This window comes from Aethalodelphis obliquidens, unplaced genomic scaffold (assembly GCF_003676395.1).
Source record: "Aethalodelphis obliquidens isolate GAN/ISIS:26980383/991018 unplaced genomic scaffold, ASM367639v1 scaffold112, whole genome shotgun sequence".
Lineage (NCBI taxonomy): Eukaryota > Metazoa > Chordata > Mammalia > Artiodactyla > Delphinidae > Aethalodelphis > Aethalodelphis obliquidens.
The window spans coordinates 2536446-2679050 of NW_020838056.1; the positions used below are offsets into that span (position 1 = coordinate 2536446).

General features: G+C 50.7%; 1 protein-coding gene and 1 long non-coding RNA gene across 8 annotated transcripts; one reads left to right on the forward strand and one right to left on the reverse strand.

Moving 5' to 3' along the window:
• The first annotated feature begins 25849 nt into the window (after positions 1 to 25849).
• Positions 25850 to 112092, forward strand: SCN5A (sodium voltage-gated channel alpha subunit 5). 7 transcript variants are annotated; one of them, XM_027097147.1, is made up of 27 exons: positions 25850 to 26134; positions 28659 to 28777; positions 35828 to 35917; positions 37255 to 37383; positions 44383 to 44474; positions 47756 to 47986; positions 49372 to 49435; positions 50749 to 50890; positions 51393 to 51590; positions 52628 to 52807; positions 53437 to 53808; positions 58865 to 58997; positions 59937 to 60172; positions 69266 to 69439; positions 70725 to 71081; positions 75515 to 75955; positions 77422 to 77583; positions 80250 to 80370; positions 81284 to 81438; positions 96154 to 96327; positions 100089 to 100211; positions 102050 to 102331; positions 104461 to 104514; positions 105104 to 105241; positions 105909 to 106013; positions 107204 to 107474; positions 110525 to 112092. In XM_027097147.1, the coding sequence occupies exons 1-27, from the start codon at positions 25862 to 25864 to the stop codon at positions 111763 to 111765; spliced, it is 6057 nt and encodes a 2018-aa protein (XP_026952948.1). In that variant the 5' UTR covers positions 25850 to 25861; the 3' UTR covers positions 111766 to 112092. The 7 variants fall into 7 exon arrangements, with proteins under 7 accessions (XP_026952948.1, XP_026952942.1, XP_026952946.1 ...); XM_027097141.1 differs by lacking the exon at positions 44383 to 44474 and adding an exon at positions 44157 to 44248 and having other exon boundaries at positions 25862 to 26134; XM_027097145.1 differs by lacking the exon at positions 44383 to 44474 and adding an exon at positions 44157 to 44248 and having other exon boundaries at positions 25862 to 26134; positions 77425 to 77583; positions 107204 to 107378.
• A 6832-nt stretch (positions 112093 to 118924) lies between these two features.
• Positions 118925 to 134235, reverse strand: LOC113615082 (uncharacterized). Its single transcript, XR_003430902.1, has 3 exons — positions 134169 to 134235; positions 119880 to 120245; positions 118925 to 119477 (listed from the first exon to the last, which is right to left on the reverse strand). It is a non-coding gene; the product is annotated as an uncharacterized LOC113615082 (long non-coding RNA).
• Positions 134236 to 142605: the final 8370 nt, after the last annotated feature.

Below are 142605 nucleotides of genomic sequence, written 5' to 3' on the forward strand. Positions count from 1 at the left end.
AAACTCTAGAAAGATGCAAACTAATCTGTCATGGCAGAAAGCAGCAGATCAGTGGTCGCCTGTGACAGGGGGGTGGGTGTAGGAAAGGACAAGAAGGAAGGATTGAGAAGGGGCACAAAGACATTTTTGAAGGTAATGGATATATTCACTATGTTGATTGTGGTAATATTTTCATGGATGTATCCATATGTCAAAACTTATCAAATTTTACACTTTAAATTTTACTCGATATAAATTATATCTTATTATTTTTTATATATCTTATTTTAAAAAACAGAACTCATCACGAGCTGTGATCCAAGGATCAGTGTTTTGGTTGTCTACTGATATGTAACAACCTACTCCAAAACTTATGGGCTTAAAACAATTACCATCTAGTTTGCTCTTAAGTATGTGTATCAGGAATCTGGGCAGGGCTCAGCTGAGTGGTTCTTTTGTTCCATGAGCCATTGGTGGGGTGATTCACTCTGCTACATTCAGCTGGTGGTTGGGGTGAACTGGAAAATGCAAGAAGCCTTTACTCACATGTTGGCATCTTAGTGCTCCTTTTCATGGACTATTTCTCACCACTTGGCAACCTTGGACTTCCTCATCGCATGATGGTCAGACTTTGTACGTGGTGTTTGGCTTCCAAGAGAGTGCTCCAAAAAATGAAGGGAGAAGCTGCAGACCTCTTAAGGTGAAACCTCAGAAGTTACACAGCATCACTTTTGCTACATTCTATAGGTTAAAGCAAGTCACAGGACAACCCATACTGTGGAGGAAGTAACGCATACTCAATCTCATGATGGGATTTCACAAAGAATTTACAGCCATTTTAATCCACCATAGGCGGGAGCCACTGCAATGGCTGCAGATTGCCTCTTTATATCCATAAATATAGTCCCAGGTTCACTGGGATGCTGATCTAGAAAAGCCCAACATCTCCCTGACCATGCTTGCCAGTAGTTACATCCAAAGCACTAGGAAGGTGGTTTCTGTTATCCAAATGTCATGCCAGCATATCTAACTGGTGGAACCTAAATTCAAATTCAGAACCCTATCTACAAAGGAGCCTGAGAAATCTAGTCACCAACCTTCTGGCTTGGGTACAGAAAGGCACACTAGAAGATATTAAGTGGCAGCTGAGTGCCTGACCCACTGTGTCCATCACAGCAGGGACTGAATGGAGTCAGAAGCATCAACAGCTCTATTTTGCTCCTTGGTGTGGTCCAACAGGTATGGACCATGCATGTGAGCTAGAGGTGGATGGAGGTGTTGCCCACTCCCAGAGGCCTGGATACAACCCTAGGAGAAGGCATTCCTATTGGATATTTGTTTGCCTGGGAGAGGCATCCCAGCTGGGGCCCTAGAGTTATAGATAAAGGACTTACAGCTGAGGTCTGGACTCTGGAGATGGTGAGAGCTACTCAGTAGGGACTTCTGAAAGAACAAAAGGCATGCCAGTGGTCTCACTGTCCCCTGTGAAGGTCCTGAGGCCTGGGTATTGGCCCAGGCTGAAGCCAAGCTCCCTGGAAAGTGCAGCTGATCTGGTCCCCAACACTCCTTTCCAGTATGGGAGCCTCAGGGCTCCTGTTCTCTTCACCTCTCAGAAATTATAAGGCTGCCTGAGTCCGGAGCAGCTCCACTCTCCCACGGCGCACGCTCAAGATACCAGGGCCCCGGACTCACCCCCAGGGACCCCAGCAACAGCCACTGCCACTTCCAGGTCCAAGGCAGGTCTCTCCTTGTCCCGGGCCCGTCTCCTAGGGTGAAACAGTGAGGGGCTGGCGCAGTTGATGTCCCCGCCCCGGCGGCCCGGACGCTCAGAGCCGAGCCGTGAGAGTGGGAGGCAGCTCTTTTGTTCTCCTGTCAGCCTTCACTTGAGAAGACTGCGCTCCAGCCCTGCCTCCTATCTCTTCAAAAGCTGATACACTCACAGACTAGAGGCAGCGTTTGTCAGCCGCTGCCAGTTCGGAGCATTTCTGGTCCAAAGCATTGGCTGCCAGTGAAAAAACCCGTTTCCCTACGAAGTTTTCCGAAGTCTCTCGTCAGGCCTGGGCCCCTCGGCTCACCCTCTTCTCTCTGGAGTGTGGAGGTGGCAGGGCTGGGGGTGGGGCTGGGGTGTCGGGTGCCCTGCCAGCTGCGGCGCCCCTGGACTTATGTCAGCGTTTGGACAGAGTCCCTCCTTGGGTACCTGTGGACCTGTGGGCTTGTGGGCTTCCATTCTTGCGGAATGTTAGGGGATTTCATAATCCCCAGGCTTTCCTCTTAGAGACGGGAAAACTGAGGCCCAGAGGAGTCTGGTCGTTGGTTTGCACAGCGCTGGGGCTTGAGTCGATGGGCGCTGCTGACCCCACATCCTCTTTCTGTATCTGTGATGATTTTATTTTTAGGAAGTTGTGGATGCCGGACAGGGGCAGGAGCTGGGGAGGCTCAGACGTTCCCTAGGTGTGGGACAGGGACTCACTGGCTGGCTCGCTCCCCTATTCTCTACCATGGCAGCACTGGGGAGGAAATGTCTGACAAAAGAGAAAAAAAAAAATCCAGTCTTTCGTTTCAAAGTCCACAACCCCTGTTTCTGGGCAACCAGAGCCTTCAGTTCAAGCTCATGTACAGAGCAGTGAGATCAAATACCTGAAGCCCAGAGACCCCGTTCCAGCTCTCTGGGGCTCAGAATAGTGGCTCTGACCATGGTCTCTTCGAGAACCACACACACCTCTTCTTTCTCTTCCACACACACACCCGCATGCTCACACATTGCTGAAGGAAGTACTACTTCTGTTCAAAAAGGTAAAGGTGCCTCCTTTTTTATTTTTAATTTTTCCATTTATATTTTAATTTACATTCAGGCAAATTCATCCTTTTTAGTGTACAGTTCTGTGAGTTTTGTCAAGTGCAGAGTCATGTAACCACCACCACGGTCACAATCCAGATCTTAAAACGTTCCCTCCCTCAGGCTGCCCCTCCAATCCCACACCTCCCTCCACCCCCAACCCCTGGCAATCACTGATCTGTTTCCTGTTCCTTTAATTTTGCCTTCTCTGGAACGTGGTATAAATGGAGTCTTCCGATACATGTAACCTCTTGAGGCTGGCTTCCTTCACCCAGCATAACACATTTGAGATTCATCCATGTTATGTGTATCAGTAAGAATGCTTTGTAAAGGTAGAAAAATAAAACTGTGGTGGTAACTCCGTGCCCAAGCACAGTGCCCCTCTGGCGGGGGTCTCCAGCTCTGAGCACGGCTCCCCAGCTCCCCTGTAACCAGCGTCATCCTCCATCAGCCTCAATTCCATTCCTGCCCTGAACTGCCGGCTCCCACAAACACACAGCCTACCCAGAACCTGGAATTCCTAGCCCTCCCATCAGCACCCATTTACTTCTGATCCTCGTTCACATGACCACATGGGGTGCTCCGGAGTCCTCATGGGGCTGCTGGGCCCTCATCCAGGAGAGAAAAACTCAAACGCTTGCAGGGCCATGCAGGTAATGTTAATAAACATAATACAGCAAGAAATGGTGGGAACCAAAGAGAACAGGACAGTGTGTGTCCTCCCTAAAGACATTTGTAACACTATAAACTGTTAGGTACACTGTAGCTGCCTCCCCAACACCCTCGCCCCTGAGAAACACATCTGGGCTGCACTCAGGTGCCCGGACTCTGGTTCACAGGCTCTGAATCTCTCACATTGAACCTCTTCCTCAAATCCACCATTGCATTGATGCAAACTATGACACAGGGCAACGGCATCACCGTTATGAAGGTGGCGGGACTCAGGGTGACCACCTGTCCTCTGTGGAATGCGATGGAACAGGACGTAGGTTGCCCTATGTGGACTTGGGATGCTTCTGTGGAATATGCTTTGCACCGGGGAAAAGGGCAGCTGAATGGAGACCCCACCCTGGCCACAGCAGTCTAGTGCTTCTTACTCCACAAAACCAAACCCAGGAAGGTTCTTCTGTGCACAGAATCAATCTTTGGCTCTTTTCTGATACCTGCCATATCGCATCCACCGAGACCAACCCACCACCCCACATATACGACACAGGGTAGGGGGATGCTGCGGCAAGCTGCCCAGAGCGCCTTTTAGGGCTGAGGTATTATTGTCCCTCCAGCTGCCAGGAGTGTGGCTGCTGACAGCTCGCAGCTGCACCCCCTTCTGAGCACTGCCCTTACCTTGTGGGAGCTGCCTCGCCGGCCCACCACCAATGATTGATTGAAGTGCAGGTAGAAAAGCTTGCTCCCTCTCCTCTGGTCTCAACTGGGGACAACTCCACGGGGGTCACCCAGCTCCAGAGCTTCCCGTGGCCTTTGGCTGAAGCCTTTGTTGCAGCTGCATTGGAGATCAATGTCTCCCTCTGCCTAACCCTGTCTCCCTCACATCCTTACAGATGTTTTCCCCGGTGCGCTCCCTAGAAACCTCCTGCACGCAAATCTCCATCTCAGAATGTTTCCAGGGAACCCAACTGAAGGCAAAGAGTGAATAGGCTTTAGTAAGTACGAATGCCGAGTTCAGCCTGTAAAATATTTATTCTGTTTCTCACATGTTATTTCATTTGATTCTCTCAATAACTCAATCAGGTGGGTATATGATTATTCCATTTTGTATATGAGTAAAGTAAGGTCTGGAAAGGTTATATGTGTAATCCAAGGTCACATGGACAATAGTAATTGATCTGATCTGAACTTCTGACCCTCCAAGCCCTGCTCTCTAGTTCACTACACTGGCCAGAGCTGATGGGTGAGGGACAGCATTTTACAAGGAGGAGATGGGCTAGGTGGAGGCAGGAGCAGGCTGCCATGTACAGTTGTGCTTCACACATTTTGGGGGCAAAATGTGCATTCCTAGGCATCAGAGGTTTATGTCTATTTTCTCTCAGCTCTCCAGCAGATGGCAGTCGACTGTCTGGAGGAAGGGGACCATTCGAAGGCCAGCATCATTTGGGCTGGTGGAGACCTGGCAGAGTAAGGGGGTGGGTGTCTGACTAGGGCAGAAGGTAGATGTAGGACACAGCAGATCCCACCTGGCAATAGTCCCTCAATAAAAGCGTTAGCCTGCCCATCATCTAGGTATAAAGGGGGCATCAGGTCACCAACCCTTTGGAAGCAAGTCATGTTCTTGCCCTTGACCGTGAGCAAAGTCTCTTCCAAGGAGAATGCTGACCACCCACAAGGGTACCATCTTATTACTACTTAAACTTATCTGGGGTAGACACTGAAATGGAGGACTTTCTTCAAAATATAGTGGATTGAAGACATCTCTTAAAATTCCACTAAAATTATAGTGAAATAATTTTAAAAGGCATAAACGCTACAAGGCAGAAAGTCCGGAAGCGGAAGTAATAGCGGATGCGACAACAACTTTTTGGAAGTTTGAATGGTAACTGACTTAGCAGAGAGGGGAAGGCTGAATTCAAAGAGCCCTCGGAGGGAGGGGTGCCAAGGAGAGCAAAGGACCCCTCCGCCTCGAAACCCTGGGACGTTTCTGGGACTCAGACACTGGGTACCTCTGGAAGTGGGGAGGGGGCTGGGACCAAAAATAAGAGAGCTGGAGAACAGTATTGAGAGCACCTGAGCTTCCAGATCCCTCCCCACCCAACACAATCTGGCTGCAAATCACAGAGAATTCAGTCTCATTCGTTTACACGAAGATTCAAAGAAAATATGAAGGTGTGGGCTCTGCGGTTCACTGTCATTGGGGCCAACAGCTGCAAATCTCCTGGCCTTACCTCCGTGGTTGTGTGATGGCTTCGTCAGCTCCAAGCACTGTGCCCTTGTTCAAGGCAGGAGGAAGGGGAAGAGGGAAGACAGCTCATTCCAGTGCTCTTGTCCTCTTTTATCAGGAGGGGGAATGCTTTCCCAGAAACCACCGTTCCCCAGCCAAGCTTTGCTTATGGCTCGAGGCCGTTGTAGAGTCACGTGGCCAGCACCGGGTACAGGGAAAATTGGACAGGCAAACACTTAGCTTGTCCAGCCTTCATAGGAGAGACAGGCAAGGAGAAATAAGATGGGAATGAATGTGGAGCGAGCAGAGCTCCCGGACAGGAGGGCTTCCAGTGGGGGAGATTGGGTGGGTGCCCACGATCAGAGGTCTTCTCTCTTGGGCTGGTCATTTTCTCAATGTGGAATTCCCCAATCCTTTGCCAGAGTTGTGGCACCTAGCAGAGGGAACCAGGGATCTCACTAGATCCCCTTAGTCTCAGGAAAGCTCCTCACTCCTGCCAGATGCCCCCTCCCAGAGCCAGAGTTAGTCGGCTGGATGGGGGACGACCAGCCTCTGTCTTAGGGCGTAGGGAGGAGGCGTCTCTGGGTCTACGGGCTTTGGTGTGAGCTTTCCACCACGCCTCCTGATTTTAGCCCCCAACTTGCACCTCCACCTTCTATGATGCCTAGTCCTGAGTGCTTATGGGTTCTGAACCCCTAATCAGCTTGCTCCTTCACCTACCCCTGCCTCAGGCATTAGCAGAGTGAAGCTAACAGAAACACAAGCCAGTTACTACTCTTCCATCTTCAATCCTACCTAGCATCCATCTCTAGGGGAATGGATAAATAAAATTCAGTGGGTGCATAACGCAGAACACTCTGCAGCTATCAGAAGCAAAGAATTAGCTGCCCACACCAAAACATGGATAGAGCTCAAAAGCAAAGTGTTGAGGGAGAAACATAAGAAAAAGGATGAAAGTTAGAACAATGCGCATTTATATAAATGGAAAGCACATACACACGAATGGCCAATAAACCGTGAAAAAGTGTTCCGTTTCATTACTCATCAGGGAAATGCCAATTAAAGCCACAATATGAAACCTCTTCACACCCACTCAAGTGGCTAAAATGAAAAAGATAAAAATACCAAGTGCTAGAGGATGCAGATGAACCAGAATTCTCTAACATTCACTGCTGATAGAGTGTATGTTGGTAGAACCACTTTGGAAAACTGTTTGGCTGTGTCTCCTAAAAGCAAGCATACTCCCTCCCATGGCCCAGCAATGCCACTCCCAGGCAGGCACCTGGCAGAAATGCACACAGACGGTCACCAAAATTCACACCCTAGAATGTTCGTAGCAGTGCTATTCATAGTAACCCCAGCTAGAACCACCAAACGCCCATCAGCCAAAGAGTGGATAAATAAAGTGTGGGATATTCACATAGTGGAATTCTATTCAATGAGAACAAACAAACTATATATACGACTACAAGCAGCAGCAGGGATGAAGCTCTCAAACCCAAAGCTAATCAAAAGAATCAGATACAAGAGTCTGTACTGTATGACGCTATTTAAATAAATATAAGAAGTGGGCAAAACTAACTTAGGGAATTCAATGTGAATATAGTAATTAACCCTGGGGACAAAGTGGTGGTAACAGGAAGAGGGCAGGAAGGGGATGTCTGGGGTGCTGGTACTGTTTAGTTTCTTGACCTGTGTGCTGGTTACAGGGATGGGTTCAACTAGCGACACCTCTCGCGCTGAGCCTTCGGGTTTGTGCACATTTCTATATGTAGGTTCAATAGAAGTGAAACATAAGAAGAAAAGCCTGGGGCTTCCCTGGTGGCGCAGTGGTTGAGAGTCCACCTGCCGATGCAGGGGATACGGGTTCGTGGCCCGGTCCGGGAGGAACCCATGTGCCGCGGAGCGGCTGGGCCCGTGAGCCGTGGCTGCTGGGCCTGCGCGTCTGGAGCCTGTGCTCCGCAACGGGAGATGCCACAGCAGTGAGAGGCCCGCGTACCGCAAAAAAATAAAAAAGAAAAGCCTGGGGCAGTAAAAACGCATAAGAAAATCCATAGACACAAACAACAATACTGCATATTTTACAAAGATGTGTACATATTTAAAGATCTAGCTATAAGAATGGGTGCCTGTGTGGGGAGAGAGAGGACAGCGAGGGAGTAGATGACAGTAGTAGCAGGGAGCAGAAATAAAAGGAAGTGATACCAGAGAGGAATCCTGTGTGGATGCACAACAGCAAAGTGCTTAACCCAACTTTGAACCTGAGCTAAGGGGAAGGGCGGAATAAAAGCAATAGGAGTTTTAAAAACCTTGGACTGTTTTCTGACTGCCGACTGCATGTTTCTTCTTTAATTAAATGGGGTCTGGTGAAGAGAAGGGAGTCTCCAAGATCTTGGCAAGCGCTCCTTGTAGGAGGTGCCCTGTCTTTGGCCCGTTGACCTCTCCTGCCCTCTGCCGCCACTCTCAGGCCACCAGATACGTTGGCTGAATCTCCAAATTAGAACCGAATCAGAGTTCTATTTCCTCCTTCTCATGAGCTTCTCTCCCCTCGCTTAAATCCGGGGTGCGTGCCTCTCCGGCGGGCAACATCCAAGTGCCCAGCACCAGGGAGGAATGTGAGAACCTCACCTCTGCTAGATGTAGATGAAGCAGTGGGTCTCTCTAAGCCCACCCCCAGCAGTCTCCGTTCTCTCTCAGTCTGCTGCCCGCTCCGCCCACCTAGGAGGGGTGGGTTCAGATGGTGCCACACTGGGCTGAAAAATTGACATTGTCTGCACTTCCCTCTCTGGCCGCTAGTGGGAGATGCTGGCCAACCTGAGGCCCACCATGGGGCTAGAAGCAGGTGGCCAGAACGTGGTTTATCTGTCCGTCGCCAGCCACCCTACCAGACCGAGGGCCAGAAAGGGTCCTGTGTCCGGATCTTTTCTGTAGACTGGCTTTCTTACTGATTCCCGCACTCTGGGCTGGCTGACCCGCCCCCTCCTGCAGGAACCGGTAGCTCCTCAGCATATACATAAGGCACCCAGTGACCCCAGGAGCCCCTCTCCCAAGTCCCAAAAGGAGGATGGCCCCCTGGTGACCTCTCCAAGATCCCAAAACTGGAGAGGAAGGTCATAGCCTTTGAACTCCCAAACACAGCACCTGGGTGCCCTCTGAGAACGATTTAGGAGCCTTGAAAGTGTGTCAGGAGAGATTAGAAGGGGAAGAAGACAAACGCTGTGTGTGTGTGTGTGTATGTGTGTTTACGTGTGTACTCCTGTGTTGACTCTGGGCAATAGCCGGTCCCTTCCAATGATGTTACTGGCCTGTGGGCAAAACCTGGTGGCCTGTTTCTTTTAAACAAGGATGTGTGTTCCTGGGTATATCTCCCTGTGGGTCAGCCTGCATGTGTGAGCGACTGTGCTTGTCAGTGTACGGGTCTCTGCATCCATGTATGAGAGACAGTCTATCTCATTGTCAGCATGTAAGTGCCTCCGTGTGTGTCAAGGTGTAGGTTTTCTGCAGCTCAACAGGGTGAAGTGAGTGCATGTGTTTCAGTGTGGGTGTGTCTGTTGGTTGTTTCTGGTCTGGGTGTTGGTTGTTTCTGGTCTGGGTGTGTGTTTCTGTCAGTGCCTATATATCAGTATAAGTGTCTACCATTGTGCAGACTTGTGTGCTCTGTGTGTGTCTCTAGTTGACTGTGGTTCTATGTGTGTGTCTCTGTGTCAGTGTGTCAGTGGATGTGTGTCTCTGAGTCATGCAGGTGTCCCTGAGTTTGTCAGAGTATGCCTGCCTCAGTGTCGGTGTGTGTCAATGATGTGTCTGCTTGTGCCCGTGTGGGAGTCTGTGTGTGTCAGTGACAGCAGGTGTCTCCGAGTGTCAGTGTATGTCTGTGTCCACAGGGGTGGGTGGCTTGGGTAAGGTTACCAAGTCAGTGAGGATGTGTGCGTGCATACTCCGCGTGTGCCGGGGTGTGTGCCTGTCCTCGTCGGCCGTAGGCGGCTAACTGTAGCGAAGCGTCGCCAGGTCGCTGTGTGTGTACCCCTGCGTGTGCCGGGTCTGCGCGCGTCTGTCCGTGTCCGCGTGGGCCGCTTTCTGTGGCGGGGCGGCCCCGGGTCAGCGCGAGGGTGTGCGCCCCAGCGGGTGCCCAGGGCTTCACCCTCAGAATGGGCGGAGCGCCACGTGCGGAGCCCCGGGCGCGTTGCTCTGGGGCGGAGCCAGCCCGGGGCCCCAAGCCCCAGGCCGAGCCCAGGCGGGGCCCGCCCCCGACCCCGCCCCCAGCACGAGCCCGCGCCGCCTGCGGAGCCCAGGCGCCCGAGTCCAGCCGCGGAGCCGGGACGACGGCGGCGGCGCCCGTGGGATGCGGGGATCGCGCCCCCGGGGCCGCTGAGCCTGCGCCCAGTGCCCTGAGCCCCGCGCCGAGCCGAGTCCGCGCCGAGCCTCAGCCGCCCATTCCGGGGCCCCGGCCGGGGGACCAGCAGGTGAGCGAGCACACACGCGCTCGGCGGCCCCGGCCCGGCCGGAACCCCCTCTGCCTGCCGCCGCCCAACTTTCCTCCCCGAGGGTTAGAGCTTCCAACCGCTGCGCGCCCCCTCCCCTGCCCCGAGTCCGCAGGCAGGCTCCCTCCCCCATCTCTGCCCCCGAGGGTGGGAAGGGGAGAAGAAAGGGCGCAGAGCAGCCTGGCTGGAGGGGATCCCCGGGAGCGGGGGGCGTCTGCTAATCGGCGCACGCCCCCTCCCCTTCCCTTTCCTTCCGGGTTTCCCAATGCGCTGTCGAGGGCCGGGGGAGGGGGAGCTGCGGCTCCGGCTTCCCGGCCGATCCTGGCGCAAGCTCGGGGAGGGTCTGGGATTGGCACCGGCTTCCGGAGGCCAGAGACCCCAAGGTCAGAACAGCGACTAGGCGCGTAGAGAGTGGGGGAACTGACCGAGAAGGGCTGGGAATGGAGGAAGGGGCTATGCCCCCCCTTTCTCTGGGCCCCGCGGAGCAGTCCGCTGGGGGTGTCCTCTCTGGGGTGAGATCTCTGCCGGTCCTGACCGGGGACAGATCTATGTGCACCCTGACGGGGGAGAGATCTATGTTGTGTGCCCTATCTCTGCGCGTTCCGACCGTAAAGAGATCTCTGTGCCCTCTTGACGCCCTAATGGGGACACATCTGGTCTCTGTGAGCCCTGAAGTGGAGAGATCTCCGTGTGCCCTCAACGGGGGAGATATCTGTGCTCTGGGATGGGGAGAGTTCTTTGCCCTCCTAGCTCTGACCCGGGAGGCCGGAGGCCAGGCCGTTTTCTACTTGTTTTTTGATCGTCTTTGTTGGTGCCCTGGAAGGAAGTAGAGGTGCCTAGCCTTGTGGGGGATGGAGGTGTGGAGAGTGCTGGTGGTGGTGGGGTGCTGGGCACAAGGCCCTGGCCTTAGGCCCGCCTTGCAAACACCTGTTGGAGGCCAGTGCACAGCCCCGAATCAGGAGGCCGTGGCCGAGGTTGTGGCAGGAGTCGATCTTCTCTCCTTAGTGCTCTGAGACCAGTGTGGGTGACGGGATCAGTTTCCTCTTGGGGTTCTGGGCTGCCATTCCATTTCCCCACCTCTCTCCTCCCATCCTGCTGAGAACGCAGGCGCCTCCACTGGGAGGCTAGACTGTCCGGTAGAGACAGGCACTCCACATGACCCCACCGTGCCTGCCACAGCACATCTGCTCTCTCCCCGATTCCCTTCAGGATCCAGAGGGGCCCTGAGTGGCAGAGGCCCAGGTCATCAGGAGGCCAGGCCCCTGCTGCTGACCTCAGCCTCTCACAGTTAGAATTGGGCAGGTGCATGTGAGTGGGTGGTAATGGAGCTGGAAGGTGGAATGAGGCTGGCACGGGCTGATAGCTCAAGCCCTGCTGCAGTCACAGGAGCGAGGGGAGGGGAAGGTCAGGGAACAGCCAGAGTGCGGAACACAGATTTTACACTAGAGTGTTCAGCCCCATGCTGAAATGAGCCTCAGCAACCCTATCATCACCACCACATCGTGCGGGGGCAGGGGGGAAACTGAGGCTGAGAGTGGGTCAAGGACTAAACCAAGGTCACCTAGAGAGTCAGTGGATTGGGGGCCCCACTCAGGGTGAAGATGCCTTGAGATCTACTTTCTGAGAGCCAAATTGACCTAGGACTGATCACAGAGAATCTGAGCAGAAAGGGATGTGGTCCTGAGGTGCCAAGAACTAGCGTTCAGCCCAGTGTGGCATGGGAAGCTGCTATGCCTTTGGGGTGCTTGGTCCCGACGCGGTGGTGATTGAAGCCCCTCTGGAAAATTTCCAGGATTGACTCGCTCAACATGAAGATGGAGTTCGGAGGAGTGGTAGGAAGTACCAGAGACAACTGGGAGTTGGGGGGAACAAGAGGCTGGTGCTCAGGGATTCCAAGGAGAAGGGAGTCCTGGGGGCAGCTTGGGACAGTGGTAAATGGCAGTCTCTGTTCTGTTCATAGGAGGCTGGTTCCTGCTGACCCTTGGGAAACTTACTGGAAAAGTGTACAACGATAGAAGTGTGTGCCCACAAACCACTCAAAAGAGGAGTGACTGCCTTTGACCAGGAGAGTCAAGGGTATCTATCTAACAAAAATAACTTTCCAGCTGGATTTTGAAGGATGAATAGGAGTTTTCTAGATAGAGAAGGTGCAGTCTAGCCATCAAGACTATCAACGTACAAAAGCACAGAGATGTGAAACAGTACAATCGTTCAGTGACCCGTTGGGTCCCGTGGTGTGAGGAAGAGAAGAGCAAAAGCTAAAGCCAAGGTCACAGTCACGGGGACCCTTGGAGCTCCTCTCAGGAATTGGGAATTTATCCTCAGTAATGGTACTAAAAATAGCTAACATTCACTGAGTGCTTTCTGCCAGCCAGGCACGGCACTAAGCACTTTATAAGACTCATCTCGCTGAATCCTTGAATCAACCCTGGAGGCAGACACCATAATAATGACCAATTTGCAGGTGGTGAAACTGAAAGCCCAGAAAGGTTAAGTAACTTGCTCACTGTCACACATCTACTAAGAAGCGGGACTTCAGTTTGAGCCCAGGTGTCAGTATATCTGCTTTGCACTGTGCTGCCTCTCCAGGGCAGACCATGGATGCCGTACAAAGTTTTTCAGTTGAAGGAGAGGGACAGGCAGGTGATCACAGGTGATACAACCTGTGATATTCCAACTTCCTTCCCTGTTAAGGGATATGGCGCTCTCCCATCCCCAACATGGTTGCTCACTAAGTGAGATTCACTGCTGCTGTATCACACGGTGGGGAGTGGGGTGGATGGGCAAGTGGAGTTTGGGTTGGCAAGGTTGATGCAGAACAGAGAAGGTGATGGATGTTTCAGGGTCCTGATCTGAACGTGTAGTGCTTCCAGGGAGATGCTGATATCTAGCAGTCAGTTGGAGGGAAGGGTCCAGGGTCCAGGAGGGAGATCTGGGCTGGAGGTAGGAACTTGGAATCATCCGCAGAGGCTGGTTGTTGGAGCCATGGCAGTGAATTAGATTTTCCAGTGAGAATGCAGACCAGTGGTTCTCAACCCTGGCGATATTAGCATCACTTGGAAAGTTTTTTTTTTTAATTAATTAATTAATTAATTAAATTTATTTATTTTTGGCTGTGCTGGGTCCTTGTTGCTGCGCGCGGGCTTTCTCTAGTTGCGGAGAGCAGGGGCCACTCTTTGTTGCGGTGCTTGGGCTTCTCATTGCGGTGGCTTGTCTTGTTGCAGAGCACAGGCTGCAGGCGCCCAGGGAAAGCTTTTTAAACAAAACCAACCTATGCCCAGACTCCACCCCCAGACATTCTAATTCATTTGACTCTGAGGTGAGGCCCAGGCATCAGTAGTCTTGAAAGCACCCAGGTGATCCTAATGTGGAGAAGAGGGTGGGAGGGAAGAGAGTTCAGTCTGGAGCCCTGAGGCACTCCAAAACTTGAGGCTGGAGAAGTCTGCAACGGAGGCTGGGAAGGAGCAGTCAGAGAGGTAGGAGGACAGCCAGCAGTGGGAGGTGTCACAGAAAGCACAGAGGGCGCGCGTCCCGGAAGTCTCCTGTCTGTGCTGGGAGAGTTAAGAAGATACGTTTTGAGAAGTTCATGGGAAGATGAAAAAGAATGCATAATTTAAAAATGAGTGTCCATTAGACCGAGCGACCGTGAGGGTGCTGGTGACCTTAACAACAGAAATTTTCCTCTTGGCACCCACAGAATGTGGTGCTGGGTAGAGATGGATTTTGATGAATGAATGAATGAATGAATGAATGAATTGGTGAGAATGGAATCCAGTTTGGAGTGGGTTGAGGAGTGAGCAGAAGGTGAGGATGTGGAGAGAGCATGTGTAGACAGCTTTTCCAAAGAGTTTGATGGTTTAAGAGCGAAGAGAGAGATAGAGGGGAGCTGGGGGGAGGGTGGGGTCGAGGGAGGGCTGTAGGAAGAGCCCGGAGTGGACACTGTAGGCGTGTGCGTCCGTGCCGTGCGTCCATGAGCGTGAGATTGTGGGGAAGATGCTTTCCTTCACAGGGAGGGCCAGAGATCTGTGAGTTGAAAGTGTGCCCGTGGGGTCTCAGTTGCTCTGGTTTGTCCAGTGGGCCGGTCAGGAAGGCCTGGGGTGAAATGACTCTTCCTATGAAGCTCTGAGAGGGTGATTTTGATGGCAGGAGCTGTGACTCCTGCTGGGGGCAGGGAGTAGGAAGGAGAGGGAGATTTGCTCTGAGGAGAGAAAAGTGTTCCAGAAAGCCAGTGTCTGAGGATAAGATGAGATCGTCTAGAGCAGGTTTCCAGGAGTAGAGGGCCTGGGCTAAAAGTCCTGTGGCTAAATCCACAAAGGAGACAGAGAAGAGAAGGTGAAGCCAGGGGCAGCCTGTGGAGAGAGGCTGGACGATGCAGGGAGGGGTCACAGGGGTGGTGAGGCTTCGAAGTGAGCCCAGGATTTGATGCCCACTGCCCTCTGCCAGCCCAGACTAACCTGCAGCAGAGGTCTGAGGCTGAGTTCAGCCTCAGGAGGTCGGAGAGAGCCTGGACAGGGCATCCAGCACCTAATCTCTGTCATGGAACATTCTAGAAGCTGTACAATTCAGATACAATAACTGCTCTCATGAAGTTTACATACTGTTGGGAAAGACAGTCTGGGTACCGTGAAACAATTAAATACAGAAGATAATTTTAGATTGTGACCGGTGCTATGAAGGAAATAAAACAGGATGATGTGATGGAGAGATGGGAGTGACGCTAGACTGGCTGGTCATGGAAGGCATCTTGAAGGAGGAGACTAAACTGAGACCTGAATAGCAAGAAAGAAGCAATCCTGAGGAGATCTGGGGCAAGAATGTCTTGTAAAGAGGGGAATGCCAGTACAAAGGCCCTGAGGCAGGGCCAAGCTCCTGAACAGGGTTGGCTGCTGTGCTGGAGCAAAGGGACTGGGGTGGAGATGGAGAGGTCCCTTGCCTCCATTCCACCTCCCCCCCCCCCCTCAGTCGTTAGCCCCTTCAGACTGCCCCTTTGCTTATGCACGGCTTACACCACTCACTTCGGGCTGCCAGCGGTTCCTGAGGGTGACACTATATTTAGACCCTTCTCTCTGTGGTCCTGGAACATCCTGTGTATTTTTAAGATGATCAATATGGGATGGGTGCTATTTATAGAGACCCCAAGTGAATTCCTGGGACCTGGAGCCCTCAGATAGTGGAGGAAATCCAGGACCGGGCTTTTCTGGGGCGGCCACTGCATCTGGCAGAGCATTGGAGACATCTGATTCACAGACTCTGAAACTCGTATCACCTCCCTTGCCAGGCCTGCTTCATCCCATCCCTGCAGAGTTACCACAGCCGTGGGCTGGGGAGCTTGGATGCCCATAGTCCACCCATCTCCAGCTCTGTTTCCTGGAGGGGTATCCAGTGTGCCCCAAGCCCAACAGAAAACTTCATTGTGATTGTTGAAACCAGAGTCTGATGGGACAGTTTGTCAATCTTTTGTTCATTCCTCACTCTGTTTACTGGCAGAAGAGGACTCTCAGAGCTTCCCAGGTTTACCCCACTGGCCAGAAAGAGGTCTGCCCAGGAGTAAATGTGAGGTTGGCATTGGAAGCTTAGCCTTCCCAGTGGGAGGTCAGTGTGGCCCAGAGCAGCCAGGGAAGGCTGCCTGGAGGAGGTGGGATTGGAGCCCAGCCATGGAAGATGCACAGCATTTGGAGAGGTGAAAGGGATCAGATCAAGTTTTCAGGCCTGTTTTCGGAAGAATGTTTATGTTCCAAGGCTGGAGTTCTTTCTCTTTCTCTCCCCTTCAGTTTTTCTTCTGATTAAATCTCCCAGGGAGACAGTGGAAAGTCACGTCCCCACAGAGGTATTAGCTGAGTTGAAAGACAAAGCTGCTCTCACGGAGTCTGTGTGGGCCCGAGAAGATGCCTCACCCCCTTGGAGATCCCGCTGTTGTCATCTGCAAGGGCTTTCACTCCCCTCCTTACAGCCCTGAGAGGCCAAGGGCTGGTACTTGTCACCCCATAGGCTCAAGGTCACACAGGCATGCAAGTGGCACTAAGCCCAGAGCCAGTGACTCCCTGCCCCACCCAGGCCTTGCCCAGGTATTCCCAGTGCTTTCTGGGAATGGATCTTGAAGAGTAGAAAGGCTCTTCGTGGCATCAGGAGGGTGGTAAACACCTTTCTGGCGGGTATTGATTCCTTGAAGGCCTGTGTGAAGGAAGGACCTGGCTCAAGAGGCAGTTCTCAGAGAGACAGCAGAGCAGGAAGGGTAATCTGGCTTGAAGTACCAACTCAGTTCTCAGGCTACCTTAGCATCCCTCCATCCAGGCTGGCCTGGGAGGTGCCCCGGGAGGATCTAAGATGAGGGGCAGGGGGAGATCAGACCATGGGAGGGACCAGCCCAGCCCAATCAATACCTCCTGCCTGGCCATCAAAGTCCCAGCCTCATCGACCTGGACCGATAGCCCGGAAGTGGTCCAAAGAGCCCCTCAGAGCCCAGGTGCCCTCCCTCTGCTGCCTGCCTCTGGGGCTTTTCCTCGGAAGAATACCAGCCCTGGGTCCATTCCCTGCTGGGCCCAGGGCCCCACCCAAGGGACGCCCTACTGGTGTGTGAGTGCAGGGAGGCTGAGCGACAGAGGCCTGCCCACCACGGCCAGACTTGAGCAGAAGACACAGGAGCTCAACCGGCCATTTGCGGCGCCGACCCTGCCACCTTGCTGGGTCACAAGCAGCACAGACTGCCAGTGAAATAAAGCGACAGCTAGTTGATAACAAAACTGGAAACGTAGGGAAAGCCCCCACTCACTTGCTGGGCCTGGGTGCTTATTAGGTGTGTAATTGCTGAGCTTCCATTTCAGGAAATGTCTGAGAGAAGGAGAGAAAAAAACTCCCTAAGGATCCCCTGGGGCCACCTGTCCCCGGAGACTGCTGCACTTCTGGTCCCTTCCAGCCCTCGAGTTTTATGATTGAATCAAGGACTTGTCCCCAGATGGTTCACTTGTCTTCCCAGTGTATTGCACAAGTAACTTAAATGGCACTCACCGACAAATAAAAAGTAAAATTCTCAAAAGCATTATGTTAAGTAAGGACAGCTGACACACAAGCGCCCATACGGTGTGATTCCATGTATAAGAAGTTCCAGAACAGGCAAAACTAATCTATGGTGATAGAAGTCAGAAAAGTTGACTGGAAAGGGACAGTGGGGAACCGTCTTAATTGGCGTAGTAGTTACACAGGCGTATACATTTATTAAAACTCATCCAGCTGTACACCTAAAATCTGCATTTTCTTGTATATGTATTATACCTCAATTTAAAAGAGCATCAAGGCACAAGGGTTGCACATTTGGCTATATGGTGTCATGACACTTCTGCCGTGTGGACTTTGTGGATTAGTGGATTGGCTTATCCCTCTGGAGGTAAATGACCCTGTAGCATAGGGCTCCTAGGTTTCTCTGGGCGCATTTCTGTCTCCTTCAGTGCATGCAGTAGGTAGCCCCAAAATGCCTAGATTGCCGTGGCGTCTGTGCAGTTCCACTGCGGAACTTTTTTTCAGCCCAGATGGAGAAAGTGAGTTGGAAGGAACTGGGCTGGAGAGAGACGGGATGCTGACTGCTGTCTCAGAGGCACCTCTGTTCCAGGAGGGTGTTTCCTGGGCCACAAGTGGACACCTTTCTGGCCCGATTGTAATGTATTGTGTGGGTGTAGCTCTACAGGGTCTGGGGCAGAAGTGCCCCAGGCTGACTGAGCCAGCTCTTCAATTCTGGGCTCTGTGGTCTCCTAATAGTAGATCATCCAGGTCTCCACCCAGGAGACCCAGGGCCCCAGCAGCTCTGACAGCTCAGAGCTGCTCAGCACATTATAGCTCCCTTAGTCATGGAGCGGTACAGGGTGTTCGGAGGAAGACTCGGGCTTGGGGGAAGTGGGTGCTGTGTGCCCGGTGGAAGGGGCCCTACATGACCTGGGGAGTTTGTGTTTCCCCTGGCCTGGCACCAAAACACCACTGAACACTCAGATGAGATAATGGGATGAACTGGCACTTCCCAGCCCCCAGGTCCCCATCCTTAAATGGGGAAGGGGGATGAAAAGGCAGGAAGGAGGCTTGGGCTGAGTTCAGGGCTCAGGTCAAAAGTGCCCCTCCCTCCATACAGCTCTTCCATCAGCTCCCAGTCCAGAAGGGGACCTGGTCTCAGGGACCCCCTTTTCATCCCTGCCTGGAGAATCACTTCAGCAGAGCAAGAGGGGGAGGTTTTACTGTCAGCTGAATTAGCCTCGGCTTCAGCCTGACTGTTGGAATAAATGAGATGCAAATGCATGTAAATGAGGGCATCCCCGGCTTCTGGGGTGGGTGTGTTCACCTCTGGGAGGGATGGGGATGATTCTGCAGGACTTCCCGAGACTGCTGGGGGCTGGGATGGCAGCTAGAGGAGGAAAGCCCCTTCACGATGCCTCGCCCCCTTCCCGAGGACTGGGGTCCAGACTGGACAGGGTTAATGCCTGTGCAGCCTCAAAGGAGAGGAGCCTGCAGGGAGCCGGTTAGCTGAGGCCCTGCCCGCACAGGGATGTGCCAGTGTGCCTTTGATCTGGAAGCAGGGACCTGAATGCACAGGCCACGGGCACCAGCTGGCACCCCCGCTGAGCCTTTGTCCAAGCGGTTACCCCGGGAGAGCCAGGACTGTGCATATAATTGCCTAGGCAGGAGGGATGGCCTGAAACACACTGTCGACTCCTCCCCTTCCCCCCACCCCCTACCATCCCAACCTGTGGGATCCCCGCCCTCCAACCCTCCTTCCACCCATCCCCACCTTCCAGCCCTCCTCCCCTCCGTTTTCTGCTCCCTCCCCTCCCCCACCCCCAGGCTAGCCTGAGGCCCAGCCCCAAAGCAGGTGGAGTTCTGTAAGGGTTTAGGGCCCCGTGGCTGGAACTCTACGACAGTGCCATCCAATAGAGATATAATTTGAGTTACAAATGCAAGTCACATATGCAATTTAAAATTTTCTACTAGCCGCATTTTAAAAAGTAAAAAGAAACAGATGAAATTAATTTTAATATGTTTTATTTCACCCAGTACATATATCCAAAATATGACCAGTTTAAATTTTAATCGGTATTTAAAAGTTAATAATGAAATAGGTGACATTCTTGATCATGCTAAGCCTTCCAAACCAGTGTGGATGTAACAACAGCACATCTGGATGGGCACTAGCCACCTGCCAGGTGCTCGCTAGCCACAGGTGCAGAGTGGCTTTCCTATGGGACTGGGCAGCTCTATCTGGTGTGGAGAGCTGGAGAGACAAGGGCAGAAACTGCCCAGGTCTCCCTGGGACCATCTGGCCACACAGGCTGCGAAGAGGGAGGGCCAGCCTCGGAGGAGGCTGATGGGCCGGCTCTTAGCTTTGGAGCGAGGATCACAGACATACTCAGCCCAGGTAGGCAGGCCACAGATAGCCCTGACCCTTCCTCCCTGCTCTCCATGTCCTCAGAGGTGGGAGGCAATGTCGTGCAGTGGTTAGGCTTAAGGCCTGGCTTCAGACAGACTGAAGCATCAGATTTCCCATGTGTACAATGGGGATAATAACGTCCCCTCTTCCTAGGATTGTTATAAGGATGGAATAAGCGCAGTCCCAGGCACATAACGAGCAAGTGATGCTGCTGGGATGACCCACCCCAGCTCATGGTTGAGGAAACTGAGGTCCAGAAAGGGGGGAGGGAGAGTGGTAAGTGTGACCTTGTCCCAAGGTCACAGTGTGGGTTAGTGGCTGGGCAGTAGGAAGGTTAATCTGACACTCATTCATTCATGCGTTCATTCCTTCATTCACCAGGCCCTTATAGGCACCTCTCTGAGGCCAGACTGTGCTTTGGGAGCTCAGGACACAACCAGAGGGAGAGGCAGATGTGGAAGCAAATTACTCTACCCTGTGATGAAGCCAGTATAGGAACGCAGTGTGCCAGGAACGCAGAGAAGGGAAGGGCCAGCCAGGCGGGGAGGACTGGTGTGGGCAGCGACAAGGTTTTTCAGAGAAGGGTCTTCTGAGCTGGATTTCTTAGGAGAAAAAAATGGCAACAATAGCCACAATGATTATAGCAAATGACACTCATTGAACACTTTCTGTGTGCTGAGCATGTGCAAGTATTAATACACTTATGCCTCAGAACAGCCCTGTGAAATAGGTACTATTATTAACCCCATTTTACCTATGGGAAAACTGAGGTAGAGAACCATCAGTTAACTTGCCCAAGAACATACAAGTGGCCAGGACCCAGGTTCACACAGGCAGTCTTGCTTCCAAGCCATAGCCCTAACCATGCCCCTATCCCGCATAGGACTAGGAAGTCTTCCAGAGATAAGAGGGGTGAGCAGACCCGGTCACAGGGCTGGGTTCTCTGGCCCAGGGCATTTCCTCATTGCCAACCTCAACAAGACCGAGTAGAAATTTCCTTAAAAGCTACCATACTCTCCTTGCTGATGACTTTTCCCCCTTTCTTGTCATCACACCTGTTGATTTGGGACCCATCACTTAGGGAAGGAAAGTATTCTAAGAAGTCATTTGTAGGGCCATGCACACAGTGGGTGCTGATTAAATGTTCACTGAGTCATCAAAATGAGTCTATGGGTTGAGGTGTTGATTAGTTTCAGCGGGTTCTCAAGGGAGAAATGAGGTGGCTCCTGATACTCCTCACACCTGTGGGGAGTGAGCCCCTGCTTCAGGGCCACCCACACCCTCTCCCTGAGCCCTCAGGACTGAGGGGCAGTGGAAGGGCACAGGTGGAACTAGTGCCCAGGGTTGTGGGTGCTCCAGCCCGAGGTCACCTGGACTGCAGGGCGGGAAGGAGGCGCCCAGAGCAGAGGAAGCCAGCAGAGATTTTCTAGGAAGCCAGGGAATCACTTCCACAGAGCTCTTTGAATAAATTTACATGGCAAAGAATATTCTTTGCCTGTTGCATTCCAGAGGCTCCGATTCCAAGGCGAGCAGAATGCCAGAAGTGACTCAGGAACTGCCTTCTGGAGCCGGGAGGGGAGTGAGCAGGAAGGGGCTGCGAGGAGGGGTTAGGCTGGAGTCTGGTCCCTCCTCACCCCAGGGACGGTCAACTGGCCTGGTTTGTCCAGGACTGAAGGGCATCTGGGACGCAGGAATTTTAGTGCTAAAACCAGGGAAGTCCTGCGCATCCCTCCTCCACCCCAGCACTGCATGGCTGCACTGCAGGCTGCCGGGCTGTCGTGTCCTGTGTCACGGCATTGTAACCACCATTGACTGAGCACCAGCTGTGTGCCCTGTGCATTCAGGAAATCGTCTTTCAGGAGGAGACAAGAAGATGAGACAGTCTGGGGCGGTCCAGTTTCTGGTGTGAACAGTCCATATTCTCCCCCCACAGCATCTCTGCCCTGATGTGAATTCCCACACCTACAGGCCAGTGACTCAGAGGAGGGGGGACCCAGCCTTGCCCTAAGATGAGGTTTCCAAGATGTTTGGGGAGACCAGACCCACGCTAACAAGTGTCAGAGAGCAGCCGAGGCCAGGAAGAGATCCAGGGCTGGATGTGGGGCTCAGCCTCCTGACCCAAAGGAGGGAGGTCAGTGTGGGTGGGCAATCAGAGAGGGCGTCCTGGAGGAGGTGGCATAGTGAGGGGAGCATGAGGTGGCTCTGCCGTTGCACAGGGCATGGACAGTGTTTGGCAATGTCTGAACTAGGGAGTGGTGGGAGCTGCACATGGTGGGTGGAGGGAAAGAGGGAGGAGGCCGGTGGCAATGGGATCAGACTGGTCCCAGCTGGGGCCAGGAGGCCCATCCCACGGCCGTGGCCTTGGGGATGGAGGCCTGCTGTTTGGTGGAGCTAGGGAATTGTGGCCAGTGTCAGAGGAAACGGTGTCAGGAGGAGCCAGTTTGAAAAGGAGGGTTCACAGTTTGCTCCCAGTGACTCTCAGGAGCCAGCAGAACTGAGGGAGAGATGCACCCAGTAACAGAAGCTGATGAACTTGAGACAAGATGGAGTAGGGGGTCCCTAGAGCTCAGGGGACACCGATAGGACAGGGGAAATTGGCCCAAGAAGAGGGATCATCTGGAAGAAGCTGTCCCAGCCTGGGGAGCAGGTGTAGGGCTGGTACAGATGGAGAAGCTGGTGAAGGTGAAGTTGGTGCAGGTGGAGAAGCTGCTACAGGTGGAGAGACTGTTGTAGGTGGAGAAGCTGGTGCAGGTGGAAAAGCTGGTACAGATGGAGATGCTGGTACAGATGGAGAGACTGTTGCTGGTGGAGAAGCTGGTGCAGGTGGAGAGGCTGTCCTGTGTGAGGGTGAGAGTCATGGGGTGCCGGCATCTAGAAGAGTCTGATCTTTGTGTGATCTTTGAATCAAATCTCGTCCAGCCTCCCCTACATGATGGAGCTGTGTGAGATAGAGGCTCCTTGCACTTCCCCAGCCAGAAGTGGGTCTTCCCTGCAAAGCTGGGGGCCTGCCCTCCCAGGCCTGAGGGGTATGGCTGGGCCTGAGCCTGGAGTGTCCTCAGGTCTACCCCGATCTCTCCTTACCCTGGCATCACCGGAAAGCTTGCAGCCAGGGCTCAGCCAGTCTCAGCCTCAACAGGGCGTGGGCCCTGAGCTGCTGAAGGAAGGGCAGGGCCAGAGCCAGGTGCAGGCAGTGGGAGAACAAGGGAGAAAACAGATCCCACCCACTCACAGTGAGCCACCTGTGGGGACCCAGAGACAGAGGACGCTCTTGGCAGGTTTACCTTGGAAACTGAAACTGCCTGGCTGCTGGGGAGCAGGGAACTTCATCTGGAATCTGGTTTCACAAACTGCCGAGTCCCAGGGGTTCTGGTGCCCTGCTGGAGGCCAGCTGGGGCAAGACCCTTCCGAGGACCCAGGGCCCTGTCATTGGGGCTTCGTTATTACTATATTAAATAATAATATCTAATAAGTGTTGTAATTTTGAAGTAGCCATGGCATTAATGCTATTTGAGATACTGCAGCCCCTGTAATGGAACAGAGGAATAGCTGCATTTCTATTGGTCACAGGTATCGCTAACACTTCCATCTTGCTGCCTGCGTTCATAATGGAAGGAAATGTTAAAGTTCAGATGGAGGTTAATGAGAACGAGATGCAGTTCCCCCCAGGCTTTTTCCCCATCACTCCAAGAGGTCTGTTAGGTTCCTCTGAGCTGCAGAGGCAAACAAAGCTAGTCTCCTGACTGTTAGCAGTCGGGAGAGTGGTTATCCAGGTGCTGACTAGAGGGGAACCCCAGTCAGAGGGACTGGAAATTATCCATTTCTTGACCTGGGCGCTAGTGACTGGGTGAGTTCAGTTTGTGGAAATTCATCCACCTGTGTGTACACTTAGGATTTGGGCACCAATCTGTATGAACAGTTGACTTCAATACAAATTTTAAAAGCACCTTTACCAGAACAGATGTATATGCAGGTGCAAGCTTGCATGCACACGCACACACACACATGCACGCACACACACCACACACACACACCACCACCACACACACACACACACGCCGCTATGTACCAGGGGCCCTAGGTCCATGGGTGTCCACGTGTCTCCAGAACGCTCGCAGGCATGTGGACACAGATGGATACAGTGAGACAGAGAACACTATTTTTAGGAAATAATTCCAAGTAAACGAGGAGACTTCCTGATTTACAGGACTAGTGATGGCTCACAGTGGAGAGGATTGCCCTGCAAGGAAGGGGCTGCTGTCATCCAGGCTGCCTTGTTTTTAATAAAAAGAATAATGGCTTTATTGTTTTTGAAAAATAATATAAGATCATCATAAATAATTCAAAACTGAAGAAAAGCACGAAGAAGAAAGTTTAAAATTACCTAAACTTCCACCAGCCGAGGAAAAAACGTCACCATTCATGTTTGGTGGCGAGTATTACGGACGCCTCTCTTTGTTCACGCAAAGATGGAGTTAGACAGGGACAGGCTTTTATTAAATAGGGATCTACTCCTTCACCTGCTGTTTTCAACAAAGATGTTCCTTTAACTTTACTGGAGTGAACCAGAAGAACAAGAGGCTGAAGGATGGGGTGGTTCTGACAGTGTCTGTCCCGGGACCTCTCTCCTCTGGCTTCCCTTCACACATTCCGTGCTGCATCTCCCGGCGGACCAGAGGCGGCCTTTTGAGACCCGGCTGTGTTGTGTTTGCTCACTGTTTACCTGTTACCTGGCCAGGTGCCTACTTCACGGTGATTGGAGCCTGGGCCCTTGGCGGGGTGTGTGCAGGGGTCGGGGTGGCAGCCACTCATTGGGGTCATTGGTGACATGTGTCCCAGGAGTCAGATCAAGGCAGAGCTTGTCTTTGACAGAAAGGGATTCTGTCTTGGCAGAGATCTCCAACAGGTGCCCGGCCCTGCCCGGGTTTGATGTGGTAATTAGTGACACGGCCTCCCCCTCCTAGTGGCAGTGGCGTCCCAGTCAGGAGCTACGCCGACCACATCCTGTTTTGGTGGGGCAGTCGGGTACACATTCTCCGGCCTCCGTGTCAGAGTCAGAGCCTGTTCACACCAGGTCCTGGATCATCTGAGGCCACCGGGGGCCACATTCTCCCTGTTTGGCGTCACATGCAGCTGCTGGCTGGACGTCCTAGCGGAAGTGCGGTCACCATGTTCTGGTTCTGCTATTACTCGAGATGGGCCCTGGTTTGTTCAGACTCAGGAGGGGAGTGAGGAGTCTGGGATGCTCCATCAGCGTTTTCCATCTCTGGAAGGATACCTCACTCTGGGGATTTCTTTGAGATCCTCTCAGGGGGCTCTGTGGCAGCTGTGTACACAGCTCTGCGGTGCCAACATCTGGATGGCAGCTGCCAGGTTGTTACCCAGCTGTTGCCAAAAACCTGCAGGACTTGCCTGGGCCTCGGTGAGCAGATCCAGATACCCCCTCAGTGGCCAGATGTTGGAACCTCCGTGCCCCAGGTGAAGTCTGGGCACCCTCCCCCACGCAGGTGCGTGGTGCTATGGGAAGACCAGACAGACTGTCCCCCACCCTCTGGTCCCACCACTCAGGCCGAGGATCTGCCTGAAAAAGAAGCCCAGGGTTGGGACGTTGGCCCAGGAGGGCTCTGATCACCCTCCTAGGGTCCCAGGGTTTCCTGTAGAAGAGACAAGCTGAGAGGAAGGGCAGCAGTGGGTATCTTCTAACGCCCTTGCCCCTCATCTACGTATTCGTCATTCATTCCATCCTTCATTTGTTCAGGACCAGCCTGGCCAGAGATCTGAAATAAAAAGGTGACAGGCCCCCTCCCTGCCCCATGGAGTGTCCCCCTCAGCCCAGGGTGTGTCGGGATCAGTTGTGAGAAGTGTCTCAGAGTGGGCTTGGTTAAGGAACCAACAGGTGTGAGTGTGCCCTTTTATATCAAGTGGGGTAGAATGAAGGGTCCCCGATGACCCAGTCACTCGTGCCTACTTGCATTCAAACGTGCTCGTTGGGATGGGAAAGGGAGGAACGACCCTCCTGCAGGTCCCCATGCATTCCCTGGAGCCTGGAGGGCTCTGGGTTTGCCCAGGCCGGCATCCGCCAAGTGTGCCTGTGGAGAGGTGGGGAGCATCTTTGCCAAGGTGCTGGTCCTTGCCTCCACCAGCCCAGCCACTCCCCCCAGGTCTGGCCACCCTGACCCCTGGCCGTGGGCACAGCATCAGCCCCATGTCTGTGTCTTTCAGCTTCCCTGCAGGTAGCGTGAGGACAGCCTGTGCCCCAGAAGCAGGATGAGAAGATGGCAGACTTCCTGTTACCTCGGGTCACCAGCAGCTTCCGCAGGTTCACCCGGGAGTCTCTGGCGGCCATTGAGAAGCGCATGGCAGAGAAGCAGGCCCGAGGTTCGGCCGCCTCGCAGGAGAGCCGAGACGGGCTGCCCGAGGAGGAGGTTCCCCAGCCCCAGCTGGACCTGCAGGCCTCCAAAAAGCTGCCGGATCTCTATGGCAACCCACCCCAAGAGCTCATTGGGGAGCCCCTGGAGGACCTGGACCCCTTCTATAGCACCCAAAAGGTGACTGCTGCCCACCCCCCACCCCCACCTCCCTGCAGCATCCCTGTCAGCACAGCAGACAGCGAGAGGGCCTCACCTGCATATGGGGGCTCTGTTTGGGGTTGGCTTCCCTGGGCCTTGGGAGAGTGAGTCATTAGTGATCTATATTCCCATCACCTTAATGTTAGAGTTCCAGAATAAAAGGCCAGAATTATGCAGCCTGAGATGGTTTGGTGCTATGAAAGAAAGAGCAGGCAGCCACACTTGAAATCTTGCCTCCCTGTGGAGTATCTACTTTGGGAATCATCTGTGGTTAGATTATTCTCACCCCTGGAGGACTCCTCCCGGTCCCGTGGTATGTGTGAATTGGAGTCGGGCCCTGAGTCCAATTTGGGCCCCAGAGCACAGCATGTGATCCCTCTCCTAACCAGAGACAGCATGTAGCCCCCATCCCCCACCCCACGGAATTTGCTAGGCACTGGCTGTGTAATGACAGCTCAGGCTGGGGGCCACGGCAGCAGCATCCTGGGCCTTGTGGGCTGGTGATGGGACCTTGATGGCCAGTGGGAAATCTGAGAGGGGTAGGGAGGGGTGGTCCTGCCATTGTCCCTCCTGAGTGTAGGGAGAGGAAGGGGCTTTTGTCCACTAGGGCAGGGTAACCCAGGCTTCCTCAGGCGTGGATTTCTGCCCAGGAGGTCAGTTCCCCCGTCTGGGTCCCCTGCCCGGCCTCACCTCTCAAGACCGTGTGCTCAGCCCTGCACCCAGCCAGACCACGGGCATGCAGGGCTCCTGCAGAGGCCTGGTACCCACCCCAGCTGCCCACACTTCGGGCCTCACTGCCGGAAGAAGGCGGGTTTGAATTTGGGGGAGGCCTTTCCCCAGAAGGCTGGGTGCCGAGGAGGATGGTTCCTACCCACGTCACTGCAGTTGGTCCAGGGCTGAGGAAGCGCTGAGGAAGTGAATGTGAGCACCTGGCGGGTATGAGTGTTGCGTGTCAGTGTCACCGGGCGTCTGAGTTGTGTGTCACTGTGCAATGAGACTGCATTCAGGAGACCAGGAGTCTGAGGGTGGGAGAGGTGCCAATTGTCTCCGTGTGTACACGCACATGTGAGTGGGTAGGTGGAAGGAAAGCCCACCCAGGCTATATGCACAGGCGGGAGAAGAGACCTTGAACCTGGTCTCGATTCCCCCCAGAGTTCGAGTGACTCAGGCTGGGTTAAGGTGGGGGCCTGGGGCCACGGTTGGGGTCAGAGTTAGACTAGACATTGGGATTAGTCAGGTTGGGTGGGCCTAGGTCCTGGTTGGTCAGAGCTGGAAGTGAGAATTAGGGTCGGGTTAAGGCCGCAGCTGGGGACGAGTCAAGGTTTGAGTGGAGCATCCAAGTGGCGATGGGGTTGAAGTTAGCTGGGACAGGAGGAGTCATGGCACGGGGACCCGGCTGAGAGTAGGCCAGGGCTGGGCTGGGCTTTGGGGAGCTGGTGGCAGTTGAGCCTGGGAGGAGTCAGGGACACTCTCCTGTCCCTGTGATCGGGGACACTTGAGTGGTGGCCCCAGGTAGGATTCTGGTCTCTAACCTCCCGTCTCCCCTTGCTGACCCCCGGTCACACTGCCTGCAGCCCCACCGGGTGATTCAGGCACCACAGCAGAACTTTCAGTCCTCATCTCTCTGGTCAGCTTTCTCCCCAGCCCCGAGTAAAAAGAACCTTATCTCAACAGCTCAGCCCTTGGAGAAGCACAGCCCCAGGCTATGCCACCTCAGCTGTGCCCGCTGAGCCAGGGCAGGGGGAATGGACTGCTGTCCTCAAGGGTGGCATCTGGCTCAAATGCCCACTCGATGTGCTCGTGGCTCAGCCTCTAGCACCCATTGTCCACTCAAATGCCCCGTTGAGCTGTGTAGATAGAATCTTCTGGAAGCACAGGGAGCGGGTTTACCCTGGGCTGTACATGATCCCCCGAGGAAGACACTAGGTTGTGTCCTCTGGGGTCAGGTGGGGCTGCCATCTGTCTGGACTCCAGGAGACACGGTCCCCGGGAAAGCTTCACTCTCCTGGGCTGGGCTCTGCATTTTCCTCATCCCTACTCTCACCCGTTAGTCCTCCCTGCTGACCCAGCTCCCTTATCAGACCCTCGCTCCTCAGTGGGCCTCATGGGGAAGCACAGAGGGGTCAGAAGGGAGAGGGGAAGGAGGGGGCATCAGCGGGGTCCTGGCCTCCGCTATGATAACAGCTCGGCTAGGATCGTGAAAGGCCTCTTCTGGCTGGGACTGTAATTTTCAAACGAAACTAAATCCACCCAACCTGACAATCCCTTAAACTTGATCTCATCCCACCCCAGCCGTGGGTGACCCAGCAAGGGTCCACTCACCTGTCAAATGTGCCGACTGCCCCTACCCACCACCTCTCCCTCAGGCCCTCTCCTCTTCCTCTCACCCTACCCTTTCTCCAGAGTTCTAGGGCTCTGAGCCAACAGCTGCCCCCCAAAAGCCTCTGTCCTCCATAAGGGCCTAAGGGCTGCCACCCGACCTAAAGCAGCTCTCCGTCCACAGACCTTCATCGTCCTGAACAAAGGCAAGACCATCTTCCGGTTCAGTGCCACCAACGCCTTGTATGTCCTCAGCCCCTTCCACCCCATCCGGAGAGCGGCCGTGAAGATCCTCGTTCATTCATATCCTTGGCAGTCCGTCCCCGCTGTGTGGGCCCCAAACAGGGCGGGAGAGGGGGGCGGGTGGTGGATGGGGCGTTTAGGGCTGAGGGTGGTGCTGATTGCCGGTCAGTCCTCAGACGAGCACACAGTTTTCACCTGGGAGCAGTTGGACATCAGTCTCTCGGACCCCACCCCGAATCTGCATCTGCATTTTAACAAGATCCCAGGGGATCGTGGACCCATGAAAGTTTGGGAGATTCGGCTCTGATCCTTCAGGAGAGAAATGTCCTAGAAGCTCAGCTACTGAGGATCCCAGAAGAAATGAGGCCGATCAGTGTCCCCTGGTTCTGGTCTTGGCTCCACATGTCCCCTCCCACTGCACCCCCGGGCCTGCACCTCCCCGCCTACCGGCTGGGACCTCAAGCAGGTCCCCGGGGCTCAGCCAAGGAGAAGACGCTTCCCAGTAAAGAGGCCTCTGGTTTATTCACATGTGGGCCTCTTCCAAGGGAGGCATCGCTTGCTTTTTGATTAGGTGTTGACAAAATGTCTGCAGTTTCCGAGTATCTCAAAGAACTCTGGTTAGCGTTAAGTTACATAAACCACAACCTAAAAAATCTTCAGGCTGCGGAGGAGAGCTCTGGGACGGCTGCAGTATGGTAAGGGACGGGTACTGGTCTTTGGGCCCTAGGAGGACCCCATTCGGGCCGTGCATGGGACAGGGAAACGGCTGTTCTCTGGACTTCAGAAAAAGGGCCCTATGCATGGAGCCTCTCGGGGCGGGGGGGCAGGTATCTGGCTGTATACATGGAGCCTCTCGGGGCGGGGGGGCAGGTATCTGGCTGTGGAGTCAGAGGCATCTGTGCTTCACTGTGAGGGCCTGGGCAGCTTTGCTTTAGCTGCAGCTGACTTGCCTGTTAATTGAATCAATGATGCTGGGCTCAGTGGTGTGATTAGCTGTTAGATTGGTGGCTTGGCCTGAGAGCTCCCCAAGGTCCCCCCTCAGTTCCTTCCTCCGGATGGACCTCTTCTGAGGCGAAGGCGAAGGTCTCACCCATTAACCTCTGGTCAGGGCAGGAGGCTTCAGGAAAACAGCTGCTCAGTGGGGGACTGAGTAACAGAGACAGATGCTGACTGCTCGGGGGACATTTCCTGTCCAGGCAGGGATGAGGGATGCTCCTTCCTGGCTCCACTGTCTGCCCACCTGTGCCCCGGTGCCGGATCCCAAACCCAGGGACCAGTCAGAGGGCCCCAGGGACCCGTTTGTTTTCTGCTTGCAGACGCTCTCCAGCCCCCTCCAACTGGCTCCTGCCTTTCTCATGGAGATGCTGAGACACATGTATGTCCAGGGACCACCCCCTGCTCCCAGCCCATGCAGGCCATGGCTGTGGCGTCAGTAGGGTGGTCTCTAGGGTGGGCAGACACTGTGGGGAGAGACTATATTCAGGGGCAGCCTACCATTCACAGCTGCATCCTACTTTATGAGGCAAGGGTGGTCCTGGATTTAATTTTGAGCCATTCTGCAACTGTTCCCAAGCTCCCTGTAGGTGCCAGGCACTTTGCCCGGCACCCTGGAGGTGTCAAGCTGAATAAGACACTGTCCTTGCCCCCTTGGGAATTTTACAGTCCCCTCAGCGTGATTAGACAACCACACGAGGAGTTGTCATTTCTGCCAGCATGTGGGCATAGCCTGGTGAGAGCAGTGCAGCGGGAGGAAAGGCCAGCCTTCTTGCTCTGAGCCTGTCTCCGGCCTCACTCCAAGGGCGTGGCGTCCCCGAAAGCATGCTCCGGCTCCCACCTGGGGCTTCTCCTCCAGGTATGTAACCAACCCAGCTCTGTTTGGTAGCCACTGCAGCCCCTAGGGATGAAGCTGCAGCCCCAGGGCTCCTGCAAAGCTGGGCCATGGGGCAGCTGAGGCCAGGGAGGCGGTAGGGGCAATGCAGTCCCCAGCCTGGCCAGAGGGTCCACCGAGCGGTGGCACTGAGGCTGTGTAGGGCTGGTTCCGCCCGGCAGGACCGGCCCTGAGGTCACTGAGGTGGACCTTGTGTCCCAGGGCAGCTGTCCCAGGGAAGTGGCTCAGCATCTGGGAGGCCCTGTGCTGGGCTCTGAGCAGCTGCCTTGATGCTCCACTCCCTGGGGATGGGAGCACACTGCTGGCCTCCAATAGCGCCCCTTAGCGGGCTTGGGGGGCACTGAGGGAGAAGAGGGGCCTGGATTGTGGGGTTTGGGAGCAGCCCCTCTGTGTCCTTGAGTCTTGCCATCAAAGTGTGGTACACCAACCAGCAGCAGCAGTATCACAAGGATCTTAAAGGAATTGCTGAAACTTGGGCCCAGAACCCGCATTTCAGGAAGGTCTCCATGATTTCTGCACACACTGCTCTAAGGCAGTCATTTCCAAATGTCAGTCTGCCAGTGGCACCTGGGAAGTTTGTTAAAAATGCAGATTCCTAGCGCCTTCCAGACCAGAATCACCAGTGTGAGGCCTAGAAATCTACAAGCTCTTCATGCATTTCCCTTTTTTTCAATCAAGATACACTTCGCATACCATAAAATGTACCATTTAAAGTGTACCATTCAGTGGACTTTAGTATATTCATGAGGTTGTGCAATCATCACCACTTTCTAATTCCAAAACATTTTTGTCACCCCCAAAAGGAACCCCATGCCCATTGGCAGTCACCATGCGTTTCTAATGCCCACAGATTTCAGGTTTTGAATTAGGAGCTTTCTCTCCATTTACACTTTTTTTTATTGTGGTAGAAAACATGTAACATAAAATTGACCATCTTAATCATTTTTAAGTGTCCAGTATAGTCATATTAACTGTAGGCACATTGTTGTGCCATAGATCTCTAGAATTTCTTCATGTTGCAAAACCGAAACTGATTGTCGGCCTACATTTCTATAGCCATTCAAACATCTCAGTCCCCAGTGTGCAAAGTTCTGTGCCAGGCCCTTTGGACAGGGCAGTAGGGGCAAAGACTAACTTACGAGGGGGCAGGAATGCAGTCCCTGCTCTCCAGAAAGAAAGCCCGCTCACTTGCGACAATCCAGGCATTCCCAGTGACATGCTGGTGATTGTGCGATACCTCAGTTCAGCTTTGCTCTGGGCTCCACGCTTGCAGCGTGTCCCTGGGAAGTTGCCTAAAAAGTAAATATGGGCATGTAGAATTTTTTTTTCTGAAGTATTTTTGTTATAATCCTGCAGAATGTGTTCCTGCCAGGATTAAATAAAAGAAACCAACAGAACGCCAAATTCCACTGCAGTCACATTCAGAGAGGCCGCACGTTCGTGGCAAGCAGCATTTTGCCTTCCTGGGTGCATAGGATCTGTTCACAAAATCCTCCCACATTCCCTTGGAAGATTCAAATGGGCAATCAAACCACATTGTGTGTGTGTGTGTGTGTGTGTGTGTGTGTGTGTGTGTGTGTGTTAATTTAATAGCACAAATATATGAAAATACCCCGACCATTAATTCCCTTCTCTTTGATGCCTTAGGATCTGAAGACAGGCAGCCCCAGTTTCAGACTTTCCCCACAACCCAGGCTGGCAGTCCTTGCTGGCATTTTAATTATGAGGCTGGGAGTGGGTGTCTGGGGACAATGACACGGCAGGATTGAAGATGTTCAGCTGAACTCAGCCCCGGAGAGCTGGCCTTTGCCTCTGCCCACACATGAAACCAGCTCAATCATCGGCCTGAAACCACCAGGCAGTGCAAACAGGTGTGCCCTGGCCAGGAGTACACTTGACTTATCTCTCTGGTATTGGCTGTGTGCGTGGCTCCATGGGGGACCTAGGGATGCTTGGGCTGAGTCACAGGGACTAAAGGCTCAGTCTAGGTAGGAAAAGATCACATACACAGGAAAGACTGAGAATAATGGAAGGGCTGTCCTCAAGGATAGGAGAGCCAGGCAGGGTTTTGAGCAGTCAGGTGGCAGAGACTAGAGTCTGTGCACCTCACCCTCCATTGCTGTGTCTGGAAAAGCCAAAATTCATTCAGGGAGCACTTGTCTTTTCCCACCGTGTGACCCAGGCCCTGGCTAGCGGGGCTCAGCAGGGCTGTCTACTCTGGTTCTTCCCTAAGTCTTGATGCTAGACCTTGATTCACCTCTGTCTGTGTCCCGCCAAGTCCTCTGGTCCAAGGCGGCCTGTCCGCACTGCTGCTGTCTGCCAAGTGACCTTTTCTCCTCTCTAATGAGAGCTATGAGTGGTGTGTGCACTGAGAGAGGGCTTGGGAGAGGCTTGGCTCCCCAGACAGGGGTCTCCCCAGTTCTGAGCCTCACCAGGACTGACGGCTGGAGGAACCCTAACCAACCTTCAGTGCCTGTCTAAATGCCTCCTCCAGGAAGCCTTCCTGCCCAGCCCAGCCAGAGGCGGGTCTGGTTTCTCATAATACCCTATCTTGGAGCAGTTCAATGGCTAAGAGGCCTCCCTATCTCCCGCACAGAGCCACGCACATGTGCTCACATGAGGTTTGTTCTTAAAAATGACAAATAATTCTGTTCCTCTTCCTGGGTGGCCGTCTGCTCACACTTTACAGAGCCCTTCACCCTGTGGTTTGTACCCACAGTCGTTTTCTGTGACTGCCGTAACAAACTACCACAAACTTCGCCACTTGAAACAACACAGACTTACCACCTTATAGTTCTGGGGGTCAGAAGCCCAAAAAAGTTCTCACTGGGCTAAAAGCAAGGTATCGGCAGGGCTGCAATCATTTCTGGTGGCTCTAGGGGAGAGTCTGTTTTCTAGGTTTTTCTGTTTTCTGGGGGCTACGGGAAATCCTCGGCTCTGGCCCCCTTCCATTTCCGAAGTCAACAGCAGCTGGTGGAGTCTTGCTCTTAGCATCATTACTTTCATATTTCAGGAATCATCTGATCCTCAGTTGGTTTAGCAATGGATCTGTGGGGATGAATAAAGTCTGGTTGAGGGGCTTGTTAACTGCCCAGTGAGGAACGCCTTGGCAGGGAGCTGGGGTGTGAGGAACGGGAATGTGTGTGCGCACATGCGCACGTGTGTAGGGGAGAAGGGCTGCTGAGTTGGGTATCTGATCCTACCCTTGAAAGCTGGAGAGGAACTAGGCCTGGCCGTGGAGACCCTCCCCCGGGCAGAGGGATGCACAGATACCAAGCTGAGGGAGGGACCTCGGTGTCTGGAGAGACACCCTCTGGCCGGGGAGGAATCAAGGTTCCCTGAGGCCCTGGCCGCTGAGCTGAGCAGCTCTGGTTTGAGTATCCAAACCCTGGGGTGTCCCAAAACCTGACCCCTCTCATCTCAGATGAGAAATTGGAGAATTCGTTATATACTGGGGGCCAGGTCTGACATGCTATTGCCTGATACCCTGGATTCCCTAGAAGGAGTGCTGGAGGTGTGGAGGGCATTCACCTAGATTCCTTGAGATATCCCACCTCTCTCTCCAGCTGGGCCACCAAAGTCAGTACCCCAGCTCAGCCCCATCTCCAGTCTGACTGCATGGGGCTCCCCATCGGGCCCGAGGCTGGGCCAAGCCATGGGAAAGGGTGGAACTGTGATGGGGAGGGAAGAGGCAGGCCCCCGGAGCTCAATTACTGCAGCTCCCGGGCTTCCGGTGGGAATCGCCTGGCTGGCAGCTGCTGCCCGCAGGGCTGAGGCCGGGACAAGGTGGTGAGCCTGGGGGCAGCTGCAGGGAAGGGAGGCCCAGTTTCCTCTCTTGGGCTGGGGAGAGGATTTGTGGGACAGCAGAGTGTCCCTGTTCTAGGCTGGGCCTCTCGGGGGTGCCCCTACCCACAAGAGGCCCAGGGTCTGGCCCTTGTTCCTCTGCAGGTCCAGTAGAGGTAAGGGAGGCCATGGCGGTCAGTCAGAGCTTTGTTCAGCCTGAAGCAGTGTCTGGGACTTGGAGCCAAAGAGTCAGGGATCATGGTGACACAGTGGTTAAGAATCCGCCTGCCAATGCAGGAGACACGGGTTTGAGCCCTGGTCTGGGAAGATCCCATATGCGGCGGAGCAGCTAAGCCCGTGTGCCACAACTACTGAGCCTGCACTCTAGAGCCCACGAGCCACAACTCCTGAGCCCATGAGCCACAACTACCGAAGCCCGTGCACCTAGAGCCTGTGCTGCACAAGAAAAGCCACCGCAATGAGAAGCCCGCGCACCGCAACGAAGAGTAGCCCCCGCTCGCTGGAAATAGAGAAAGCCCACGTGCAGCAACAAAGACCCAACACAGCCAAAAATAAATAAATATATTTAAAAAAAAAAAAAAAAAGACTCAGGGATCAGACAAGGCCTGGAGCAGTTCAGCGTGAGGCTAAGGGCCCAGAGGATGCCCGAGATGCAATCCCAGCATTTGAAGAGCTCCCCTTCTGGTGGTGACAGATGGGCACTGCCATTCAGGGAGCCAGACCTGCTAAAAGAGGGATGCCTGGTGCCATGGGGGTGCAGCAAGCAAGAAGTCAGGGCAGGTTGCTCAGAGGAGGCCCTCGTTGAAGGAGGGAAGCAGTGTACTAGGTGGAGAAGAGGCCACGAGTGAAGAGCATGTGCAAAGGAGGAAGCAGCCAGAGATGTGGTCCCCTGCCTCCCCCCAGGTCACTGTGTCCGGACAAGGCATGAACGTTTTGGCAGAGGTCCTAGTTCAAAAGTCAGCGTGGGCTGCTCCCATAGAAGTGGAGGAGGGAACTCGGGGCCCTGCCACCGTGGCTTTCCTCTCCCTGAAACAGTGGCGCCTGAGGAGCTGTTTATAAACACCCATCTCCCTCTAATTGTGGCCAAGGACAGGGCTCCCACTAGGCCATGGGTAAAAACCTCTGAGATCTGGGGGCCGGCCCCTCCTCCCTTCTCTCCGGGATGGGCCCTACAAGGGACTCTGCTGTTTGAATTCAGGTGTCTGGTCCCTGTCGGGGGCTGTGGAACAGGGCAGGTGTCCAGCCTCAGTGGGGAGGGGTTGGCAAGGACTGGGCAGAGCCCCGGTGTGTCTCCTGGGAGCCCCTGTCTCGTTGATCTGGCAGCCCTGGCCTGGCGGTGCCGACACCTGGGGCGGGACCCCCTGGCGGTGGCAGCCTGTCCGGCCCCCTGCAGGCGGCTTTCCTTGACCCTGCGCCATGCTCTTCAGCATGCTCATCATGTGTACCATCCTGACCAACTGCGTGTTCATGGCCCAGCGCGACCCTCCACCCTGGACCAAGTATGTCGAGTGAGTATCTTCAGGGCCTCTCCAGCCAGCCCCTCCCGCCCTGCCTTTTCCATTCCAGACTCTTGGCCTCAAAGTTACCCCAGCAGAGGCCCAGGGACTCACCCACCTGGTGGGGGGGGGTGGTCCTTGCCCTAGCCCTTCCCTCTTTCGCTGCTTCCAGTCCTGCCAAATTCATGCTTTGAGTTATGTCCTCAGGAGAGGAAGCTCTCCAGGTTGGCAAAGTGAGGGTTTCCCCCTGACCCACCCTAAAGAGGACTGATGGTATTGGAGAAGGCTCTGAGACAATACTACTAATAACTGAGCACTTAGTGCATGCCAGCCACTATCCTGGAGCAATAAGCATCATGTAACCCTCATGACAACCCCATAGGGCAGGTACAGACACTATGCCCATTTGACAGATGAGAGACAAAACTGGAGAAGTAACCACCCCAGACCTTGCAGCTAGGGGGTGTGGCAGCCGGGAAAAGGCCCAGGACTATTCCGACCTCAACACCACACTCTGCTGCCTCTTTTCCCTAAGTCCTGCTTCCTATAACCATTTGCACAGTTTTAGAAAACTGTGCCTGGTTCTTTCTTCCCACATGAACGTACCTGACCCATAGGTTCTAAGTGGAACCCAACAGGCCTTGTTTTTAGGGGACCAATGAAATGTTGGGGACTGCCTCTCTTACCTAAGTGGCTTGCCTGGTGGTGCTCCTTGTTCACACAGGACCCAGCAGCACGGCCGGTGCTGGGGTCTGCATCCAGCTGCTAAGACCTGGAGACAAGCATGGCTGTGGCCCTGTGGGCCGTAGTCCCAGCATCCGAACATTTGGGATTGCTCAGCTGACCCCGGACACAGAGAACAGCAACCTCCCAGCCTCAAGTGTTAGAACATCAACCCCCTTTCCGAGCCCAAGGTAGACAGCTGTACCCACCTACCTGTAGATGGTTGAGGATGAGAAGCCTCCCATCACTGAGGATCCACAAACAAGAGTGAGGGGCCAGAACTCTGAGTGTCCTAACTGTCCCACAGTGGCCACCGTATGCCTGTGTACCTGGACCCCCAGGGCTTGGGTGAGGAGATACGTGGAGGGTCTTCTTACATCAAGACAACCGAGAGACAGAAGATGGAGGGTTCACATGGGCATGCACAACGCTGAGTAAACGGGAAGATGCATAAGTTGACCAGGTGTTTGGAATGAAGCTCCGGCCCCCAACTCCAGCTCTGCCATGGGGGCTTTGCTGGGAGCCTGGTCTGAGAGCCCTCGAGAGGGAAGCTGCATAGGGCTCCTGCCAACCTGGCCTGCGGGCCTCACCCTCCCTGAGAAAGCCCACCGGTCTCTCCTCCCCAGGTACACCTTCACTGCCATCTACACCTTTGAGTGTCTGGTCAAAATTCTGGCTCGAGGCTTCTGCCTGCATGCGTTCACCTTCCTTCGGGACCCGTGGAACTGGCTGGACTTCAGTGTGATCGTCATGGCGTAAGTACCTCGCCCCTGTGCTGTGCGGGGTGCGGCCACACTGACAGGCGTGGGCGCCACTCCCGGCCCCAGGCTGCCCAGCCCTCTCTGCCTCCCTGCAGAGGCAACATCAGCTCTGCAGGAGGAAGATGGCGTGGAGGCCCTCGGCTCACCCTGGTGGGGAGAGACGGGTTCAGAGTAGCTCACGCGGCCATGCTGGTTAGGCCCCCTGGCTCATCTGTGGTTCCGTGGCAGCCCTTTGCTCAAGGAACTTCATTAAGATTCTCGTTTAGTATCCTCTGCTGTTTCTGTCAAGGGAAACCAATGGTACAACCTGAAATCTCTGGACCACTATGAACAGTGATCTGGATTCCAAGGTGATTTAAACTGCAGGAAAGAGAGCAAAGGAGCTGGAGAAGTGGCTGGGCATCCCCAGGAGCTTATGCCAGGTGCCCCAGCATGGCTGCAGTCTCCACTCAGAGAGTCAATGTCTGGCACATTGTGAGATGCCTGGTCACTGACATGATCCATTGGGTCCTCACACCAGCCAGAGAGGTCACCTGGATGGGGGTTCCTTACTCCCATTTTACAGATGAGAAAACTGATGCCAGGGACACAGTAAGCAAATGTGACCCCAGGCCTGCTGCCATGCCAGCTGAGGCCCCACTTCCTTGCCAGGGAAGGGACCCTTGCTTAGGGGTTGGGTTGAGGCGCGCCACTCTGGATGTCTCAGGCAACGGATGCTGGTTTCTGGTGGGGATGAACGATTAGGGCAGGCCTCCCATGCAGGAGTCATGGTCAGGGGCTCAGCCGTCAAACCCTTTATGAAAGCCTGATGTGTGTGGAGAATCCAGTGTGTGCAGGGCTGGGCACCGCACCTCGGCAAGAGCAGAGCTGATGAGGGTTATACTCCCTACCCTTATAGAGCCTCAGTTTCCCCACTGGTGAAAGGTCGGTGTTGAGCTGGGTGGTGTCAGAGGTTCAGTTCAACTGCCACTTTCTAGGATCAGATTCACTGAACCCACCTGTTCATGACAAAGTCTTTATTTACCCTTGGATGTGAGCAGCTCTGAGCTCATCCATGCAGTGGAGGAGAGAGGAGAAGAGGGAAACGACCCTGCTGATGGGGTGCTCTCTGCCCAGTGGTCAGAACATGCATCAGAACCCCTGTTTCTAGGCACGCTACTTGTGAGCTGACTCCAGCCTGCCGTTTTACAGGTGGGGAAACTGAGGCTCAGAGAGAGGCTACCGCTTGCCATGAAGCCAGTGTAGATTTAGGCCTGGGCAGAGCTAAGTGAACAAGGGAAAGAGTAGTGGGGTGTGGGGGACAGATTGTGCAGCCTTACAGGCCATGATCAAAGCCAAGTGTGATGGGAGCCTGTGGGGGTTAAAAGCAGGGAGGGACGTGGTCTGATTTACATTCTAGGAAGATCACCCTGGCTGCTCTGTGGACAGGACTCTGTGGAGGGATAAGGGCGGAAGTGATGGAGGAGCTCAGAGGCTATTTTCTTAGCCAGGAGAGAGAGGATTGTGTCTGGGACCAGGGTCCCAGTGAGAAGGTGAGAGACGTGGTCAGATTCTAAGTATATTTGAAGGTAGGCCTGACAGGAGACCTCAGGGTGGCTATTGGCTTGAGCAGCTGGGTGGCTGGTGCGACCATTCGTTGGCCTGGAAAACAGAGGGAGGAGAAGAATCAAACATCCAGTCTGGAATGTATTAGGTATGAAAGCATCCAGGGTAAGATATCGAGTCGGCAACTGGATCTTCCAACCTGGAGTTCAGGAAAGAGGTCCACTCAGAGGTATAAATTTAGAAGCTGTCGGGATACAGATGGTATTTAAAGCCAGGAGACCGGATGAGATCATCTGGGAGTGTCGCCAGGGAAGGGAAGCCGCCTGGGGACTGTACCCTGGGACGCTCTAACATCCTGAAGTCCCGAAAAAGGAGGATGGAGCAAAGAAACTGGAGGGAGCCTCCAGGGAGGGCTGAGGAAAACCAGGAGAGAGCAGTATCCTGAAAACCAGCGGGGGAGTGTGACTCGACTTGAAAGAAACCACAAGGAGGCTGAGGAAGGTGAGAACCAAGATGGACCGTTGAAGTCAACAACATAAAAATGGTTGACGATTTTCACCTTGACAAGATGGCTTCCAGGGGAGTGGGGGACACGTGGCTGATGAGAGAAGGCTTGAGGGAGGGTGGGAAGAGGGCAGGGTGGGGGGAGGCAAATGTACCCATCTGCTTTGTGGGGTTTGCTCTAAAATAGGACCCAAAGTAGGGTGGTGGCCAGAGGGGAGGATGGGTGAAGGGAGGACCTTTAAAGAAGGGAGGCATCGTTGCAAGTTGATGGGAACAATCCACGAGAGAGGGGAAGTTGGTGATGGAGCAGAGGGGGCAGTTGCAGGAGCAAAGCCCTTGAGCTGGCCCGAGGGGTAGGAATCCAGGGACTGGGTGGAGTGTTGGCCGTAAGAGCAGGGAAGGCAGAATTTCAAGTGGCAGTGGAGGTAGATTGATAGAGCCGATAGTGAGAGGAGGAATTTCTCTTCTGATTGCCTCTGTTTTCTCAGTGGTAAGAAGCAGGATCATCATCTGAGAACACAGAGTTGGGAGGCAGGTCTGATGTGTGAGGACGGGGGGAGCATTCTCTGTCAGAGCCAGGGGTTTGCACTCATGGGAATGGAGTAGGATGGCTAAGGCGGGCCCAGGCTCCAAGGTGCCCTACGGCGGGGGTGGGGTGGGGGGGCAGTGGGTAGTGATCCATGGGCCCCTGAGGGCCTGAAGTCACAGGAAGGGGCTTCAAGAGGATAGAGCATCTGCCTGAGCCTTTTCTACCTTCCCATTCTGGAGCCTCAGCAGCACCGTGTCATGGCAGCAATGCTCCCAGAACCCGGGCCCCTTGTCTGATGGCAGGAGCCAGGCTTTGGCTAGTCATCAGCCCACGACTCTGGGAGATGCTCTGAGTCCTCCCCATCCAGCCCTTAGCCAGTCCTCCTGTCCTGTCTCATGCTGGTCAGTCCCCGTGGAATCCCGCAGAAAACGTCTCCCTCCACTGGGAATCACAGAGCAGGAGTCCCTTCCTCACCAAGCCCTCCTGCCTTCACTTTGGGCCAGAACCAGGGGAGAAAAAGCAGAACGGGGCCTCAGAGGCCACGAGACTATTTCCAGGTTTCCGAGCGTCTCACGGAAATGGTCCACTGACTTCCCCTGGGGGGCTGCCTGGGCCCATTGGCACGCCAGGTTTGTGCTCTGGGCTGGACTGACCTGGCACTTTGATGGACAGTGCTCCTGCCTTATGAAAACAATGAATTACTGCCATGGTAATGCTGTGAAAAGTGTTCTGCTATAGCCAAAATGATTCAATAATAAGGGGCTCTTAGAATCATCAGAGGAGCCTAAAGTGGCAACAAAGTTCTATTCGATGAAACTCCCCATCCCACCTTCCGTTTTACAGATGGAGAAACCGAGGCTCAAAGAGAGCCTACCACTTGCCTAAAATTGTAGAATGAATCAGCAGCAATGCTGGGGCTCAAACCAAGTCTCCTAACTCGTAACCTTGAGAAGCACCCCTATTCTGATGTTTCTGGCTAGGCCTCCACCTGATCCCCAACCCCACCCACTTTAGAATTGTGGAGGGTTGGAGGGGGTGCCAGGAAGCCTGCCAGGCTCCACTTGCAATCCCGCAGCCAGAGCTCTTCCTGTCGCCCCCTTTGAGCTGGGCATTACCTGCTAGTTAGCGCAGCCTCCCACCTTCTGGGGTTGTTATGGAAACCAAACATGGAGGGGAAGGGAGGGAGGGCAGAGAGGAGAGGGTGGCAATCACCGCAGTAGCTAACGTGCTGTGCTGTCTGTACCTCTGCCTGGCAGCCCAGGAGGGGCCGTCTGCATGGAATGGGAGGGCTGCACAGCAAGATAGGGGCAGAGCAGGAAGAAGGCCAGGGTCTGCCTTCCTCATGGTTCCTCGGCCTCCAAAAGGCTCCCTCCTGCGCTGGGGCTGGTGTGATGGGGTAGAATTCTCACCCACCACCGGCTGCTTTCTCTGTGTCAGGGCCCATGATCCACCCCCGCAGCTGTCTGCCCCTGCCCAGCCGCTTGGCCACAGCAGAAAGAGTAGAAGGACTTGGAGGAGCGTTTTGCCAGCTTGGCAGGAGCAGAGCTCCACCCTGACCTGGGCCACTGCTGAAGCTGGCCCTTTGCTAAATACAGGGTCTCTCCTGCCTTGCCATTCTCCGGGACCCCAAGAGAGGCTTTGGTGGGGGTCTAGGGCCCCCATACGGGAAGTAGCCAGGCACTAGGTTCTGGGTCAAGTAAAAGAGGCAGCAGCCCCCGTGTCACAGACACGGTCACAGACACACCTTGTCCTCACCCTGCTCTGTGCCCCACCGTCAAGTCTTCTTCCTCCTCAGTATTGCTCTCCCACGTGTGACCTGACTTCACCCACACTCAACCACTGGCCCCAGCCTGTTCTCAGCCACACAGCTGGCCTTGAAGGCTGCCGGAAGCACATACCCTGGGGTCTCAGCTTTCCTATGCCCAGCAGGTATTGAGCAAAGGGCAAGCACTGTCAGCGCTGGGGGCCCTGAGGGGGTGGGGAAGGCGGGGTCTACACTGGGACAGGCGAAGACGGGCTAAATCCAAGCAGGAGATGGGCAGGGCTTCACTGGAGACACGAGGGGACAGGCAGGGTCTGGAAGGGACAAGAGGCTGAAGCAGGGACGGTTGGTTCCCTCTCCATTTGGCACAGTTCTCTGCCCATTCCCTGTAACCAGAAGAGACAGCCTTGAAGCCAGTGTCCTGAACAAGAAAACTTTGTCCCAGGCCACACCCATTGGAGTAGCAGCAGAAAATGGATCCAGAGCCATCCACAGGCTGGAACTGTGGCTTCCATGTAACAGCGACATCGGCAGTGGTCCAGGTTCAACCTGGCAGTCCCATGGCCACACCATGTCTGGACAGAGAGTCCAAGCCTGAGAGGAGAGTGTGGGACAGAGGTCTGAGGGTCAGAGCCCTCACAGAAAGTAGAATAGCCATCAAAAGTTGAGAGGGAGCTTCGACTAAGTCAGTAGATGTATATGGGCCAGAACAAGGGAGGTGACTTCTACGCCCCCCGGAACACAGGGCTGCATCTGACTGTCGCGCCCAAGAAAGATTTGCAAGCTGCAATGCGTCCAGCAGAAGGAATGGAAACCACACCATGGAAAGGATCTGGTGTAGACAGAAGGAAAGCTCTGCTGAGAATGAGTCTGCTGACTTCCCAGCTCTGAAGGGATGTGGAGAGTAAGGAGGGAGCAGGCCTCGTCCACGGGGCCCCATAAAGACGGAATAGCCCCATGAGTGGATGGAGAGGAAGCTGGTGTCAGCCCAGAGTCAGAGCTGGACCCGGCTGACCCGAGGACATTGAGTCCCTTGTCACAGCCTGCCAAGTCCCTCCCTGCAGACCCCAGAGCTTGAAGGCAGATTCAGAAACTCTGAGCCGAGTGGAAGGGCCTGGAGGTCCACGATGATAGGCAGAGTGAGTCTGTCAGCACTGTCAGCCCACCGTCGACACTCAGCCAGTGTCCCTGGACTGACGTCACTCAGACACCGGGTCGGACACAGTTGGTTAAACATCAGACATCCTGAGTCTGCTGTTCTTTGTCAAACATCAGACACCTTTGGTTAAATCTCAGACACCCTGGATATGAAACCTTAGGTTAAATATCACAAGTCACTTGCCACTGTCCCAACAGCCCTGGTCACACACTATCCATCCATCTCTCAGACATCCTGGTCATGTGACCCATCCACGCGTGTCTTCACGCTCTGCTTGGGCGGGTCCCTGCCAGCCAGAGACCGACTCCTTCCTCCTGTGATTGTGGAAGCTATGGATGGACGATTGTCTAAGTTGCAGGTGGGAGCCCCACGGCCACTCAACCCTGCTGAGCACCACTCGGGCCCAAGCGGGACACACACCGAGGAGGGCTGCTTGCCTCCCGAGGTCACTACTCCTGTGGACACCCAGGGCCATCGTGAGGAGACACCAAGACTGGGGTGGACTCATGGGAGAGGGGCTGGCACATCCCTAGGACCCCTCAACCTGCTTTTTTCTTTTCTTGTGTTGGCCGTTGCCCGTGAGTAGTTAAGAGCTAAATATTTGGGCAACCTCCCATCTCATCTTCCAAAGCATCATTTTGGGAACTCTTCTCCCTTTGAGTACTCAAGTCACCTCCACCTCCTGACTTCAGGGACTCCTGAGCCACGCCTTGCGCAGAGATTTGTGGTTGGAAGGAGGGAGTGGGATGCCCTCGGACACCCAGCCATGGCTCCACAGCGGCCTCAGCTAGACTTCAGGATCCCACGGATCAGAGCTGCCAGGCACAAGCTGGTGACACTGCAGAAGACATAGAGCAAAACCAGGACCAGAAACCCGCTTGCTTCCTATATCACCTGGCCTGAGCCTCCTGGAAAATGGAGTTTCCCTCTTTGCTGCGTCCCCAGTCTCAGACGCCCCCCCATGTGGCTTTGTGTCATAGTCCCCAAGTGGCATGGAGAACGTGGCAGAGTCGTTGCCTCGTGGCGCTGGTTATTCACAGGACCATCACCGAGAGAGCCGCCTGGGAGCTTGTTCTGTGGACATCCTTAAGGCACCCTCACTGAGGTTCCCCGTGGCAGGAGGGATGAGATCAAAAAGAAAACCTAGGGGAGGCCCCGGGTCATGCACAGCCCTCCCCGTGGGAGGGGGAGAAGGGAGAGGGCTGTTTGGGGAGGGCGGGCTGAGGTGCCGCTTTGTAATTCCCAATAACTGTGATTTGATTCTACAGGTATGTATCAGAAAATATAAAACTAGGCAATTTGTCGGCTCTTCGAACTTTCAGAGTCCTGAGAGCTCTAAAAACTATTTCAGTTATCCCAGGTAAGATGCCCAGGTTTGCCTCCCAGATCTCAGCTACAAGTGACTCTCTCTCCGTCTCCCCCACCCCCCTCCTCTGACTGTGTGTCCTACTGGCGTGTTGTCACTGTCTTGTGTGTGAATTTCCCTTGTTACAGATACACCACTGAATTTGTGGACCTGGGCAATGTCTCAGCTTTACGTACCTTCCGAGTCCTCCGGGCCCTGAAAACTATATCAGTCATTTCAGGTGAAAATCAGGTTAAACGCCAAGGCTGGAGGGACACGCTTGGGCCTTTCCAGCTACCTGGGAGCCAAGGCGACCCTCGGGAAGGCCCCTTCAAATGTGCCTGTCCCCAGAATACCTTTCCCAGAGCTTGGGTATGGGGGCTGTCTTCAGTGGACACGGCTGTCCCCTCCATGCCTCAGAATGGGCTTCGGACTGTCCACCCCAGCAAAGCCCACCACCATAGACCCCCGGGGGCACAGAGTACTCCATGGCAGGTCCTGGATTGAACCCAAATTCTTCCCAAGGTAGTGATTTATTTCCCAAACTGAACTCAACTATTGGAATAGCTGAAAGCTTGTATGTGAGTTGCTTCAGCCTGAAGCATCATCCTCCGTTAAGGAAACTAAAAGTACTGTTTGTGAGGGAAACCACACCCAGAGTAAAAAAGGACAGCTCAGGCATGGCCTTTCATGGCTGAGTGCCCGTTCCCTGCCTTGAGCCCCCTTTGGTGATACACACACAGCCGACACCGCAACCCCATTCTGTGAAACGGAGAGTACTCTGTGGACAGGTGTCACCGGGCCTTGGCGTCTAACAGCCCTTGCTGCATGTGCGGTAGAGGTTTAGCAAACCGTGCATGGTAGCCTCGGGAAGAAATTCTCCTTGACGCATGTTGGCAATTGTCCCGGGAAACCTTCTGAGGCCCAGACGACCTCTCTAGAAAGCCAGTCTACCCCATCCATCTAGGAAAGCTCTCAAAGACTATAATGATTTCAGAGCCTAGAGGCCCCTTCCAGAAACTTTTCTGAGTGCATCCCCACTCAGAGCTGGAGAAGGCATTTCTTTTAAGAAGGCAGCTGGAAACAGGTTGCATGTCACCGATCTGGAGAGATGTCAGAGCTGGTGAGCCAGATGGTTGTATCCACTCCTGACTTGGAAAGCCCGGGCATCCTGGGCCCTTGGCCTGCATTTGCTATTGCTGCCCCCAGGGAGGCAGGGGCCCTGCTGTGAGCTCCCAGAAGGAGTTCAGACTCCCCCGGTGGGGCTAATTATCTAATAAGAGGAGCCCGCACTTATGCTGATTTCACACTGAGCCTCAATACTCCTCCTGGCTCTGAAGCCACCATGGGGTGAGCACAGGAGCCACTTGCCCGCACACTCCTCGCACATGGCCCAGACCTCTGCTAAGAGCCCGTAGCGAGTGGGGCACTCTGTTCCCATCCCCATGGAGCCCCCCAACGTTGTGACAGGCGTCATCGGCCAGGGTCTGTCCTCTAGGGGACTTCACAGCACACACCTGGCAAGGATAGGTAAGCACATTGACCACAACAATTAAGAAAAATCATCTTCCAGTTTGTTTTATTAAAAAAAAATAAGGCTGACAAAGGAAAATATTTCTCAGTCCGGGGTTAAGGGAGGGAGCCAGCCAACCCCAACCGAGTCCCACTGGATCTCATCAAAGCTGCCAGCAGCCCAGTGAGGCAGCACACAGCAGCTGCTGAAAGCGGTCATTAGGAAGATGCTGTGGTCACAGCATTACCGACGTCTCCCTTGAGGAGGTGTTCCCTGAGCTGAGGCTTAATAGCCGTGACCCTCTCCAGACCTCAGTCTCCTTTTCTTTAAAATGGGAATGAATTGGAATGGTTAGTTTCCAAGGGCTCTTCGCCCAGCCTGTTAGAACTTCAGTGGAGGGAGAATTTCCCACTTGATCCCCCAGCACCCATCTCTTCCTGGGTCTTCTCAGAAAGAATCCCTTTACTTGGTTGGAATCATTCTTGCCAGAAGTGGACTCTCATCAGTGTGAGAAATGGTTAAAGGAATGGGTCACCAACTGATTGTCCCCAAGGACACTATCTCCACAGACCAGGAGGTGCTTTTCAGAGCCTTGGACTGAGTGATTCAGGCCACAGATACTTTGGAGGCAGAGTTTAATTTGGGTATGTGAGCTGCTGCCCACGGCCCCTCACTTTGCCCCCACCATGCCCCACACTATGGGTGGATCTCCAAGCATGGTGAGGAGAACCAGATGCCCACCGAGGGTCCTAGAAGCTCTGCTAGAGATGAAGCGTAGTTCTGGACTACAGAGGGCTCATGAACCCTGCCACCACCATCACCACCTCCACCACTCTGGGCCCAGACCCCTGCAAGGTCCACCCAGTGCCCAGGCGGTTGCCAACATCTGCCAGGATGATTTCACAGAGAACGCTGAGTGCCTCCGAGCCCTGGGCAGGCAGCAGCATTGGCGGCACTGTGGGAAGGACTTCCTCTCCCCTCTCCCATGTTTGCCCATCGCTGCCTCCTTGTCTCTGAGTCATGGGCACAGCAGCTGCGGGCACAGCCGCACAGGTGCTCCTAACACATTAACCGGCTGGACGATGGATGGATGGAGCTTAATCTGAGATCTGGCCGCTTTGATGGGGGGGAGGGGTGGGGAGGAGGGATGGGAGGTGAGTCCCTGCTGCTGGCAGAGAAGCCCCCTCGCTCCCAATGCTCTGCTCGAACTTGTGAACTTGCTGTAGGACCGCAGCCAAGTGTCAGACCAGAGGCGTCTACACGTGCTTTTCTGTGCGGCGCTGGCTTCTGCAGGGAGCTGGGCCGTGCAGCTAACAGATCACGGCCTCTTAGCTTTGGGGGGTGGGATGGACGGGGGTGGGTTCCAGGGGGACAGGGCAGAGGAGGAAAATACAAAACAGGTACCCCTGTGCCTTTCCCCAAAGTGGGGCCTGAGCCAGAGCAGGCCCCTTAGGACATCACCCACCATGGCCTTAGCCAGACCCCCCTACCCCCCCCCCCCACCCCCCCCCCCCACCCCCCCCGTGCACACACCACATTCCCCTACCAAGAATGGCTGAGTCTCTCCCCATCTCAGGATCAAGGCCAAGGCTGTCCATTGCCCTGGAGGGGGCCTGGCCCTCTGTCTCCTTTCCAGGAACTACATTTAAAGGGACAGGCCTGGCATAACTTGGGACTAACTGCGGGGGATAGGCTTTGAGTGTTTTCTCCTGCAAGGAAACAGCATTTTCCATACTTACTTCATTTATTTGGCTATGGACAGCAAAGAGAACTAGGCCCCTCTGAAAATACACAGCCAGACTGGACTCCCGCCCCAGGGGGACCAGGACAGACTCTCAGCAGCAGAGGAAAGGGAGGTTTTGGTCTGAAAAGCCCAGGAGAGGCCTCCTTCCCCTGCCCCCCCCATGATGGCTCCCCCAGCCCGGCACCCCTCAGGCCTGGCCCCTGTCCACTGGAGCAGGGAGCACAGGTGCCGTGGGTGACTCCGAGCTCCTCCTCGTCTCCCCCAGGCCTGAAGACCATCGTGGGGGCCCTGATCCAGTCTGTGAAGAAGCTGGCCGATGTGATGGTCCTCACGGTTTTCTGCCTCAGCGTCTTTGCCCTCATCGGCCTGCAGCTCTTCATGGGCAACCTGAGGCACAAGTGCGTTCGCAACTTCACGGTGCTCAGCGGCACCAACGGCTCCGTGGAAGCCGACGGCCTGGTCTGGGAATCGCTGGACCTCTACCTCAACGACCCAGGTGCTGACTGGCTCCGTGGCCCAGGCAGGGCTTTGTGGGGCCACCAGGGCCGAGCATCTCCCACACAGGCCTCCTTCTGAGGATGTCCAAGCCCTACCTGCTCCCCCAGAGACCCAGCTGCGTGTCAGGGATCCCAGCCCCTGCCCTTTGGGGCTCTGGGAGAGAGGACAGGAGAGGAGCAGACTCAGCACCTATCCTCCTGAGTTCTCAGGCTAGATGGGGAGATAACACTTGAAGAATGGGAAGGATGGAGAGGTAGATAGGAGAACGGCAGCTACAACATTTGAAGGGTCAGGAATGGTGAGGAGACCAACCTGCCAGCAGGGAGAGGGCTTTCGCTTGGGAAAGGGTGGGGGGACAGAGCTGGGGTAGTTTGTGAGGCTTCAGAGTAGAGGCCCCATCTGCTTGGCATGGGCTTTGTCACTTGACTTCAGTGATCCTTGTCAGGATGTTAAGTCCATACCCATGCACCCCAGGACAAGCTCGGTGATTGTACAAAGCCACGTGAGCCCCTCGAGTTGTTTCACTGCCCCATGGGTTACACTTCCATCCTCCGGGCTGATGACCAGCACCTCTCTTGACTAGAGCCATCAGTCTAGGCCAAAGGTAGATGCTGGTACAAGGCCAGATTCCAGGCCACAAGGACCCCGAGGGCCATTCTGAAGTTAAGGCCTCTAACATACACCAGCAGTCCACTGTGGAAAAAAGAAATAGATGGAAACTCAATGAGTAAATTTGCTTGTGATTCAGTGTGGCCACGTAGCAGCTGTTCTAAAACGTATGTGTACACCAAAGTCACCTGGAAGGCTCTGGAAAACACAGACTGCTGGGCCCCACCCCACGAGTTTCTGAGTCAGTAGCTCTGGGAAGTTACCTTTCTGACCAGTTCCCAGTTGATGCTTGATGCTGCTGGTCTGGGGACCACACTTGGAGAACTGACACCTAAGACTAAGGCAGGTAGTGGGGAGTGATGGGGGCTGATGGATGGTCACAGAGTGGAGGCGACAGGACTGATGTCCTACGTCTCATCTGGTCCAGCCCCAGCCATGTCTGAACAAACCCCTGCCTCCTGTTCGGGGCCTCTCTTGACCCAGGTTGGCCCCCTGAGTGATTGGGGCAGGGTCCGGAAGCTCCTCGTGGGGATTTCCTGAGTGCACCTGGGGACACTGGCAGCTGAACGTCGGAGGAGGAGCCAGAGGAAGCCCAGGGAATCAGCCAGAGTTGCCTCAGACCTGGTCAGGCAGAGGGCAGAGGTCAGGCAGAGGGCAGAGGAGCGGATGGAAGACCCCCAGCAGCGTCTACCTCCCCAAAGCCCAGGGTGCAGTCTGGAACCCCCAGGAGTCTGGGCCACACGTGCCTCTCACCATTGGATGCTTCTCTTCCAGAAAACTACTTGCTCAAGAATGGCACCTCTGATGTGTTACTGTGTGGGAATAGCTCTGACGCTGGGTACGTAGCACCCACCCCCCCAGGGCCACCTCACCCAGCTGGGGGAGTCTCCTTCCAGTGCTTTATCAGCTGACTATGCTTTCAGTTTATGCCCTTGACCCCAGGGACAGCAAGACCTTTCCCTGCCTCCCTTCCCTCCCAGGCCCATGGCAGCTGCCCCCCACCTCCACAGGGAGACAGCTGGGAAGGGGTGAAGAAAGAGATGGGGGTTTGGCTTTTCAGGGAAGGCAAACAGAGCCTTGAAGATGGGACTGGACTTGGGGGGCAGCCCAGGAAACCCTGCAGGGGTTTAGCCCAACCCTGGCTCCATTCCCTTCCCAAAGCCCCCCAGGGTGGCACCCACCCCCTCCTGTCTTCACTTCCTCCCTCCTCATCCGTCCATTAGGTCAAAAGTGAGTATGGCCTCCCCTGGCAGCCTAGACTCTCCTCCAGGGCAAGCAGGGCCTGGACCTGCAGCCTGGGTGTGGTACCCAGAGATGCCCAGTAGCCACGTGCAGCTTCCAGGGCCCTGTGCACACCGGCACCTGGGTCAGTGTGGCTGTGTCATAGGTTGTTATGGGGAGGGTCACACAGGCTCACCTAAGGGAGGTGCTCTTCGGGGCTGTAGTCCCGCATCTCTGAATATGTAGATCTTCCCTGCAGACCTCAGGGTCTGGGAGAGCAAGGCTGTGCCAGGGGTTCAAATGGCCACAGAGCCCTTCCTATCTCTAAAGAAAAAGTCTTAATTTCTTAATTTAGGACATTAGCAAGACACAGAGGCCCCTTGGCTGCATCCTCCTACTTGCCAAGTTCCCCTTGCCCCCATCCTCTCTCTCATACACACTCCACTTGTGACTCCAGACCAGCGCTCCCTCTTTGGGAGAGAGGCTGTCCCCTCCAGACATGGCCGGGCCCCAGCCCATCCACCCTAGAATCATCCCACAGCCCCACGGCCGCCTGACCTTTGCCTTGGGCTCCATCCTGTTCACCTCAGCCTCATGCTCCCCCTGTGTGTCTGCACTGTGTCCAGCTCCCCTGGGGTAGGCAGGCAGGGAAGAAATCTGAGCCAGGCCCTTGGCACTTCCTCTGGGAGGGGAGAGGCAATGCAGACAGCAGCTGGGATGGTGTGTCACGTGGGCAGAGGGAGCTGGATTTAGGCCTAGCAGCATACAGATGGGTAGAGAAAAGAGGAAGACGGTGTCCCGGGTGGGAGGCACAGCATGAAAAGTCACGGCGGCAGGACCCCGCAGTGTGGCAGTAGGTTTGTGGAGCTAGCGTCTCAGGGGCAGAGGTCCCCTCACAGCATGGGATAAAGTCCGTGTGTCTGGCCGTAGGACATGTCCTGAGGGCTACAGGTGCCTGAAGGCAGGCGAGAACCCTGACCACGGCTACACCAGCTTCGACTCCTTTGCCTGGGCCTTTCTTGCACTCTTCCGACTGATGACGCAGGACTACTGGGAGCGCCTCTACCAGCAGGTACGTGGGTGCATGGGGCCAGCAGAGAGCTGCCAGGAATGGGCTCAGTGTCTAGCACCAGGGCCCAGGCTGCACAAATGACTAGTCACAAGCGCCCCAGCAGCTTCCCCACTGGTCAGAAGAGAGGAGGCACAGGGGACGTTTGAGGGATGGGGACTCAGCAAGCAAAGAAACTTTCCTTTAGCTGGTGACCAAGTACCCAGCCCTCTATATAGGATACTCCATGCTCTGTTAGTGGAACACTGGTCCACCCTATGTGACACTTCCTGTGTCAACTGAAATGTTCTGCCTCCTTCCATGGGTGGGGTACTGCCCCCTGTGTGCAGGTCACTCTCTTCAGTAGGTTAGGACACTTCCCTCTATAGGTGGGACATGCTCTACCCGTTCTCCAGGCTGTGGCCATTTGAACCCCTGGCACAGCCAGGCTGGGCAACTTGGGATTTATGACCTTGACCCGGAAGGGGCCCCAGTGAAGATGACCTCTGCCCTCTTGCTCCCCCAGACCCTGAGGTCTGCAGGGAAGATCTACATGATCTTCTTCATGCTTGTCATCTTCCTGGGCTCCTTCTACCTGGTGAACTTGATCCTGGCTGTGGTTGCCATGGCCTACGAGGAGCAAAACCAAGCCACCATTGCTGAGACAGAGGAGAAGGAAAAGCGATTCCAGGAAGCCATGGAGATGCTCAAGAAAGAGCATGAGGTGGGTGAGCAGTGTGGCCACGGAGCCTCCAGAACAAGCCTTCACCTGATTGTGGATGCCTATAAGTGTGGTGCCTGCTGGGTAAAAGCTGGTGGCTGTAAGTGATGCATGCTGGGTAAAACTGGCGCCTGCTGGGTAAAGCAAGTGTCTGGTGGGTGTAGGTATTTCCTGTGAATGGGGTGTCTGCTGGGTAAAAATTTGTTACCTGCTGGGTAAAGACAAGAGCCTGTTCATGGGGAGGTAAAAATGGTGCCTGCTGAGTAAAGGTGGGTCCTATGAGTATGGTGCCTGCTGAGGAATGCTCTTCCCTATGACCGTGGTGTCTTCTGGGTGATGGTGGTGCCAGATGGGTAAAGGTGGTAGCTCCTGGCTAAAGGTGGTCGCCGTGAGCCTAGTGCATGCTGGGTAGAAGAGAACCATGTGTCCATAGACATAGTTTATCCTAGTCAACGGATGCCTTCTGATGGGGTAGTGAGGAAGATACAAGGTCGGAGGCCTGAACAGGCTCAGCAAATGAGCACTGGCGATGCTGCCATGGCTGTCCCCACATTTCCACACATGGTGGGTGCCGGAGGCTAACTGCAGAGCAAACTTTTTAGAAGCTAGGCCAAGGACATCCACTTCCTTCTCACTGCTCCATGCCACATCCTGCAGCAGCCATTTTGACCAGCCGAACCTTCTCGAAGATCCCCTGCCCTCTAGTTCTGTCACTACCTCGGCTCATCAACACCCCCTCTCCCCCCTGCCCCAACACTCCACTCTTGCAAGAACTGCCCACTTAAGCCACTACTCTCTTCATCCCTGGATCTGGATCTTTCTCAAAACATCCTGGAAAAAAAAACAACAACAACAACAAAAAAAAAAACATCCTGGGTCTGTCTGAGCTCACCTCTCCATGATGTACTCGTTTGGGGGGGCGTGGGCAGGTCCACTTAACTGTTGGGGAAAACAGGTGCTGAGAGTTGCCTGGCCTACCTTGGCCTGAGGTTGCATCATGTTTCAATGACCAAGACATCCCTTCTTCCACCATTTTTCAGGCCCTCACCATCAGGGGTGTGGACACCGTGTCCCGCAGCTCCTTGGAGATGTCCCCTTTGGCCGCAGGAATCTCCCACGAGGGAAGGAGCAAGCAGAGAAAACGAATGTCTTCAGGGTCGGAGGAGTGTGGGGATGACAGGTTCCCCAAGTCCGACTCGGAGGATGGTCCCCGAGCAGTGGTAATCTCCGGCCGTGGCTCTGGCCCTTTCAGGGTGGATCCGGCATCAAAAGGCCATCGTGCTAGTCCCCTGGTGCTGTCACAGCCCCCACGGTTGCTCCCCAAGGAGAATATTCCTTGAGCCCCCTCCCAGCCCCTCCTGTTTCCCATGGCCACTCTTAGAGTGGAGGAGCCCTGGGCAGAGGGATAGGGTAGGTTTGGGTGTTAGGATATCCCCAACCTCAGCTAAGTCCCCAGTATTGGGGCTGGGACTGAGGGTCTCCCCATGGTGTGGATTGGTAGGAGCTCAAGGATGTGCCCAAATGAGTGAGGGACGTGACTGATTGCCCCAGGCCCTGCTCGGGCCAGGCCTGTTTGCAGGGGCCTTCCTGCCCCCTTCTCCCCCAGATAAGCTTCAATCTCAAAGCCCCAGAGGCACAGGCTTCAGGTGAGCAGAGATCCCAGAAGATGCAGGATTGCCTCTAACGCTGCACCCCTCCTCTGAGCACCCCCGGCTCAGCCCATCCAGTTCCTATGTGGCCGACAAAAGCCCTCAATGCTCCAAGTTGAGCTGGGGCCAAAGCCACAAGTGATAAGCTGGGAGCACGGGGAGAGCCGTCTTCATCACGTCCCCTCTCTGTGTGCCCTCAGAATCATCTCAGCATCACCCACGGCCTCAGCAGGACCTCCTTGAAGCCACGCTCCAGCCATGGAAGCATTTTCACCTTCCGCCGACGGGACGTGGGTTCTGAGACAGATTTTGCAGATGATGAAAACAGCACAGCCGGGGACAGTGAGAGCCACCGCACATCACTGCTGGTGCCTTGGCCCCTGTGCCGGCCTAGTGCCCAGGGACAACCCAGTCCCGGAACCTCAACTCCAAGCCACGTCCTCAATGGCAAAAGGGACAGCGCTGTGGACTGCAACGGGGTGGTCTCCTTGCTGGGGGCAGGCGACCCTGAGGCCACTTCCCCAGGGAGCCGCCTCCTCCGCCCTATGATGCTGGAGCGCCCTCTGGACACGGTGAGTCCGCCCCGCCATGCAGCGCCAGGCGGGTCCCATCTCCCAGACTGGTCACCAGAGCCAGGTCTAAAAGTATTTACTTTTAGAGTAAAGTACTTTTAGAGTAAAGTCAAGTATTTACTTTTAGAGTAAAGTACTTTTAGAGTAAAGTCAAGTATTCACCAAGTATTTATTGAGCGCCTATTGTGTACTGAGCTCTGGGGGTGAATAAGCCTACCGAAAAAATCTCTGCTTCCTAGAGCTTCCAGACAGACAAAAGTTAAAGAAGGAAGAAGAATGTGTATGTATGCATATATGGTATGTAATGATGATAAACAGGGATGACAGTTAAATATTTAGCAGCGAGTAAGGCATGGGCACTGAGACACTGTGGTGACACAGGACCAGTGCCCTAGAGGTCTTGTGTGTGCCAGGTGTGAGCCCTGGAGAGTTGCGGATCATGGAGAATCTGGAGAAGGGCCAGAGTGGCAAGGGAACACTTCTGAGCTTCTGGGCGACAGTTATTCATCAAATTCAAAATATGTTGGCACTTTACAAACTGATACATGTCAAGTAATATTAGCCCAAGCTCTAAGTACTGTGCGAGGACGAAAGTGGGGAAGAGGGAAAGGGAAACCCCCTTATTACAAGGCATTTAAACGATGACCTGAAGGAGGCAAGGAGCGGGGAACCAGGTGAGGGGTGGTATAGCAGAGGGGTTAGCACCCAGATTCTGGAGACAGATGGGGTTTGCTTACCAGCTGAATGGCTGTGAGCAAGTTATTTTATTTCTCTCTGCCTCAGGTCTCTTGTCTGTAAAATGGATTTAAAATACCCACCTCAGGGAATTCCCTGGTGGTCCTGTGGTTAAGACTCCACACTGCCACTGCAGGGGGCGCAGGTTTGATCCCTGCTAAGGGAACTAAGATCCCGCATGCCACGCGGTGCAGCCAAAAAATAAAATAGTAAAATAAAATAAAATACCCACCTCAGGATCGAAGCCAGGATGAACGCGTAAAGCAATCAGGACACGCACGAGTACGTTGATGTGGTGATAATGTTGTAGTAACATACTGTCATTGCATCATCTGTGGGAAACATGTTCCAGGCCTAAGGAACAGCAAGTGCAAAGGCCCTGAGACAGAAGCATGCCTAGTGTATTGGAGGAAATGCCACGAGGGCAGTGTGGCTGGAAACCAGGGAGTAAACGGGAGGGGAGTTGGAGCAATTGTCAGAAAGGTGACGGGAAGGGAGGGCCAGATCATGAGAGGCCAGTCAGAGCTTTGATCACTCAGTCAGCCTATCCCATGACAGGCTGATGTCTGCCCAACCAGTCACCGAGTGCCCTTGCTGACCCCTGCCCCCAGCACAGGGCTCAGAGCAGCCCACCCAGGAAAAGGGCAAATGTGGGTCTCAGACCCTGAGGCCTGCAGGAGGTGGAGGAGGGCAGACCTTCTGAGGAAGCAGGGCAAGACAGGGAAACCTGATCAGGAAGGTGGAGGCAGGCTGAAGAGGGTGCTCACAGCCAGATGGCCTGTTTTGCTCCAGCTCAGACACTTGCTCTAGCTGTGGGACTTTGCACAGGCAATTAATCTCTCTCTGCCTCAATTTCGTCATCTGTTAAGTGGAAATAAAAATAATATCCACATCAGAAGGTGGTGGTGAGGACTAAAAGTGTTAATACCTGTCTGGTGCTTAGACCAGTACTTGCCTCATGTTCAATAATAATTATTATTATCTATTATTGTTATTATTGAGCAGGACGGAAGGAGTGAAGACTTGGGGCCCTCGTGCTCCTCTGGAGCAGGGAGTCAAGGAGAGGGTCCTGGGAAAGCACTGGGTGCAGACCATAGCTTCTGGGTGGGTCTGGGGACCCACTTGGCCATTACCTGGAGGGTGGGGGTCTGGCTTCCCAAGAACACAGATTCCCAGTTGCTGCAGGTCCAGCCCTGGAGCCTCAGCCTTGTGGAATCAGGTCAACAGCTGGAGCGCTAATAGAATTCCCTAATCTCATTAGGGAGAAAATCATCTCATTGTACTGCACATGTCCGGAGGAATCCAAGTTCAAACACTTCATTACGGGGAACTCTGACTTCACCCATTCTCACTTCTGTGGGGCCCATTTATAACCTTAAAGGGATTAGCGGGCCAAGGGGGTTATCTGCAAAGTTAAAGGAATTAGTGGACCAAGATGGAGATGTTTAAAAGTTAAAGAGATTAGCAGGCTGTAGGCCTCTGAGGATGCCTTCCCTGCTTCAACTGGGTCCCTGGTGACACCTCTGCCCAGTTCTAGTCTGAAAACAAAGCACAGTGTCGGGCACGTAGTGGTTTCTTCATCAACATAGGAGGCGGCAGGCCCAACAGACAGCTCACTTTAATTTGGGGCAGAGGGTGAAGGTTTACTTTGCCTGCTGTCTGTATGTGTGCCTGGCCCCAAAGGCAGAGGGAGTGGGGGAGGCACCTTGAACAGATTCTTCTCCCTCCTACCCACGCCCCTCCCTGCCCCCGTCATCTTAGGGACAGAGCTAGAACTTAACTCAAGCCCCTGAGTGCCAAGTATTTATCCATTTAACCCATATCTATCCAGTGCCAACCCTCTGCGTAGAGTGCCAGTCTTTAAGGCTCCAAGGATATAACAGTGAACAGAACAGACAAGAGCTCTGACCTCATGGAGTTGGCATCGTAGGCAGGAAGACAGAGAGTAAACTGATCAATATTTCTAGGGACCAGTAAGGGTCATGTGATAGATAGTTGCTAGGGGGAGGGCTGGGAATGGGGGCTATTAGTTAGAATATGCAGGGAAGTCCTTTATGTGGAGGTGAAGTTAAAATTGACCAACAGGTGATTTTAGGGAGCCAGCCACGAAGATGTGGAAAAATAATGTATTAGGCAGAAGGGACAGAAAGTGTAAAGGCACTGAAGAGGAATAAGCTCAACATGTTTAAGGGATGAGAGGGGCCAGGCAGGGCTGGGTGTGGTGGAAACAGAAGGGGATATAAAATGAGTTTGAGGAATTAGGATTTAGGCTATGCAGGGCCTTGTAAACTATAGAAAAGTTTGGATTTACTCTGAGTAAGATGGGGGGAGTTGTTGATCAGAGGATTATCATGATCTGATTTACTTTTTAAGGGAATCCCTTTCAGCTGTGTAGAGAACAGAGGGGAGAGAATAGGCCAGTTAGGAGGCTGTTGTAGTAGTTTTGGGAAAGAGATGATGACAGCTTGCACTAGGACAGTGTATCAGTCAGCTATTTCCACAATACTGCTGTGTACCAAACTACCCCCAAAGTCAATGGTTAACAACAAGCCTTTATTCTCACGCTCACTTCTCTGCAAGTTGACCATGGTTTGGCTGGTCTAGGTTGACCTTGGCTGGGCAGCTCTGCCTCAGACTGCACATGGTCTGGCTCCATACTATAGGTTAGGCTCAGGGCTGCTCCCCTTGTCTTTGTCCCGGGCTGAAAGTGTGGCAGCTACTTGGGGAAGCTCTTTTCCTGGAGGATTACTGGAGCACAAGAGCAAGGCAAATGGCACAAGCACATTCAAAGCTTCTGTTCACATCATGTCCACTAACACTCCCTTGGCCAAAGCAGGCGTGTCACCAATAAGACAGGGAATTTTGCTTCAGTCACAGTGGGAGAGGAAAAGGTAAATATTTGCTGAATGATAACCCAAACTATCACAGATGGTAAAGGAGAGAAGTTGGGAGAATTTAAGACATGCTTGTGAGTTAAGCTGGCCAGATTTGTAGTTGCATTGGACCTAGGGTACTACTGTTCCACCAGCTATCTCAGCTTTCTCAGGTGCCTCTGCTTGAATACTTCAATGACTGGGAGCTCACTCCCTCCCTAGGCAACAGTTCAAGGCAGTCCTACCAATCACAAAAGCTGACCTGAACTTGAGCCCAGATCATTTTGGTACCCACCCCGGGCCCTGGCTCTGCCACCCTGCGTTGTCTAGGCCCATCTTCCCTCTGACAGATTATGGAGCCTCGCTCTTGCACGCTGAACAGCGCAGTGCCTTTAGCAGCCCCAGCTTGGGCTCACGGACTGTGGTCATGCACGGCCATGCTGACATGAAGTCTTTGCGGGCCCCTCTTGGTTCTGTGGGGGGCTCTGAAGTAAGCCTCGGGAATGTCTGCTGCCACCCCCTTCATTAGGACACACCCCGTCTCCATTTGTAGGCCTGGTTCTTTTACTTACAAAAATGACACAAGCACGTTGAAAACAAATCCAACAGTGCAGAAGTAAAACTCCTTGCCCTTCCCACACAATCCCATTCCCCGGATATAGCCACTTTAACAATTTAGTGTGTTATCTTCCAGATCTTTTTCTTGTTTTCTCATCAAACTGTTTGTCTTGGAAGTGCTCCCATGGGAACATATGTGTAACAGCCTCCTTCTCCTTATTGTCTGCGTCAGAGTCCCGAGTTGGACTGTATCCATAATTGATTTTAATATTCTTCCTATTGATCAGTTGTTTTGTTTTTACGGTATTTGCAACAACGCTGCAGTGAACATTGTTGCATACGTATTTTTGGTGCACGTGTATAATTATTTATGAAGTTTGATTACTAGACAAGGAAATGCAGAGCCAATGTAAAATTTTCTTGGTAGATGTAGCCAACCTGCCTCCACAAAAGCTCCCACCAGCTGTGTCTGAACATTGTGCTTTATGCTTCCATTAATGTCACCTTAGAGCACGGTGGATTTTTTTTCAGCTTTTGTTGACTCTGGGGAGCTTGGGGTCAATTAAGACTCCCAGATTGTTTTTGCATGTACTAATGTATATGTCAGCATCTGGTTAAAAGAACCTGGTACATGTCATTTCCCGTCCACACTCAGGAATCACCACTAATGAGAGATGGTGGAAAAAAAAGAGAATGAAGGAGATAATGATTGGCGAGAGGGGAGTTGTTAGCTGGGAGGGAGTTGGGAGCAAAGAAGCCCAGCACCCAGTGTCCCATCAAGACCCCCATGTGGCCCCCTGTGACCTCTCCAACCTGAGTCTGGGGCAGCTGCCCCAGATCCAGGCAGACCCCCGTCCCCAGGCTGATGCATATCTCCCGGTTACACCCAGACCACACCGTCGGAGGAGCCAGGCAGGCCTCAGATGCTGACCCCCCAGGCTCCGTGTGTGGATGGCTTCGAGGAGCCAGGAGAGCGGCGGCGAACCCTCAGTGCAGTCAGCGTCCTCACCAGCGTACTGGAAGGTCAGCCCTGGTGTCATCCAAACACTCCCCACTTCTAGTCTGAGCACCCTCACAGTTAGCCAGGCCTGAGCCAAGTTCACCCCAGCTGCTTTGCCTGCCTTGGACATCCGCACAGCTGTCCCAGACTTTTCAGTCTCTGTGGCCTGTCCTGGGTGTCTTTTCGTCTGTTCCAGCGTGTTTTTTCCTGGGCATCCTCAGGAGCCATGTCTGTGTTTCTTCCAAGCATCCCCACAGCTGTCCTGGCCTGTCCTAGGGGCTCATTGGTCTCATCCTGTCCTCTCCCAAGCATTCCCATGTCTGCTGGGACCATCCCATCCCAAGCATGCCTGTTCTAGCTTATCCCAGCCATCCCCATATCTACCCCAGGTTATTCCAAGCCTCCCACATCTGTCCAAGCCTGTCCCACTTTAGGCAACCTCACATCCAATCCATCCTGAACTTGGCACCCCCTGATTTGTCCTCTCCTGTCCAACATGACTTCTGTCCCAGGCATCCCCCCCGCATCTGTCCTGACATGTCTCAGATATCCACATCTGTTCCTACCTGTTGGGTCCTGGGTGTCCTTATATCTGAACTCGCCTGTCTCAGATGTTGTCTCAGCCTATACCTCCCCTGAGTGTCCGCAGATCTATGTGGGAGTGTTGTCTCAAGAGAGCCCACATTTGTCCAAATCTATCTTGTCCCAGTTTTCCCCACATCCATCCTGGTTTTCTGTCCCTGTGGCCCTCTTCTCCCGTATTCCCAGAGTAAGGAGCCAGGACATAGGCCACTCTTTCCCTTAGTCATCCCTGCCCCTCTTTCTGTCCCCCTGTCATGTAGCAGCCCTGTCATCTCCTGGGTAGGTCATACATCTTTTCTGGAATACCACGAGTTATATAAGAGTTGGTCAACAAAAACAAACCAGCTCACTGGCTCTCTGCCCCGCCCCCTCCCACCCAGAGTTGGAGTCTCACCCCAAGTATCCGCCATGCTGGAATCGCTTTGCCCAGCGCTACCTGATCTGGGAGTGTTGTCCACTGTGGATGTCCATCAAGCAGAGAGTGAAGATCATGGTCATGGACCCATTCGCCGACCTTACCATCACCATGTGCATCGTGATTAACACACTCTTCATGGCACTGGAGCATTACAACATGACAACTGAATTTGAGGAGATGCTGCAGGTCGGAAACCTGGTAAGGGCTGCTGGCAGCTGACTCTCAAATGGGCATCGTGTTGTGAAGGGCTCTTGGCCAGCTGGCACAGCCTTTGTGGGTAAGGGAGGAGTGACTCAGAACACGAAAGGATCTTCTGAAGATAGGAGTCATTGTGGAAGACCTTGTGGGCGGAGCCTCAGGATCAGCTTTCGTGACAGATGTAATTGGGAGTGAGAGGTTAGGGATAAAGATGCCCAAAAGCTAGAAAACAAAAGTGAGTTGAGTGTGAGCCTGAAATGTGTGGGGACATGAGGTGTGGCAGTTAGTAACGGAGGAGGAGAGTGCATGCAAAAAGAGGCAGTTCTCTTAGGGAAAGGATGGATGGATGGCTGGATGGAGAGAAGGAGGAAGGGAAGGATAGAGAGATAGATGGATGGATGGATGGATGGATGGAGTGAGTAAATCAGGCAGAGCCAGATTTGAATTCTGACTCAGCTCTTACTAACTATGTGACCTCTAGCAAATTACTTACTTTCAGTAATTGGTACAGTAAGTATTTGTTGAATTTAATAAATGTAAAATTAGTATGACAATATCAACTTCATAGGAAGCTAATGAGGATTGAATAAGATAATGTGTATAATGTGCTTGGCTCAGAGTTTGATAAACCATAAGCACTCAAAATAAATGATAGCTGTGGTTATTATCTTCGTTGTTGTTATTAAGGAGACTGTCCCTGGAAGTCAGAATGTCTGGGTTCTAATTCTGATTTTTTTCTTCTTGACACCAAATCAAGTCCTAGCTCTTCACTCTGAAGATGGAAAACTGAGGCCAGAGAGGTGACATAGTGATGGCATAGCTGGGCATGTAGCTGTTGTCTCCTGACTCTGGGGGACAGGGTCCTACTGGCTCTGTCCAGGTAAACAAAGGGTCGACCCTTCTGCAGAAGATCCTAGAGCAAAGCTGCAGAGAGCCCACTGGCCTCTGAAAGGAGCTCCTGGGTTCATCACTGAGGTTGAGCGGGGGGAGGGGGTCATTCATTCCAAGCTCTCTCCTCTTGCAGACCCAGCCCTGTCTTGGTCCCAGCTGCACAGGTGGCCCCCACACGTAGACATGTCTCCTACACTGTGGAGTGTGAGGATTTTCTTCCCTTATTACTTACCATATCCAGAACTCTAGATAGTTCTCTACAGGGTCTATTCAAACTTTTTCACAAATGTGAGTCCGTTTTGCTGTGATTCTGCTTTTCTTTTCTTTTTCTGTATACAAACAGAAGGAAAAGCTAGATATCAGTCTGTAAGAGTCTTGTGGCACAGTTGTGCCTGCCTTGTGTTGGGTGGTCTTCAGAGGGTGGGTACATAGGATTTCAGCTGAATACAGTTTTAATGGAATGTGACCGTTCGGTTGGACTGAGCAGCAGTCGAGGTGATGAAGAGCACTGGTGGCTTCCCTGGAGCATTAAGTTGTGATTGAATTGCAGTCGTGTTAAATTTGTGGTTCAGTTATTAGTAATGGGTCATGTCATTGGATTACAGCTCTATTTTGTTCTGTTTGGATAGCTTTATTGCTAGTATGTAAGGTTTTGATTGTCTTGCAGTTAATATATTCTAGATGGTTTAAATATTAAATGTAAAGAAACAAAATCACAAAAATAAGCATGGGTAAATAATCTTGGTGTGAAAAAATCCTTTCCAAGCATGTCACTAAAGACAAATTCCATAAAGGAGAAGAATGATAGATTTCACTAATGTTTAGCCCATCATATAAACAAAGGCAAAAGGCAAATGAAACGTCTGTTCCTAGCAATACTGTGGACAAGGAAACCTGAGATGTTTCCAACTGTGAAACAAAAATACAGCAAACATTCTTTGACATGCATAATAAAGTTCATGAGAAGGTAACAAAAACCCCCAAGTGCCAAAAACAAAGAGGTACTTAAAAACCATAGCAGTAAACGTGTGAAATCGTTCTGTAGTTGCCCTAGTGGGTGGGAGGGGTGCTGATTTGAGTAATCTTGGGGGCTTGGATTTCTGTGAACACGCAGGGACAGGACTTACATTTGGGACAGTGCAGGTAGGGTTTGGAACTGAGTAGCCCCATAAGAATATGACCCTATGTTCAGTAAAGTGGTGAACTCAAATAAACCCACACACTGACCCTGGGAAACAATAAGGAAGGAAGGTTGTCAGTCTCAGCCAGGGCTGGAGGGGGGTGAGGGGGTGGGGAAGGTAACCTCCAGAAGCTTGTGACTATGAATTTGACCTTATACAGATTTGGAGTTCAGATTTATACCTGGGTGTTCCTGGAAGCTATGTCTGAAAAATTAACACACAAAGTGATCCTGGCAATCATAGCTAATACTTGTTGAGCACCTAATTTTTATAACAACCAGTAAGGGGGATGGTATTATTATTACCCTTATTTTACTAATAAGGTAACAGAGGCACAGAGTGGTGAAATAATTTAACCAAGGCCACACAGCCAGGAAGTGAAAGACCCAAGATTCAAATCCAAGCCATTTGTATCTAGAGTTCATCCTCTTACCTAGTGCCTTACACTGCTGTGCTGCAGCACTAGCTTTTTTCCCATCTCCCTGCTTCGAGTCCAAATTATACTGGAGTCCTTGTCAGTGTGGTAAGAGAAGAAAAAGAAGAATTATCTATAGAAACAATCCAAGAAAATCTACAGAAAGACAATTAGAACCAGTAAGAGAGTTCAGCAATGTTGGTAGGTACAGACTCTGCATACTAAAATTAATTCTGCTCCTAGCCACCATCAATGATCATTTGGAGAGTAATTTCTAAAAGTTAACACTTACAATAGCAATAAAAACTGTGAGGAATCTAGGAATAAATGTAGCAGAAGATTGTAAATTTTATATGAAAAAAATTACAAAACCATTGAAAAATATAAAAGAATAAATTAGTGAAGAGATATGCCATTTTCATGGATAAAATTCTGAATACTGTAGAGATATCAGTTCTTACCAAATTAACCTGGATGTTTAATGTAATTCTGATCAAAATCCCAACACATTTTTACCCATGGGATTTGAAAAGGCGATCCTAAAATTAATATGGAAAAATAATGTCTATGAAACAAATTAATGAATCAGCTGGGGAGCTTACCGTACCATGTATAAGATGTATTATAAAGCTATAGTAATTGAAACATTATAGTATTGGTGCAATATAGAAAAATGGACCAGTACTACAGAATCAAGAACTCAGAAATAAGAAATGCATATTTGGAGACTTGATAAATATCAGAGATGGCATTATAAATCAATATGAAAATGACCGACTATTCAATAAATAAGATTGGGAAGAATAGTTATCTCCTTTTTTTTTTTTTGGCTGCACTGCATGGCATGCGGAATCCTAGTTCCTGGACCAGAAATCGAACCCACGCCCCCTGCAGAGGAAGCACTGGAAGCATGGGGTCTTAACCACTGGACCATCAGGGAAGTCCCCAGAATGGTTATCTCTATGGAAGAAAATAAATTAGATCCCTACCCCATACCATATTCATTAATTAGTTGCAGGGAAATGGATTCAACACCTAAAAGCAATAAAATAAAATTTTAAAGCTTTTAGAATAAAAATGTGGAAGAATATTTAAAATTTGGAGGTTAGGAAGGCTTTCTCCAACATACAAAAAGTTTATACCATGAAAGAAAAGATTGCTAAATTTACCTATGTTAAAAAATTTGTAATATGTGTACAATAAAGGATATGGTAAACAAAGTGAAATCACTACCCCAAACTGGAAATTGATGTTATAAAAAGTATTTAACTGGAAAGACATGGAATCCAGAATATGCATTGAATGCTTACACATCAATAAAGAGAAGAGGGACAATCCACTGGCAAAAACACAACCACAACAATGGTCAGAAGAAATGACAGAAGAGGAAATTCAGATAGTTATAAACAGATGAAAAGAAACACAGAGGAATGCAAATTAAATCAACACTGAGATACTGTTTCTCACCCATTAGAGAATCAGAAGTAAAATTCTGTGTGTGTTGGCAATGATATGAAACAGCGGCAACTCACACTTTGTAAGAGTGTCAATTTGTTACAACCATTTCAGGGAACAGTTGTACAGTATCTGATAAGTCACAGATATGCATACCCTATAACAATTTCAGATATACATATTCTTGAGAAAGTCCCACATGTCTGTATAAGGAGACATGTACAAGAAAGCTCTTTGCTGCATTGTTAGTCACAGGGAAAATTGGAATCAATCTAAATGTCTATCCCTCCACTTAAAAATGGATAAATAAATTGTGGTGTTTTCATACTGTGCACAGTTAGAAGGAATATGTATACATCTTTCAGTATGGATAAATCTCACAAACATGATGTTAAGAATAAAAGGAACTTGCAAAAAAGAACACATGTGGTTATAGACACCTTAAAACAATGCAAAAATACTATGCATTAAAACTGTAAAAACATGCATGGGAATGATAAACATCAAATTCAGGATGGTGATTACCTTGGAGTGAATGTAGTTCTATGGGTTTTACCTGCGATGGCAGGTGGTGATCAAGACTATACAGAAGAAGACAACTGTTTAGGTTCATGTCAGGTTCCATCATGTGGGCCAGTGACTTAACTTCTCTGTATCTCAGTTTCCCTATCTGTAAAATGGGGATAACAATAATATCTCTTAGAGTTATTGTGAGGATTAAGTGATTCAATATATGTAAAGCACTAGTACAGTACCTGGCATATAGTAAATGCTATTTAAGTCTTTGCTATTATTTTGAGGGAAAAATGAAACAAGATTTGCAGCAAATATGGCAAAATGTTAGTATTTGGTAGAGTTTGGTAGTGGGTACAAAGGACGCATCATATTATTCTATACTTGTTTATATGCTTAAAATATTTTATAATTTTTAGAAAGTACAACGACAAAGATAAATGACAAACCAAGAAAATTGCAATGCACACAGTAGATAAAGGGATAATACCCTTAATATATAAAGTATATATATAAACAACAACAAAAAAAGGCAAACACCCTAATAGGAAAACAAGTAAAGGATATGAACAGGCAATTTCACAAAAGGAGAAATACAGAAATCAAAGAAATATCCAACAAGGCAACAGTAAAAGATGGTTTTTGTCCTATTGGATTGGAAAGGTTAGTGGGACAGGAATTAACATTTTTATGAGGGAAACAGTTATCCCATGTGGTTCATGGATTTGGTTAAAACCGATCTCTGAGGATCTTTTAGCAGTTATGTGTCAGAATCTCTAAAAATGCTTGTTGGCTATCCAATTCCATTTCCAGAAATTTATACTAAGAAAATAATTGGGCAAGTTGTTTTAAAATATGTATGTGAAAGGATATCTATTATGGCAATGGTTTTTTAAAATTTATTTATTTTATTTATTTGGCGTCATCAGATCTTAGTTGCGGCATGCGGGGTCTTAGTTGAGGCATGCAGGATCTTTCGTTTTGGCGCGAGGGCTCTTCGTTGCAGCACGCAGGCTCAGTAGTTGTGGTGCGCGGGCTTAGTTGCCCCGAGGCATGTGGGATCTTAGTACCCCAATCAGGGATCAAACCTGCGTCCCCTGCATTGGAAGGAGGATTCTTAACCACTGGACCACCAGGGAAGTCCTGGCAATGTTTGTAATAGGGACAAAAGAATGCCCATCACAAAGAAATGGTTAAACTACTTACAGCACATCTGTACCGTGGAATATCCCACAACTATTTTTTTTTTAAAGGAAAAAGAAAATAATGCTGTAAGTGATGTTTAAATGGCATGGAAGGATGTTCACAAGGTGTTACATTTCAAAAGCAAGTTTACAGTGTGTACAGGATGATCCCATTAAAGACATTAGCCAAGGTCAGGAGAGTTTGGGGTTTCTCAAAAGTCCTCCCACTTTCTGGGAAGCCACCATTAGCACTGATGACTCCGTGTGCCACCTGCCAGGAGTCGGGGGAGGTGGGTGCCCACACTCACAGCCTGCCTGCTAGATCCCAGTGAGCCTATAAATCATGCAGAGCCGTTTGTATCTGAAGCCCCTGCCTGGGCCTGGAGTTTTCAGCAGCTATAATAAATGAGGCCAATGAGAACAACAACCGCCCTCTCTCTTAGGCAGTATCCACTTGACATCCATTAGCTCTAACTCTTAGACACCATCTATGGTGTTATTATTATTATCCCCATTTTACATATGGGAACACTCAAGGCTCAGAGAGATGGGGAAACTGGCCCAAGATCCCACTGTGGCAGACCCTGCTTTGGAACTCGGGTCTGGCTGCCGTTCTCTGCACATCTTAAACCATCCAGCTTTGATCTCATGTCCTTACAATGCCAGTGGTGATCCTTTGAAAGGAGTCACACCAAAATTCATGTGCTTCTAAAGCAGTGGTTCTCAAGCTTAGCTGCACATTAGAATCACCTGGGAAGTTGATAAAACTCTCGCTACTTGGGTACTCCAGTCCAACTTAACTCGAATCTGTGGAAGTGGGACCCAGGCATCAATACGTTTAAAATTCCTTAGGGGGTTCAAAGCGCACCAAGTTTAAGAACCATGGCTCAAAAATAGCACTTCTCAAACTTCAGATCACCTGTGAGTCTGGTCACAATGCAGATTCAGATTCAGCAGGTCTGGGGCCTTCAAGATTCTGCATTTCTGAAGACCTTCCAGGTGATGCTGTTGGTTCTTCTGCTCATCACCTCCCCAAAGGCAATCCCCAAGAGCCTCCCTCTGCTGTCTTTTTCTTGCTGACTTCCAACACCACCTTGTATCTGTTGTTTTGCTGCCAGAACAGCTGCGAACCTGGGCAAAGTGAGGTGGGGGGTCTTTCCTGAGCTCCTTTACCGAGACATGCGTATTAGCACTCGTGGGTCTTAAGCACACACTCACTCACCCTGGCATCCTCAGGCAGTGGCCGGGGAGACCAGAGGGCTGGGGCCAAGGAAGGGCAAATCCAAGCCCCACCCTTAGGAGCTCTCAGCAAAGCCCGACGCAGGGAATGCAGCTGGGTGAGGGCCGTTGCTGAGTAGGGAAGGCCTCAGGAAGACAGGGACATGGAGCTGGGCGCTGCAGGAGGTCTAAGGCCCAACCACTTGCATGCTTATTCAGCCAATATTGATGGCCCGCCTGTAGGCTGGGCACTGTTCCAGGTACAGTAAGACAGGAAAGGTCCCTCCTACTGTGGAGTTTACAGTCTAGCCAGAGGAGACTCAATATACAAACACATAACTACCGTACAGTATGTCAGGGTGGCATATGAGGGAACAAAAAATAAAGCAAGGAAAAAAATAATAATAAAATAAAAATAAATAAATAAAGCAAGGAAGAGGATAAGCACAATCGTGGGCGGGGCCCCGATTTTAAGTGTTGAGAAGTTTTGTTGAGTTGATTAGGTGGCTTTTAAGCAGAGACCTGAAGGGAGTGAGTCCTGTGGATTGGGGAGGGGAGGATCCAGGGAAAGGGAGCAGCAGGTACAGAGGCCCTGAGGAGGTGATGGCAAGGAGGCAGGCGTGGCTGGAAGAGTAGTGGGAGATGGGGTCAGAGAGATGGAAAAGTTATGGGGGCAGGGAAAGCGGCAGAACCCAAGGATGCCTCTTCACATGTGAGGGCAGCCTAGGAATTTGAGCAGAGGCTGGAGGATTTCGGGGGCTCTCCCTTCCCTAAGACCCCAGCTGGTGGAAGGACAGTTCTCTCTGGGCACAAGCACTAAAGGGACCACTGAAGTCACATGGGCTGGGCTGATGGGTGGTGCCCTGTATGGTAGTGCAGAGGTGCCCACCCACCTGCCATCCTAGTGCCCTCCCTGGGCCAACAGCAATCCCCTGCCCCCCAGCCCACTGCTACAGGGCCTCATTTCCGGAGAAGGGAAAGGGCTGGCGCTGGGGCCACCAACAGGTGCAGATGCCTCTCCTTCTCTCCTTCCAGCACAGAGTCTCCTGAGGGCAGGTGCCAAGGACAAGGTAACCCCCACTCCTGAGTGCTGACCTCAGTGAGATGCCTCAGCCATGCCTCTGCTTCTGACCTCCACAGCTACTGAGGCCCTCGGACCTCAGGCCTCCCCTGCAGAAGACCTCAGAGCCTCCTCACCACTCTCAGGATAACCCCACCCACTACCCCACCTGGCTCCAGGAAGGCCTGATATACAGGCACCAACTTCCTGCTAGCCACACCCTCAGGGGATATCCCCTCCTCCCAGAGCCATGCACCCTCCTGCCATAGCAGTTGACACAGCTCAGAGCCGTAGGCCATGGTCGGGGCTGCCTGGCCCATCACACGATGGACTCCTTAACCTTGAGTCTCTGCCTTCTGAAGCTGGGCTGCTCAGGGACTCATGAGTCAGTGAACCAGGTGAAGCCCAGCCCCTGCCCACCTCAGGATCGTTTCTAGAAGGGAGAGTGGTTGCTCTAAATCTTGAAGGACTGCACTGAGTTCATCTCCTGGTTCTCAAATTTATGAGCTACTTGACCCCAGGCATGTTACTTAACCTCTCAGTGCCTCAGTTTCTGTACCTGGAAAATGGGGTTAATGATACCTTTCTCGTCGGGTTGTTGGACAGATTAAAAGAAACAATGTATGCAAAGCATTCTAGCCCAGCTCTTGGTACATAGTCAAGCCTCAAGAGATGGTGGCTGGTTCTTATCACAGTGAGAAGAGTCAGCATGTGGACAGGGAGGAAGTGGGAACAGCATGGGCAAAAGCCATGAGCCATGAAAGCGTGTTTGTGGGAATGTGTGTATTTGGCATGTGTGAAACTTCCTGTGGCCACACGGGCTGGAAGGGGTCTAGAGTTGTGGTGTCAAGGCCCACCCCAGCTTCCCCTGATCCCAGGTGCCTCCCAGAGCTGTGAGTCCCTGCAGAGCCTGCAGTGGGCCCGGCTGTTTCTGAGGCCCAGGCTGGTGGGTCATGCCTGGAACAGCAGAGTTGGCTGGAGGCATCAGGCTGGAGGTGTCCCCAAGGGACCGGGCCGTGGCTGAGCAGGCACCCACTGGGATTCTGGGCGCAGTCAGAGCTGGCAGCCCAGAAGGGGGACCCTACAGGAGCAAGAGTCAGGAGGCAGGGAGCCCCTGCTGCCAGAGGCTTTTTCCAGCCTAAACGTCGGGAACCCCTGATTCCCGCTGCTTCCCAGGTCTTCACAGGGATCTTCACAGCAGAGATGACCTTCAAGATCATCGCCCTGGACCCCTACTACTACTTCCAGCAGGGCTGGAACATCTTCGACAGCATCATCGTCATCCTCAGCCTCATGGAGCTGGGCCTGTCCCGCATGGGCAACTTGTCGGTGCTTCGCTCCTTCCGCCTGGTACACGGCTGGGCCCGGCAGGGGGCGAGTGGGTGGGGGCCTGGGGTACTGAGCCACACCCCCTCCGAGGTCACCACTCAATCACCCCTACTGTGATCTTTCATGCCTTACCCAACAGCTGTTTGCTAGGTACCCCAGGGCTGGTGATGTGGGGGACACAGAGGTGGGCAAGACAGAGGGAGATAGCCCTCCCTCCAGAGGGGCAATTGGTGCCCATCCATCCTGACGATTTGCAAAGCCCTTTGTGATTCACCGTGCCCCCTTTAGTCCTCATAGGATCCCAGGAGAGGAGCTAGTATTGCTACATTCCCATTCCACACTCAGAGAGATGAAACGATTTCCCAAAGCCACATGGCAAGCAACAGGTGGAGCCAAGTCTGCTGAGGCTCTACCTGCTGGTTTTGGAATCTGCATTTTTGAAACTTTAATGTGCACACAAATTGCCTGGGGATCTTGCTAAAGTGCAGATGTGGATTCAGTAGGTCTCGGATGATGTCAAAGCTATGCGTCTGTGGACCATGCTTTGAGTTCAAAATGTCTAAGAGGTCCAGGCATGGGGCTAGAGGTAGGTCAGGGAAGGCTTTCTGGAGGAAGTGGCTTCACTTGGGGCTAGGTAGGCAGGCTGTTGGGGGCAAAATAGAAAGCCTAGGCTGTGGGTTTTAATTCCGACTCCACTGCCAAGAGCCGAGGGACCTAGACACCATACCCCACCTCTAAGGGTTGGCTTCTTCATCTGTCAAATGAGGTAATAATAGTACCACCCTCATGTAGTTATTTGGAGTTCTGAATGAGCTGATCCATCCTAAACATAAGGCCTGGCACAGTGGGTGTTCAATAAATGCTAAACACCAGCTCCCTTTCTCTGTGATGACTGAGAGGAGGGAAAGATGGAGGTGACTGGGCAAGTCAGGGATGGTTTGAGCTCGCCCAGAAGGATACCTGATGAGGAGGGTTCTGGAAGAGGGACATTCCATGATGGGGAATCTACTGGGTGGTTCCTGGAAGTGAGACCAAGGTGGGTAGGAGGCTGGTGTGGGGACAGAGAGATGGGGTGGGTTGGGGGGAGGAGTCTGGAGCTGTTGACCTGACTCCCAGAGCAGGGCCCGATGAAGCTGCCCTCAGGCTGTGGAGAGAAGCAATAGTGTGTGCTCTTGGACAAACGAGGAGAAACAGGTGTCGGTGACCTTTAAGGGTGCCCTGGGTTCTCAGGCAGGAGCTGTCAGGGGTGAGGGTGTCTATGGGCAGTGGGAGCCAGAGCCCCTCACAAGGACCCCTCCCTCCCCAGCTTCGGGTCTTCAAGCTGGCGAAGTCCTGGCCCACCCTGAACACACTCATCAAGATCATCGGGAACTCAGTGGGGGCACTGGGCAACCTGACGCTGGTGCTGGCCATCATCGTGTTCATCTTCGCTGTGGTGGGCATGCAGCTCTTTGGCAAGAACTACTCAGAGCTGAGGCACCGCATCAGTGACCCAGGTGTGCTGCCCCGCTGGCACATGATGGACTTCTTCCATGCCTTCCTCATCATCTTCCGCATCCTCTGTGGCGAGTGGATCGAGACCATGTGGGACTGCATGGAGGTGTCTGGGCAGTCGCTGTGCCTGCTGGTCTTCTTGCTTGTTATGGTCATTGGCAATCTCGTGGTAAGTTGGCCGGTGGCCTCACACACACTCACTCACCTACCCATCCATTCATCTACCCAGCTACCCACCCACCCAGTCATCCATCTGTCCATTCACTTACCCTTCCTTCCATCCATCCACTCCCTCACTCAGCCATCTATCAAACAATCCATCCACCCATCAATCTCTCATCCATCCATCGATTTACCCATCCATCCATCTACTCATTTACCCATCATTCCATCTATTTACTCACCCGTTCATTCATTCACCCATCTGTGCACCCACTTACCCATCCATCCATGTATCATCAATCCATCTATTACTTACCCATTCACTCTTTCATCTCTCTACTCATTCATACATCTACTTATCCAGCCATCGATCCACTCATCAATAACCCACCCACCAACTCACCTATCCACCTGTCCACCTTTTCATCGATCTGCCTACTCAGTTACCAATCTCCCTACCCATTTATGCACTCACTCACCCAGTCATTCATCCATCAACGTCCATCTACTCACTCACTTACCCACCCATTCATCTATCCATCAACCATCCATCCATCAACCCCCATTCACACACACATGTGCACACCTGTTCATCCATCCATTTGCCCATCTATCTACCCATCCATTCATTCACCCACCTATCCATCCATTCATTCATCCATCACCCATCTTTCCACTCACTCATCTATCCCTCTATTGATTCATCCACCTCTACATCCATCCGTCAACCCACTCATCTATTCTCTCACTCATCAGTCCCATCCATCTACTCATTTATCCATCCAGCTATCTACTCACTCACTCATTTAGCTATCCATTCATGCACATCACTCATTTCCTCATTCTTCCATTTACCCATCTATTTACCTATTTATTCATTATGTATTCATTTTATATCCATTAATTAATTATTTTCTCATCTACTCATTGTTTTATTAGTTATTCACTGTCAGTGATTTATCACCTGGTTCAATTCAGCTTAACAAACATTTGTTGAGCTCCCATTGCATGCAGAATATTGTGCCAAATGCTATTGGGCATACAGAGATGAATGTGGCTCTGACATTGCTCACCACCTTGAGAGAGTGAGGAGGTGGAGAGTTCAAACAGGCCTGAGATAACTCTCAAGCTGGTCAGAATGGTCAGAGCCATTAAGAGGGAGCCCATGGGTGCTGAGCCCCTTCAGCTGGGGAAATCAAGGAAGGCTTCCTGGTGGAGGGGGTTTCCCGCTGACCTGATTGACAGGTGATGCTAGAGAGGGAAGAAGCAAGGTAAGCAAAGCACAGGCTCAGGCAGGTAGTGGTGGTCCAGGTGAGGTGGGGCCCGAGAGAACCTTGTATGTCATCCTGAATAGCTGTGGTGAGAGTCCCTGCTGTCCTGTAATGAGAAGCCCAGGTCTTTGCTCCCATGGCCACCTGTCTGTCCCAGGGAAAGTGCATCTTGCCTTGTGTCTTTACAATGTGGGCAATTCTGGAGTTGAGAGAGATCAAAATCTAAATGCCAGAGAAGGAGCCTTTGGAAGAGGCAAGTTTGAGAGGGGTCAGTTGTTCAGGGAGAGGTCAGTGTCCACTGTGGACATGCAGCCACCTTCCTGGGTACACAGGGGGACCACACACGCTCCAACGTCACACCTGCAGTGTCTGGCTACCACTGCCCATGGTGTGGGCAGCTCAGGCTCACAGCGGCTCATAGAGGGATTTTAGGTGATGTGAGTACTGTGGGCTGCAGATTCCAGAGCCCTTCTCCAGACCTGCCTGCTTTCTCCTCCCCTGTGACTTAACCAGGCCAAGTCGGGGTCGGTCTTCCTCAGCCTCCATGGGTGGAGCCCAGAGAGGAAGCAGAGTGCACAGTGCCAGTGGAACCCAGCTCTTTGGCGGGCCCTGCAACCCCCCTCCCATCCCCTCAAACCTGCCGCCCCTCAGGGAGCCCCTCACTCAGCCCCTGGCACAGCTCTGGGACTGCCAGACTCTGTGTGTTCCAAGGAGGATGCGAGTACACAGAGCTTTCAGCCCAGGGCCAGGCTGAGCTGCCCTCACGCACACACAGCCTGCGACTTCCGAGTAGATCTGCCTGGGGATGAGAAGATTAGAGGCTGCTGGAGGAGGGAAGCTAACGCAGCCCACGCGGCCCCCTCCCTGGCTGCCTCAGGAATTGGGCTGCTTCGGGGCGTGGGTGGAAGCAAGATTGTCATTGAAATGGGAAGTGATCATCAGGCAGGGGCTGGGGAGCAGCAGTGTGATTGACAGGGAAAGCACTGGAAGCAGCCGAACTTCTGAAGCCGGCGGCAGGGGAGGCCCTAGCATCTTCTGTGGGTGGACAAGGCTGCCCAGGCACCCCCTGCCCTGCCCCCAGACTGGCCCCAGATGCCTGGAGGTCAGGGGATGTGAACCCAGGGTGGGCTACCAGGAGCTGAGGCAGGCCAGGCCTGGGCCAGTGTGGACAGAGGCTGGGAGCCTGGCCAGAGGTCAGTGTAGACAGCAGCTCTGCATCACATCACATGCGTCACCCCTCCAGTGACGACATAAAAGAGACTGCCAGGTGTCAAAAGTGATCATCTCTCTGTGGAGATAGAACAGGAGAGCCTACTCCTTAACCTTTCCATACTGTCCACATGAATGTTAATGTTTAAAGCAAAGGCACGTTTCTGAGGCCTGGCACTCCAACCTTGCCCACTGCTTTCGCCAGAATTCTCACTCCCAGCTCTCTGACAAGCATGTCTCAGGGGCTTGTAAGAAGCCAGAGCAGGGACTCAGACTGGGTGTCCACCTTCACACACCACCCTGCTATAGGGGCCCCCATTCAACTGGACTCCCTTCTGGGAGTGGCTGCAGAGGGGAGACCTGAGCCCAAGGTGGGGAGATTGTGTCTCTGTCCTGTTGGCCTGGTGATGCTCATGAGCCGGTCTGACCCCTGTGTGGAACGAGCCCACCACCATCTTCAACTACCCTCCCCAAGCCCAGTCCCTTGTCACTCGGTAAAAGTTCTCTTTTTTAACAAAAGCTAAAACTTCACACTTGCAGGGTGGTTTAACAACAAGCAGTAGTCCAGAACCATCCAAAGACAGAGAGATTTTTCAAACCCCCCTTAGGGACGGACATCAAGTCCATAACCCCTAATAAATAACTTAAGTAAAGACTGTGTGTTCCGGCACCTCTGAAGCCTCAGCCCCAGGTCCCTCTCCTCTATCCAAGTGTCTAATCCTGCACGCAGCACCCTCCAAGCACCCCTCACTGCCTGGACACAACTCTGTCTCAGTAGCTTGACCCAACAGGCACCCAGGCCCCCAAGGGCTGCCACCTGGCCTCTTTTCCTGGCATCGCCCTCTTCTCTGCTCATTCTCCCATGTCCTTCACCTGGAAAGCATGGTCGGATCTGGGGAGAGTGGAGAGTGCTCCACAGCTGGAGCCCCAGATCTTTGAGTGGTGACCCAGCTTCAGTGGGGAACTCAGAGACATATCACTGCCCCTCCTTCACCAACAGATGCAGAGGCCTCTTCCCAGGAAAGCCCCAAGAGCAGATGGGTGATGGATGAATGAATGAATGGACGGGTGGGCCTTGCTGATCCCAGATTGGATCTCACTTCCCAGGGAGCAGCCCTGTACTCACCCTGACCTCACTGCCCCCCATTACCCCCAAGACAGCAAGGCCCCATCTGCAGGCTTTGACATCAGATGAACCCATGGTTCTCCCATTGAACCTGGGCCAACACCCAAGAAACCTGGGTTTGAACGCCCTCAATTCAGACTGTATCTGAGTCCTTGGGAGGAGGGATTCATTCTGGCAGTGAAACGCTGGAAGGAGGACCTCAGTTCTTCTTTGAAGAAAGAATTCAGCAAAGAGACCAAGATTGTGAAAAAGATAAAAGCATTTATTAGAAGCAAAGTACATGTGGAAAAAACAAAATATCTGTGGAAGAAACAAAGTAAGTGTGGAAAAAACAAAGTATGTGTGGAAGAGCACACAGGCAAGCTCAGAGGGAGGGGCTTAGGTTGCTTCAATAGGGCCAGTTTTCCGGATTTTTTTTCTGGCCAATTCTCTTCAGATCTGGTCCTGGTGTGGGCACGCATCTCTCAGCCAAGATGGATTCCAGCTTGCGTCTTCTCCCTCCTTTTGTCCTTCCCCTAGACTGAGGACCTTCTCTGAGCATGTGTCAGGCCAGGAAATCCATGAGAACACACCCAATCAGGGCCCAATGCTCCCGCTGGTATCCCAACTGAAGCATCAGCAGGAGACCAGCTGCAGCTGCTCAGCCTGGGCCTATCGCCTACCTCAGGATGAGAATTTGTCTTTCCTTTTATAGCCAAACTCTCTATATTCAGGAGTATGGGGGGTTAGGATGAGAGCCTAGGGCCCAGGGCTTAAGCCTCGAGCTGTCTGCCTCTGGCAGTGCTCATCATAGCCCCGAGGCTGAGCACGCAGGGCACGGCATTATCTCCACAGGTCCTGAACCTCTTCCTGGCTTTGCTGCTCAGCTCCTTCAGTGCAGACAACCTCACAGCCCCTGACGAGGACGGGGAGATGAACAACCTCCAGCTGGCCCTGGCCCGCATCCAGCGGGGCCTGCGCTTCCTCAAGCGGACCACCTGGGACTTCTGCTGTGGGCTTCTGCAGCGGCGGGCTCAGAAGCCTGCAGCCCTCGCCACCCAGGGCCAGCTGCCCGGCTGCATCACCACCTCCAGCCCCCCACCACCCTCAGAGACAGAGAAGGCGCTGCCAGCCCGCAAGGAGACACGGTTTGAGGAAGGCCAACGGCCAGGCCAGGGCACACCCGGGGATCCGGAGCCCGTGTGTGTGCCCATCGCCGTGGCCGAGTCAGACACGGATGACCAAGAGGAGGATGAGGAGAACAGCCTGAGCACAGAGGAAGAGTCCAGCAAGCAGGTGAGCCCCATCCCACATCCCAGCCCCGCACCGTGTGTGCAGCACCTACTGTCCAGGGGACCCAGCCTCACTCAGAGCATCTGCCCCAGCAGGTGTGGCCTGGAGGGAGAAGACAGGCCATCCCCCAAAAACCAGCCTCATGGAGGCGTGCTGAAACCAGCTCTCAACCCTCTCTCCCCAGCCCAGCCCAGCCCAGCCCAGCCCAGGAGGGCATCTTGGGAGGGACTGCTGTCCATCATTCATCCCCTGGCTGGTCACGGGCAGCTAATTGTACAGAAAGGGAAACTGAAGCACAGCAAGAGAGAGAAGAGAGAGACTTGCTAGGAGTTCCTCATGCGTCTAGGACAGAGCTAGGACACCTGGCCCCCAGACCCTGCCCTGACCTTGTCACCTCCAGGACTAACAAGGTGGAATGTCTTGGTGAGGGAGGAATGTGGCCTCCAGACCTCCCCACTGCCCCTTCCCCTCCTCCCAGGCCCAGGGCTAATTCTGAGATTTAAAAATAAGCATCCCTAAGATGGCAGGTGTCAGAGACAGCACTATCTTATCTCCCAACCTGTTATTTTTAACACTTAGGACTAGAGTCTGGACAAACGGAATGGTACCCCTCACCGCCACCCCAGCTCCCTCAGTTTTCTCATGGCCTGAGCTAGGCTTAGATGGCTTCTCCCTATAGGTCTCAGGTCAAACAGCGAGGACTGGTTCTCTCTGTTTCGTTGGGCCCATCCTGGCCGCTTCCTCAGGGCCTGCACTGGGTGGGTCTGGCTGAGAAGAGCAGCTGTTCCCTTGCATGGAATTTGATCTGAGGCTCCAGGCTTGATTCCACATCCTCCTGCCTCCCTGTGGTCCCAGAGGCCAGCTTCTGCCCTTTCAGTCGGGCTGCAGGACAGCCACAGTGTCGGTTGGGGGAGGGGGAGCGTTGGCGTTGCCAGGACCACAGCTTCCAATTAGCTCCAGGACGTTCCCAGCACAGGAGTGGAATTCCGCCTGCCTCTCCTTTTCCTCCTCCTTTCCTTCTCTTGAGCCTTTTGGCCCTGGCTCCCTGGGGCCAGTGTGTGTGTGTGTGTGTGTGTGTGTGTGTGTGTGCGCGCGTGCATGTGCGTGTGCGCGCGCGCTCACACGTGCGGGCACGCAAGCAAGCTGGGGTGCCATGGGAACTCCTGGGAAAAGTCAGCATGTCCTTCCTAAGTAGAGTTGCCAGCATCTGGGAGCTGGGCATCATAGCCCAGCTGTACCCTTCAAGGAGTGGGAGGAGAGGGAGATTTGTCTAGCCTTAGGCCCTTTGCCCGAACCTATCAGGAGCCTCCTTCAGCCTCAGGACGGCCGAGGGAGGGGTCTTCAGTGAGATGAGACCTAATGAAGAGGGCAGGAGGCAGTGCCCCGCTGCATGGGCAGGGCCTGAAGCAGAGCCAGGGTCCTAGAAATACTCCGACCTGGTAGCTCATGGGCTGGGGGGGTCTCTTCAGCAGGAATCCCAGCCTATGTCTGGCAGCCCAGAGGCCCTCCGGGAGCCCAGGTCCTGGAGCCAGGTGTCAGAGACCACCTCCTCTGGGGCCAAGGCCAGTGCAGCTCAGGCAGACTTGCGACAGCAGCAGAGAACAGAGGCCCCAGCCCCAGGGTGCAGTGAGGTAATGCACACCTTTGTCCCTGAAGCCGGTGGGGCACTGCTGCTGGGACTAGAGGCCGTGAGAGTCCCTGGGCACAGGCCTGCATTTGCTGCTGGGAACCACAGCCATCGTCACAGCCAGTGTGGGAGACCCGTCTGTGGAGCGGGGCATGGGCAGCCCTGTCCTGTTAGGGGAGACACGGCTTGGGGACCAGAGCCATGGGGAAATTCTGGAAGCAGCCCCTCAGGACCACGATGCAGGACTAACCCCAAACTTCTGCTTGTTCACCCCCTCCTCACTCGGTTCCTGTGCTTTGGTCCTGTCGGCACATGTTTGTCCTGTGAATCGGCCCATCCCAGGGGGCTGTGGGAGCTCTGAGAACAAGTTCTTGGCACACAAGCCACCAGCTGCTTCTCACCTGGAGAAAAGCAGAGGCAGCAAACACAAGGCCTGCTGGAGGGCTTTGGGACACAAAAGGGTTTTAATTTGAATTTGCTACCAACATTTAAAACCCAGAAGCTTTTGTGTAAAAAAAGTCTGCATTTCTGGTTTCTCTTGAAAAACAAAAGTTGCAGGAAGAGCCGCCCTGCTGGAGACGAGTGGTAACCGCCGCCTCCTTGACACTGGCTGGAGCGCTCCGGTTTGCCAGTTCCCACCTGCCTGCCCTCATTCCATCACCTACCTGGCCCTGTAAACATTTGAGTTTGCAACCCCTGAGCTAACTGGACTGTGGCACAGCTGACTACACCCCACCTCGGCTCTGCCAAGCACCAAGGAAGATGGAGGTCATATGTTCAGAGACAGCACTCAGGGGCCCTTGAACTGCTGCCTGACCTCGGTCCTCATCCCGGCAGCTGTGACTTGCTCCAACAGGATATTTCTCCTTTGCCTTGTTCCTTACGTGAGATGGGCCCATTGGAAGCTTTGTGATCATGGCCAGTTTGTAAGCACGAGGGCCTGGTGGAATCATCATCCTGACTGTACAGGTCACACTTCTCCCCCTGGAGAGTCTGACACACCAAGGCTTGTGGGAACAGGAAGACATAGGAGGAGCAGAAGGTCACGGACAGAAGAGGCTCCTGTACTAGAACGTTGACCTTTGAACGAGTTTTGTAACTTCATCACCTCTTCAAATCAGGTCACAGTGGGAACGAGGGAGAATGAGGTGGGCTGGGGCTTTCCTGGGAGAAGGACACCTCATCCCATCTGCAGCGGGATTCTGAGAACTTGTCCTCCCACGTGACAGCTCCAGTGTCTGAAAAGAAAAGCTGCATGAAGACCTCTGACTGTGCCTCTCCCAGCTCAGTGCCGCTCAATGAAGCTGGGAGGAGGACATGACCCTCAAAGCCACGGGAGACCACCCTGCACCCAGGAGCACTCTCTGCATTCTCACCAGGATCCAGCCCTTCCTTATCGCAAACCTCAAGGTTAAAGAGGACTTTGAGACAGCGGTGGAGTGAGTAGTGGAAGGAAGGGAAAAGAAGGCAACTTTGAGAGCAGAGACTGCCCAAGAACTCAAACCAGCTCGCCCCTAAGTGGAGTGGAGCTTGAGTGGCATGAGGCTGGCCAGTTGCGCTGGGGAATGTAGACGTGATCTGAAGCAAATGAAGGCTGCCCTTCCTTTACAGAACCCCCTTCCCCACCATACTTATCATTAAGGTGGGCTCCTAGAAGCAGACCTGGAGCCTGGCTTCCTGTGCTGATGTTTCGTTGGGGGAGTGCCCTCAGGAGAGACCCATAAGGAAGTGAGAGAAGCAGGATGAGGCAAAAGAAGCAGCTCCAGATGGCATGCTGGCTGGATTCCAGCCTCAGCTTGGTGTCCTCCATATCAGTCAGTCACTAGGCGTCAGCCACCCCTGGCTTCGATGTAACCACCAAGCCATTTCCAGGGATTGCAGGTCCCTGGCTAAAGACACTGTTCTGGAGAAGGGGCTGGCTAAACAGTATTCATGGCAGCTGGAGATGGGTGCACTGGCCCAAAGAGGGGAAGTGGGCAGAACTACAACACCCCTATACACTGGCACCCCACATGACACACACAGACACTCATAAGGGCACCTGCACACACCTCTATATAATCAAGTTATGTGGGATCAGGGCAGCAGAACCCTGCACAGCCGGGCAGGAAAGCTTCCAGCACCTTCTCGCTCTTGTTCCAGGCTCTGTGCATCACACCAGCACCCACGTGAATTGAGTGAGAAATGTGGGCTGGGTTGCTGGCCTGTTCTTTGCATGTCTGACCTGGTACCTGTGCGTGCCCATGATCCTGGCTCTGACTCTGTTCTGGGTGTGGCATGCCTGTTTCCTGTGTGTGTGCCGAGCTGCCACTATGTGTCCGTGTCCCAGTGTGTGTCCCTGTTGCACCCCATGTCTGTTTTACTTCCACCTGGATGCCTTCCCCATTCCCAGGGTTTTCCCAGAACCCTTCCCTGCCCCCCTGTACCCTGCCCTAGACACCAGTAGACCAGAATCACAAACTCAGGAGCCCTAAGGTCCAGGCTAGGTGACCTTCATGGGAGGTTCCCATCCACCCGGGCTCAGATTCCCCAGGTGTGCAATGGAGGATAGTCTGGGCACCTCCACTCTGGGAGCCCCAGGCTCCCCCAGACTCTGGGCCTGAGGCTGGAGGCTGCTACACAGCCCACACTCATGCCCTCACCCACCCTACCCCACGGTCCTGCCCACAGACACATGAGAACAGTTACTCTGAGGGGAGCACAGCAGACATGACCAACACTGTTGACCTCCTGGAGCAGATCCCCGACCTCGGAGAGGACGTCAAGGATCCAGAGGACTGCTTCACTAAAGGTACTGCCCTGGATGGGCCTCTGGCCCAGCCTCAGCCCTGCCCACCAGGGCAGGAGGACCTGCAGCTCCTGGGGGTAGAGGGCCATGTCGCACCCCACTCTGACCTGGGTGCCTGCCAATTTTCCCCCATTCTTCGAGACCCTGGGGGCCCCTCCACCTGCCTGTGACATGAGTCATGGCAAGTGTGCCCGTGACGTGCTGGGCTGGGCCGCTGTGGGTCGGCTGCGTGTGTGGGACGGTAGCATGACCAGGTGTCTCCACAGCGGCAAGGACTGGATCTAATTCCCCCTGTTCCCTCAGGCCCTGGCACGGCACCTGGTATATAATAGGCCCTCTGTAAATATTCAAGGTGGGTGTGGCATGTGGCTGTGCTGGTGATTGGCATCTAGAGCTTTTATGAATCCATGGTATATTCGGAGGGCCGCTGGGGATAAGACGAGGGTTTGCCCTCCATGTGGCACATCATTTGGGGCTATCAGTGAGGAGTCTGCCCTTCCTAAGGCTCAGAAACTGCAAACATGGAGAAAGACCAGGGACACAGCACCCCAGGGGGTTCTGGTACATTCCCCCAGGGGGAGAGTTTCCTAGATGAGCACAGGGCAAGCTGGAGCTCATCCCAACCCCAGCCTTGCCCCTGCCCAGAACTGCCAGGCCCTTCATCTACTTACTGGTTGCCTAGTCCATCCAGCTTATCCACAGGGTACCTGCTGAGTGTGGGCTCCTGAGGGCAGCACTCAAAGTCACCCCTCCCTGCCACCCACCCCCTGCCATGGCCCCACCCACCATGTTACCCAGTTCATTACCCATCTTTGTAACCTCTTTCAGTCATTCTTTCAACCATTCAACTTTCTGCCGTCAGATGTGGGCATTTGCAGGCCCTGGACTGGGTCTGACTCCTCTCCCTCCCCCAAAGGCTGTGTCCAGCGCTGTCCCTGCTGCACCGTGGACACCACGCAGGCCCCAGGGAAGGTCTGGTGGAGGCTGCGCAAGACCTGCTACCGCATTGTGGAGCACAGCTGGTTCGAGACGTTCATCATCTTCATGATCCTGCTCAGCAGTGGAGCGCTGGTACCCTCCTGGGGATTGGGCAGGGAGGTATGGAGGAGGAGGGGAGGTAGAGAAAGGAGATCTCCAGCTGGAAAACCAGGTCAGAAACTGGGGCGGAGCCTCTGTTGAAAATGCATTCCCCCAGGGCCTCAGATCAGGACCAACTCATAAACTGTCAACACGCACAGCACATATGGAGATCAGAGCAGAAAGGGCTCACAGAGGTCATCTCTCCAGGCCTCCTTGTTCCACAAAGGGAAGTGATTTGCCCAGATCACAGTGCACAGCTGGCATAGGTCGCAGGTCACCAGTCACCTACACCCAAGCCCTGGTGACACACCCACCTGCACACAGCGTCAGACACTCCATCAGACTGGTTCAATGCAATTAACAATGCAGGCTGATATTACACTGGTAGCTCCACTCATTCCATGTCTTCTAGGGCTAGAGGCCAAGCTATGTAGTTCACGCATTATCACATTTAATCCCCATAGCAACCCTTTGTAGAAACATTAAGTAACTCACCCAAAGCCCCACCACTTACAAGCAGCAGATGTGGCATTTGAGCCAAGAGAGTCAGATTCCGAGTCCTTTGTCTTGACTTTCCATTTGTTCAATAGATCTTTACTAAGCTCTCCTTGTATCTACTGGTCCTGTGAGCCGTGGAGGAGCAATAGGAGGAAGAGACTCTGGCTCTGGCCTCAGGGGCTCCCAGTCTAGTTGGAGAAATCAGATTCAGCAGGTTTGAGATAGTCAGATATCAGTTCGAGAGAGTTGAGTAAGAATGGAGTAGATGACTCAGGGTGATGGGAGGTCAGGGGGAACTGGAGCAATCAGGAGGACTTCCTGGAGGAAGCAGATGGAACTGGACTATGGAAAATAGGGAGGTTTGGTGAGGCCGGGAGGAGCAGTGAGGCACTCCAGGGATGCCCTATCTGGTTCCCAAGTACCTTATTCATCTCTCAGAGCCCTTCTAGGAGATGGAACAGCCCTGGAGAGGGTTGTGAAAGGTACTGGTGGGCAGAGAGAAGGGTGATCAGAACAAACAGAAACTTTCCTAGCCCAGAGGGAGCAAGCACCTGATATTGTTGAGGAGTTTAGAACCCCATGGGTGAGCAACTAACAAGGAATGCTTTAGACTATAGAGAGGGAGGGGGCCGCTCTGATCCCAGGCTGTTTGCCTCCAGCACATGCTGCCTCCTGTCGGGGCAGGCCATGGGGAGACATTGCAGCTATCACTTCTAAACCTCTGGGCCTCCCATCCCACCCTGTACTGCCCTGCCCCTGTTCCAGAGTGGGCCTGGAGCCATGGCTTGCAGGCTACATGCTGTTTTACCATCAGCAGCTAGAGCCAAATCTCTGTAGGCTTCAGAGAAGGAGGATTTGACAATATGTTAACGAGTTTTGTTTTTAAACAGCCACAAACAAGGGCAGCCAGAGCCATTTAGTCTGGGCTGTGGAGGAAAAGCTCAGCCTAGCATAAGTGAGGAGGAGTTTTGGCAAGCAAATGGTGAATCTCATCAGGGTAGAGAGCCAAGCACTGTAAAAAAAAAAAAAAAAAAAACACATCAATGATATACAGAGAAAAAGAAGTCAGAGTGTGTTATTTAAAGTTATAAACTTGTTTAACAGAAAGCAGAGTATGTATCACTTTGAAATTGCTGAAGGGAAAAAATTTTTAAGGACACAGAGATTTTACAGCAAAAGATAGGGGGAAAAAAGGAACAAGGAAGCATTAAATCAGGAAACAATATGGCAAAGGCAAGATCAAGCATGTGTTTTAATAATAAATGTAACTGGATAAAATTCATCTTTTAAAAGAAAAGGACTCTAAATGGACTGAAGAAAAAAAATCTTCAGCTATGTGTTCTCAAATGACAAATCTGAAACACTGTGACTCAGAAATAGTAAAAGGAAATAAGATATAGCAGACAAATGCAAACAATGACAACAAAAATCAGAGTGTTTTTGTTTGTTAATGTTAAACAAGGTTGAATTCAAGGTAAAAATTGAGATAAAACAAAGAGGGTCCAACCTATAATAAAAATACAACTATTATGAATATTGCTTGGGATTTCATAGCACTTATACAAAGCAAAATCAGAAAAAAAGTGGCAACAGTGCAGTAGTACAGTGAGATTTTACCACACTTCTATTAGTGCTTGACAAATCAAGTAGAAAGAACAAGACAATGAGATATGTAAAAAATATGTATAGTTAATAAATTTGACCTAACATAATAAAAATAATAGCTAACACTTAAATAGCACTGACTATGTGCCAGGCCCTATTGTAACATTTTACAAACATTAATACATTTAATTCTCATAATAACCCTGTGAAATAGGCACTGTTTTACAGATAAGAAGACTGCTAAGTGTAGCAAAAATAGAAAGATTAAAAACAAACCCTTAAAAATGTAAAAGTTATTCTTAAACTTTGGATCAAACAGAAAATAGTTTCATGGTGGGTTCATGGGTGTTCATTATATTAATAAGTAAGCAAATAAATAGAGACTATTCATGGACTAAAGATGACAGTGTGTCATAAATCAAAGATTACAGTTCAACCAGTTTTGTCCACATGAAATCTAGAAAAATAAGAACGGAAAAATAGAGGTATAGAAAAAACTTCGACTTGGGAGAGGGGGAAAGAAACTAGAAAATAACAGTATCAGTAATACTGCATGTGGGATGCAGCCAAAGCTGTAATGAGTAAAATTAATAGACTTAACCATTTTCATTGTTAAATAGAAAGAATAAATTCATTAACTCAAGAAATTAGAAATACAACAACAAATTAATCTTAAAGAAAGCAAAGGAGGGACTTCCCTGGTGGTGCAGTGGTTAAGAAACTGCCTGCCAATGCAAGGGACACGGGTTCGAGCCCTGGTCCAGGAAGATCCCACATGCCATGGAGCAACGAAGCCCGTGCACCACAACTACTGAGCCTGTGCTCTAGAACCCCCGAGCCACAACTACTGAGCCCATGTGCCACAACTACTGAAGCCCACGTGCCTAGAGCCTGTGCTCAGCAACAGAGAAGCCACCACAGTGAGAGGCCTGCACACCACAAGAGTAGCCCCCAGCTCACCGCAACTAGAGAAAACCCCTCGTGCAGCAATGAAGACCCAACACAGCCAAAAATAAATAAATAAATAAACAAATGTAAAAAAAATTTTTTAAATAAAGGGAATAATTAATAAAATAAAAACACAAATTAATGAATTAGAAAATAAATAGTAAATCTGATAAAATTTCCAAAGCTGATTCCTTCAAAAATTAAAACAATTAAATAAACCACTAGGTCTAATCTCTTACATCTCCAAGAGTGGATTCTTTCATATTTTCAAGGAAGAAAATAATTTCAATCCTATTTAAAATCTTCTAGGGTATGAAAACAGATGGAAAACCTACAAATTCTTTTTATGAAAGCTAAATAGTGCTGATTTTTAAAACCTTAAGTATACCAGAAGTAAAACCACAGACCAGTTTTCATACTCTATACTAGTGAATAGTGATACAAAATTCTTAAAATACATGCAAATAGGATCCAGTAAAATATTTGAAAGACTAAATGAGTCATAGCTAGGTATATCCTAAGGAGTCAGAACGATGCCCTACTAGGAAATCTATTTATATGAGTCAGACAAAGAAAAACCACATAATTGTCTCAATGAATGCCTGATTTTTAAAACTTTGGTAAGAATAGAAATAAAACATATTTCCTTTACTTAATGAAAAACTTACTTTCAAATTAACCTTTTCCATCATCATTAGTAGTAAAGCACTAGAAACATTTTTATTAAAGTCAGGAATAAGAAAAGGATGATTTAACTACCTTTTAGCTGTTTTTCATTATTTAATAATAATCTTGAAGTACTAGCCAGTGCAATTAATCAAGAAAATTAAACATACAGTATAAAAATCAGAAAAACAGAAGAATTTAAGTTAATATATTCAAGTATAAAATGAGTTTAAAATAATAGAAATATATCATTACTTGTAGATAGTGATTGCTTAGAAAAATTTTAAAAACTATTAAAAATATTATATGACCAGTTATAAAACAAATATACAAATAATTGTTGCTGTTGTTTTATACTAACAGAAACCACTTAGTCACAAGTAACATTTCTCCAATAGTCCTTACATGCCAGGCATAGTAGCCATAAAATAATTGGGAATGAATATAACATGGAATGTATAAGAGGTACATGAAGAAAACTATTAAACTTGCCTAAGGAGAGTGTAAAAGAAGACAAACGGATAAACATACTATAAATACACTCTCGTCTTGGGCAGAAAGACTGTATTAGTTCCTAAAGCTAATGAGTTATTAAACTCAAGGCAGTAATAAATTTCTAACATTTTAAAGGGAATTTGACAAAACATTGCTTAAGTTTGTCTTAAATATTATGAAAAATGGCCAGGAAAATTCATATGACACTAATTCAGAAATAGACCAAGACAGTAGTAGAACCACACCGAGGTTGGAAATACATTTAAGCAAATATAGAAATGTGGTAGATGATAGTGTTGACTTCTATTGTGTGGATTCTTTAATAAAGTGTTAGGACACTTGACTAGTCACTCTGAAAAAAAAATAAAATATATATTTGCTCCAACCAAAATATATTAGATTTAAAAAATTGTAATATAAAACAATGAAATGAGAAAGGAAGGAAGGAAGGGAGGGAGGGAGGAAGGAAGGAAAGAAGGAAGGAAGGAAGGAAAAAGGGAAAAGGAAAAGGAAGGTCATTTTTTTTCTATCCTTGGAATAGGCAAGTGCTTTCTTTTTGCTTTTTTCTTTTCATTTTTTTTCATATGTACCTCATTTAAAATTTTTTTGTAGTATTTTTTTATACATTAAAAATTTTTCTTTCTTTATTCATTCATTCATTCTTTATTTTTTGCTGCACCGGATCTTAGGTGTGGCACGCAGGATCTTTGTTGTGGCATGCGGGATCTTTAGTTGCGGCACGCAGACTTCTCAGATGCAGCACATGGACTCTTAGTTGCAACATGCAGACTCTTAGTTATGGTATGCATTCAGGATCTAGTTCCTGGACCAGGGATCCAACCCAGGCCCCCTGCGTTGGGAGCACAGAGTCTTACCCACTGGACCACCAGGGAAGTCCCTATAGTCTTTTTTTAATTAAATTTTTATGCTACATTGGAGTATAGTTGATTTACAATGTTGTGTTCATTTCAGATGTACAGCAAAGTGATTCAGTTATAAATATACATATATCTATTCTTCTTCAGATTCCTTTCCCATATGGGTTATTACAGAATATTGAGTAGAGTTCCCTGTGCTATACAATAGGCCCTTGTTGATTATCTATTTTATATATAGTAGTGTGTATATATCAATCCCAAACTCCTAATTTATCCCTCCCCCCCACAACCTTTCCCCTTTGGCAACCATAAGTTTGTTTTTTCATGTCTGTGAGTCTGTTTCTATTTTGTAAATATGTTCATTTATATCATTTTTTTTAAATTCCACATATAAGTGATATCATATGATATTTGTCTTTCTCTGTCTGATTTCACTCACTATGATAATCTCCAGGTCCATCCATGTTGCTGCAATGGCATTATTTCATTCTTTTTTATGGCTGAGTAATACTCCATTGTATATATGTATCACATCTTCTTTATTCATTCCTCTGTCGATGGACATTTAGGTTGCTTCCATGTGTTGGCTGTTGTAAATAGTGCTGCAATGAACACTGGGGTGCATGCATCCTTTTGAATTACGGTTTTCTCCAGATATATGCCCAGGAGTGGGATTGCTGGATCATATGGTAGTTCTATTTTTACTTTTTAAGGAACCTCCATACTGTTCTCCATAGTGGTTGTACCAATTTACATTCCCACCAACAATGTAGGGGGGAATCCCTTTTCTCCACACCCTCTCCAGTACTTACCGTTCGTAGACATTTTGATGATGGCCATTCTGACTGGTGTGAGGTGATACCTCATTGTAGTTTTGATTTGCATTTCCTAATATTTAGTAATGTTGAGCATCCTTTCATGTGCATTTTGCCATCTGTATGTCTTCTTTGGAAAAGTGTCTATTTAGATCTTCTGCCCATTTTTGATTGGGGAGTTTATTTTTTTGATACTGAGCTGCATGAGCTGTTTGTGTATTTTAGAGATTAATCCATTATTGGTCACTTTGTTTGCAAATATTTTCTCCCATTTTGTGGGTTACCTTTTTTGTTTTGTTTATGGTTTCCTTTGCTGTGCAAAAGCTTTTGAGTATAATTAGGTCCCATTTGTTTGTTTTTATTTTCATTACTCTAGAAGGTGGATCCAGAAAGATATTGTTGCAATTTATGTCAACGAGTGTTCTGCCTATGTTTTCTTTTAAGAGTTTATAGTATCTGGTCTAACATTTAGGTCTTTAATCCACTTTGAGTTTACTTTTGTGTATGGTGTTTGTTAGAGAATGTTATAATTTCATTCTTTTACATGTAGCTGTCCAGTTTTCCCATCACCACTTATTGAAGAGACTGTCTTTTCTCCATTGTATAGTATTGCCTCCTTTGTCTTAGATTAATTGACTGCAGGTGGGCTTATTTCTGGGCTTTCTATCCTGTTCCATTGATCTATATTTTTGTGTGTGTGCCAGTACCATACTGTTTTGATTACTGTAGCTTTGTAGTATAGTCCGAAGTCAGGGAGTCTGATTCCTCCAGCTCCGTTTTTATTTCTCAAGATTGCTTTGGCTATTCAGCATCTTTTGTGTTTCTATACAAATTTTTAAAAAATTTTCTAGTTCTTCAATAAATAACATTGGTAATTTCATAAGGATTACATTAAATCTGTAGATTACCTTGGGTGGTATGGTCATTTTGACAATATTGATTCTTCCAATCCAAGGACATGGTATATCTTTCCAACTGTTTGTTTCATCTTCGATTTCTTTCATCAGTGTCTTATAGTTTTTGGAGTACAGGTCTTTTGCCTCCTTAGGTAGGTTTATTCTTAGGTATTTTATTCTTTTTGAGACGATAGTAAAGGGGATTGATTCCTTAATTTCTCTTTCTGATCTTTCATTGTTGGTGTATAGAAATGCAACCGATTTCTGCATATTAATTTTATATCCTGCAACTTTACCAAATTCACTGGTGAGCTCTAGTACTTTTCTGGTAGCATTTTTAGGATTTTCTATGTATAGTATCATGTCATCTGCAAACAGTAACAGTTTTACTTCTCCTTTTCCACTTTGATTTCCTTTTCTTTCTTTTTCTTCTCTGATTGCTGTATCTAGGACTTCCAAAACTATGTTGAATAAAAGTGGCAAGAGTAGACATCCTTGCCTCGTTCCTGATCTTAGAGGGAATATTTCAGCTTTTCAGCACTGAGTATGATGTTAGCTGTGGGCTTGTCATATATGTACTTTATTATGTTGAGTAGGTTCCCTCTATGCCCATGTTCTGGAGAGTTTTTATCATAAATGGGTGTTGAATTTTGTCAAAAGTGTTTTCTGCATCTGTTGAGATGATCATATGGTTTTTATTCTTCAATTTGTTGATGTGGTGTATCACACTGATTGATTTGTGGATATTGAAAAATCCTTGCATCCCTGGGATAAATCCCACTTGATCATGGGGTATGATCCTTTTAATATATTGTTGGATTTGCTTTGCTAGTATTTTGTTGAGGATTTTTGTATCTATGCTCGTCAGTGATATTGGCCTGTAATTTTCTTTTTTTGTGGTATCTTTATATGTTTTTGGTATCAGGGTAATGGTGTCCTCATAGAATGAGTTGGGGAGTGTTATCCTCTGCAATTGTTTGAGGTAGTCTCAGCAGGATAGGTGTTAATTATTCTATAAATGTTTGATAGAATTCACCTGTGAAGCCATCTGGTCCTGGACTTTTGTTTGTTGGAAGTTTTTTTTTTTTTTTTTTTTTTTTTTTTTGCAGTACCTGGGCCCCTCACTGCTGTGGCCTCTCCCGCTGCGGAGCACAGGCTCCGGACACGCAGGCTCAGCGGCCATGGCTCACGGGCCCAGCCGCTCCGCGGCATGTGGGATCCTCCTGGACTGGGGCACAAACCCGTGTCCCCTGCATCGGCAGGCGGACTCTCAACCACTGCACCACCAGGGAAGCCCCAATTTCATTACTTGTGATTGGTCTGTTCACATTTTCTATTTCTTCCTGGTTCAGTCTTGGAAGATTGTACCTTTCTAAGAATTTGTCCACTTTTTCCAGGTTGTCCATTTTATTGCCATATAGTTGCTTGTAGTAGTCTCTTATGATCCTTTGTATTTCTGTGGTGTCCACTGTAACTTCTCTTTTTTTTTCATTCCCAATTTTATTGATTTGAGTCCTCTCTCTTTTTTTCCCTTGATGAAACCTGGCTAAAGGTTTATCAATTTTGTTTATCTTTTCAAAGAACCAGCTTTTAGTTTCATTGATCTTTTCTACTGTTTTCTTTGTTTCTATTTTATTTCTGTTCTGATCTTTATGATTTCTTTCCTTCTACTAACTTTGGGTTTTGTTTGTTCTTCTGTAGTTGCTTTAGGTGTAAGATTAGGTTGTTTATTTGTGATTTTTCTTGTTTCCTGAGGTAAGATTGTATTGCTATAAACTTCCCTCTTAGAACTGATTTTGCCATGTCCCATAGGCTTTGGGTCATTGTACTTTCATTTTCATTTGTCTCTAGGTATTTTTTGATGTCCTCCTTGATTTCTCCAGTGATCCTTTGGTTGTTTAGTAGCATATTGTTTAACCTCCACATGTTTGTGTTTTTTACAGTTTTTTTCTTGTAGTTGATTTCTAATCTCATAGCGTTTTGTTTGAAAAAGATGCTTGATATGATTCCAATTTTCTTAAATTTACGGAGGCTCACTTTGTAGCCCAGCATATGGTCAATCCTGGAAAATATTCCATGTACACTTGAGAAGAATGTGTATTCTGCTGCTTCTGGATGGAATGCTCTATAAATATCAGTTAAGTCTATCTGGTCTAATGTGTCATTTAAGACCTGTGTTTCCTTATTGATCTTCTGTCTGGATGATCCGTCCATTGATGAAAGTAGGGTGCTAAAGTCCCCCACTATTGTTCTGTTACTGTTGATTTTTCCTTTTATGGCTGTTAGTATTTGCCTTATATATTGGGGTGCTCCTATTTTTTGTAAGTATATATTTTGGGTGCATATATACTTACAATTGTTATATCTTCTTCTTGGATTGATCCCTTGATCATTTTTGTGTGTCCTTCTTTGTCTCTCTTAACAGTCTTCATTTTAAAGTCTATTTTGTCTGATATGAGTATTGCTACTCCAGCTTTCTTTTGATTTCCCTTTGCAAGGAATACCTTTTTCCATCCCCTCACTTTCAGTCTGTATGTGTCCCTAGATCTGAAATGGGTCTCTTGTAGGCAGCATATATATGGGTCTTGTTTTTGTATCCATTCAGGCAGTCTGTGTCTTTTAGTTGGAGTGTTTAATCTTTTTACATTTAAGGTAATTATTAATATGTATGTTCTTATTACCATTTTGTTCATTATTTTTGTTTTGTTTTTTTTAGGTCTTTTTTCTTCCCTTCCTCTTTTGTTCTCTCCTCTTGTGATTTGATGACTATCTTTAGTGTTGTGTTTGGATTCCTTTTTCTTTTCCGTGTGTGTATCCATTATAGATTTTTGGTTTGTCGTTACCATGAGGTTTTGCTATATCAGTCTGTATATATACAAGGTTGTTTTAAGTTGCTGGTCTCTTAATTTCAAATGCATTTCCAATATCCTGCATTTGTACTCTCCTCTTCTCACAATTGCTGGTTTTGATGTCATATTTGTGTGTGGATTATTTCCTACCTTTACTGCATGTTTGCTTTTACCAGTGAGCCTTCCCATTTTAAATTTTCTTGTTTCTAGTTGTGGCCTTTTCTTTTCCACCTAGAAAAATTCCTTTAACATTTGTTGTAAAGGTGATTTGGTGGTGCTGAATTCTCTTAGCTTTTGCTTGTCTGTGAAGCTTTTGATTTTTCCATTGAATCTGAATGAGAGCCTTGCTAGGTAGAGTATTCTTGGTTGTAGGTTTTTCCCTTTTATCACTTTAAACATATCATGCCACTCCCTTCTGGCCTGCATAGTTTCTCCTGAAAAATAAGCTGATAACCTTATGGGGATTCCCTTGTATGTTATTTGTTGCTTTTCCCTTGTCACTCTTATATTTTTTCTTTGTCTTTAATTTTTGTCTGTTTGATTAATATGTGTCTTGGAGTGTTCCTCCTTGGGTTTATCTTGTATGGGACTCTTTGTGCTTCCTCCAAATATTTTCTCAGGCCCTTTCTCTCTTTCTTCTCCTTCTGAGATCCTTGTAATGTTGGTATGTTTAATGTTGTCCCAGAGGTCTCTTAAACTGTCTTCATTTCTTTTCATTCTTTTTTCTTTATTCTGTTCCACAGCAGTGATTTCTACCATTCTGTCTTCCAGCTCACTTATTTGTTCTTCTGCCTTATTTATTCTTCAATTGATTCCTTCTAGTGTATTTTTCATTTCCGTTATTGCATTGTTCATCTCTTTGTTCTTTAAATCTTCTAGCTCCTTGTTGAACATTTCTTGTATCTTATCTTCCGTCTGTGCCTCCATTCTTTTTCCAAGATCTTGGATCATCTTTACTTTCATCACTCTGAGTTCTTTTTCAGGTATATTTCCTATATCCACTTCACTTATTTGTTCTTCTGGGGTTTTATCTTGTTCCTTCATCTGGAAGATATTTCTCTGCCATCTCATTTTATCTGACTTTCTGTTTTTATGGTCTCCATTGCTCAGGCTTCAGGATTGTAGCTCCTCTCACTTGCAGTGTTTGCCCCCTGGTGGGTGCAGTTGGTCCGGGGGCTTGTGCAGGCTTCCTGGTGTCAGGGATTGGTGCCTGCCCACTGGTGGGTGGAGTTGAGTCTTGTCCCTCTGGTGAGCAGGGGTGTGTCAAGCAGCTGTTAGCTCAGGACATCTTTAGCCAGCCTGTCTGCTGATGGGTGGGGCTCTGTTCCCACCCCGTTGGTTGTTCGGCCTGAGGCATCCCAGCACTGGAGCCTGCAGGATGCTGTGTTGAGCCAGGTCTCAGTACCAAAATGTTGACCTTTGGGAGAGCTCATGCCGATGAACATTCCCTGGGGCCTCTGCCACCAGTGTCCTTGCCCCCACAGTGAACCACAGGCAACACTTGCCTCCTCAGGATACCCTCCAAGACCCAGGTAAAAAAGACCTAAAAAAAACAAAACAAAAATAATGAACAAAATGGTAATAAGAACATACATATTAATAATTACCTTAAATGTAAAAAGATTAAACACTCCAACTGGTAGGTCTGGCCCAGGCTCCTATGGTGTCACTGCTTTGCCCTGGGTCCCAGTGCACATGAAACCTTGTGTGCACCCTCCAAGAGTGGAGTCTGTGTTTCCTCCAGTCCCGTGGAGCTTCTGTACTCAAGCCCCACTGGCCTTCAAAGCCAAATGCTCTGGGGCCTCCTCCTCCCAATGCTAGACCCCCAGGCTGGGGGAACCTGATGTGGGATTCAGAACTCTTACTCCTGTGGGAGAGCCTCTGCGATCTAATTATTTTCCAGTTTGTATGTCATCCACCTGGCATGCATGGGATTTGACTGTATCGCAAAAGTGCCCCTCTTACCATCTTGTTGTGGCTTCTTCTTTGTCTTTGGATGTAGAGTATCTTTTTTGGTAGTTTCCCATCATTTTTTGTCGATGGTTGTTCAGCAGTTAGTTGTAATTTTGGTGTTTTCATGAGAGGTGATGAGCTCAAGTCCTTCTACTCTGCCATCTTGTTCAGGGAGTCTCTGGCAAGGACTTTCTTAACATGATGCCAAAGGTTTTACTAAATGAAAATCATAACAGATGATATAAATATATTAAATTATATAATTGAAAGTAAAGTGTAGAACTTCAGTACGGTAAACAAAAGTGAACAAAATTTAAAGGCACAGAACTAGGATAAAGTATATAAAACAAAGAGTTAATGTCCCCAAATAAACCAGACCATCAAGTGAAAAAATAGGTAAAGGACATGAACAGGCAATTTATAAAGAGAACACTGCAAATATCCAAGGAAATGATGTCAGTATCACTAGTAATAAGATAAATTAAAATGTAACAAATACAAATTTCATTCATTAGTCTGGGAAATGTGACAAAGGAGAAACTGCACCAGTATGGGTGGTGGGGGAAGAGCCACATTCATGCACTGTGGAAGGAGTCTCAAATTGGTGTCCCTTTTTGGAGGTCCTTTTCCTAATCTGTACCAAAAGTATAACTTTGACCTGGCACCTCAATTCTAGAAATTTATCCTCAACATAATCAGACACTGTGCTCATTGCAATGTTGTTTCTACTAGGGATAAATTGGAAACAATGGCTAAATTAACAGTAGTATATGCAAGTAATGAAATATTATACAGCCTTTAAAAAGAATGATAGATCTTGTATGTATTCACATTACTTAGTAGGTAAATATTCACAAAAGATTGTTTCATGGAAAAAAATTTTAAAGCAAAATATTTTAGCCTGTTTATAAAATCGTGCACTCAAATATATACACACAAATAGTGAGGGCTGAAAGAATGTTAACCTAAATGTTAGCAGAGGTTACTTTAGTGCCATAAAATTGGAGATGCCTTTTATTCTCTTTTTTTAATCAATTTTTTTAATTGAAGTATAGTGATTTACAATGTTTGTTAATTTCTGCTGTGCAGCAAAGTGATTCAGTTATACATATATATACATTCTTTTTTTTATATTCTTTTCCATCATGGTTTATCATAGGATATTGAATATAATTCTCTATGCTGTACAGTAGGACCTTGTTGTTTATCCATTCTGTATATAAAAGCCTACGTCTGCTAACCCCAACCTTCTACTCCCTCCGTCTCCCAACCCATCCCCCCCGACCTTGGCAACCACCAGTCTGTTCTCTATGTCTGTGATTCTGTTTCTGTTTCATAGATAGGTTCATTTGTGTCATATTTCAGTTTCCACATAAAAGTGATATCATATATTTGTCTTTCTCTTTCTGACTTACTTCACTTGGTATGATAGTCTCTAGTTGCATCTGTGTTGTTGCAAATGGCATGATTTCATTCTTTTTTATGGCTGAGTAGTATTCCATTGTACATATGTACCACATCTTCTTTATCCATTCCTCTGTTGATGGACATTTAGGTTGTTTCCATGTCTTAGCTATTGTGAATAGTGCTGCTATGAACACAGGGGGTGCATGTGTCTTTTTGAATTATAGTTTTGTCTGGATATACACCCAGGAGTGGGATTGTTGAATCATATGGTAATTCTATTTTTAGTTTTCCGAGGAACCTCTGTATTATTTTCCACAGTGGCTACGCCAACTTACATTCCCACAAACAGTGTATGAGCGTTCCCTTTTCTCCACACCCTCTCCAGCATTTGTTATTTGTGGACTTTTTAATGACGGCCACTCTGACCAGTGTGAGGTGGTACCTCATTGTAGTTTTGATTTGCATTTCTCTAATAATTAGCAGTGTTGAGCATCTTTTCATGTGCCTGTTGGCCATCTGTATGTATTCTTTAGAGAAATGTCTATTTAGGTCTTCTGTCCATTTTTTGATTGGGTTGTTTGGTTTTTTTGTTGTTGTTTATTCTCTTTTTTATAATTTCTGTATTATTTCATTTTTTATAGGACACATACATTTTTATACTCAGAAAAAAACAGGCCTACTTTCTGTCTTGAACAACTCCCAAAGTCCATTTTGGGGCCTGAATTATCCTGTTGTCATATCTACATGGACCAGATTAGCTTTGTGGTCTGCTAATCTGACTGCTGACAGCACCGGCCCCCTGGATCACTGTAGCTCACAGGGGCCCTGCAGTCAGACAGGGAGGCCCAGAGCGACAGGTGGAGGCAGCTCCCTGGGGCCCTCAGTGACGCATTCAGTTGCCTAGACTGGGAGCCTCAGAGCACATTCTGGATAGGGGAAGGTAACTCAGGAGGGGCAGGTACAGATCAGAAGCCTGGAGTTAGAAGAGGGCAGCGGGGCCATCTGAGTCTCTCTGTTGGCTCGGGGATTTGGCTTGAGGCAGCAGTGAGGAGGTGGGGAAAGACCGACAACTTCTAGCATTTTAGGAATGTTGACTCCCAGATGCTGAGGATTGCAGGAGGTTTGACTTCATCTAGTCCTGTGTTTCCTAATCTTCATATCTACAAACCGCCTTTACTATCATTTCTTTAAAATTTTGCCTTAGATGAACATTCACTGTTTTTTTGTTTGTTTAAATAAGTTTATTTTAAAGGGCAACTTTGAATGATTGTTGTCATTGGAAACAAATATTGTTTCCTATGAAAAGTAGGGAATTGCCAAAGTAAATTGAGTAAAAACACAGTGGAGTAGAGGGGGTGGGGAAAGTGTGTGCTGTTTCTAGCAGCAGGCCTTGAGCTGTTTTAGAGAGGTCTTAACAATGCACTAGCACTGAACTGAGACTTGCTCTTTAAAGTGAAGGAAGAAGCATTCTCACTACGCATTCTGCCTTGTTGTCCACACACCACATAACATCATTTCCTAACCCAGCAATGGTGCACACGCGGCTCAGAGGGCACACTCAGGAATCCCTTCCACGACATGGCTCCCCTCTGCCCCGCTCTCCTGGGCAGCAGATACTGTCAGAGATGAAGGCTTGTGCGGGGTGGGACTGGCTGGGTCAGGATATCATGTCTACCTTGTCTACCCTGGTCTGCAGGCCTTCGAGGACATCTACCTGGAGGAGCGGAAGACCATCAAGGTCCTGCTGGAGTATGCCGACAAGATGTTCACCTACATCTTCGTGCTGGAGATGCTGCTCAAGTGGGTGGCCTATGGCTTCAAGAAGTACTTCACCAACGCCTGGTGCTGGCTCGATTTCCTCATTGTGGGTGTAAGTGTGGCCCCTGAAGGGAAGAGAGGAGGGGGGCGCCCGTTGCCAGTGTGAGAAGGAGCTGAGGCCGAGGGACAGAAGGACAGAAGGACAGGGCAGCAGGAGACAGCAGGACGAAGTGGAACATCTTGGCTGTGCCACAGGGTGGGCAAAGGGGCAGGAAGCCTGAGTCTGAGGTCACAGAGCGGATACCTGGGCTCTGCCATCAAAACCCCCGACTGGGGACACAGGGAAACCTAGGCTTCTGGGAGAAACTATACTCACCACGGGGGATAGTGAAGTGCAGTTCCCGCAGCGGTGTGAGCCAGGGTAGGAGTGGGGTCCCACCCTCTCAGGATGTCCAGAAGGGGGAGCGATGAGCCCATATTGCAGCCCTCACCACGGCACCTTGTGAAGTGTCTGTCAGGCCCACTACACAGATGACCGGTTAAGAGCCTACATGTCCACACACAGAGGAGGTGTTGTATAGGAGATGGAATGAGCCAAAGACCAGAGGGTACGGGACTGGGGAAAGAGTGCTGGGCAGGCAGGAGATCCTCCTGGCTCAGGTAGAAGGTACCACTTGGGGAGGATGAGAGGGGTTGCAGTCCCCTGTGAAAAGGAGGAAAGCATGAACACTGGCTGAGGGTTTCCAGGTGGCTGCCCTGGGTGATCAGGCAGCTGGCAGGGCTTGCCTGACCTCCGGTGTGCCCAGGGGACCTGGGGCAGGAGGTTGGCATATCCCCTGAGCACCCAGTTGGCAGATGGAATGGGAGGCCCCTGCCCCACAGTTCCCCAGGCCCCGGGACACTTCTGGGTACCAAGCAGGGTGAGTGCAGGGTCTTGTGGGGCTCCTGAGCACAGTCAGGTGGGAGGGTAGCCATGGCGGGGTGAGAACTGAGACTCAGAATGCGGGGCAGCCTTGGATCTGTGCTCCCTAAGGGCAGAGGGAACATGGCGAAGGGCTCCGGCGAGGACTTATCATCTGGTTGTGGTGGGTCTCGCACAGCAGGATGTGGGTCAGGATCTGCAGGCTGGGAAGAGCTTTCCAGAAGACACTCGTAGCTCTGCCCACCAGCAGGGGCTGTCCTTCCTATAGTTATAGAAGAGCTTAGGCCTGTGCTTAGTCCCCACTTCGGGCCCAGAAGCTAAAGGGAGGGGCTCAGCTGCCAGTGGGCCTGGCCAGTGTCCAGGCCTGGGTGGGAGGACAAACTTGAATGGCTCCGTGGGCTAGAGTATGTGTGGAGACACAGATCCACGTTGCTGGGCCTCCAGCCCAGGCCTCTTTCATCACCCCAAGTGGCCGATGCTAATGCTGGGGTGAGAGGTGCTGGGTTGGCAGAGACGGGGGGAGCTCAGGATGCTCTTACAGCCTAGAGCCCTCAGAGCCTCCCTGAGATGAGGGAGAGGACCCCTGAAGCCTCCTTGCCAAAGGGCCAGGGGAAGGCCTGGGATCCTGGCAGCTCTGCCCTGAGGCCCCCTCACCCAGCTGTTCCTGCAGCTTTTTGGGACTCCCCCAGGGCAGGCCAGATAGAGTTTGCAAAGACTTCTGGGGAAGCCCACCCACCTCCCACCACCTGCCACCTTGGGGAACTCCGCTGAGGCCAGGCCTAAGGGCCTGAAATTCTCAAGATTGGAGAATTAGCCTGTGGAGAAGGAAACTGAGGCTCACAGCAGAGAAGGGCCTGGCCCAAGGTCAAGGAGAAGGAAGTGGGTGCTGGAATCCAGCTTTCCAGACACTGGCCATGCCCCCCTATCCCCACACTTCATGGAAATGGTGGACTTCAGGCCTCAAGGTCTGGAAAAGGATGTTTCCATGTTCAGTTCATGCATTTTTTCGATACTATTGAGCATCTACTGTATGTGGGTGCTATTGTAGATGCTGAGGATCTTGGGGAACAAAACAGACAAAACCCCTGCCTGCACTCAGGAAGGTGACTGTGAACCAGAAACATAATACATGAGCCAGCTTTATATTACGCTGGTGATGTATACACATGGAGAAGAGGAAGTAGAGAGGGAAGGGGGTTAGGAGGGCCGGGACTCAGGGAGAAAGGAAGATAGAGATTAGAACTTTAAACAGGCTGGCCAGAGTGGGCTAACTGTGGTGACATTTGAAGGAGGTTGGGGTTAGCCAGGCAGATGTCTGCAGAACATTCCAAACAGAAGTTGGAACAGCAGTGCAAAGGTCCTATGGTAGGAGGGTGCCTGGGATACTTGAGGAACTGCAGGGAGGCCAGAGTGGCTGGAGCAGAGGAGTGGGGAAGGGAAGTGCAGGAGATGAGGCCAGACTGCATGGGGTAAAACGGATGCAGCCTTTGAAAACCATGGGCCTTTATTTAGAATGAAATGGGGAGGCGTTGAAGGGCTTTGGACAGAAGAGCGACATCATCTGACTCATGTTATGAAAGAATCACCCTGTCAGGGTGGTGGGGGAGGGAAGTGGAGGCAGGGAGAAGGTTGGGGGGTTGTGGAAGTGATCCAGGGGAGAGATGATGGCGGCCTGGCCAGGATGGTGGCAGTGGAAGTGGTGAGAAATATTTGGACTTCTGACATATTTTGAAGGCAGAGCCAACAGGAAATCCTGATGGGTTGGATGTAGGATGTGAGAGACAGAGAGAAGGCAGGGATGATGCCAAGGCTTGTGGCCTGAGCAGCTGGAAGGATGGAGTTGCCATCAACTGACATTGGGTGGAGCAGGCAGGGTGAGCTTTGGAAGCAACAGACAAGGCTGGCCTGCTGGGAGCTAGGCGGGGAGACGGGCCGGACCTGGCTGCCCTCAGCAGCAAGTCCCTGAGAGATGCCCCTCATCCTCTCCCGGATGGGGGCAGCACAGAAGTCCATCCTGGGAGTCTTCCTCTTCCAAGCCCCTCTGCCCAGCCTTCTCCCAACCTGCTGCTTCCAAGCCTGGGAGGAGGGTCCGGGAGTCAGGGCCCCGCCTGCAGCCCCTCGCCACCGTCAGGCTGCCCTCAGAGCTAGGGTGGTGGTAATGGTGATTGCCGGCGAGGTCAGGCAGGAGGCCACTTCTAACCTGTGATCACTGGCCAGCAGTGACATAAGAAGGGTTTGGATGCCCCTGGAACTTTAGAAGGATAAAATCCGCTGGGTGGAAATGCCCTGGTGAGGGCGGGGCAGAGAAAGCAGACAGCAGAGAACAGCCCTCAGGGGCTCCATCTGCGCTTCCCTTCTTTGAAGACGGCAGAATGTTGTGAGGTCCAGCTTTGGGGAAATGCCCCAGGATTGTCTTGTCTGCTCATACTCAACTCAGGACAGTCCTTCTTCCCCAGAGAGTCTACTTCGGGGCAGGGAAGGGGCAGGCCCAAGAATCTGACTTGAAGGAAAGCACATGGGACCTAAAGCCCAGGCTTTGTGACCCTGCTCCTCCACACTAGCGGGTGGCTTTGGAACTCAGTTTTCTCATCTGTAGCATTGGGAGGTGCATTACAAGTCCTGGGGTGATTGCGGCTATTACAGACGTGTGAGTGTGTGTGTGTGTGTGTGTGTGTGTGTGTGTGTGTGTGTGTGTGTGAAGTGCACATAGCAGGCCCTCAGTGAAGGTCTGAAAGCTGGGACATGCTTGGGCTTGCCCCCAGCCTCTTGGGCCGCAGAAAGGCTGGCCCAACGCAGGACAGCCTGTGAAAACGATCCAGCCGGGAATCAGAAAGACTGGACACAGGAAGACCTGCTGGCTCTCTCACACCCAGCCTGTTTTCGGTGGGCCAGGAGCCCTGCCACTGTCTCAAGCTGTCCCCGTGGCTCCACTCCCACCCTGCCTCCCACAGGTCTCGCTGATCAGCCTGGTGGCCAACGCGCTGGGCTTTGCTGAGATGGGCCCCATCAAGTCACTGCGGACCTTGCGTGCGCTCCGACCCCTGCGAGCCCTGTCACGATTTGAGGGCATGAGGGTAAGAGGGGTGGCTCTTCCCACAGGGGCAGTGGGAGGTGGCTCCATGAAGGGGACCCGCAGGCCCACTTGCTGTCCAGGCGGCCCTGACCCGGTGGGAGCATGTGCAGGATCTCCAGGAAGCACGGCTGGGCTTGGTGGCACTCAGAGGTGGAGAGCTGTGCGAACCTCCCCCCAGGCCTGCCACTCCCAGCCCTGTGGGCTCCACGAGGGCCAGAGAGCCCTGGATAATGGAGAGGAAGTGAGGCCTGGGGCACAGGCGTCTCAGCTGCAGCCAGCCCCACCGGCCCAGGGCCCTTTCGGCTTCTGCTCTCCAGCAGGGCCTCGTGTCTGTGTGCGCCCCGGCTCCATGTGTCCATCCCTGTCCCCTGCCTCCTGGCCATCACAGGCTGCCTTCCCTCTGTCTGTGATAGGTGGTAGGGCAGTGCTAGGGAGGATGAAGGAAGCAAGGAAGGAGCCAGCTGTATTCTCACCATGAGAGAGCAGCTTGTATTTGCTTAGTAAACTCTTTGGCACTATTTTCTAAGTGCAGAGCCCTCTGCGTTTGTTTCAAGTCACCAAATTTTACCAAAGAATGTGCACATATAAGGCAAATTGAAAAGCCCACCAAGAAAAAACATTATCCATTTTATATAGCAAGAAAACGAACCCATGTGTTTGTGTGGGGGGTTTTTTTTTGTTTCTTGTTTTTACAAAATGTTCACAGTTCTGTTGTGACTTTAGCAGACACATCTGTGTGTCTCTCACTGACCCAGGAGGCACCATTACACAGCCCCAATTTGGTTGATGGTTTTGAACTTTGCTCACACCCCCAATCCATGGAGAAGCAAGCTGTTTATTTCTGGTGGGAAGCCATTCACAAGTGAATAATCCGACCTAAGTTAAATGTCTCTTTGGGAGCAAGGACATTTTGTTCTGGGACAAGGGGACATGGGGGAGACACTAGTTGCCAGGAATGCCTCTGCTGTGGCTGCTGGCCACAGAGCCAGAGAAGGGCAAACGGGAGAGTTGGTTTCCCACCCTGTTCCCAGGTTCATCATGCCTGCTGGGGGGCCATGGACCGACCCCCTTCTTTGCGTGTGTCAGCATTACCATATCCACCGCCCAGCTCCACACCAGCTCCGCTCCTAGTCTGTGTGGCAAACATGTTCCTGGCTCACAGACAGCTGAGAACTAGGTCCCTCACTGGAGTGGAGTCCCCAGTTATTTTTGCCAAGGATACTTCTCCTGGGTGCTGTGAGTTTAAATGAAGAGCATGGGGCCATGGCCCCATGGGGTCAGAGAGCCTCTCCCTGGGGAGGGCAGAGGCACAGGGAGCGCGCACACCACCCGCCCTGCCATCCCTGCTCCCACCGCAGCATGGGAGGGCTGTCAGAGCACCCTCCAGACGTACCACCCGGAGGTCCCCTGGGCACACTTTACAGGAGAACACCCATCCATCCTGGTAGCAGCAACCCCAAAGGAAACCAGAAGCTTAGCTCAGAGAGTGTATCTCCAGAGGCCCTTTCTCATCAGACTTGTGGCATACTCATCCAGCAGAGACCCTGCTGAAAATTAAGTTTGAAGGTCATGGATTCCGGGCAGAGCCAAGAAGGGAAAGGCAGATGTTCTGAGCTGTGTCAGACTTTAGGGTGCAAAGCAAAAGGCGTGTGTGTTCTCTCTCACTCCCCTCGCTGCCCACCAGAGCTTCCAGCCATGGGTTCCCCTTCACTGGGGACAGGAATTGTTCCCCACCCCCATAGGGACCTATACCCAGGAGGTTGAGTAGTTTGGGGCTCTTGAAAAGGGTGTGTGTTCTGGGCACCCCCAGGAACTGAGCCTCTTCTCTGCCCACTTGAGGTTGTGGTCAATGCCCTGGTGGGCGCCATCCCCTCCATCATGAACGTCCTCCTCGTCTGCCTCATCTTCTGGCTCATCTTCAGTATCATGGGCGTGAACCTCTTCGCGGGGAAGTTTGGGAGATGCATCAACCAGACTGAGGGAGACCTGCCCTTGAACTACACCATCGTGAACAACAAGAGCGACTGTGTGTCTTTCAACGTGACTGGTGAATTGTACTGGACCAAGGTGAAAGTCAACTTTGACAACGTGGGGGCCGGGTACCTGGCCCTTCTGCAGGTGGTAAGTCCTGTGGGGGTGGGGAAGGGCCTTCCTTCCTCCTACTGGCTGACCAGCAACAGGCACCTTCCCCTATGCTGTGGGCAGGTGAGGGAGAGCGGGGCCACTCTGGATCCTCACGATAGGATCATGTTGCCCAAAGGAGGCTTAGGATTCTCCAGGGAATTCTTGGCTGTTTGGGAAGGCCCCAGATTTTCCATTCTAAGGAAGATGCTACATTCTCCAAGTATGGCCTGGGGCTTCAGCACTACGGCAGAACCAGCTCCCCAGACAGCAGTCAGTTTGGCAGTACGATGGCACAGATTGCAAGTGAACGACCATAGACACCCAGGGACTGAACTAGTAGCAAAACTGTGACTCTGGCCACCCCTCTGTTATAAAAGGTAGTGATACCTCCTGCGTTGTTAAAAGAATATATTTCCTTTCATCTCTAATGTGCAAGATGTGTGATGTTTAAACACGCATGGCCTTCCCCAGTCTTTCCAAAGTTTCCATTGATTTGTGAGGACAGTGGCTTCAGTGATTATAATGCACAGCATACAAATAACCTTGACAACAGAAATCAGTCTGAACCATAACATGCAAAGCTGCAGCTTGTTCTTCTTGCTGTCCCAACCAAAAGCCCAGACACCTGTCTCTAGTCCCCAGAACAGAGGGAAGCTTGGCACATCCCCTCACACCTCCACCCACCTCTTAAATCACAGGGATAGCTTTCTCCAACGACTCCCCTGAAATACATCGTGGGGAACATGATTAGAGCCAAACCCAGAGCACCTTCCATCCCTGTGACTGTCCCTTCTGAATGTCAGAACTTGGAAGGAAAGCCCCCTTTCTGTTGCAGACAGAACCGCACAGTGGCTGGGAAGAATTCGGTCACGGGCATCTCGTAGCCTTGGGTGGTCCCCAGCAGGTCCCACAGCATCTCCAGGCCTCTCTGTACAGGTGAGGGCCCCGTGGCACAGGGAGCTGAAGCAGTTGCCTTCTCTGTGGCTGCCTTGGTTTCCCTCTGCCCTGCCTGACTCATGAAAACTCTTAGACATGGAAAGTCTGTGCAGACCAGCTTATACCCTGAAAGTAGGCTCAGGACACGATCGGATTTTGCCAAGGACACAAGTGAGGTCGCTAGGCAATTGGTCTCACCAGCAAGCATGTCCCCCAGGCTCTTTCTGAATCATCATAGCATCCCAGACTTGGGCAGTCCATGCAGCCAGTGCCAGGACCTTGTCCTATTCGGCCTCCTCTTTCCTGCCTTGTGTGCCATGCCAGCGCCGGCACGTATGGACTCACAAGAGCCAATTGCTACATTTTCCAATATTTGGCAAGCCATTATTAAAAATTAGATTTTTTAAACTGGTAATTAACTCAATGATATTGAAACGAAATCAGAACTCACCATTACCACTTATTATCATCTATGCTCCTGAGGTTATTCACACCTATTATATCCATGCAGTGGAAATATTACAACGCTGTGCTCCTGTGCATCTCTTCCCAACTCTGTGTTCAGTAATGACATGTTGGCAACTTAAGGATGGCAATGATGGGAGTATTTACACAGAGAAGCTGGCAAACGCAACAATCAGGGCTTTTCTTTTTCTTCTGGAAAGCCATTTGTTAGCCATTTGCCAACACACCACTAGCAAAAGGACCCCCTTAAGTTGAGGGAAGGTTGGGATTCTTCAGGGACTTCCTTTGAAAAGCTATGAAGCAGAAGCAATAAGGCTCATGACAAAGGGGACCAGGTCAGCCCTGGAGTCCACCTTAAGTAAGAACTGAGAGCCCAAGAGCCACCTCTCTCTCCCTGATACCTGCTGTGCGCTTCTGTGTCATTTTAGAATCTGAAATGAATGTGGATCTGAAGGGAAGTCTCTTGGCCAACATCAAGAAGTTTATTCCCCCACTGTATGACCTTGTTGGGGTGTCTGCTTGGCTGGCTTCCCCTCCTCCTCAGCCCTGAACAAGAAGGCCTTTCCCTGACCGCCCAGCCATTTGGATACTGCTGAAAGGGTGGGATGGACTGATTGCTTCTTGTAGGAGGTTATTTCCTGGCCTCATCTGCCCAGACGGGAGCCCTAAGTAGCTCCATAGATGCAGGATTAAATGATTTCCTTACTTTTGTTTTTTCCTTCCAGGCAACATTTAAAGGCTGGATGGACATCATGTATGCAGCTGTGGACTCCAGGGGGGTAGGTTGTCACACTGGCCTCTCTGCCTGAGTCAGGCACCCGAGGTTCCCAGCTTCTTGGCCCCCAGGGTATCAGGGTCTACATCCCATGAGGGCCAGGTCTCTTGTGTCAACCCAGAGTTGAGCCTCTCTGGAATGCCTAGGCCTGGCCCTGGGGCAAGGTTGTGTGGTCTCCCAAGGAGTCCCCAAATTTACAAATATCTTTCAAATTAAATTCACTGTAATTTAGTTGAATCAAAGTCTTACCCCAGGAGGATGGGGTGGAACCAACAGAGACATAAATCAAGTTTCTCCTTTGTCCTTGTGCTCCACCCCCATCACACTGAGAGTTGCAGGCTGAGAGATGCCCCCATATACTCAAACCTCCCAGTGGCCCAGGGGAAGGAGCCATGCAGGGACACTGTGCCAGCTGTGAGCCCAGCATGCCTGCCCTTATCACCTGCCACCACCCACTCTTCTCAACTCCATCCCCACCCACCCATCACACACACTCAGACATACACCCTGTGTGGTGACCTTCCTCTGACACACCCAGCCAGCCCACCCCCATTCCCGCCTGTCTGACCTCCGGTCTGGTTTCTCCCCTCTAGTATGAAGAGCAGCCCCAGTGGGAATACAACCTCTACATGTACATCTACTTTGTTATTTTCATCATCTTCGGGTCTTTCTTCACCCTGAACCTTTTCATCGGTGTCATCATTGACAACTTCAACCAACAGAAGAAAAAGATACGTAGAGCACAGGTTCCCCAGGCTGCAGGGCAAGGCTGGATGCCAGGGACTTGGGAGCCTTTCCAGCTCCTGGCCCCATTTTTCCTTCCTGTTGGGGATGGTCCTCTTCTTGCTCCTGTTGGGATAGGGTGGGAGAGGGGTGTGTCTATAATGTGACCTGCTTAGGGCTGTAAGCCTGTAACAAGGGGCCCCACGCCTGCCGTAGTCTGAGAGATGAGGCTCCTAAGAGAACCTGGGGTGAGGGTTGTGTCTATTTACCTGGTCCGTGATCAGGGACAAGGGTGGGGGCGGTACTGCACAGAGGCCAGGGTCTTCCAGGAGCTCCATCAGAGGGGCCATGATTGGGTGGCAGGCAAACCAAGTGGGCAGAGAGAACTTCCAAGGTGGCTGAGCTGAGCAGGGGAGAGGATGGGAGTAGGGACTGGATTTGCAAGTCACAAAGTCAGAGAGAGCTCAAGGAGAATGGCGACAGGGACCCAGGAGAAGCAGGTCCGGGGGTGGGGGGAATCTCTGGTGCAGGATAGAGGCACACTTTTCTCCCCCAGGAGAGGAAGTGCGGAGGAGCGCAACCCTGGCATCCTCATCAAGGAGGCGAGATCCCTGTGCCCTCCATGCTGGGGGCTCTGAGAACTCCAAAATGAAGCTGGTGCCTGTCTCTCTGCACTTAGGGGGCCAGGACATCTTCATGACAGAGGAGCAGAAGAAGTACTACAATGCCATGAAAAAGCTGGGCTCCAAGAAGCCCCAGAAGCCCATCCCACGGCCCCTGGTGAGTCAGGCTTTCGATTTGGTGGGAGTGGGGAGGACCAGCTGAGGGGACCCTGGGAAGGCCCCATGCCACAAGACCAGCTATCAGGGCCTCTTCACAGTCTTTTGGCCCAGCCTAGGGCCCTCAGCCTGTCCAGGAAAGGAGGGACCTGTAACCACACACAGGGGCCTCAGTCTCACGGAGATAGAAGAGAAGGCATGAGACAGCTATGGCAGCCCAGGGGACACTCCCCTCCCACAGGAACCTCTCAGTGAGCCCCCTTCTCCCCTGCAGGGCTGCAGGCTTTCCCCAGGGAGCGCAGGGCAGCCTGCCCCCACCCCCGTGCATAACCTCATCCTTGCAACTCCCTGAGCAGTAGAGTTCCCTGGTAGGTGGGGCCCAGAGGGGTGCTGGGTTCTCTGCTAGGCTGACTCCCTTGGCCCAAAAAAGTGTGTGTGTGTGTGTATTGGAGCAGGATGGGGGCAGTACTGAGGTTAATTAGGTGAATCGTACCTAAATCACTAGCTTGTAAGTGGCAGCCCCAGTTTTTGCATCTAATTCATCCATTTCATCTGATACTTTCCTGTTCTCCATGCTCGGTTCTAGGTTACGTGTGTGTGTGTGTGTGTGTGTGTGTGTGTGTGTGTGTGTGTGTGTGTGCATGCGCAGACGTGTGTTTTCACTTATTTATAATCGTCTCTCTTCCCCAGAATAATCTTACAATTAAAGACACATATAAATACAGTCAGTAGAATCCACTGGACCACTGGGGGAGTCCCAAGTAGAATAAATAAAATAAATTCCATAAAAAGGGTGGAGAAAATTTGTTAACCTGAGGACTGAGACAATTACTAGGACTGAAATTTAAATCTGACCTTGAGCCTTCAGACAGTGGGAACAAAAAGCGAAGCATGATGAACGATGTGCTGAGGAAACTCGGGGTAAGAGAGGTCCCTTTCTGAAGAGCCATCAGAGATGGTCTCAGGGAAGAGAGAGCCTAGGACTGGGCCTGGAAGCCCAGGGAACTTTCAGCAGGAGAGCCAGGCTGGCCAGCATCCTGACTTCTTCTTCTTCCCGTGACTGTCTGGGGGCATTGGCCCCTGCCAGAGGATGAAGTAGGAGGGTAGGTGGCCTGGGCTGAGAGGCAGCAATGGGAGCGTGCTAGCCTGTCTGAGACCCCTGCTGAGCCCGTCCTTTGCCCCTCCTTTCAGAACAAGTACCAGGGCTTCCTATTCGACATTGTGACCAAGCAGGCCTTCGATGTCACCATCATGTTTCTCATCTGCTTGAACATGGTGACCATGATGGTGGAGACAGATGACCAGAGCCCTGAGAAGGTCAACATCTTGGCCAAGATCAACCTGCTCTTCGTAGCCATCTTCACAGGCGAATGTATCGTCAAGATGGCTGCCCTGCGCTACTATTACTTCACCAACAGCTGGAACATCTTTGACTTCGTGGTTGTCATCCTCTCCATCGTGGGTGGGTATGCAAGTTGGCTGGGCAGAAAAGCCCTCCCCAGGTCAGGCCTTTCCCTCTCCTCCAGCCCTGGATCTGTACTTCACCATAACAAGTACACCAGGCTCCTACATTCTTTTCTCTCTACATTCCTTGCCTCTACCCCCATCTCATACACACACACACACACACACACACACACACTCACACACACACACATCTGGGAGGGCCCAATCAGGCCAAGGGGCCAACCTGGTAGAGGACCCAGCACCCCTTCCTGGCCCCACCCTCCCTGGAACCCTGGAACACAGCTCTCTGATTGGAGAGCTTCAAGGATGAGTCTGGGAAAGGGAATGGGACCTGTGGGGGCTTTCCTGCCTTCCCAAGGGAAGCCTGCCCCTTAGGCTGAAGGAGGAAGAGGTTCCAGAGTCGGGAGGCAGGTGGCCCTCTAAAGTAGAAGTTATCCCTGGAGATGGAAAATTCTGGAGTCTAGCCACCCAGGTATGTGCCAGGTTCCTTCAGACATCACCTGCCTCAGGCAGTTTACCTTATAAAGTCAGCACTGAGGCAGGGAAATCATACAACTAGGGAGAAGCAGAGACCGGATTCATACACAGTCTACTCAGGCTGCTATAACAAAATACCAGACTGGGTAACTTATAAACAACAGAAATTTACTTCTCACAGTTCTGGATGCTGGAAGTCCAAGTTAAGGCACCAGCATAATAATGTTTTCTGGTGAGGGTCCTTTTCCTGGTTCATAACCTGCACCTTCTTGCCATGTCCTCACAAAGTGGAAGGGGCTAGGGAGCTCCATGAGCCTCTTTTATAAGGGCACTAATCCCATTTATGTGGGCTCCACCCTCATGACTTAAGCACCTACCAAGGTCCCACCTTCTAATACCATCATCTTTGAGAGTTGGGATTTCAACATATGAATTTAGGGGGAGACAGAAACATTCAGACCATAGCACATGTCCATATCTGTTTAACTTCAGAGCCCAAGTTCTTTTTTTAACAACAGTTTTATTGAGATATAATTTACATAACATAAATCCACCCTTTCAAGTGTACTTCAGTACTTTTTAGTATATTCACATAGCTGTGCAACCATCATCACACTCTAATTTTAGAATATTTTCCTCATCCCCAAAAGAGACTCTGTACCCATTTAGCGATTAGTCCCCATTTTCCCTCTCCCCAGCCCCTTGGCAACCAGTAATCTAAAATTTTGAGGGGCCGCCAAACTGTTTTCCAAAGTGGCTGCACCATTTTACATTCCCATCCTCAATGTATGAGGGTTCCAATTACTCCGCATCCTTACCAACACTTGTTATTTTCTGTATTTTTTAATTATAGCCACTCTAGTGGGTGTGAAGTAATATCTTATTGCGGTTTTGGTTTGCATTTCCCTGATGACTAATGATGATGAACATCTTTTTATGTGTTTATTGGTCATTTTCCTTGGTATATCCTGGTATATAATAAGAGAAATGTCTTGGAGGAATGTCTTCAGATCCTTTGCTCAATTTTTTAATTGACTTATTTATGTTTTTATTGAGTTGTAAGAATTCTTTATATATTCTGGAGGCCAGTCCCTTATCAGATATATGATTTGCAAATATTTTCTCCCATTCTGTAGGTTGTCTTTTCACTTTCTTGGTTGTTATCTCTTGAAGCACAAAGCTTTTATTTTTAAGTCCAATTTATCAATATTTTTTTTCTTTTGGCACTTGTGTTCAGGGCCCAGTCTTGACCCTGCCTCCACAGACCGCTGCCTTGGGGTGACTGGCTTTCATCTTTCTGCCATGTTCAGACCCTGCCTTCAGTGACTCAGAGGCAAAAGCAGGGGCTGCTATGGCTGCAGTGATGGACAGATGGTTAGAAGCTGGAAGTTAGGTCAGGAAATGCTCCAAGAGGTCCCAGGCAGGGGTGAGGGCGAGATTGTGCCTGGTAGGACTGGAGAGAAGCTTTAGAGAATGCGGGTGTCAGGAACAGGAACAGAGCCCTTGAGGCATAGTCTCAGAGATTCCAGGAGGTGCAGTCTGTCCTCAGGAACACCTAGTGATCCCAGAGCTTGTGTACCAGAGAGGCATAGTTAACATGTCGACTTGGAGCCAGAGTGTCTGAGTCAAATCGCAGCTTCTCACTGACTAGGTGGTAACTTAGATAAGTTTCCTCTTCCAGAAAATGAGGATGATGGTATCAGCTTTCCTCCTAGGGTAAGCCCTTTCTTCTGTTGGAAGGGCTAAATGGATGGGTATGAATTGCTCAGCCCAGTGCCCTATTGACAGTGAACACTGGACATATGTCAGCCGGTGACATTATTATCATATGAGGAGTCGGGAAAGGTCACTTGGGCCAATACGAGGCAAGTGTATTCCACTCTTTCCCCTATAACTTACATCCCTGCTCCTTGAAACTCCAAATCCAGAGTAGTCAGTGGAGATGGGTGGGCAGGCCTGGCAGCTAGCAGAGTTGAGAGGGTCATAGGAAGCACCTCAGAGAGGCTGAGATGTGACAGGTGAGGTGCGGGGAGTGGGCCGACTGCCTGGCCAGTGCCTCTTGTATTTCAGTGTGCACACAAACGACCTGGGCTTGTTAAAACACAGTGGGTCTGGGGCGGAGCTGAGATTCTGCATTCCTGATAAGTGCCCAGGAGATCAGGCTTCTGGTCCTTGGACCACACTTTGAGTAGCAAGGAGCTAAAAGTTCCTGAGTTCTGGTCCAAGGTGGGCCACCAAGATGCTGAGAAAGTCCCCTGAGGCCTCAGAACCCAAGATCTGGAAGATGGGCCTGGTACGGCTCTGCAGGTGTTCTCGGGAGACTAAGGAACGGAGAGCTAAGAAGGCACTTTGCAAAAGATGCAGGTACTGTAGGTCCTCCTTTTCTGGACCACAGATGCAGCAATGGAGACTCAAAGAGGTGGGTGGAGGCAGGGTCCTTGCAGGCCCCAGGTGACCCAGGCCTCCACTTCCTGGCTCCTCGCTGTACAGAGACCCCTCCCAGCGATGCTGGGCTGGAGGGAGGACAGCAATGCCATCAGTGGCCACAGTCTGCATTGTTTCCCACAGGCACTGTGCTCTCAGACATCATCCAGAAGTACTTCTTCTCCCCAACGCTCTTCCGAGTCATCCGCCTGGCCCGGATCGGCCGCATCCTCAGGCTGATCCGCGGGGCCAAGGGCATCCGCACGCTGCTCTTCGCGCTCATGATGTCCCTGCCCGCCCTCTTCAATATTGGGCTGCTGCTCTTCCTGGTCATGTTCATCTACTCCATCTTCGGCATGGCCAACTTCGCCTACGTCAAGTGGGAGGCTGGCATTGATGACATGTTCAACTTCCAGACCTTCGCCAACAGCATGCTGTGCCTCTTCCAGATCACCACGTCGGCAGGCTGGGACAGGCTCCTCAGCCCCATCCTCAACACGGGGCCTCCCTACTGCGACCCCACCCTGCCCAACAGCAACGGCTCCCGGGGGAACTGCGGGAGCCCCGCCGTGGGCATCCTCTTCTTCACCACCTACATCATCATCTCCTTCCTCATCGTGGTCAACATGTACATCGCCATCATCCTGGAGAACTTCAGTGTGGCCACGGAGGAGAGCACGGAGCCCCTGAGCGAGGATGACTTCGACATGTTCTATGAGATCTGGGAGAAGTTTGACCCAGAGGCCACCCAGTTCATTGAGTATTCGGCCCTGTCTGACTTTGCTGACGCCCTGTCTGAGCCGCTCCGAATCGCCAAGCCCAACCAGATAAGCCTCATCAATATGGACCTGCCCATGGTGAGCGGGGACCGTATCCACTGCATGGACATCCTCTTTGCCTTCACCAAGAGGGTCCTGGGCGAGTCTGGGGAGATGGACGCCCTGAAGATCCAAATGGAGGAGAAGTTCATGGCGGCCAACCCGTCCAAGATCTCGTACGAGCCCATCACCACCACACTCCGGCGTAAGCACGAGGAGGTGTCGGCCTCGATCATCCAGCGGGCCTTCCGCAGGCACCTGCTGCGGCGCTCCATGAAGCACGCCTCCTTCCTCTTCCGCCAGCAGGCGGGCAGCAGCGGCCTCTCCGAGGAGGATGCCCCCGAGCAGGAGGGCCTCATCGCCTACATGATGAACGAGAACTTCTCCCAGCGCCTTGTCCCGCCCTCCAGCTCCTCCATCTCCTCCACGTCCTTCCCACCCTCCTACGACAGCGTCACCAGGGCCACCAGCGATAACCCCCAGGCGCGGGCATCTGACTACAGCCCCAGCGAAGATCTCGCGGACATCCCCCCGTCCCCAGACAGGGACCGTGAATCTGTCGTGTGAGCGTGCCCCGGTGGGCCAGCGCACAGCGTCATGGCAAACCCAAATGCAGCCCCAGACCAGCAGCCATTGGGCCATCTGTCCTTGCTTTGGGCTTCAGGAGTGAGAGATGAGCCTCAGCCCCATGGACCGACAAGGCAGAGTCCTGTGCACCATGCTGATGGCTGGAAGCATTTGGCTACGCCAGCCACTCGGGGTGGCCTGTCCCTAGAGGCCCCAAGTGTACCAGTCCTGGTGGAAGGTTCTGGTCAGGCAACACCCCAGGGCTCTGACAAGCAACTCCATCCCAGCTGCTGAGACAAAATACAAAACTGAGACTGTATGTGTTGTGAACGGGCTTTCATAAATTTATTATATTTGATATTTTTTTACTTGAGCAAAGAACTAACTTTTTTCATGGACGGATCGGCAGCAATTCCCGCTGCCTCTTCTTAACTCTGCACAAGAGTGTCTATGGAGCTGCTGGGACTCTGTTGTCAAAGCAAAAGTGAAATCCAGTGTGGGTCCCACAGGCCTTCACTGCCCAGGGGTTGGGCTAAGGTGCCAAGAGGGCTGAACCCCTTCCCCTTCATGCGTGTGCACACTCCCATACACACAGAGGCCAGACACAGGCCACGTGTAGCCTGGGCTCCCCGAGGTGAGCACCAGGCAGCCTCTTCTGCCCTAGCCTAAGGGAGACAGGCCTTTCCTCCCGGCCCCCATGGGTGGGATTCTTGTCAGCCGGGGCTCATCCTGGCCTTCCATCGTACCCAAGGTCCATTTTCCCCTTGTATTTTTATGCAGGCCACCCTGGGGTCAGTTCTACAGATACAACAAGCTTCCAGAAGAGAGTGTCCCGGGTCCCAGGGCTGGTCCTCGGCACTGATGTTGCCTTTCTTCCCTGGAGAGCGTGGCCTCTGTTAGTGTATTAACGTTAAACGAAGGGCCTGAGGGAGGAGCCCCACTCACTTCCTGCCACCCAGCTTGTCCTTGCTGCCCAGCCTGGCCGGCCCTGCCCCACAGGCAAGGAAGAGAAGGCTGAGCCCGTGGGGTTAGGGCTGAGAAACACAACAGCCCTCAGAGCGGGGGCCCCTGGCCCATGTGGAGAAGGGAGTCTGTTGTCATCACCCAGGCTCTCTCTCCGGACCTTTCTGCCTCTGCCCAGCTGTGAGGGGATGCTCGTGTGGCCTCCAGCTCCTCTCCAGATGCAGTGGCATGGGAGTGGGGAGGGCTGTTTGGGCCCTGTGCAGAGAAGGGGCCTCAGGAGGCTCAGGCCCAGTCCCTGTGCCCTGGGAGGGGAATGGACCCCAGGCCCCCTGGGAAAGGGAGTAGTGTGACCCTGGACCAGCCCCTCCCGCTCAGCCCAGGGTCCTGGTGGCACCCGCATGCAGGACCTTCTGGGGCAGCGGCCAGGCTGCCCATAGGTCTTGTGAGCAGGCCTTTTCAGGGAAAAATACTTTTTCTAGTCCAATTACCACCCCCAGGGCCTCTTCAGCTGCTGACAATCCTACTTAGCATATGCAAATCTTTTAATGTAGAGAACTGTCACCCTGAGAGTGACAGTGGTGGCTGGTGGAGCCTGTGCAGGCAGGGGCTTGGCTGCCCAAATCCGCTCTCCAGCAAAGCCGCCCTCCACCCGGCGGCAGCCACCTCTCAGGGCAGCCCGGGAAGCCAGAAGCTGGCTGTCCTAACCTACCTCGCCGAGCCGTCAGGGAGCTGGCCGTGGGGAGCTAAGGGGACACTGCCGGCGAGACAAGTATTATGTTTCTTCTTGTCACCTGAGTTCCCTTGGTGGCAGCCCCAGCCTCCACCCTCTTCCACCCCAGTGATTTCTCTTCTCCCATGTTCCCTTTGAGTCCAGCGTGGGATGTGGTTTTTAACTGTCCCAGCGACACTTCTCTGAGTGGAAATCTTATTTTTGTAGCTCTCTGTGCTGTGCTCTTAAGGCTTGGAGAGGTGTGTGCCCTCCCTGGCACCTGGCACCCAGAGCCTGCTGCATGGACAGGGATGAGGCTGGGAGGCCAGCCGGCCTGCAGGCCCAGCTGACCGGAAGGCAACTGGGGTTTTATATGTGGGGACAGCCTGGGAGCCTGAGGCAGGTGCCCGGGGCCGGCCGCTGACAGACGACGCTGGCTGCACCAAGTGCCAGCCGTTGTCTGAACTACCCAAGCACTTCTCACCAAACTTCGTGCATAAATAAGATACATATTTTTAAAACAAACCAATAAATGGCTTACATGACCTGGCCTGGACCCTGTTCTGTTTTTTTAATTGAAGCATAGTTGATTTACAAATTTACAATATTGTGTTAGTTTCTGGTATACAGCAAAGTGATTCAGTTTTATATATCCAGCCTTTATTTTTGCCTCTTCCTGTCCCTTTCAGCTTCATTCAGTGGAGACAATCTTCCCTGGCCCCGGGTAAAAACCAGGCCAATGCTGGGGCTTTTCCACTCAGTCTTGGGTGAAACAGCAGCCTTCAGCCACTCTGTTGTAAATACCATCTTAGCCTCATCCTGACAGTGTCCAGTCCTACGACAGTCGGAGATAGGGTGGCTGGACGGCTACAGGGGACTCTCATATGGGCATCTTCTGGCCTTCTGGAGACTCCCTACTGGGCCTTCTCCCTGTAGTCTCCTCAGCCCTAGGAATGCACTCTTACAGGGGCCCCGTGACCCTTCCTTTGCCTGTGGGCACCTGTGGGTCTACTCCCAGCCTCTTCCTGCCAAGCCCCTGGACCTTCCCGGTAGCCCTGTTGTGGAGGCTCACATAGGCCCTCTCTGCCTGCAGCCTCTGGTCCTCAGGAAGCACTAAGCACACTTGCCCCACCCACACTGGCCCGCAGCTAGGCCCCAGCAGCAGTGTGCTCCAAGGCCACCACCAGAGCAACCCTCCCTCCAGGTCCCAGGGCTGGTCCACTTGAGCTTTCTCAGGCCCAGTGAGGCCCAGTCCTCCATGTCAAAGCTCTCCAAGAAGGCCCAGGAAGCCCCCCTCAGCAGGCCAGGGTTAGAAGGTGGCACCCTCCACACACAGGCCATCCTCAAGAAGAAAGCCACAGCGTCCTGGAAACAACTCATGACAGTTCTCTGCAAGAAACCCACTCACAACAAGTTCCCTTGGACCCCTTTTTCTATCCTTGATGTGACTATGGGGTCCCCATGTCTGGCTCCGTTTCCCTTGTAAGCCATCTGCATACAAGAGACACATGGTTTGGCAACCTGAAACCCTTGGTATTGGTCCCTTGGTCAAAACAGGCAGAGACAGTCCACTTTAACCTCCTGTGACACTTGTTTAATTGTCTCCCCAGCCAGACCAGGGCATTTCAAAGGGCAGGCCATGTCCCAGTGTAGTGGGCCACGACCAGCTTTTTTTAAAATGATATCAGAATTTAAAATAGCAGTGGATGCTATGTGCTTAGGATAAGTGTTGTTTTGTGAAGCTATTGTTTCAGATATACATGGAAAACTTGGGTGAGTGCCTGTATGTACACTGGGTGGTGAAAGAAAATATATTTTGTATTAGAAATTGCAGCAAAAAGAGTGAAAACAACATGAGGAGAGGGGTGTGAGACAAGACAACGGAGTAGAAGGACTTCAGCTCACCATCTCGCACGAAAGCACCAAAATCACAATTAGCTGCTGAACAACCATTGACAAAAAAGACTGGAACTATCAAAAAGATACTCTACATCCAAAGACAAAGAAGAAGCCACAACGGGATGGTAGAAGAGGCGCATTCACAATGTAATGAAATCCATACCCGCAGGGTGGGTGGCCCACAAACTGGAAAATAATTATATCTCAGTGGTTCTCACACAGGAGTGAGAGTTCTAAGCCCCATGTCAGGCCCCCAGAGCATTTGGCTTAGAAGGCCAACAGGGCTTGATTGCAGGAACTCCACAGAACCAGGGGAAACAGACACTCCACTCTTGGAGAATGTACACAAGTTCTCATGCACACTGGGACCCAAGGAAAAAAGCAGTGACTTCATAGAAGCCTGGGCCAGACCTACCTGATGGACTCGGAGGGTCTCCTGGGGAGGCAGGAGTAGCTGTGGCTCACTTTGGGGACAAGGACACTGGTGGAGGAAGTATTGGGAGTATTCATTGGTGTGAGCTCTCCCAGAGGCTGCCATTTTGTCACCAAGATCTGGCCCCACCCAACAGCCTGCAGGCTCCAGTGCTGAGACCAAACAACCAACAGGGTGGGAATACAGCCTCACCCATCAGCAGACAGGCTGCTTACAGTCTTCCTGAGCCCACAGCTGCTTGCAAAAATCCTTTACAAAACACTAGCAAACCAATCCAACAATACATTAAAAGGATCATACACCATGATCAAGTGGGATTTATCCCAGTAATGTGAGGATTTTTCAATATCCACAAATCAATCAGTGTGATACACTACATCAACAAATTGAAGAACAAAAACCATATGATCATCTCAGTAGATACAGAAAATGCTTTTGACAAAATTCAACTCCCATTTATGATAAAAACTCTCCAGAAAGTGGGCCTAGAGGGAACTTACCTCAACATAATAAACACCATATATGACAAACCCACAGCTAACATCATACTCAACAGTGAAAAGCTGAAAGCATTTCCTCCAAGATAAGGAACAAGACAAGGATGTCCACTCTTGCCACTTTTATTCAATGTAGTTTTGGAAGTCCTAGACACAGCAATCAGAGAAGAAAAAGAAAAGGAATTCAAGTTGCAAAAGGAGAAGTAAAACTTACTGTTTGCAGATGACATGATACTGTACATAGAAAATCCTAAAGATGCTACCAGAACACTACTAGAGCTCATCAATGAATTCAGTAAAGTTGCAAGATACAAAATTAATACACAGAAATCTATTGCATTTCTATACACTACGAATGAAAGATCAGAAAGAGAAATTAGGAAACAATTCCATTTACCATCACATCAAAAAGAATAAAATACCTAGGAATAAACCTACCTAAGGAGGAGAAGACCCATACTCCAAAAACTGTAAGACACTGATGAAAGAAATCAAAGGTGACACAAACAGTTGGAAAGATATACCATGTCCTTGGATTGGAAAACTAAATATTGTCAAAATGACTACACTACCCAAGGCAATCTACAGATTCAATGCAATTCCTAGCAAATTACCAATGGCATTTTTTTTGCAGATCTAGAACAAAATATCTTAAAACTTGTATGGAAACACAAAAGGTTGCCAAAGCAATCTTGAAAAAGAAAAAACAGAGTTGGAGGGATCAGGCTCCCTGATTTCAAACTATACTACAAAGCTACAGTAATCAAAACAGTATGATACTGGCACAAAAATAGAAATATAGCTCAATGGGACAGGACAGAAAGCCCAGAAATAAGCCCACACACCTGTGGTTAATTAATCTTTGACAAAGGAGGAGGAATATACAATGGAGAAAAAACAGTCTCTTCAATAAGTGCTGGGAAAACTGGACAGCTCCATGTAAAAGAATAAAATTAGAACATTCTCTAATATCATACACAAAAATAAACTCAAAATGGATTAAGTACCTAAATGTAAGACTGGATATCATAAAACTCTTAGAAGAAAACATAGGCAGAACACTCATTGACATAACTTGCAGCAGTATCTTTTTGGATCCACCTCCAAGAATAACGAAAATAAAACCAAAAATAAGCAAATGGGACCCAATTAAACTCAAAAGCTTTTGCACAGCAAAGGAAACCATAAATAAAACAAAAAGACAACCCAGAGAATGAGAGAAAATATTTGCGAATGATGCAACCAACAAGGGATTAATCTCCAAAATATACAAACAGTTTATGCAGCTCAATATCAAAAAAACACAAAGCCAATCAAAAAACGGGCAGAAGGACTTCCCTGGTGGTGCAGTGGTTGAGAGTCCGCCTGCCAATGCAGGGGACACGGGTTCGTGCCCCGGTCCGGGAAGATCCCGCATGCCGCGGAGCGGCTAGGCCCATGAGCCGTGGCCACTGAGCGTGCACGTCTGGAGCCTGTGCTCCACAACAGGAGAGGCCACAACAGTGAGAGACCCACGTACCGCAAAAAAAAAAAGGGCAGAAAATCTAAATAGACATTTCTCCAAAGAAGACATTCAGATAGCCAAAACGCACATGAAAAGGTGCTCAACGTTGGTAATTATTAGAGAAATGCAAATCAAAACTACAATGAAGTATCACCTCACACCAGTCAGAATGGCCATCATTACAAAGTCTAAAAAGAATAAATGCTGGAGAGGGTGTGGAGAAAAGGGAACCCCTATATACTGTTGGTGGGAATGTAAATTCGTAACAGCCACTATGGAGAACAGTATGAAGTTTCCTTAAAAACTTAAAAATAGAATTACCATATGATCCAGCAATCCCGCTCATGGGCATATATCCAGAGAAAACCATATTTCAAAAAGATACATGCACCCCAGTGTTCACAGCAGCACTGTTTACAATAGTTAACACATGGAAGCAACCTAAATGTCCATCGACAGGAATGGATAAAGACGATGTGGTGTATATATACAATGGAATATTACTCAGCCATAAAAAAGAATGAAATAAGGCCTTTTGCAGCAACATGGGTGGACCTAGAGATGATGGTACTAAGTGAAGTAAGTCAGACAGAGAAAGACAAATATTATATCACTTATATGTGGAACCTGAAAATTGATACAAATGAACTTATTTACAAAACAGAAACAGACTCAGTCATAAAAAAAACAAACTTATGTTTGCCAAATGGGAAAGGTAGTGGGGGTAATAAATTAGGAGGTTGGGATTGACATATACACACTAGTATATATAAAATAGATAATCAACTAGGACTACTTTATAGCACAGGGAACTCTACTCAATACTCTGTAATAACCTATATGGGAAAAGAATCTGGAAAAGAATGGATATATGTATATGTATAACCGAATCACTTTGCTGTACACCTGAAAATGACAATAAACTAACACAACATTGTAAATCAACTATACTCCCAATATAAAATATTGGCCTGGGAGGTGTCAGGTACATCTGGAGGGAGGCAAGAGTGGGCCTTGCGGTCACCACACCACCAGCTGTCACCCGGCCACTCTGGGGTGAGGCTGAGGTCCAGGTTCCACGAGGGACGGATGCCGGCTCCTGTGTCAGAAGGAAGGCATGCAGCCCAGGATCTCAACCCTTGGCAGGGAGAGAGATGCTCCCGGACAGACGTCAGCTCTCACCCTGGGGCCAGGGCCCTGGCTGCTCCCTGCCCCGTGCCAGCCACTCTTCCGCCTCAGCCTTGACGGCCACGAGACTCAGTGCCGGGCGGCTGGGAGGGGCAGGGAGACAGCACAGGCGCTCACTCCTACAGGCGGAGACAGAGCGGGCAGCGGCCGAGAGCTAGGAGGTGCCAAAGGCCACCGCGGATGGGCTGGGGAAGCCGCAGGACTGTGTCTCCTGCACACCCCTCCAGCTCACCGTCCTGTGCGCTGCCTGAGGGCTGGGGAAGGCCAGGCCGGCCCGCTCGCACCACACTCTCTGGCCCCCGCCCCGTGCCTGGCACAGAGAGCAGCCCTGGAATGCTGGCACAACAGACACCCCCTCAACCCAGCTGTTCACCGTCCACTGGGTTCACCTGGATCCTCTCCTCCATTTGAGTCCTTCCTGCCCTTCTGTTCTCTTAGGTCCCTGGCTCCTATTCTCATCCACAGCCCCACCTTCCATTCTGTTCTTCTGGAAGGACGCCACCTACATGAGATCCTCGCCTACATGGAGAGGCAGGTGCGGATTCACACACATGCACACTCAAGGCACAGCAACCAGGATCCGTGTTGGAGAGCGAGCAGGGCGTGACCATAGGGAGATGCCTGAAATCCTCAGAAGGAACCTCAGGCTTCCTGTTCCAACCACCCTGGACCAGGGGCCTCAGGACATTCCCAGGAACAGAGGCAGGCAGACAGGCCTGAGGTGGGGGCCGAGGGATTTGGTTCAGAAATGACACTCAAAGGCTGGCAGCTGCCAAGCTCTGTCTCAGGGGATCCTGGGGGGATCCCAGAGGGACCCGGGGGGCCCCCACGCAAGGTGCCACTCTCCTGTGGGCGTCCCAAGTCAGCCTGAAGGGCAGGGGACGGGGACGGGCCAGGGCCAAGCCCAAGCCCAGCACGTACAATCACCACTCCGACAGGCACTTCCGCCCAGGCCAGTTCACGGGGCTGGCATCCACGGGCAGCTGCCAGGCACCTGCTGCCGGAGAGAAAAGCCCCATCGCCCCGGCGTTCGTGGAGGGAGGCGCCAGCTCGGATTCCAGAAAGGCGTGCAAGTCGAAGCAGAGCCCCCTCCCCGGATGTGGGCTGACCGGCGGCGGTACGTCCTGCCCTCCCACCCCGCTGTCCTCCGGCCCGGCCTCTGTGGGGCTGAGCTTGCCTCCTGTCTTTGCTCTTGGAGCCGTGTCTCCTGGGGACCGTCTGTCTGCCACTCACCCTCTTGGGCTGCACTCCCTCTTCCTGGACAGCCAGGGACCAGGCTGCTTCTGCCTTCAAGGCAATGGGAGATGCTGCAAAGACGAAGAACGGGGAGGGCTTGACCAAGAGGAGAGGCCGGCTCAACAGAGATAATTGGGCCTCCTGTATCCTGTATCAATCCATCACATTTATAGTCTTCTCTCCAGACAGGAGACAACGAGGAAATGACAAAAGCCAATAAGGCCAATAAATAAAGGGTAATGGAATAACCAGTACAGGCAGCCCATCCCCTGAGCCCCAGAGCCAGGAGCAGGGCTGAGCCCTCCCCTGTATCTGTCTTGACTTCAGCCACAGGCCCCAGGCGACAGGTAACACCGGTCAGCAGCCCCCATGGGGTTTTCAGCTGGAGCTCCAGCTGCTCAGGCCAAAAACCCTCGCATCATCCCTACCTCCTCTCTCTCACACACCCCACATCCAATCCAGCAGGAAATCCTGCCGGCTCTGCCTTCAAAATATATCCCAAGTCAGACCACTCCTCAACACCACCGTCGCCATGCTGGTCTGAGCCACCACCGCCTCTTGCCTGGATTCTTACAAAGTCCTCCTGGTTGGTCCTTGGCCCAGACCGTTCTCAACACAGCAGCCAGTGGCGTCTATTAAAAGGCAAGTTGGGGCTTCCCTGGTGGCGCAGTGGTAGAGAGTCTGCCTGCCAATGCAGCGGACACAGGTTCGTGCCCTGGTCCGGGAGGATCCCACATGCCGCGGAGCAGCTGGGCCCGTGAGCCATGGCCGCTGAGCCTGCGCATCCGGAGCCTGTGCTCCGCAACAGGAGAGGCCACAACAGTGAGAGGCCAGCGTGCCGCAAAAAAAAAAAAAAAAGGCAAGTTGCACAGAACCCCCGAGTGGCCCCCATCACACTCAGAGAACAGCCTGAGCCCTCTGCAGCCCCCCAATGCACCCCGCTCCCCAGGGCCTGTCTGAGCCCGTCTACAACCCCGGCTCTTACTCCACTTCAGCCACACCAGGTCCTTGCTGGCTCCTGCCTAGGCCGTGCACGCCTCACCTGAGGGCTTCAGCAGTGGCTGTTCCCTCTCTGTCACAGTCTTCTCCCAGAGAGTGCATGGCTCCCCTCTTTCCTCTGATGTCACTTTTGCAATGAGGCAACAATGACCATCGTACTTTCTATCCTCTCCAGCCCACTGTTTCTATACTTAAATCAGGGGGATGTGAACTCTTAGCTGCAGCATGCGAAGTCTTAGTTGCAGCATATGAACTCTTAGTTGCAGCATGTGGGATCTAGTTCCCTGACCAGGGATCAAACCTGGGCCCCTTGCATTGGGAGCATGGAGTCTTAGCCACTGGACCATGAGGGAAGTCCCAAAATTCACCCTTTTAAAATGCACAGTGTGGTTAGTTTTGACAAATGTATAAGCAGTATAATCACCACCAAAATCAAGATATCAGATATTTCCATCACGTCCTCATGCTCCTTTATAGTGAACCCCTTCCTCCACCCCAGCCCCTGGCAACCACTGAGCTGTTTTCTGTTCCTATAGATCTACTTTTTCTGGAGAATTCATATAATGGAATAATATCGCACGTAACCTTTGTGTCTGGCTGCTGTCATTCAGCATAATGCATTTGAGCCTCATCCATGTTGCTGCCTGTGTTGGTTTGTTCCTTTTCATTGCTGAGAGGTATTCCATTATATGGATGTACCATGGTTGGTTTTGCATTCAGTAGTTGATAGACATTTGGGTTGTTTACAATTTTTCACCATCAGGTATAAGGCTGCTGCTATCAACATTGTGTACTGGTGTTTGTATGGTCATATGTTTTTATCTCTTGGGTAAATGCCTAGAAATTGAGTTTCAGGGGACAACTAATCAGTTTCATCTGATTAGTGTATGTTTAACTCTATAAGAAGTTGTCAGATGTTTTCCAAAGTGGTTGTTCATCGTCCATTCCTACCAGCAATGAGAGTTCCAGTTGCTCCGTATCCATGCCAACATTTGGAATTGTCAGTCTTTTTTTTTCCTTTAATTTTAGCCAGTTGGGTGGGTGTATCCTATAATTTTAATTTGCATTTCCCTGATGACTAATGATGTTGAGCATCTGTTCATGTGCTTCCTGGCCATTCCTATATCCTCTTTGGTGAAACGTCTGCTATTGTTTTTAAGGAGCTCTAAAGACAGACTTTATATATATATATGTGACATATATATATGTCACCATTTGAAGGAGCAAAACTCCCTGTGTAGTGTGACAACATTCCACCACTCTGCATGGGCTTGCTGCACCATGTGGAGAAACTGACCTCACTGTTCTAGTCTCCATTTTCTCATCTGTAAAATAGGCATGACAATACTTACCTCCTAAGGTAGTGTGAGGATTGTGTAAACTAAGACACATAAAGAATTTACAATAATCCCTAGTACACAGTAGCACTTAATAAATATCCAGCATGATAATGATGAGCATGATTACCAGCCCCCATGTGACTTGTTCATGCCAATCCAATTTCCCTCTTCCAGAGCCCTGTGTTTTCATCTGTAAATGGTTAGGGACAATCTCTAAACCCCTTCCACAGTAACATTCACTGATTTCCTGAACTGCTCTCTGTTTACTAACACACCCCTCACAGGTCCCTTCCTCCACCCAGGGGCACCCCCGATAGCCACCCACCCCCCGGGACACTAGTTACACACACAATGCAGCAGAAAGCTCCCTGCAGCCCGTCCTTCCTGACACGCAGAATGGCCTAGGCCCCAGCTCCTCAGTCACCAATGAGAGGGACCGTGAGAAGCTGGAAGGACCAGGGGGGGACAGTGGAGACTGAGGAAGAGCTGGGAAGGGCAGATGGTGCCAGGCAAGACCAAGGAAGCTGGGAAGGTAGTGTGGCCTTTCTGGGACCCCATCCCCTGCCCCGCAGGGCCCCGCATGCCCTTCCCTCTCCCCACACCACCCTCTCCCTAGCTCAGCTCCACAGCTCAGAGTCGGGGGGTGGGGGACCAGGCCCTCCGTCAGCCACACCCTCCCCCCACCTGACCTCTGGGGGGCTGGATCCCCAAGAGGGCCCCTCCCTGGGGGTGTGGGGCAGGGAGGACAAGAGTGTTGGGAAATCAGTCCACACAGACCTGGGGCTGGTGCCAGGGCGCCACAGGGAGTGGAAGGAGGTGAGAGAAGGGGGCTGACCAGCAGGGCCCAGGCCGCTGGCAGGACAGGCCAGAGGTGGCGACTGGGGAGCTGAGGGACAGGGAGGTTGGGAGAGCGGACGGCGTCACAGGGGCTGGGGGCCTGGGGGTTCTAGAAGCCCAGAGCATGGAGACTAGGAGGCAGTGAGGGGCTGGAGTACAGGAGGCGTGAGGAAGACCAGAGGCCAGGGGCACGGCTGGCTCGGGGTGCTGAAGCTCTGGACTTCCTACCCCCAGTCCTCCATTTCGCTTACACTAAGTGGGCTCTTTACGCCCACTGTCACCTCCTCGATTATGGGCAGCCCGCCCAGCCCTCCTAGCCATCAGCCCAGACTCTCTTGGCACCTTGGCCACAGTGCCCTTCTCTCCCCAAGGCAAGTCACCAACTCAGTGCCACCCTCGCCACCCACCTGCTGCCAGGCCCCAGCTGCAGAGCCCCTCGTGCCAATTTCTCTGCTCCTATGCCCCGGCTGAAGACCACCTGGCCCCATGTGTCTGCTTCCCGCCAGCCCCAGCTGCTGCGTGACCACCCTCCTCCTACTGTAGAGACTCTGGTGTTTGCAGGATAAATAAAAATGGAGCAGTGGGGCCACAGCCTGGCCTGCGAGCCTGATGGCAACGAAACTCCCCAGGTGCGAGGGACAGGAGGCCCTGGAGCCAAAGGAGTCCCTTTCCTCACTCACTCACTCCTGCTAAGTGATGTCAGCCTACACACGGGACCAGCTGGGGAAACTGAGGCATCTGTCCATTCTTCCTTTAGCAAATATGTGCTGAACATCTCCCAGATTCTGGAGAGCACCATAATGAGCACAAACAGACAAGACCCCCGCCCTCATGGAACTCAGTCATGCTGGGGAGATGGACATTAACCTCAAAATCCACAAACCAGAGCTCTTTATAATTACAAAACAGTGAGGGGGTGGGGTGGGACAAAGTACAATGAGTACAAACATCAGGGAAGACCTCTGATGAAGACATGGCATTTTTGTCGACTGAGGTGGGTGTTTCCAGGCAGAGACCAGGAAGGGCAGGTGTGAAGGTCCTGAGGTGGAAGAGTCGTGGCCAGAAGGGTCCACGTCCAGAAGGGAAAGATGGCCCACGTGGCTGGCTTGGGAGTAAGGACGAGCCAGGAGCAGAGTGTGGACGTGATCCAGCGGCACACAAAGAGGTGCCTTGTTGTACATGCTTTCTATTATTTGCAGGGAGGGGCAAGGTTGCCAGCTGGGTTTGTACTTTAGAAAGATCCTACCTCTTGCTCTGAGGGAAAGATCTGTGGGGCATAAGAATGGATGAGGGGAAACAGGTCAGGTGGTCTCTGTAGGGAGAGATGACGGTGGAGGGTGAGAAATTTGGGAGCAATTTGGGATGCAAAATTGGAGAACAGAGTGCCCAAAAATGGGTGAGGAGGTGCCTCTGGTCTCCGACTAGGACAACAAGGAAGGTGCCACAAGAGGCTGTCGGCCTCCTCAGGCCACCTCCTGGGCTGGCCCTCAGGCCTCTGACATCTGCCCCAAAGAGTACTTGGCAAGCAGGGTGGATGATTCACTGGGGGCCTATTCTATTTAAGAATTAATTCTCCACTGTGGAGAACAGTATGGAGGTTCCTTTAAAAATTAAAAATAGAGCTACCATATGATCCAGCAATCCCATTCCTGGGCATATATCCAGAGAGAACCATATTTCAAAAAGATACATGCACCCCAAAGTTCACTGTAGCACTATTTACAATAGCCAAGACATGGAAGCAACCTAAGTGTCCATTGACAGAGGAATGGATAAAGAAGATGAGGTACACAGAGACAATGGAATACTACTCAGCCATAAAAAAGAATGAAATAAGGCCTTTTGCAGCAACATGGATGGACCTAGAGATGATCACACTAAGTGAAGTAAGTCAGAAAGAGAAAGGCAAATATATGATATCACTTATACGTGGCATCTAAAAAATGACACAAATGAACTTACTTACAAAACAGAGACAGACTCACAGACATAAAAAAAAGCAAACTTACTGTTACCAAAGGGGAAGGGGAGGAGATAAATTAGGTGTCTGGGATTAACAGATACACACTACTACATATAAAATAGATAAACAACAAGGACTTACTGTATAGCACAGGGAACTATGTTCAATATCTGTTAATAACCCATAATGGAAAATATCCGGTAATAACCCATAATGGAAAAGAACCTCCTATGTCTACCACAGACAGCAGAAGCTCCACAAGATAGCAAGTTCCTGTACCCGCCTGAAGCATTGTACTATGTCGCTGCTGATAGGAAAACACTGCTTCTCTGGTCGTTGTGAATGTAGCTATATGAACTGCCCCCTGAGCATAGAGCACAAAGGCGGCCTCAGTCAGCTTTTTTTTCTTGGCTGTGTGGCTTGGGGGATCTTAGTTCCCCAACCAGGAATCAAACCTGGGCCCTCAGCAGTGAGAGCTTCAGAGTCCTAACCACTGGACTGGCAGGGAATACTCTCAATCAGCTTTTAATGTTTTCTATCAACCTATCAAGAATTTACATGACACATCCAGTCCCTCTCTTGAGGGAACCTCACCTTCTGCTTGAATTGTTTACAAAACAAAATTGGGGTTGAGGTCTGACGGCACTGCCATGTCACTGTTGAGGACACTTGGACACCTCACAGGATCCAGCCCAGGCTATCAGAAGGCGGTTCCTCAAAGTCACGGGGAGCCCAGGGAGGGAACCCCACTTTGATTCATCTCTAGGTGACACTCCTGTGGATAAATAACCACAGTCTCCAGTCGAGAGCACAAGTGCAGCTCAGCACCTCCCAGCAGTAGCCTGACTCCACGCTGAAGGCAGCGTTCCCCCATGAAACACAGGGGAGCCCTTGCTGGGATCCTGTCACTACCCCTGACCTCTGCTTCCCCAAGATGATTTCATTTCAGAAGCCCCCGGTCCAAGGCCTTTATTGTGGTCACGCCACTCCCACACAATACACCTCCTCCCCTTCTCATCTCAGGATGTAGCAGCTGGATACTGTTTCCTCCATCCCAGAGGCTCTGGGTCCTTCTGTAAATTGATGCACTTCCTCCAGAGGCCAGCTTTCCATACCCCAGATCTCAGAGAGAGGAAGCCTTGAATATAGTCTCAAAACAGTTAACTAACTCCCAAGTGGGGGACCACGGATATGTACTCACGCTACATTTGAATAACTAACAAAGCCAGCCAAGTGGCCTTCCCCGGACTCCAGGCAGTTTCTTCTTAAGCCACACCTGTACCTGCTACCTGTGGACATGGCAAGTGGGCTGCACTAGGCATGTAACCATTCCTGCGGGTCCCCTGAGCTTTGCAGAGGCTTATTTGGAGAGCAGACCTCCAGCGGCACCCCAGCCTTAACCTCAGCACAGGTTTGGGTCTGTGTGCTTTTCATGCTGGAAAAAGGAACATTTCCATGTGGAAATCTTCCAAATGTGTCTTCCCCAATCACCCTGTCACCAGATTGTTCTAAGCAAAAACTTTCTTGTAAATTATCTTTGCCTTTGACTGTTCACACACAAAGGTTACATAGTTGTCTGTCTCTGATATCACACACGTAGCTGGGGAAATGGTTTCAGAGGTTCCCACAGCTGGAATCTCCAGAGGAATTCTGACCAAGAAGGGGGACATGAGGTCATGATGAAGAGGGAAAGAAGGAAAGAGAAGGTGGGGAGGACTCAGAGAGCCAGAGAGGAGAGGGGACTCTATGCAGGTCACCTTGCTCCTTTGCCCCTCCCGTCTCCAAGCTGCAGTTTCATTGGTGCTGCCCCAACCTTCGCATACAAGTGAACAGATGATAAAATGGTCAAGGAGGAACAATAATACACCAGTATCAATGAGCACATGCAGCCCCAAGTCTTGGTTTCTAAATACCATTCTCCATTCACAGGAAATCGGACTCCTTGGTGAAATGGCCGATTCATTGCTAGAGCAGAGAAAAAATACAAAATGAGCCCCGGACCATCCTAGAAAGTAAGAGAGTGCTTAGACTGGTATATACATGTCAAATGACATGGGAGCCAGTTTGAATGGTCCAGTTAGTAAGTTTAGAAGGAGGGAGGGAGTAGCAAATCATCAGTGGATGAAAATTAGGATAAAAGTTTGATGAGGAACATAGTCTCAAAGTATCTTCCCACAGCTGCTCTTTAATTTACTTAATTTAACTGCGGGGGAATTTGGCACACACGTCCTAAACCAAGTGATCAGGGACAACATCGCTACCAAATGGGAAAATGGATATTGCGTGCCTCCCCCAGTGATACTCCGAGAGAGATACAACATCCCCTTTGTGGTAATCTTACCAAAAATGCATAACCTGAAACAAATCATGAGGAAACAGCAACAGAACTTGAGCAACGTCATTCTACAAAATAACTGGCCTAAACTCTTCAAAACTGTCAAGTTCAAGAGACACAAGGAAAGGCCAAGGAATTCTTCCAGATTAAAGGAGACTAAAGGGACATGACAACTAAATGCAACAGGTGGCCCTGGACCAGGAAAAATAAATAAATAGAAAGAAGACATGATTGAGACAACGGATGAAATTTGAATATGGCCTGTGGATTAGATAACAAATTTTCTGATTTTGTTAACTGCATTGTGATTTTGTAAAAGAATATCCTTGTCCTCACCAATACACTCTCAAGTATTTAGGGGTAAAAAGGCATGATGTCTTCAACTTACTCTCAAGTGATTCAGAGAAAAAAATCTGTATGTGTATATACTATGTATAGTATATATACAATATAGAATATACAGTATATTATACATACATATATGTAGAGAGACAATTATAAAATTAATGAGCAAAATATAAATAATTGGTGACTCTGCATAAAGGATGTATGTGAAATCACATTAAAGTAAAATTTACACAAATAATAATAATGGCCAACAACTCCATGGTTCTTACTCCGTGGCAGGTGCTGTTCAAATACTTTACATGTAGTAACTCATTTGATACTTGCAAGAGTCCTACAAGGAATGTGGTACTATCGTCCACGTTGTCATCTTCCTTTTGCAGATGGGGGAACTGAGGCACAGAGCAGTTAAGATGGCAGAGCTGAGATCTGACCCCAGGTCAACCTGCCTGGCTGCAGAGTCTGTGCTCTTAGCCAGTGGGCCTTGATGCCTCATGAGCTGTGCAGCGGCTGAGAACGGAACCCGGGGATGGGAACATACACAGAGGACACGCACATCTTTACACCCAAATGCACATGGATGGGCTGCCCGATGCACAATGGTGGCAGACTGAGAATCAAAGCAATCTTCAGCTCTGAACACGTTAGCGAGCCTCTGAGAAAGCAGAAGGAAGCTCCGAGTTGAGTGCCTTAGGCCTGGGGGCAAAGACCCTCCTTCCCGGGGGTGTCCTGCAGCCTCTAGCCCAGCCTGTTTGCCTTTCCCTTCCCCTTCCTGAGAGCTCCAAGCTCAGTTTCTCTTCTTCTCAGACCCCTAGGCCCACAAACCCAGAAATTAGGGGTTTCTGGCCTTGGCCTGCTGGTGGTGAACACTGGCTGGGGCCTTGGAGGAAAGAAGGTGGGCCCCGATGAAACAGTGGCCCCAAAGTCAGAGTTGAGGGGGGATGACTGAAAGCTGATGGCCACAGAGACTGGAGGAGACTGGGTGAGGGCAGGAGATGAGAGGACCATCTAGGCCCCAGCCCCACGGTCACTGCAGGAGCAGCTTGGCAGGGGTGGCTGTCCTCCTCGGCTCTTTGCCAGAAAGGACTGAGGGAGTTCTGCTCCCTGCACCCCTGAGGAGGCTGAACCTCGCTGGCCGAGTGTCAGGGAGGATGGGGCTGCTTGGGCCTGTCCAGCCCAGCAGGGAAAAGGGGGTGGGGGAGGAAGGCGCTGACGTCCGGATTCAGCAGAGACCTGGACCCCCGCCATCCCCTCCCCACTGAAGGACCTGTCACAAGGCGGCCGTGGCTCACACCCGCTTATCGGGGCTGGGGTGTGGAGAGGGTGTCGCGGACGGGAGATAGGACTGGGACAGGGCTGTCCACACCGGCCTGCTCTGCCTCTCCCTCATTCACACCTCCTCTGAGGCCCCTCAGCCCACTACCCCCCGCACCTCCAGGCTGCCCCTGCATATCTCCCTGCAAAGCACCCCTGCAGGCTGCATTATGAGAAGGAGTGCTCTGCCCTGGGCAGTCAGAACACCGAACACAGAGGGACCCTGGAGAGTGTCCGGCCCAATCTCACGTTGCACACAGGGGACTAGGCGTAAGGGGGTGCCACTTACCTGAAATCATATTGCAAGTATGCAGAGGAGCAGAGCTAGGCTCTGACCCTAGACCAGAGCTTGTAAGGCTCCGAGCCTCAGCCAGGGAGCCCGGAGGAAGGGTCCCAGGGCCACAGTGAAGGAGACGTCGCAGCACACTTACCCCTGAGGAATCCCAGTCTATTCAAGTTTCAGCCTCATATGGGGAAAGAGGACATAGACACGTCACACTGTCCTGGACTCCAGTGACCTTGGAGAAGATCCAAGGTCTCTGCCCGTGTCTGAATGGCAATGACAGCGAGAGGTTGAAGGCTCCCTCTGCAGTGTGGGGCAGTGCGGGGCAGAGAGGCGAGAGGGGGCACACAGCACAGAAATCAGGAGGCCGGGGGAGAAGTCAGGGGCCCATCATGGGAGGTGGAGGGAACTAAAATATGTGTCCTGCCTAGTGGGCTAAGAAAGAGCCAGTTGGGCCCCAGATGTGCCAAGGCCTCGGAGCTCCTGGGGAGGCCCGGCAAATTCAAGGCCACTGTCTGCCACTGTCCCCAGACTTAGAAGACATTTGGGCAGAAATGAGCCCTGGCATCACCAGAGGCATGACGGTTCATCCTGTGCCTGTCGAGGAACTGGGGCTGGGGGAGGCAGAGGAGAGAAATAATTCCAAGATCCTGGCTGGGGGCAGGGGAGAGGGCAGGGTTCCACACCTGCACACAGCTGGAAGACCTAAATTTAACTCCGCTTCTCTCTGGGCCAAACACACAAAAGCCCTGCTCAGCACACTCTGACGGGCACCTCCGTGCTCCCATCTTCCCACTGGGACGGGCGGCCTCAGGACCAGACCCTGTGGATCCTGATGAAAAGTGAGTGGGGAAAGCGCCCGGGGAACTCCAGCCGGCTGGAAGTAGTGCTCAGCACGCCGCTGGGAGTCATCCCAGCACAGGGCCCTGCTCCACGCAGCGCCTGCCCACAAGCTCACAGCCAGAACAATGCACATGCCTTCCTCCCTCCTCTGAGAAGCCATCATCTCAGAGGCCAGTCTCTGTGTTCCCTGCAGGGGGACTGGCCCCCCCAGCCAGGCCCTAGTCCTCAGCCTTCCTGGGTTCCCTCACAGGGACCATGAGCGCAGTGACACTCAAGCAGGATAAGCTCAACATTTCCGACTTGCTGGTAACTCCATAACACGTCTTGGGCACGTGCTGTTTACAGAACCCTCTGGAGGCCGCAGAAAGGAGTCAACTCTGCAATCTGCCTGCCTCCAGGAAGTTAGCAGGCCTTGGAGGGCAAAGACAAGTAAATGATGAATGACTGAACTACAAAGCAAAGTAAAGTAACGGCAACAGCCTTGCGGGGTGGAGGGCAAACATTACATGTGTAAGTGGGAAGATGGGCTGGGCAGTCTCCCTGCATAGCACAGGTGTCCAAAGCGCTGGCCCAGCCGTGCTGTGTGCAACCAGAGGTGCAGTGGGCAATCTCCCTGTCCCAGAGTGACTCACAGGCAAATTTTCATGGAGACCTATTTCTGCATTGTACAATCAATTTAGTGTTTTTTTTTTTTAAGACATAGAAGAGAATTGAATGTAAGTTCTGAAAATATCAGAGCCCATTATTATCACATGAAACTTGCTGCATGGGTATGTGAAGCAGGTTGCCATGTAAAATGAATTTTTTACCAAAGGGACCTTCCTTGGCTCTTGTCTCCTTCAATGTTTTTAACGGACACATTGAAGGCTTGTTTTTCCAATCTGCAATCTCAAAGCTGGGAGGCATAGCTAACATGTCAGATGGCCAAATCAGGATCATCGAGAATGTGAACTCGCCTGAAGATGGGTAGGAATTATAATCAAGTGGAATCTTAATAGTTGGGCATACATAAAATGCCATATTTGTGTTCCAGAAATTGACTACGTGAGCACATGATGAGAAAGTGATTTGACAGTAGATCATGTGGAAAAGACCCGAAGCCGTTAGTTGGAGCGAGTCCCACGTGAACCAGTGGTATAGTGAGAAAAGTGGGGTGTCAATCCCCCACCTCGATTCAGCACTGCTATCACCTCACCCTGAATGCTTTGTCCAGACGTGGTCGCCACACCAGGAAGACATGTGAAATCATGGTGAAGGGTCTGAAATCCATGAATGCCTGGGCATGAAGTGAGATGCCCTGATGTCATTAGGAGCACCTTATCTCTAAAGGGCTATCAGGTGAAAGTAGGTGCCAGCCAGTTCTGTGTAGCCTGGAAAGGCGGTTAGGGCCTGTCATTGATGAGCAGGAGTTACAGGGGAAGGTTTCAGCTGAATGTTATGCAGCTCTTCTATAAAGAAAATTGGGCACCTGGGGGCCTAATGGGATAGGAGAAAGTTTTCCCTTGATAGTCACAAGGTCAAACTCAAAGACCACCTGCTTGCCAGAAGACTTCTGTCTAAGGAATGTGTGCCTTGGGGGAGGGTGGGAGCAAAGAAGGGCATATGGTCCGGTTCCAAATCCTGGTTGCTCCTCAGGATTGCCAGTGTTGCTTGTTTAGAAAATACAGATTCCAGCTTCACATCGGATCTACTGAATCAAAATCTTCAAGTGTGGGGTTGGAGAATCTACTATTCTTTTGAAGCTCACCAGGCAGACTATTCTAGATTGAGAGACTAGACATAATTAACAAAATATAATATAGGAACCTTGATTGAAGCCTGGATGTTTCAAAAAAGTATAAAAAACATTTGGGGAACATGCAGGCAAATTCTAATTGAGATTGTTTATTAGACGATATCGAATGCTTGATAATTTTCTTAGATGTGATAATAGTTACTTTGGAAATAGGGGAATGTCTTTTTTCTTAGGTAATTCAGGCTGAAGTATGAAAAAGTGAAGTGCTGTGCACTATTCACAATAGCCAAGACATGGAAGCAACCTAAATGTCCATCGACAGGTGAATGGATAAAGAAGATGTGGTACATATAGACAATGAAATATTACTCAGCCATAAAAAAGAATGAAATAATGCCATTTGCAGCAACACGGATGGACGTAGAGATGATCACAGTAAGTGAAGTAAGACAGACAAAGACAAACATCACATGATATCACTTATATGTGGAATCTAAAATATGATACAAATGAACCTACCTACGAAACAGACTCACAGACATAGAGAACAGACTTGTGGTTGCCAAGGGGGAGGGGGCTGGGGGAGGGATGGAGTGGGAGGTTGGGGTTAGCAGGTGTAAGCTATTATATATAGGATGATAAATAACAAGGTCTTACTGTATAGCACAGAGAACTGTATTCAATATCCTATGGTAAACCATAATGGAAAGGAATAATTTAAAAAAGAATGTGTAACTGAATCACTTTGCTTACAGCAGAAATTAACTTTGTAAGTCAACTATACTTCAATTTAAAAAAATAAAGTAAAAAAACAGCAAAGGACTTCCCTGGTGGTGCAGTGGTTAAGAATCTGCCTGCCGATGCAGGGAACACGGGTTCGAGCCCTGGTCCGGGAAGGTCCCACATGCCGTGGAGCAGCTAAGCCCATGCGCCACAGCTACTGAGCCTGCGCTCTAGAGCCCGTGCTCCGCAACAAGAGAAGCCACCGCAATGAGAAGCCTGCGCACCACAATGAATAGTAGCCCCCACTTGCCGCAACTAGAGAAAGCCCACGTGCAGCAACAAAGACCCAACGCAGCCAAAAAGAAAAAAAAAAAAAAACAAACAGAAAAAAGAAAAGTGAAGTGCTGTGTCTACAACTTACATTTTTTTTAGACAATAAGTTACTTTTAAATGGTTCAAGACAAGAACGCAAATGAAACACAGTATGGAGGGAGAGGGCATTCGTTGCACTTTCAACTTTTCTGAAAGCTTGAAATTATTCAAAATAAAATTGGGGGGAAAAATTAAACTCTCTAGGCTTCTCTGATGTGAGCCAAACATGAGGCGCACTGGAAGAGATGACCCCTCCTGTCCCATCCAGCCTGAGAGCCTGGAGCCTGCCTACTGAGGCTCTGTGCTGGGGCGAGGTCCCAGCGGTGTGGCATTAGGCCACAGTGACCCCTAGAGGTGCTGTGCACTCAGGGTGAACCAGCCCTTGGCCGAATTGTCAAGTTCAGGAACGTGGAAGAGAAGCCCATCCAAGCACCCCATCTCCCCTGCCCCAAATTATACAGAGTGCAGTGCATCCCACTCGGCCCTCTGATGACCTGAGGGTTGGTCCCTGGAGGTGAGGCTGGACTGCAAAAGCAGCACTGGATCCCCTGATAGACCATCTCCATGACGACAACCAGAAAAGCAGGCCAGGTGGAGAGGCTGGGCATGGATGTGGGCAAGAGCAGGGCTTCCATGGTCGATGTGAGGCTACCCCTGACCAGCTCCACCAGAATGAATTAGAGGCTCAAGGAGGAGAGTGAGGGCCCAGAAAGGGGAAGGGTACACAGGGTGGATGTGGTAGGGAGTTAGCAGGGAACAGAACAGCAGACCCTGGGGTCGGGGACAGGCCGCTGACGGGAAATTGGAGATTCGTCATGTTAACACCAATGACATTTATGGACTCACGATCAAGGCAGGGAACACAGGCGACATGGTAATACTCACAGTCACTCCAAGAGCAGGGCTGCAGGCTGAGCCCAGCTCTGCAAGAAGCCATTCCCTCAAGATCAGACTCTGTATCTCCTGCTGGGCTCTATTCTAAGTCCTGAAGGAGGGGCGGAGGTTTTCAGTCGTTTGAAGATGGAGTCACAAGTGCAGAAACACTAACAGGTATTTAAGGGGCTAGCACACCCATCCTACCTTTGCCACTTGTGTAAGGTCCCCCTTTGCTGCATACGATATAGGCGAAATAGTCTCAATCCATAGACCAAAGAACCTGAAGTCTCTAAAAACGATGTTACTGCAGGTGGAGAGAGATTAGGGAGTGAGTCCCTCGCCCCCAGAGGGGGGTCCCAGCAGCAGAGCCTGGGTCCTTCTCCCTCGGCAGCCTCCCTCAGACCAGGGGCTCCCTGAGCATAAACAGAGTGGAAGGCAGAGTCCCAGGTGCAGCCTGAGACCACGGCAGGACCCGGAGAGGGCCCGGCTGGATGGTGATTGGCTCAGGTCAGTAATGAGGTGCTTCTTTGACCAGAGGGACACACCTGATGCTGGGGGGGAGGCCTAGGGCTCTGCTGCGTCTGAATCCAAGTACTCAACAGTCCCACGGGGGAGGCAGAAGTGATCTGATCCAGAGGAAAGTCCTGAGCTCTACCCAGTGTTTACATTTCAAAGTTTGTTTTGGAGGGACTCTTAGCGGAAGTGTTGAGACAATTCAAGCATCACTTGTCGTATATCAACAAAACTTCTACATATAAAAATGAGGACTGGGAGACTGCTTTTTTAATTGTAAGTAGTTATCTCTTCTTTTTCACAATGACCAGGTAGCATTTTTCATAGGAACTAAAAACATGTTAAGACACTTTATTGATCTAAAAATCAAGATTCTCTACCATTGAGGTGGTGACACAGGAGTGAGAACAACATGGGAATAACCCCCAAGGCTGCTGGAAATTCAGGTCAGAGGAGAATGTAGTGACAGGCCCCGGGGACAGTGGATGGGGGCTTGCCTCTTGAGATGGGCGGTAGGACCTCTCCCACAGAGCCGCCCTCAGGCTCCTGGAAAAACACCCAGACCCCACTGTCACCTCTCCAACAAGGAGAGAAAGTAACAGAGTTTTTGGTCACAGTGACATTTGGGCTCTTTATCCCTGAGAAGAAGAAGACTGGCACAAGCTAATGGGGAACAGTGTGATAAAACAGGCAGGTATTAATTGGGCTGCAGTGTTCTGACCCCCCAACTTCTTTCTTTTTTACCCAAATAAAGCAGAATAATGTCAATCATTATCATCTTACCTTTATCTTAAAGCCTTGGCATGTCTGTTAGAGACAAACACAAAGCACCATGAAAACTGTTCTAGTAACAGCACTTGGAAAGACAGCAGTGACAGGACACAGTCAGACAAGTTCCTGTGCCCTATTTTAAGACATTTTACTGCCTACACTTATGAAAGCCCATGAAAGGATTCCACATAAACCCAAATCTAGAGATCTGGCTCAGAAAACAGCCACTGTTTCCCCCAGAGGTAACAGTTTTTGGGTCTTTGGGCCAACCACCAGCCCTATGTATGCCATCCAGGTAGGCACGCTGGCACAAAGGTGAGTGAGCCACCAGCTGGTGAATCTGTGGGCACAGACCCTTCTAAGGTTCCTCAATCTCTAGAACAAAAAGCCCATCTGGAAAGCAAGGAACACATCGATTTGGCACCAGCCAGTCTCTAGAAGAATTGCATTTCTGAAGGCAAATAGGGACCTTGATAAACCCCAAAAAGCACTGACCTTTAACCTTCAAATACCTGTGACTGTTTCTTCCCAAAGAACTAAGGAGGGTTCAAGTCAGAGGACATTAAAGTCCCTCTGGCTCGATGGCAGACAAGGAACCAGACCCCTCTTACCAAGCAGGCCCCAGGATCACAGACACCCCTTCCATCACTCAGGACATATGTCTTTCTGAGTCAAAAGCCTCTGTGTCAGGGAAGATTTTAATGTACCCCATGTTGTGTGCCCATTCCTTGTGGATTACTTCTTTGGGAAGATGAACCTTGGGCAAAACACTTCAGCTCTCTAAGCCTCAATTTCCTCTTGGGTAAAATGAGGATAGTGGTATTTCCCTCAGGGGGTAGTTGTAAGATAATACACGTAAAGCACTGAGCTTAGTATATAGAACATACTAAGTGAGCAGAAAATGTAGTTGACAGAAGAGGAGGAACAGCAGGCCCATGAGGGGAGGAACAAGAAACAAATATATGATACACATGGTCAGGACAATGCATAGGGGATCTCCAAAAGCCATCTCTAAGACCAGCTCAAGTCCCAGGGAAAGAACACGTACAATATTTGGTTCCACGAAGGCTGAGCAGATACATCAAAGACACTGTATGATGCGGAGGCAGAAAATATAACGCCTTCACGTACAATACATCCAGAGAGACACGCACACAGAGTCATCCTACAGACACAGCCCTCCTGTTAACTTGACACAAGACCAGCCCGTGATCTGCAGGCGTTAACAGTTTCCTTAGTTTCCCACGTCAAATAAAATACCAACCAAAACATTTGACATCCTTGATCTTTTGGGGAGAAATTTAGTCTGAAATTTAGGAGTCCATCATTTTAAAGCAGAGCCACAAAAACATAGTATCCCAAAGAGGCTGCACCTGCTTCATTACAGACAATGTCGCACTTCTGAGAGGTGAACTACGAGGGCTTTCTTTCCAGGACCCCTGACTGCTCTGAGCTTTGAGTTCTTCCAGCTTCTTCTTGCAGTGAGTCATGAAGTCCTCACTGGGTTCAATGCCTGCGTTCCGCAAATTTTCCATGAAAGGATTTTCCAGTCTGAGTACCGATCGGGCTCCCTGAATCTTTCTTGTGCTCAGAGTGAACTTCCTGAAATCCAGGAGCTTACAGGTGTCCACCAAGCAGATGTTCCTGATGTCACTATTTCCATCCAGATGAGGGAAAAACACCAGTCCTGACAACTTCTCCAGGTTCTGCAAGCTCACCTGGAGCTCACTTAATTGGGGCTGGAAGCCAATGGCCTCGCTGGGCACCACGAAGCCCCTAGTGCCAGGGGCTCAGTAGACCCTGGGCTTCTGCGCACCAGGATCGCCTTGCAGAGGTGGGAGGGCACCGCCACATTGTCCTCGCCAATCACCTAAAAACAAAGCAGCTGTATTAGTGATGCTAATTTGCACTAGCAGGTCCCAAATTTTTCCTGAAAAGACTTTTAGATGCATTTCTGAAAATGTACTTACAAACTACCCCACCCCATCCCCAATGGATTTAAATTCAACTGCCAAAGGTAATAATAACCAAGATACAGACTCACAGAGAAGATGAGCATTTAACAGGTAGATTCTGATTGTCTTTAAAGTAACACCACCCCAAAGAGCAGGGGTCCCATTCTCTGCTCTTTGTAGGACAATGGAATGCCAGGAGTGGGTCCTGAGTTTTTTAATGGACAAGAAAAGCTTTGCCTTTTCCTTGTCTCATAATCAGAACTTTTGGGGCTCCTAACATTCAAAGGTCAAAACGGCCAGCTTGGGGAACTCCCAGCTCTAGAAATAAAAATATGGCCTTGGTTTATCAAATTCGCTAGGGAGCTAAACAAACAGCCTTTCAAGAAACGCCCAGACACACCACATCAGTATTACTATCTCCAGTATCACCTAGACTGTGGCTCATTTTAAAAATTACATTAGGTAAATGTAAATGCTGTTTGCTCAGAGTTCTGCACACTCTTAGGGCTGCTATCAAACACAGAACCCCTGAATGTGTCATCAAATCAGACACTTTGGAAAGGTATCCACACAACGAAAAAGCCAGAGCCAGGGTCGGGCCTGAAAACAACTTGGCTGCCTGTGGAGGCTGGCTGTAATAATGAAATAACACTGTTATGAAACCTTTTCAAATTTCCTTCCAATTGGCTTAGAAGCCATTATCTGCTTTCTGGAAAAGAAAAAAATGAACGTCCATTTCCTTAATGGTCTCCAATAAAATGACACAATCCAGCTACAATACGCTTGTGGTACTACTGCTCCTCCCGGGCCGGCCCTTCTTTGGCAAGAGGCCTCCCTTCCAGGCCAAACCCGCTCGCTGTGGGAGGCCCCGCTGGGAGCCCAGATAAGGCAGAGGGATGAGAGCTACAGAGGATTCTTTTCTGCTTTTCCCAAGCTCCTACCCATACGGCGCACAGCCTAACAACTCCGAGGCCATCTGCTGCCTAACACGCAGGGAAGTCCCACCGCCAAGGCCAACTGCATGGCTGCAGGGAAGACCCATCATTCCACAGGAATGATCTCTGTAACTGTCTTGGAAGTTAGTGAAAGTGGTTGGTCAGGGTGCAGTTTGGAGTAAGGTTTACGAAACTACACAATCCCCTCCAGCAAGTCATTTATGCAGCTGGGAAAATAAACATGCCGTTCAGGACAAAAAACATACTGAACATGAATGCAATGGAGGGTCACACCTAGCGCACGGATCACCAAGAGATGTTAATTCAACACTGCACCTCAGAGGTCCTGCGCCCGGCACTGCTGGAAATACCGAAAGGAATAAGCTTTAAAGTAAACTCATTTGGCGCTGCTCTCAAGAAGCTTCCCATCCAGGGGAAGAGTCAACACCCACAGTGTGGTGAGACGCAGCCGACACAGAGCAGCAGCAGCAGCACTGAGTGGGCGGGTGCAGGGGAAGTCAAGGACCAGAGCTGAAGGTGTGGCTGCAGCTGAGCCTTAGTTTACAAGGTGGGGAGAAGTTTAAATGGGCTTCAGGTGGTCCAGTCACTAACTAGCTGGGGAGCCAACAGTTAAGCAGCTCCTTGGTGTCACCTGGTGGACATTTTCCATCACTGCAGCACAGATCTCAGACTCCCAGCTATCTGGAGCCTTAGGAGACGCGTCACTTGATTTTATTCTCTCCTCACCGACTCCTTGTCTACAAACAAATGACAACTCTCAAAAAACTTAATCAGTCATGGCCATGTGCTGCTAAGCAGGGCTTCTAATCAGGTGCGTTAAATTCCAGCCAAAAGTAAAGAAGCTTGATATTTTAAGATCCATGGATTTACCACATGGAAATCTACCGTTTCTATTAGATTTTCAAAAACTCTCACATAGCTAGAGGACCTCTAATACTACCTTTGAGAAACCTCACGAACACAGAAATTCCTACTAAGAACCACAAAGTGTGACTCTTCCACCCATGACTTACGATATTTCAACAAAGAGGAGATAAAATACTAGTCCCAGAAATAAAGAGAAAAATGAAAACTTAGCCAACTCACTATCTTCTCTGATTCAGTCCACTTTGTTCTCAGGAAGTAAACATATTTAACGTATCTAAGATAGGAACCAGTCCTATTTGGAAATTCAGAAAACTCGTTTCTTCCCTGATTTTAAAACTTAAAAAAAAAAAAACCTGAAATATCTTAGAGCTATCTTCTCTGTAGACAACTCAACCTACATAATAAATTCTTCCCACTTTTGGGAAAACTGGAAATGTTTCTAGAAACTAGGGTACTGAAGCAGAATGGTTCAGCAGATTGAAACCCCAGGGACCTGGGGCTTTGGCATGAAGTTGCAAGTCACGACCATTGGTATCTTCTTTTTTCATTCATAAAATGAGTAATAACAATCCCCAAGCTATCCCATAGAATAGTTCCGAAGATATAAAGACAGGTTAGTTTAAAAAAAAAAAGATTTTGAAATCTGCAAGGCCTATGTAAAAAGCTATTTTTGTAGCATATGTCATTCAAAAGACAGGAATGCAATTGCATTTGGTACAAAAGGTGGTTCTGCAGAGGGATAGTGGAGAAACATGGGATCAAGCAAGATTAGACCAGTTCAAGGTAGACAATAGGGTTTCAGGAGAAGAAAACAGGTTGGACACAAATGACACCCTAAACAAAGGACTCGAGGGCTTAACGTGAACCAAGTCTTTAGTATCAGTAAATCAGCAATAATCCTTTTCCTATGACATTTAGGTATAAAAATACTTTACAAAAGGAAATCTTTGCTGCTGTTAAATTACCAGAAAGCACTGAACTCTTGTCAAGGCTGTAACAAAAGCTGGAAATCAACTGGGAATCACTAGAAAATACAATATATATAACAATCATAAAGCTGGCACTTGTGACCTGAAATTAGTTTCCGTACGTGCTGGCCTGCGCTCGTTCCCTCCTATCCAAGAGACAGAGATGACAATTTGCTCCCCCTTCCCACCCCCAACTCCACACACACAGAGCTGGGCCTTCATGCTGACTCAGTGCCAGCAGAGACTGGCCACAAACGACACCCAGGCTAAGCCTGCCCTCTGTCATGTCATATCTGCAGCAACTGTGCCTTAAGTGAAATAGCAAGCAGCATCGTGAGGAAAAATTATGTACCTGCAAGACTCAGATAGATAGATAGATATTTGGTTACATTCCCCTGGTAAGACAAAAAAAAGAAATTCTAAAAATAAAACTGTTGGACACCTCAAGAGATAAAGCCCTTAAAATAAAGTCATGCCAATCAAGAGAAAGAAAGAGACCATGACAGAGTGATAAATAGGGAGGAACCAGAAGTGAGGGAGTCACAGGGGTGGGGAGTCAACAGGGGTGTGGCAGCCCCGTGTGCTACCGGTAAAGCCTCTGCGGGAGCTCAAACCCTGGGAGACGGTGCTTCCCACACGGGGCATCCACCCAGCGCAGAGGTGGGAGATGCCAGGCCAGTGAAATAAGCACATTTTCCCAAACTGTCAATTCCACTGGGTGATTTAGGATGGGGGTAAAGAAATAGTTAACCAGTAAAAGAAGTAATTTCAATTAAAACAAATAGATATGAAAATGAAGATTGCCTAAAGATAAAAGAGGAGAGTTCAAAAAAAATTCCCGATCACTTCAGCTGATGCCTCAAGATCCCTGGAGACATATTTTTGATTTCCTCCCCCTCCAGGAATTGTGGAAGTTTGGAAAATAATGCTGTAGAAGGAAAACACAGACTGTTAAGTACTTCTAACATCACCACCACCACCACTACTGAGCTGTCAAATCTGAACCTCACTTTCTTGCCAGGTCAATTATAATGTTCAGGCCAGGATCTTCAGGTATGTTTCACTTGTCTTGATTCAGTCTTTTCTAGAAATAGGCACATGGATGACCTAAGCTATAATAAAGGGGGTGATTCTGATTAGAGCTGTCAGATGACTCACTCTGATAAAATCATTGCTACCAATCTTCCCTCAGGCTCACATTCACTCAAGTCCTATGATGCTGTGATTCCTTCCTACATATTCTAGCAGACGTTTCTGCCTGGCTATAAGGAATCTTCCTCTTGGCCCATTTTCTGTTCTTATTTTTGCAGGCTAGCAAATATCACTTGTAACTGCTCTCCATCCACATCATTTTTTACCTCCTGGCCTTAAGCTTCTATATATGAAGAACACAGCAATCCCTTCACTGTAGACTTATGAGATCTTAAAAAACAATACTATGAATGACTGGCAATTCTCATACAAGTAGAGAGACGCACATTTGGATTTCCCTCTTGACAATTACTAGCAATGTCACTTGGATGTGACCCCCTCAAAACCTCAATTTCCTTACCTATAAAAGAAGATAACCACTGCTTGTTTGTAAGAGCTGTTTGTGAGGACTGACTGGGATGGCGTGAACAAAGCTACCTACATACTGGGTGGTATATATGGCCCTCGATAAATGCCAGCTCATCTGCTTCACTTCCTCTGAAGTATACACATATATGCTTCATTAACTAGATAGAAAAGTAAATTAATACCTCGCTTTTATTAGGTACATTCTCCTAAAATAAGGTTCAAAGTACAGTCATAAACAAGAAGTAAATACTAAATGGCTGGATTTAAGAAAACAAAACACGAACACTTCTCATGCATTCTGAATTGCCACACATAATTGTAAGACATTCCCTGGGAAACAGGAATTCATGATTCAAATACGTATTTATTCCTTGAGAGGAACAGACCCACCTTGAGGGCTGGGCAATGCTGTGTCCCCTTTCTCAGCATCACTAAAGGACATGGTTTTATCCACAATAATTTTATCATGAATTGCTAGAAAATAACCCGAATTTTTAGCTGGGCATTAAAGGTTTCTACCACCTGGTGCAAACCTTCCCTTTTTTTTTCAAAACAACTTTTTATTGAAGTATAGTTGATTTAAAATGTATTCGTTTCAGGTACGGCAAAGTTATTCAGTTTTATACACACACACACATATATATTCTTTTTCAGATTCTTTTGCATTATAGCTATTACAGGATATTTAATATAGTTCCCTGTGCCATACAGTAGGTCCATGTTGTTTATCCTTTCCTTTTATGTTTGTCTCCTTCCCTATACAAGTGCTCTAATCCAGCTGTCTGAGGGACTTACTGTTTCTCGGCACACATCCTACCTTTTCCTACCCCTTCCCCTTGCCTAGCTTTGCCTCGCA

Bases quoted from the DNA above. Each gene is read 5' to 3' on its own strand.
- SCN5A (XM_027097147.1), top strand. From the start codon at position 25,862: ATGGCAGACTTCCTGTTACCTCGGGTCACCAGCAGCTTCCGCAGGTTC. The intron at 35,918-37,254 runs GTGAGTATCTTC...TCTCCTCCCCAG, and splicing joins CCCTGGACCAAGTATGTCGA to GTACACCTTCACTGCCATCT. The intron at 96,328-100,088 runs GTAAGTGTGGCC...TGCCTCCCACAG, and splicing joins TCGATTTCCTCATTGTGGGT to GTCTCGCTGATCAGCCTGGT.